Source organism: Ovis canadensis, chromosome 26, assembly GCF_042477335.2.
Source record: "Ovis canadensis isolate MfBH-ARS-UI-01 breed Bighorn chromosome 26, ARS-UI_OviCan_v2, whole genome shotgun sequence".
Taxonomy (NCBI): domain Eukaryota; kingdom Metazoa; phylum Chordata; class Mammalia; order Artiodactyla; family Bovidae; genus Ovis; species Ovis canadensis.
In genome coordinates, this window is record NC_091270.1 from 30,316,151 (window position 1) to 30,460,329 (window position 144,179).

General features: G+C 44.8%; 1 protein-coding gene across 4 annotated transcripts; it reads right to left on the reverse strand.

The window, feature by feature from the left end:
- Nucleotides 1-10,868: 10,868 nt before the first annotated feature.
- Nucleotides 10,869-95,436, reverse strand: IRF2 (interferon regulatory factor 2). Of its 4 annotated transcripts, XM_069573201.1 has the most exons (10): nucleotides 95,180-95,398; nucleotides 94,871-95,030; nucleotides 53,921-54,016; nucleotides 45,503-45,602; nucleotides 43,927-44,103; nucleotides 43,571-43,617; nucleotides 34,618-34,735; nucleotides 22,704-22,868; nucleotides 14,232-14,278; nucleotides 10,869-12,933 (listed from the first exon to the last, which is right to left on the reverse strand). In XM_069573201.1, exons 3-10 carry the CDS (start codon nucleotides 54,005-54,007, stop codon nucleotides 12,625-12,627), a joined length of 1,050 nt encoding a protein of 349 aa, XP_069429302.1. In that variant the 5' UTR covers nucleotides 54,008-54,016; nucleotides 94,871-95,030; nucleotides 95,180-95,398; the 3' UTR covers nucleotides 10,869-12,624. The 4 variants fall into 4 exon arrangements, with proteins under 4 accessions (XP_069429302.1, XP_069429301.1, XP_069429303.1 ...); XM_069573200.1 differs by lacking the exon at nucleotides 94,871-95,030 and having other exon boundaries at nucleotides 95,180-95,436; XM_069573202.1 differs by lacking the exons at nucleotides 94,871-95,030; nucleotides 95,180-95,398 and adding an exon at nucleotides 94,779-94,844.
- Nucleotides 95,437-144,179: the final 48,743 nt, after the last annotated feature.

The following is a 144,179-nucleotide window of genomic DNA, read 5'->3' on the forward strand; positions in this document are numbered from 1 at the left end:
TCCCAGTTTTGAAAATTTTTATAATGTATCCTGTGTCGTGGGGCAATGTGTAATGCTCAATATGTGCACACGAGGTGACTTCTGCTTCAATACAGTAAAGCAGTGTAAGCTTTTTGAAGACATTTTCGGTGACCACTAGGACATATATCCATTGATAAGTTAATAGCATGTAGTGCCACCAATGCAAACAGTGAACCAGGAGTGGCGAAGTGGATGAAGAGATACTTCTACGCTGGCAAAGCTTGTGTGGCCATAGGCAGTGCCAACTGTCTTGGCACCTCACTTCTCCGCCCAGCAGCAGGCAAATCTTTTTGACAGGGCTTGCGTTACAGATCCCAATTTCATAAATGTTAACATATGGGAAAATAAACTGAGTGTTAAACTCGAGAAAATAGGGCAGCTTTCAAATATTCCAAGCCCTTGGAGAATTCTGCAGAGCTGGAGCTCTGTCCACCAGCTAGAAAGTTGTGTCTGCCTCTATCCTTTGTCATCCCAACTCCTCCTCCAGCTTCAAACCTGGAGATCACAGAGTTCAAGTCACAGCATGGAGGGAAAACCAATCTAAAAAGGAAGAAGAAGACAATGGTTATGCTTATTTTAAGCTTCCTGCCTGAACTACCATGAGGCTAATTTCTTCATTTCCTGAGGGCTCATAAGCAAATGTGTCTTTTCATGGCTGTGCTAAGACACGAAACCTCCTTTTCTCAGGAGGCTCATTTGAATGAGTGTGAGCACACAGCTATTGTGAAAGACGGACTCCCATTTGATAAAGGAATGAGGAATAATTCCAATAAAAGCACTTTGCAGTTTTGCATGTCCATGTGTGGTTATTTTTGCTTTGGGTGTTCTTTGATTCTTTCTTTTTAATAAAATTATAAAGCAAACAAACTTTTAATGATGGTTCCAAGTGCTCACACAGAAAAGCCGCTCCCCTTCCTGCTTAACAATTAAGAGCTTTGCTTTGTTGCCTATGAAAAAAATTCTTAGCTTTAAAAGAAATAGTAAGTCCCCCAGTTTGGAAATATGCGACAAGAACCTATAGGAGGACAAAGTCAAACCAGGCCAAGATGCAGATCCCTGGAAGGAATTTACACAAATCTCTGGGAGAAAGAGTTACCTTGTGGGGGCTCAGTTCCCCTTCACTCAGAAGTTAATTTAATGAGACCATAAAATGAATATATGATCAATTTTTCAAAATTATCCCCATCCATTGCATTTGAAAAGAAGATATGATCACTACTGTTAGGGTATAGTGTTGAATATACACGCATAAGTTCCACCTTATTATTTACTAAATTGTTTAAAACTTTTATCTTTGTTTTATTTCCTCCAGACCTGCCATGCTGAGCATGGGGTGTTGAAGTCTCCTTTTACTAAAATGTTTCCATCTCTTTCTATTCTTATTTTATGTAATTTCTGCATTATATGCTTGGTTGCTGTACCATTTGGTGCAGAGATGTTCGTAATTTATCTTCATTGTGAATCGTGATTTTTCAGCCTTAGAAAGCATGCCTTTTTCTCTCATGTAAAGCTTTTTAGCCTGAATTCACTTTATCTGATATAAAAATCATCACCCTTCTTTCTTACTGCTTTTATTTTTCTGTTAGAACTTTGCCTGTTTCTTAATTTTTGGTCTTTTGAATCACTGTGATCAAGGCGTGTCTATTAAATATAACATTGCCTTGTAAGCTAATCTGATACCTGGCTCATCTGTCACTGCAAGAAAAGAAACCAGTAAAGTCTGTTCCATTTGTTGATACCACTCCTGTTTAGTCTCAAAGCTGTCATATTATTTCATGTTATATTCACTGCATGCTGTGTTCACCGTATTTCCTTCTTCGTTTGGCACATTTTCTTTGTTATTTCTTATACGTTTATTTTTTCAGGTGACCTGCCTCTGCCCTCTCCAGGGTGGTTCCCATCATTCTGCTTGATCTGCTTCTGAGTCTCAGGCCACTGCTCGTCCAACCACTAAAAATAAAGGAACCAGGAAACTAAAAAACAATCCTCCGCATAAGGGAAGCCTGGCGTGCTGCAGCTGAAGTCCGTGAGGGTTGCAGAGAGTCGGACACAACTTAGCAACTGAACAACAACATCATAAAGGGGGGTGGGGGTCCCGAGATGGCAGCTGACATACCCTCAGGCACTCTCTCGCCTTGGGCTACACGTCTCTCAAGGGTGATGGAGTATCTTTATGGGCACAAGCATCAGTCCCGACACTACCGAGAACAGTGCCCACCACCTTCAGCATCTTTCCGGCTCCAGCTGGTCACAGCCTCAGCCTACACTGTCTTCCCAGAATCTAGTCTCTGACACACTCTTCTAGCTGTTCTCCCAGGAAGCTTCTCAATCCCCATGTTGATCCATTGAGGCAAACAGATACCCTGGAAAGGACTTCTCCTGCCCCTACACCTGGTCTATATCAGATTCTGTCGAAGCTTCCGTCACATCCAAGTTCCTTTATCCTGTCCATGACCTAAGATAACAGTTTAGGATAGGGTAGGAAAATATCAAGAAACACAAAAGCTTAATAGTGTGCTTGTCTGATTTATAAGTTCGCTGAAATGCACCTGATTTCAAACTTGCTGAGTCAATATGTCCTGCATCCTACGAATCTGGTGGGAATCAGCGTGCCCACTGGTCTATGATGAAAATCATGTTGCTGACCCAGAATGAACTCAATTAGGATCACCTCAATAATCAAAAGTTAATTAAATTCCACCTGGTGGTCTTAGAAGGCATTTTAAAAATGTGTTTGAGTCCATGATGTTAAAAATAAGTCCCTACTGACAGATTCTGATTGCCTTCAACTCCTATCAGGAAGGAATATTTTCTTAACTCTAAGCCCACTCAATCATAAAATGAGTCTTGCCCAACAAAGCCTGGACCAGGAGCTAGGGGGGGAACCCCACTAATTTTGGGCTACATAGAAATTGGGGTCACATGTTTGAGCTCTGGAATCCTCAGTGATAAATTCTTGAATTGATATAAATGTGGAGTGGATACGTCATTTGGAAGCAGCGCTCTGTAATATGAATCCTGGCTATTTTATATCCAGATTACGTGCTTGATAAAACCGAGTGCATACAACACAGTCCAGACTTTAATGACAAGATCTTCTTTCTCACAACATTCTTGTAAGATGTTAATGTCTTCTTTTATATACAAAAAATTGTTTTGTATAGATATTAAGAGATTTCCGAAGTGTCAGCAGCAAGTGAGAACTGAACCCAGGTTCATGTGATTTCAAAAACCCAATCTCTTTCCACTACACCATCTTACAGTCCCATATACACTGGAAATACAGGATGATGACTCTGGTCTCTGAATGTTCTTATTTGGGAATTTTTACTTCCTTTAGTGTTATTGGCAGAGTGAATTCCTTGAGGTGTATGCATATCCCAAACAAGCACTCAGCAGTCCCCATGCCCAAATCGGGTGGGGAAGGGAATCAAATCCATCCCCCCGGATTGGAAGCACAGGAACCTTAACATCAGGGAAGTCCTGCCCAACTTTTTCTCTTCTGCTTTCCTCTAACACCAAAGCTGGAAATGGACAGCCTTATTTCCTAGTTGTTCTTGCATCTAGGCTTCTAAACTGCGAATCTGGTTCGACGAGTTGGTTATCTGCACATGAGTGAGGGTGAGAGTCAGGATGGAGGCAGAAGCCACCTTCCTTCGCATTCACTTGTAATCATCGGGTAACATGATTGTGAGACACTGGGACTTTCTAAAGCTGCGTCTCAAGGTTTAGTCACTAATTTAATGGGCCCCCAGAGGGCTTTCCAGGTGGCGCTAGTGGTAAAGAACCTGCCTACCAATACAGGAGACATAAGAAACGTGGGTTCCATCCCTGGGTCAGGTAGATCCCCTGGATGAGGGCACGGCAACCCATTCCCGTACTTTTGCCTGGAGAATCATGGACCGAGGAGCCTGGTGGGCTGCAGTTCATACGGTCGCACAGAGCTGGACATGACTGAAGCAACTTAGCACACACACACCAGAGACAGGTTGGGGCTGACAGGGACTTCTTGGTTCTCAAATTTCCACTAAAACATCACATCCTCACTATCGTTAGGTACTTCCAGCGCCAGCTTCCTGGTTTCTGAGGTTGACAGCAGAGGCAGAGGTGAGGCAGCTGGCTCTCGGCCCCTCCAGCCTTCCCAAAACACGAACACCTGCTTCTCCCCAGTCCATGCCTCTCTGCTGAAAATAGCCAGAGCGGTTTCTGCTTCCTGCAACTGAACCCTGCTGATACGCACTGTTCATCTCTCCCACTAACTGCTGGGCTTTACAACTGTCAACCCTTCAATGGATCCTTTAAGCCCTAAAATGAGAGCTCTAAATATCTCCCATCACTCCCATTCTCCCTGGTCCAGCTTTATTTTTCTCCATAGTATTTATTGTCTCTTGAAGACATCCTGGAATGTGAAGTCAAGTGGGCCTTAGAAAGCATCACTACAAACAAAACTAGTGGAGGTGATGGAATTCCAGTTGAGCTATTTCAAATCCTGAAAGATGATGCTGTGAAAGTGCTGCACTCAATATGCCAGCAAATTTAGAAAACTCAGCAGCGGCCACAGGACTGGAAAAGGTCAGTTTTCATTCCAATCCCAAAGAAAGGAAATCCCAAAGAATGCTCAAACTACCACACAGTTGCAGTCATCTCACGTGCTAGTAAAGTGATGCTCAAAATTCTCCAAGCCAGGCTTCAGCAATACATGAATCGTGAACTTGCAGATGTTCAAGCTGGTTTTAGAAAAGGCAGAGGAACCAGAGATCAAATTGCCAACATCCGCCAGATCATTGAAAAGCAAGAGAGTTCCAGAAAAACATCTATTTCTGCTTTATTGACTATGCCAAAGCCTTTGACTGTGTGGATCACAACAAACTGTGGAAAATTCTGAAAGACATGGGAATCCCAGACCACCTAACCTGCCTCTTGAGAAACCTATATGCAGGTCAGGAAGCAACAGTTAGAACTGGACATGGACCAACAGACTGGTTCCAAATAGGAAAAGGAGTACGTCAAGGCTGTATATTGTCACCCTGCTTATTTAACGTCTATGCAGAGTACATCATGAGAAACGCTGGGCTGGAGGAAGCACAAGCTGGAATGAAGATTGCTGGGAGAAATATCAGTAACCTCAGATATGCAGATGACACAACCCTTATGGCAGAAAGTGCAGAGGAACTAAAAAGCCTCTTGATGAAAATGACAGAGGAGAGTGAAAAAGTTGGCTTAAAGCTCAACATTCAGAAAATGAAGATCATGGCATCTGGTCCCATCACTTCATGGGAAATAGATGGGGAAACAGTGGAAATAGTGTCAGACTTTATTTTTTTGGGCTCCAAAATCACTGCAGATGGTGATTGCAGCCATGAAATTAAAAGATGCTTACTCCTTGGAAGGAAAGTTATGACCAACGTAGATAGCATATTCAAAAGCAGAGACATTACTTTGCCAACAAAGGTCCGTCTAGTCAAGGCTATGACGGTGGTCATGTATGGATGTGAGAGTTGGACTGTGAAAAAAGCTGAGCGCCAAAGAATTGACACTTTTTCAACTGTGGTGCTGGAGGGGACTCTTGAGAGTCCCTTGGACTGCAAGGAGATCCAACCAGTCAATCCTAAAGGAGATCAGTCCTGGGTGTTCACTGGAAGGACTGATGCTGAAGCTGAAACGCCAATATTTTGGCCACCTGATACAAAGAGCTGACTCATTGGAAAAGACCCTGATGCTAGGAGGGATTGGGGGCAGGAGGAGAAGGGGACGACAGAGGATGAGATGGCTGGATAGCATCACTGATTTGATGGACAGGAGTTTGGGTAAACTCCGGGAGTTGGTGATGGACAGGGAGGCCTGACATGCTGCAATTCATGGGGTTGCAGAGTTGGACACGACTGAGCAACCGAACTGACTGAACTGAAATGAAAGATTGTTGGGCTTCCCTAGTGGCTCAGTTGGTAAAGAATCGACCTGCAGTGCAAAAGGCATGGGTTGATCCCTGGGTTGGGAAGATCCCCTGGAGGAGGAAATGGCAACCTACTGCAGTATTCTTGCTTGATAATGCCATGGACAGAGGAGCCTGCTGGGCTACAGTCCATGGAGTTGCAAGAGCTGGACATGACTTAGCGACTAAACCACCACCAAAGATTGTTTATTGGTTGGATGTCCACCACTACTAGAATTTAATCTCTATTCAAACACCACTTTGTTTTGCTCACTTCCGTACAGCCTTCTAACACTTAGAATCTTAGTGGCAGAGAGTAGGAACTCCATAGTGTTGAATAAATGAATCTATTTTTCTGAACAGAATGTTGGTGTGTGCATATTAAGTCGCTTCAGTTGTGTCTGATTCTTTGTGACCCTATGGACTGTAGCCCACCAGTCTCCTCTGACCATGGGATTCTCCAGGCATGAACACTGGAGTGGGTTGCCATGCCCTCCTCCAAGGGATCTTCCCAACCCAGGGATCGAATCTGCATCTCTTACCTCTCTTGCATTGTCAGAGGGGTTCTTTATCACTAGCGTCACCTGGGAAGCCCTCTTACCCGAACACTACTCCTAAATTACTGTATTAATAACAAGGTCATCAACAATATACCCTCAATTATGCCTCTTCATGAAGCTTTCACCTGGGTTTAGAAAATCCTCAAAGAAAGCAAAGTGATATGTGTTCTCTGAATCTTGGCATTAAATTTAGGGTGACCAAATCCTTCTGGTTTGCCTGCTTTTTTCTCAGTTTTAGCACTGAAATCCCATGACCTGAGCAAACCAAGATGATTAATTGCCCCAGTTAAATTCATGAGGTGGTAAAGAAAGGCATTTGAAATTATACTATTTTAAATCCATCTTGCAAATTAAAGTTTGCAAACACGAATCTTTTAAACCAGCCTGGGGTTTCCTTCCCATGTCACAGCTGTCTTGTGAATGATCGCAGAAGCCATCAGGGTGAAATTTGAGCAATGGCCTTGGGCTGCCTTCTACACTTTTATCAATCTTCTTTTTTGGTTGTGCACTGAGTATGCTACAGCTCAGGGTGTGAAATACAATTAATAGCATATTTCATAATAAAATTTAAAAAACTTGATACAGGATCTTCCCAGAGAAAAGTTATAGCACTAGATCCTTTGGGAAGGCAAGGGAAATCTGCTTATAATGTCATTGGGAGACAGAAAAGTGAATTCTATTGAGAATATTTATGTGAATTCTAGGGATAAATAAATGCTAAGCCATCACAAACCATAAACAATTCCCCCCTCCTCTCCTCCCCTCCCCAGCCTCTAGCGGCTAACATTATCCTGAAATTTCAGACATCGAGTTCAAGTATAATTTGTGATTCAAAATAATGTCTTTGATCTGGTGCATTACTGAGAACTGGAGAATGTGAGCATGCTCAGTTCTACGACCCAAGCTTCCAGTAGATGGATCATGTTGGAGAGTTTCGTTTCCCGATGATTCATGCAGTTGAATGCTTGGATGTTTAAATTTTCAAACATTCCTCTCAACACAAACCGAAACTTAGCGATGCCGTCACCCTGGAGTTTGTTGAGCACCTGCAAAAACAGTTGTGTTGTTAAAATCAACTGTGCCATGTGACGGTGGCGTTTCTCCGGCTGTGTGTGTGAGGGGTTAATGGAGCTGGAGTTGCACAATCCAGCACAATGCATTCCTCAGAAACAGCAAGCGCAGTCTGAACGTGTTTACAAAGCAGATACAGGGAAACTGACCAAGCCACCCGAGGGCAGCATGCTTAGGGAACAGAGGCACCACTTGGGCTGCTTTTCTTCTTAAGAAATTGCCTAAAGGACTCCAGAAAACTTTTAGACCGTGTGAACTCTGACATGTCCCACATCTCGAGCCTTCCAACCCTTCCATGGAATGACTCAAGTTCTTGGACAGACTTCACGTTTTTGCTCACACTGGCTATTAGGCCTGGCCACTTCCTTCCTTCCAGGCTCTATTTTCGGTAGCAGAACCCCTGCACCTGTTGTTAGCATGGCCGCAGAACCTCAACAAAACCCTGGTCTGTCTGCCCAGCAAGGCCAGGCCTGCCCAAGCCGGGCAGGGGATGGTGTTAGGGTCCAGAGGGCTGGCAGCCTCGGAAGAGAACTGCACGCCCACCATCTTCTTGTGTCTCCTGACCCGAAGCTTTGCCCAGCCGGGGTGCTCCTCCCTGGGTCTGTGGCCAGCCACACTCCCAAGGGCCAGAGCCCAGGGGCCCGGCCCTGTTCTGACACTGGTGTGTGGATCCCAGGGGAGCAGAAGATTCGGGGGGGGGGGGTGACTGCCTAATTTCCACATGTGGAAGGCCAACATGACTGAGACACAACATGGAGAAGCTTCCAGTCCCACAGAGTGGGGTCCCCTCAGGGAGGGGTCTGCGGCAGCCCGAGAACAGGTGGAGAACGGGTTCCCAGGCCTCTGGGTGGGTCAGGCTCTAGTCCACCGGCTCCAACCATCCTGGCCCAGGGTGTGCCAGGGGGGTGGTATTTCAAGGGGTAGCTGAACACCATGAAGTAAAAACCAGTTTCTGCCTCCATTTCTCTTTGCAAACCAAGGCTGCTACTGAGACTCTGTGTACGGGACACTGCGTGCCAGGACCCCTCTGGGCTACCTGCTTGCAAGCCTCCTAGTGCTTTCTCTTTCCTCAGTAGAAATTTGGCAGAATCGCAGGGGGTTCTTATGTTCACCTTTTATCTGGGTCTGTTTGTCCAAAGCTAGAATAACAAGGGGCTTTTAAAACCTAATGAATTCAACATTCAAAGAATAGCCTCCAGCAAAAGGAATGTCTAGTGTTCCATTAGGGCAGGAGGCCATTTGGGGCTTAACCGTCGTTTCCATTCACATGCAAAATACTTCCAAAAGCACAAGTTGGAAAACTCAGAATCCTGAAACCCAATCACTCATCTTCCTCAATCCTAAAATTTTGATCTCACTAGTGGTTACCTGATAGCCAAATATACTTTAGATTTAGGATGGGGGTAAAAAAACGGATACTGTTTTGGGATTTGGATGGCCAGGAGATTTGTATTTCTTTTCTGTGTATATTTCTTCTCCTCTATAAATACATTCAAACAGACTAAACACCTCCTTTGGCACTTACTTCCATCAAAACATGGAAAAATGCTATGGCTGAGCATGGATTTATTTAGAAACTTGCAAACGGTGTTCTGGAAGCTCTTTGCGGTTCAGGATGTGCTGGGTTCTTTCAACCTTCGGACTGGGCGGAAGTTCCTGCCACTGGATGCAGAGTTCACAGCTGAACAGGCTCCTCATTATTAAGGGGATGACTCAGGTGCTGGAGCAGAGACTAAGACACTGAACCTGCCAGTTACACACACACACAGATACGCACAGACACACATGCACCCCAAGCCCATCACAAAAGCGTATCAACACACACACACACACCAAGCCCATCATAAAAGTATATCAGTGCTCACACACACACCAAGCCCATCACAAAAGCATATCCACATACACACACCCAAGCCCATCACAATCACCAGCCAAAAGCAGCACGTGTCCCCAGCACTTCCTGTATCGGACAATGAGGTCTGAGGCTGAGTCCCTGAGATGCCCCGTCTCACTGATTTTTCTTCCTCAGGCCAAGCCCAGGCACGGGGCTCTTTCCCCACACTCCTGGCAAGTGACACTGAGAAACACGACAGAGCATGCCCTTTCTCAGAAATAATTTAAACACCATTCTGGTTCTGCTGCCTTCTTGGCTACGCTCTGTGTGCGTGCCCAGCCGTCTCCGATTCTTTGTGACCTATGGACCGCAGCCCGCCAGGTGCCTCTGTCCGTGGGCTTCTCCAGGTGAGAGTACTGGAGTGGGTTTCCATGCCCTCCTCCAGGGGAATCATCCCGACCCAGGCATCGAACCTGCATCTTCTTGGCCATGGATGGTTATCTTTAGGACCCTCAGGGGTGCATTTCCAGTTCTCCGTCTTCTGTCACCTGGTGAGATGCTGCCCGTCCGGTCACAACCGTGCTCCCAGCAGCACACAGAGGGGCCTCTGGGCCCTGCAGAGCTGCCGAGAGGCCTGGAAGTGAGTTGGGGGGTCGGGGGGGCTCCCTCTGTGTTTGGAAGAGAGAAATGGGTCAAGAGGATCTCCCCTTTGCCCTTTCATCTCCAGGTCACATGACCGAGAGCTGCCTTCCGCTATTGGTTTTTAACTGATTCTGAAGCAGGGTGGCTGAGAAGAAGGATTTAGATCCAAGTTGCAAAGAACTGGACCTGTTTGTCCAGAACCTGGGAGAAGGTGAGGTCTTCAGTGAAGGGCACAGGGCCGAGGAAGACTGGCACCCCTCCTCCCTGCAGCTTCTCCTCTCGCCGAGATTGCAGGGGCTTTTCGTGAAGGGGAGGTAAACCCACTGTCACCTGGGTGCTCCTTATGGGAGCAGCCAACCGTCCAGCCTGGCATTTCAGCCACAGCACAGCAACCAGTAACATGCTTCAGTTCATTTTTTGTTCAGGGCTGGATAATTTTATGGCTACTAATTCTATCTGCAGCCACACACAGAGGGAGGTATAAAATTAGCCCTTTGTCCTTTCACTGAAGGAAGCTTTTCAAATATTAACCCAGCAATCTCCTGCACAAGCCCCAGAGGTAACAGGGAGGGGGCTGAGGCTCCATAGGTTGATTTTACGGACACGGTGGAAGCTTGAGGGGTGAGCCGGGCGGCTTTCCCGAGGTCACGGACTTGGTGATAGAGTCTGGGATTCTGCAGTTCACATTTCTCACTCGAAAAGATATGCCTTGGGCTGAGGCCCCAGGTCTTAGAAAGAAGACTGAGACAGGAGGAGTCCAACAAATATCTCCTGTTACGAAAAATGTCTTATCCGTGAGCTTGGGATGTGACATAAATACAGAATTTTAATCATATATTTAAGAACAAGAAAAACACAGATGTACATGGAATTTGCTAACAGTAGAGAGCAGTGGAAAGGGGGAAAAAGACTCCCTCCATAATCACACCAGCCTCGGACGCTTACTACCCGTGAGGCTTTGCATAAAGGCATTTTCCTTTCCAGTCTCCGTTTCTTCCCTGTGAAATGGAGATAAATCTCTATCCTGTGCACAACCTTGATGAGTGAAGAGGTTAAAGCTTCACGTAAGACAACATTCAGCACAGGATCTAGCTGCGGGCAAACACCCAGCAGAGGAAGGCATCCATAGCCTCAGGGCTTCCCAGGTGGCTCAGATCCTAAAGAATCTGCCTGCAATGCAGGATACCTGTGTTGGGAAGATCCCCTGGAGAAGCACACGGCAACCCACTCCAGTATTCTTGCCTGGAGAATCTCATGGACAGAGAAGCCTGGTGGGTTACAGTCCATGGGGTCACAAAGAGCCGGACACGACTGAATGATTAACACAAAGGAAAAGGAAAGGGGGAAAGTTCCAGTCCACCGGAAGAAATGATACCCTGCCAGTCCTGTCCCATGACTGTCCTCTAAGGTACACACAGACAAAGCCAGGCGTGATGCCCATTAAAAATTTAACTATATATCATATTCATTTATTATCAATCCACAGGATAATTTGATTGCTACATGAGCTCATAAAAGCTTTTTCACCTTTACAAAATTAAAAAAAAAAATGTGCCACAAGGATGTAATAACTGCCGATAAACAAGAAAAGGAATCTTAAAATTATAAATTTGCTGTAGAAAAGATAAAAAACAATTATATTTTCTTTAGAATTTTACCTTGAATAAAATATTCCCCTGTATAAAAAATAAAAAAGCTTGCTCTGGTTAGAATTAGAGTATTTTTGTCTTCAAATCTGAGAATTTGCATAATCTTTCCAGAATAGTTTTCCTTTGTACCGCGTGGCATTCAAGCATAGCAGATTAGAAAGATTTTCTCTTTTTTTGTTGTTGTTGTTTTTTTTTAAAGCAGTCTTTTAAAATGGGACATTGGTGGAGAAGTTCATTTTCTTCTCCTCCTCAGGGATGTGGAACATGGCCTTTGAGGGGAGCAAGAGGAGGAAAGAAAATGAATGGGAAAGGAGGGGAGGGGGAGGAGATGAAGGGAAAGAGATGGGAGAGGAAGGGAAGGGAAGGGATGAAGGGTCAGGGCTGGGAGGGGAGGAGAGAAGGATAGGGAAGGGGGGTGCTGACTGTGCTGTGAAACAGAGCAGGATCACAAGAAGGTCTATCTGTAAGTGCTTTTAAGATAAGGTGCAGAAGCAGACTGCAACGTCGCTAGTACTGCCCTATGTACATATTCACAAGAATAAAAAATTCCAGCTAGTTCACATTTTCTCCTCCGTGTGGAGGCATCCATTCCACCATGCTGGCCTTGACCACAGGCAACGCAGCACCTCACTGCCCATATGGGGGTTGGTCCTATGACGTCCTTGAACTTGAGGGAGCAGCCCTGGGAGATCCAGCAGGCTCTAGAGATAACGCGTCTACCAAGAAGCTGGAGTCCTGAGTTAAAAAGAAGCTCCAGTACTGGAGTTGGACACAGCAATCAATGTTCTATTTTGTCAAGGCTTTTTCCCTTAAGATTCGTCTAAAACAGGTGTCAGAGAGAAAAATAAAATACAAACAAACGATAAACACAAAGCCAAGAAATCCCGACAACCACCAGGGGAAGTCGTAGGCTTATTAGTAGCTCTTGACGCGGGCCTGGGTGATGTCTGACGTCTTCTTGATGACGCTGGCCCGGGTCTCCCGGTCTGGGCGGCTGCTGCTGGGCGTGGGGCTCATGGGGGGGGCGAGGGGGAGGTCTGGGAACGGGGGCCAGGAGCTGTTGTAAGGCACCGGGCAGCTCTCCTCTTTGATGGTGACCTGGAGGTCGGGCTTGTTGGACGTGACGAAGGTGGCCATGCTGGGCAGTAGGTACGTGCTCCGCGGCCCCATGTTGCTGAGGTACTGTTTGCCTTCAACGTTCCTCTTCCGCCAGTGTGGCCGACCCTTGCAAAGAAAAGAATGATGACAGGTATTTCCTCTGCCCTTTCTCCAGTGGCTTTTTAAAACCCAGCCCCTTCTCCCCACGTGTTAAGTGTCTGAATTTAAGAGGCATGGAATAAACGAGAAGCTGAGTGACTCCACATCCTTGAACTGAGATCCATCCCCAGTCACACATGCCCCCCAAACACGGTTTCTCTCCCCCTCCCTCTTTTATTTTCAATCATCAATGCCCGTCACCCACCTCCCAGAAATCTAGCCGAGGCTATTCTATGAAGGCAGGAAAATGAAGCTGCAGCTTGGTTTCTGGTTCCCCTCTAATGCCAAGCTGCCTGGCCTGATTGGCAGGAAGCTCTGGGCCAGGATGGCTGGTGCGAGAGAGCGGCCAGGTCTTCACAATGGCCCCATCGGATCCCTGAGTCCAGCTGCAGTGTTTTAGAGGGAGGCGAGTGAGGTGCTCAGTAACAGACAGGGAATGCCCCTGGGTCGCTTTCAAATGGGTGCAGTTCAGAGCTCCAGCGTGCTGCCAACAGCTAGCTTCAAGGTGCGGGCGCCATTCAGGGAAGGAGCTAGAATTCTGACCTTGAAGAAACAGGGTCCAAATGTGCGAACACCTGAGCCTGCTGTCTTTTCAGAATTCCCAGGCTATCCTTGGAAGCAGTTCGCACCCTGGGAAATCGCTAATGCAAACAACCGCTAGGCAGTCTGTCTGTCTATAACTGACTCAAACACAGACACAAGGCAGGCTTCACAGGAATGCCTTCGCTCACCAGAGCCGTTGGCTGCCACTGTCAAGAGCCCAGCCAGAGAAAGGAGAACAGGAGAGGGACTCAGAATCCGACTGAACACGCACCTGGCCGGTGGGCATGGATGGCGGGTGGCAGGGACTCTAGGGACCTGGAGAGCTGCTCCGGCTTAAAGCACTTCCTGACATTGACCTCTCATCACTGCCCAGGGCCACCTGGACCTTCTATTTCTGCCCGAGAATTAGGATGTTTATGGCACTAAGAACATCAGCGTTTCCTGGCTTTTTCCTGCCGTCACAGCCTCCTTTCTTACTGAGACATCTCTCACTCTCTGCCCTCCCATTCTTCCCAAAGCCTCATTTTGTAAGCTGAAATCCAAAAGCACTGTCAATTTTACATTACGTATATTTCACCACCACCACCCAAAAAAACAAAAAAGCCACAAATGAAACTCATGATCAAAGAAAAGAACCTTCCCTAGCCACGAGGAAACCACCGTGCTGGTTGGGAAGGCTCCGTCCCAGCACCTGCTGGCGAGAGCGGCCCCGCCATGCTTACCTCCGAGCTCTCTTCGTCACTGGGCACGCTATCGGTAGTTTCGCTTTCTGTTCACAGAGAGAAAAACACAGGCCCATCATTCCTGTCGCTCAAACCGTTTGGAGACTCAGGCAGTGTTTTAAAAAATATGTATCAGCAACTTTTTCTTCCAAAGAAGTGGGTCACTAAATTCATAACCTCCGTCTCCTTCGCTCAGGTCAAACGCGTGTGCATGGGAGGTGCTGGGCAGAATCGGAATTCTCTCGTTCTGCCCCTTCGGAGAAAAGGTTGAGAGTGGAGGGATGGCTCATTTTCCCAGGGCCAGGCTACGTTTATTCATGGTCTCTGCTTCCCAGGGTGGGGTGCTGGGCCCCAGGGTGCCCGTCTGCCCCCCTGGTCCTCTGCCAGCTCCTGCCTCCGTGTCAGGCCCTTTCCTTGAGGCTGCTCCATCCAGGCCCCACACCATCCGTGGCAGCTGGTTCATTTAAATCCCAGCCCAGTCTCCCCAGGTCCCTCCTTTCCAGCCCAGTCTCCTCCCAGCCCCTCAGCGCTGATATCCTGGAAGGATAAAGGGGTTTATCTTCCCCCTGGCTTGCTGTGGATGCACAGATTCTAGGGGGGTTCCCGTGAGCCTCAGCTGCCGTGTTTACCTCCTCGTGGGGTTCCCTCCTCCGGAGGGCAGGAGGGGCCCGTGACTTGCTCTGAAACCAACGGAACGCGGCGGAGGCGACGGGCTGTATGCGATCACATTACATAAGCCTGAAACCCCGTCTAATGAGGCGACGACCTCCCTGGCTGGCCTTGAGGGGGCAGGCCGCCACGGCAGGGAGGCACCCGGACAGACAACCGAGGGGCTGCTTCCAGGCTGACAACCTGCCAGGAACTACATTCCAGCCCGCGCTGTGTGAGCCTGGGAGCAGACCCTCCCAGATCCCATCCTCAGATGCGACAGCCACCCCGGCCCAGAACTGGACTGCAGGTCTCTGCAAAGAATGCCCGGAGCCGAAGACCCAAGCCAAGTCACGCCTGCTCTCCTGACCCTCAGCAACTGTGGGATGATAAAGTGTGTTGTGTTCAGGCACTAAGTTCGTAGTTGTAGGCGGCAACAGACTCAGTTACCACCCTGATTCAGCCTGCCGGCTGTGAGAGACAGAGCAAGTGACTTGACTTCACGGAGGCACAGTTTTCCCCATCTGTAAAATGGGAATAGAAGCCCCTTCCAAAGAGGATGCTGTGCTCAGCCCAGGGCTCAGCACACAGCCCACATCCAGTAAATGCTAGAGCGCCTATGTCCTGAGCTCACTAGCCTCCTTCAACACTGGATCTGTACCACATACTCGGGGAACAGAATCAGGCAACAAACTAGAGGTGATATCACCTGTGCACAGAATACAAGGTTGTTTTTTTTTTTTCCAAGTAATTTACCAGTGTTCTTTTTTTATTTTTAAAAAAATATTTATTTATTTATTTTTGGCTGGGCTGGGTCTTCATTGCTGTGCAGACTTTTCTCTAGTCGCAGGGAGCAGGGGCTACTCCACAGTTGCGGTGCGTGGGCTTCTCATTGCAGTGGCTTCTCTCGTTGCAGAGCACGTGCTCCAGGTATACAGACTTCTGTGGCTGCAATTCCTGGGCTCTAGAGCACAGGCTCAGTAGTTGTGGTGCACAGGCTTAGTCACTCTGCGGCATGTGGGATCTACCTGGACCAGGGATCAAACCTGAGTTTCCTGCATCGGCAGGTATTAATATATTCTTCACCACTGAGTCACCAGGGAATCCCCAAGATTTCAAGTAAAAATAATTTTTAAAAAATGTTTACGCAAACGACCTTTGATTATTTTTAAGTAAAAAAAATTTTAAGTGTCTCAAATACTAAATTGATGGCACGCAGTTTTTCAGGGTTCACAACATCGAGAAATGAACGCACAGAAGGGAGAACTTCCAAAATACAGGGACACTTAGAGGTCACCTTCGGGGTCACTCACTTTACAGACAAGGCCTGAAGGGAAGCCGTATTAGTGAATGTTTATGGGGTTAGTCGGAGAAGGCAATGGCAACCCACTCCAGTACTCTTGCCTGGAAAATCTCATGGAAGGAGGAGCCTGGTAGGCTGCAGTCCATGGGGTCTCAAAGAGTTGGACACAACTGAGCGACTTCACTTTCACTTTTCACTTTCATGCATTGGAGAAGGAAATGGCAACCCACTCCAGTGTTCTTGCCTGGAGAATCCCAGGGACAAGGGAGCCTGGTGGGCTGCTGTCTGTGGGGTCACACAGAGTCGGACACGACTGAAGGGACTTAGCAGCAGCAACAGCAGCAGCAGCAGCAGTATGGGGTTAGTGAGGCGTGGGCCAGCACTTTGCCTGCAGGTCTCGTTCAGTCTCTCAAGGACCCTAAGTCAGGAAGCAGGTCCTGTCACCCCACCCCTCCCTCATTGGACAGAAGATCTTGTGTGTTCTCATGGCTTCTACTCCTTCCACTCCAAGCGTACAAAGGCCCTGGCCTCCAGCCTCCAACCCTGCTGGTGGCATGGCTGTGACCAGGTAGCCCCCAAGCCCAGACGGAGCCCTTCCGACCACACGGAGCACCAGTCTTAGACCAGCCCCCTCCACGAACTAAAGGCTAGGGAACAAACAGACAAACTGAGGCACAGAATCATTCTGCAAAGAAGCTGAAAGTGATGACACGGGGCCTACTCTGGGGCCTCTTAGCACCGTTCTCGGTCACTGTACTTCAGTGACTTCACCCAGGCCTGAGCCATTGCAGACAGCTGACCACCCGCAGCCAGAAAACTGGCCTGTCCAGCAGAGGAAGCAGACTCCCGGGAAGCCTTCACCCTCTTTATCAGGGCAAACCAGCAACGCCAGGCACAAGAGACCCTTCCCCACCAAAACACGTTATTGTAAAAACAACGGCAAGGGAAAGCACCCCTCCTGGCTTAATCTTCCAGCTATCCCAGGACTCCGAAGAGGAGACAGAAATCAGTGGCTGCCACTCCCAAGAAGAAAGCGGAACAGAGAAGTTGAGAAACCAGCTCAAGTGTGATGGTCTGAGTCAGCGCAGGGAGAGAAGACAGACCAGCTTTCTGATCCCTGGGCCCCGGGCACTGAGGCTCTCCTGCAGCTCCGACCTCCCATGAAACTTCAAGATCCCCTTTCCGTTTTGAGTGTTAGCTTCTTTGGGTTCCAAAGTCGAGGTTTCTCTTCCTTTCCTGTAGGTCCAGCCCCTCCAATTCCTCCTAATCACCCTCCAGAAATATTTCATCTTCTGTTCCTCTCCCCTTCAAATAAGCACAGGATGCCACCAGGCTTATTGGAAATGGGCAAAAAGCAGCAGGGAATTGAGTCACCAATGCGTGAAGGCTTGGGATGCAGTCTCTGGGAAGACTGTGCTGGGACCTGGCATGACCATAAACGGGACCAGAATGTTATCCACTTGTAAGTACAACTTCAGGGAAACTGCTGGAGACAAGAGGAGACACACATGCTCCAAACTTCTGTTTTCAGCTGATACAAGTGTTAATGGAAGAGCATCATTTCTAAAGGAAGGTCAATTCCCTCTGAAGCAGTTTGGAAGAATCTCCATATTAGCAAACTGAGATTTTTACGTATTTATTTTTTTAAAATATTTTCTTGGATGCTCCGCATGGCATGTGGGATCCTAGTTCCCGGACAAAGGATCGAACCCCTGGCCTTTGCATTGGAAGCGTGCAGTCTTAACCACTGGACCATCAGGAAGTCCCTGATTTTTCTAGTTTTTAGTATTTAAAAGAATGGCCTCGAGTGCCTTCAGCTTAGGAGCAAAGGATGCTTGAAGCCCCAGCCTGAGGATCTCAAACCCTTCTCTCTAGAAGAACAGAGGTACTTCCAGTGACTCCTGGGTCACTGGCTCAAAGTGCTTTGTTGGGGGCCACGCATACCTGTTTTCCTCTGTTTTCTTGGGTTTTACTTCACCACTGGTATTTTCACAAAACTAACAAGTTCACGGCAGCTGCCGCTTCCAAATCAATATTGTTGCTGACACATCAATATGAGTTGTTTTATTTTTCCTTTTCATTAGTTTCAGTTTGGTTTTTTATTTGCTTTGAGTAAAATGGAATTGAAAAAAAAGGGGGAGTTGCCTCCTAAGCATGGTCTGAGTAAGTTGTAGTGTTTACAGAGTAATAGCAGGCACCTAAGCAGTTTGATTGATCTTTCTGGTCTCTGTTTTCCCAGAAGCAACCAGGGTGAGAGGGAAGAGGGAGGTTCGGGTGCTCCCTTCAGGACCTGCAGTTTTACAATGATGCTAGTCTTAGGCTCACTCTCCATGTAGCCTGGTTTCTTTCTTTCTTTTTTGTTTTCTGCTCTATTTTTTTTTTTTTTTTTGGCTGTGTGGCCTGGCATGCAGGATCTTAGTTCCCTGACCAGGGATCAAACCCATGTCCCCTGCAGGGGAAGCACGTAGTCTTAACCAATGGACCACCAGGGGAGTCCCCTTAGCCCAGTTTTTATTGCCAGACCTTCTTAGGAACATGATTTGGAAGGAGACAACATGTCTTCAGTCACAGCCCTTTTGCACAATGACATCTTGGTACATTTTCTGGAAGAGTTGTTCAACAAGTTTTATTAGTAAGATTGACAAGGATTCTTTTCCCTCGATCACTTCCTCCATGACTTTCACTACAAGTCTCAATGAAAAGGTTCAAATCAGAGCCCTCTTTTAAAATATATATATATTTCTGTATTTGGCTGCTGTGGTGTGTGGGATCCTTTGTTACGGGATGCAGGCTTCTCTCCAGTTGCAGCACACGGCTTAGTTGCTCCACAGCATGTGGAATCTTAGTTCCCCAACCAGGGATCAAACTTGCATCCCATGCATTAGAAGGCAGATTCTTAACCACTGGACCACCAGGCAAGTTCTTCGAACTTGAGTCCTCTTAAAGCACTTTTCTTTTTGCTGTACCCAACAAACACAAGCCTGCTCCGGTTTCCTGACGGGCCCAAAGTCTTTTCTGCTGGTGGCTGGTCTCCCTTCTCTCAGTTATCACAAATCAATCCTTTGTTTTCTGCCTTCTTCTCCATCCTCTCATCCAGCCTTTCCCCCAATACTAATGTGATTTCTCTTACTAAACCACCAACAACATAATAAATAATCCCTGTTCACACACCGGAATCTTTAAAAATAAAAAGGACTCTTCTCTAGAGTTTCCCAAGGTTGGGCTTTGGGACGTCCGGTCCCAGAATAAATTTTCATGAATCCAACTAAAATTTCACGTTGTCTTCAAACAACATAATGCAAGTGTGCGTGTTCAGTAGTTAAGTCATGTTCGACTCTTTTGTGACTCCATGGACTGCAGTCCACCAGGTTCCTCTGTCCATGGGATTTCCCAGGCAAGAATACTGAAAAGGGTTGCCATTTCCTCCTCTAGGGTCTCTTCCCAACCCACGGGTTGAACCCACGTCTCCTGTACTACAGGCAGACTACTTACCACTGAGCCACCAGGGAAGCCCACAGCGCAAGTACGTCCACTCAAAGAAACTGTCCCTTTTTTTGCTCAACATCACATTTAGACCACGGAGAAGACTGACTTGCAACAATGAATGTGGTTTTTGTAATACTACTGGGATTCTATTTCAATGATCAGTAAGGAGGAAAAAAATAGCAAACAACTGCCTCCAAATACCAGTTTCCTAAATGAATGAAAGTGGTTAGAGGAGGCTGAAATTCACTTGAATAGTCCAAACAAAGGGACCCTGTCATGAAAAACAGGCAAACAGCCTATTTTTTTTGTGGAGACCATAAACTTTAAAAAGGAACACAACCAAGAAGCTGTCTTTCCTAGCAGCAAGCTATGGAATTCCTGACTGAAAGATTTTAGCTACCCATGGTCACGAACAGGTAAGTTTCTGGTGTGTCCTGGGTTCTAGAAAAGTAGTAGTGATGACTTACCTTGGCTCTATCCAATAAGCCTCCCTGCAAAGGGTTCTGGAGAATTCAGACAATGAAAACAATGGAAAGAAATAAAGGCCAGGCTGAAACACCAGGCTCTGAGCAAACCCCCGCTGCCTGCCAGCCTGGCACTAAAATCCTTCTTTTCAAATCTTGCAAATGTCCTGAAAAGGGTAGTGACATTTTCATTTCTCTCTGCATGAATCAGCTGTTCTTGGGATTCTTCTGCGAAGGCAAAATGCTACTGCTGGCAGAACAGCAAGAAGAGGCCCTTCCAGAATCCCCAAGAACACTTCAGAAAACTCTTACTCAACAGATAAATAGAAAAGTTGATTCTAAAGCACTAACCCCTTTAAAAACAAAACAAACAAACAAACAAAAAACGATGTAATAATGCCTACAGTGCATGAGACACCAAGTCACACATTTTCAGCCATGGTCAGGGAAACAAAAGCAAAGTGGCTGAGAGTTTCAGGTTTCAGTTATCTCCACTGTAAAATCAGGGCAAAAACACTTGGCTCTGCCTCCTCTGGTTGGCCCTTGAGATCCTGGCATGTGGACTGCTCTGAATGGCAGAGCCCCTCGAGTTCCTACAGGGCAGCATGGCAGTGCAAGGGCTAAGAACAGTATCAGCCACGCGTCGGTCCCACTGTGCAACAGGTTGTCCATCTCTGGACACACTGCTTCACCCCAGCAGCCTTAGATACTTAATTTTTAAAGACATAATAATGACAGTACCCAGGGTTATTCTCCTGACAATTAAATAAGCCAGTCAACATCAAGCACTTAGCATAGTTTCCAGGGCACAACGAACACGCAACAAACAGTATCGTTACAGTTTCTATTACAGGGACTAGTACACACAGGAGTTCAAAATATGTTTCATGAATAAATAACTGATGACAAGCTTAGCCTGTTTGGCAGATTATAGGCCTCTTGTAGCCAAGGTTGCTTCTCACTTTCCTTTTATGTTTGCAGCACAAAAGAAAGTCAGGACCTTGAGGACATTCTGCGAAGTGAAATAAGCCAGTCACAAATGAACCAATACTGTATGATTGCACTTATATGAGGTACATAGAGTAGCCAAATGCAGAGAGACAGAAAGTAGAAGGGGGACTGCCAAGGGGCTGGGTCGGGGGGCAGGGGATGGGGAGTTACTGTATGTCAGGCACGAAATTTCAGTTTTGCAAAGTGGAAGAGTTCTAGAGATGGACGGGGTGCTCCTTGCACAACACTGTGAAGGCACTGAATGCCGCTGAAACGTGCACTTAAAAATGGCTGAAGTGGGGGGACCTCCCTGGCCGTCCAGTGGTTAAGACTTCTCGCTCCCACAGCAGGGGGCATGGGTTCATCCCTACGCGAGGAACCAAGATCCCACATGGCACAGAGCATGGCCAAAAAAAAATCATAACAAAAAGGCTAAAGTGGTAAATGTTATACTACGGATATTTCACCACAATTGAAAAAAATTAAGTTGACATGGAAGCAAGTTGGGGTTCAGGAAGCAGAAGGTTAATTTAGGGGCTGCTAATGTACAAACAATGTGTCACATGAATCCACCTAATTCTGAAGCCGACTCTGTGCCAGTCACTGGGGTGGTGCCCAGACTGAAGGACAGGCTACTGGCAGGACATAAAGAGCCCTGGGAAGAATTCCTGACCTGAGCGACTGTGGTTATCCATCAGAGGACATCCACTTTTTACCTGTAGTATCTGCAAGGAATAACCCTGACTCAGACCTTACATTTCATAATTATAACCGAGTCCCAAAAAGTCAAGTGGAGATCATCAGAAGGAGGACGTAAGACGTAATATTGGTGGAGGAAGGGAGCCACCACTTTATCCTCTAAGGATGGGAGAGCCCGCTGAATCTGGTCCTAACACTGTGACATCGGGGCCAATTTCTGCCAGTCTGGGGACATTCCCTAGAGAGTTCAAAATGCCCAATGAGAAGCTCTGCTAAACTGAAGAAGTGGAACCTATGTGGAGATGACAAGGAAACTTGGCAGAACGAGAGAATGGAACGTGGGGTCTGCAGATTCAGTTCAAGTTCTGACCCAAACACTTACTGGCCTGGAGCAATCCCTTCACTTCCCTTCACTTCCGATGAAGGAACTGCAAGAGGTGATCCCTAAGGTCCTACCCAGGTGGGACAAACTCAGATCCCATGAAAAACACCCTTCCAAATTTCTGATAATGTGTACAAATAAAACAGACACAGATGAACTGTTACACTGGCCAAAACTTTCGTTCAGGTTTTTCTGAAACATCTTTCTATAACATCTGTAAAATCGAACATACTTCCCCCCCAAAGAAATCTTCTAATTTATTAGTCATGTGTGAATATGTTATGGGCGATCAAGTGAAATGTGACCAAGACGTAGTACTGTGAATAAGTGTCTAAGAAAATGTTGCTTGAGAACATTAAAGCCAGAGTAATTCCAGCCAGAGTAATCCTTAGGACGGAGGAGAGGTTCTCTGCTGTGCTGGCAAAATGTGTTAGACTAAAGGACCTCCCTGCCTTGTTCCTTGTTCAGTGGCAGAGATTCTGACCCACCCACCTCCTTACCTGCGTAGGAAGACACGGGGGAGATCTGCAGGGGGTAGAGCTCACTCATGCTGACTGGCTGCTCATCACTCTCGGTGGTCACCTCCACAACTTGGCAGATGTCCGGTGGGTTAGTGACAATCTCTTGATCCTCATAGGTGCCGTCCAGATGTGACTGTCCTACAACTTTAAAGAAAAGACGGCCATCATGTGCCACCATCCCCAGCCTACACCATCCTGGCACGCACTCTCAAGCAAGAAAACCTCCCCCGAGAGAGCCCAGGAGCTGGAGTCCCAGTTATCAAATGTCATCTGCCATGAAATAAGAACAAGCCTTCGCTTTGGGTTAATGTCCCTGGAGAAGCAGCTTGCCAATAACCTGGCTCCCCAAGGCTGAAATAGCCCTGCCAACGGTGCTCACGTGTGGCAGCACCCCAAACTCAACCTGCCCAGGGCCAAGGCTGCAGGAGCAGGGGCCGCATCCAGACCTACCCCAGGGTGCAAGAGGGAACACTGCTTCGAACCTGACCCGTTTCTCTTCTCTGCTCCTCCTCTAAAGGAAGCTGCTGTGCTAGTTTCTGGGTCCTGGGGTCCAGAGAGCTCATCAAACTTTAATAAAGTGGAAGGACCACCAAAATCCACCCTATTGTGTCATGTCTAGCTGTGGGATGCTCTGTTCATACTCTCCGCCCTCCTCCTCCTCTGCAGGCAAAGGATGTCATATCAGAACGACTGAAAAGACTGCCTTCCCAGTTCTAACACACCTTCACAGCATCAGCTCCTCAAGACACTTAACAGGATGACCACCTTGGCTCTGAATCCTGCCTCAATCTTTTTTTAAATCAAGCTTTTCAGTTTGAGATCACTGGAGAGTCACGTGCAGTTGAGAGATAATACAGAGATCCTGCACACCCTTTGCCATGTGTCCTCCAAAGGTAACACCTGATAAAACTATCATACGGTATCAGGATATTGACACTGATAATCATGCGTCTTGTTCAGATTTCCTTGTTTCACTTGTACCCCTTTGTGTGTGTTTGTGTGTATACTTAGTTCTGGCAATTTCATTACACACGTGGTTTCATATAGCCACCACCACAGTCAAAACACCCAACAGTCTAATCACCACAAGCATCTTCTATAACCGTTATCCACCGTCCTTCAGCCTCCTCCGCTTGTCTCTAACCCCTGACATCCGCTCATGTGTTTCCCGTTTCTGTAATTTTTGTCGTTTCAAGCATGCCTCACAGATGAACTCACACAGTAACCTTTTGAGATGGGCTGTTTTCACTCAGCATAATTCCCTGGAGATTCATCCAAGTTGTTGTGTTTATCAGTAGTTGGTTACTTCACACTGTTGAGTAATATTCCATGATGTGGATGTACCATGGTCTGTTTTTATTCACCCACTGAAGGACTTGTTGTATGTTCCATTCTTTGGCTATTATAAATAAAGCTGCTGTGACCATTCATGCAGTTTTTATCTGAACGTAAGTATCCGTCTTTGGGACAAAGGCATAGGAGGGCAATTGCTGGATCACGTGGTAATTAGAGGTTTAGTTTTACAAAATGCTGCCAAAGTAGCGTACAGAACAGCTATACCATTTTACGTTCCCACCGGCAATGTATGGATGAGCTCACTGATGCACATTTTCGCCAGATTTTGGTGTCATCACTACTTTTTGACTTTACTCATTCTGATACATGTTGGTGATACCTCATCGTGGTTTTAATCTGAATGCCCCTAATGCCCTGTCCCACTTTCAAACAGAGCAGACCATATACTTCTGTTGGCAACTGACTGGATGGAATATCCCTGAAAACTGGCACCCATAAGCAAACGGGACCGACGTTTTCCCAAGGGCCCCTCTCAAAGCACTCCATACCCATAATCAATGTTTTGCTCGTGAGTAAAGCTCAACATTCAGAAAATGAAGATTATGGCATCTGGTCCCATCACTTCATGGGAAATAGATGGGGCAACAGTGGAAATAGTGTCAGACTTTATTTTTTGGGGGTCCAAAATCACTGCAGATGGTGACTGCAGCCATGAAATTAAAACACGCTTACTCCTTGGAAGAAAAGTTATGACCAACCTAGACAGTATATTCAAAAGCAGAGACATTACTTTGCGGACTAAGGTCCGTCTAGTCAAGGCTATGGTTTTTCCAGTGGTCATGTACGGATGTGAGAGTTGGACTGTGAAGAAGGCTGAGAGCCGAAGAATTGATGCTTTTGAACTGTGGTGTTGGAGAAGACTCTTGAGAATCCCTTGGACTGCAAGGAGATCCAACCAGTCCATTCTGAAGGAGATCAGCCCTGGGATTTCTTTGGAAGGAATGATGCTAAAGCTGAAACTCCAGTACTTTGGCCACCTCATGCGAAGAGTTGACTCATTGGAAAAGACTCTGATGCTGGGAGGGATTGGGGGCAGGAGAAGAAGGGGACGACAGAGGATGAGATGGCTGGATGGCATCACTGAATCGATGGATGTGAGTCTGAGTGAACTCCGGGAGTTGGTGATGGCCAGGGAGGCCTGGTGTGCTGCAATTCATGGGGTCGCAAAGGTCGGACAGGACTGAGCAACTGAACTGAACTGAACTGAAGTCACTTTAACATTTCATCACATGAGAATGTCAGGGAAAGCATCGCTACCCTGTAATAAATGAAGACACTCGAGCACAGAGAAGTACAGTGGCTCGTCCGAAGTACACTCGGCTCGGATTATGGGCAGTGCTCTGTGTCCCTGGCCACCTGGAAAAGGTTCAGTTTAGGCGGGAAGGCGGCCACATTCCAGTCTCCTGGAGAAGTTATTAGCATCATGGGCCAGCTCTTGTATTCACTGCTCCAAGTATTTTGATGACTTAAGTATTTCTGTTTATACATGGGTTTCTGTTTGAACTGCCTGGGCAATGAGGGCTGATGAAATGACCAGCACAAGGTAGAGGAGGGAGGTTTTAGAAGGGAGTGAGAATCCATGGATTTTCTAGCAAAGAAAAGAAAGGCGCCAAAGAAGCTGGGAAAGGAGATTTGGGGATGTGATAACAGACTCCTCAAAGTCACGGCAGACAGAATGAAATGGAAACTGGACGCCACCAAGGTTTTCCTGGAGGGGGACGCATAAAATTAAAGAAGAGGAGGGCAGGCTAAATACGGCAGGCAGACTCCCCAATTCTTATTTTATCCTTTGGATGATCCTACTTGGGCCTGAGAGCATCCATTATGCTGCTCACCAAACACGGACTGAGCGCTGACACTGACCCCTCTCAAGTTCCTTCTGCCTCTTCTCCCAAGGAAAATAAAACAGCAGGAAAACGAGATGGGGTCTTTCCTTTCCCTAACTGGGGGTGGATATAAAAACCTAACAAGGTGTGTCTATGCGTGCATGTGTCTGTGTGTGAGATCTTACACGCTAAGATCTTTTATAAATTTGATTTAAATCAAGGCTGCTTTAATTTCCAATCCTCCAAAATTCCTTTCTCCCTTGCACTGTCATTCCTGGGAGGATAAACAATGGTGGCCATTCAAGCATCTTCCTAACTGCATCCCTTTGTTCTGACCAGGAATTCTCTCCCTCAAGGTTTTCCCCCAGAAGGCCCAACTCAGTCATTCAACTGACAAGAGATTTCTGGAGCATCTTCTTTGTACAAGGCCTGGCTGTCAGGTCCTAGGAGGAGACGAGGAAGTGCAGTCTAGGCCAGGATCTGGTTTGTGAGAAGTCCAGCGGGGCTGGAGGCCAGCACGCAATGATCCAGAGAATAAGCCGAGGACAGTCACGAAAAGGAACAGAAAGCGGAGGGCCTGTGATGAAAGTTCAGGAAGTGGAATATTTTTTTCCAGTTCCAGGAAATCAAAGGCTTCAGTGAGCGGGAGGGGAGAAGGGGAGGGTGAATGGCAGGCAGGAGTCAGACGCTTCTGCTTTTGGGGGGCCTTTTCCTGCCCGCCCCAACCCAGAACAGAGCTGCCCTCTCCTTCCTGTGGGTCCCTCGCTCGCTGTCCCTGAGGCTCGGCCAAAACAACAACGTGACATGATCTCGGGACCGTGTCCTGACTTTCGGCCTCACATGCCCCGTTAATTCTGTCTCTTTATTATGTGTTCATGCATGTCATCTTCCAACCATGGCTCCCGAGAGAGCCGAGAACCTGCATGAGGACTCTGTGTCTCGAGTCACAGCACACGTTTGCGGCTTAGACCACAGAGCAGCTCGATGACTCTGCTGAGTAAAGAGATGAATAAACAGAGCAAGGCTCCCAGGCGGGAGCCAGAGGCCTGCGGGAGTTCAGGACCATTTGTGAGTACCGGATGGAACAATGAGTGTCTTCCAGAGAATTTCAGGACTCCTGGCAAGCGGGATTTTAAAAATCTAGGTGAAGTGATAAAGACAGAGCAGCCACAGCTGTCAGGGGCTTGCAGGAGAGACATAAAAACATTTGGGGGTGAGGAAAGTGACCTGTGTCTTAAATATAGCGGTGGTCACACCACAGAGGACATCCATCAAAATTCACAGAGCTGCACACCTTCAAAGGGGGCTGCTTTTACTATATTTCACTTAATATACATGCTTTCAGACCAAAAGTAGGTAAGCACCTCTAATTCAATTTTTAAGTGTATCCTGAATACCAGTGATAAAGACAGAAAAGTAAGTTCTTGCTTTCTGGGCTACATCTGGTACCCAGTTAATATGAGTCCATGATGTTTAAGGCCAAGCATCGCCCCGAGTGTGTGTGGCTTTGAGCTTGGGACAGGGACGAGCACCACTCTCCATCTGAACACGACCAAGGACACTTTAGAAACTTCCCAACTCATAAGTTGCAAGTCCAAGAGAGAAGCACGGAGGTCCCACACATCTGAGATGCTCTCTGGATGGGCTTTACACACCAGCCTTGATCAATCTCTCTCTCTTTACCCATCTATAGAGACAGATGAGAACAGATTTCCCTGAATCACCAAACTTTGCCCCCAGGGGACTACACAGACAGTGCCACCGATTCCTGAGGAATGAAAAGTCACAAGAAGAGCAAAGTTAGCAATCTGCTCAAGCAGTGGTACCCAACCTTTTTGGCCCCAGGGACCAGTTTCGTGGAAGATGATTTTTCCAAGAACCTGAGGGTGGGGTTGGTTTGGGGATGATTCAAGTGCATTACATTTTCTTGTGCACTTTATCTCTATTACTGCATCAGCTCCACCTCAGATCATCAGGCATTCGATCCTAGAGGTTGGGGACCCTTGTGCTACAGCATGTAAGGACAGGGGTGGGAGCTGTCTAGGTGCCGGATGATCCTGATAACCAGTAAGAACAAAACCTAACATCTTCTGGGCCCTGCAGTTCGTCTTCCCCACCTGCAAGACCTCACAACTCCATGGGGAAGATATGATTATCACCTTGCCCTGTCTTACACAGGTGGAAAAATATCATGGAGAATCAAACAGCTAACAGAGCATTCAATGGTCAGACAGCTGGTTAAGTGGCAGTCTCAGGGTGGAAATTCAACTTTCCCTCTCCAGTGCTCAGCAGCACTGTCTCCTGAAAGAAAGAGTTAAGGAAGTTCAAACTGAGCTACCCAGGGCTCTCTGAGCTCCTCTTAGGAGAAAAACTTTCAAATCTCACCTTAATAAAACTCCGGGCTCATAACCAATAGTGAAATTGCTTTTCAACAGTTCTATATTGGGAGCCAAGGAAATTCTCGAATGGCTCGAGGAGCAAGGAATCCACTAAGCTCCTCTAGCTTACGAAGGTCAGCACGTCAGGAAAAGAGACACCCGCAGGAATGTAATTTTATCGGGACCTCGTTGCTGAGACTTACAACAATATTATTCATGGCTCGTTACTGATGAGCCAGTTTGATTCCTTAAAAGGTCATTCGCACTTTATTAATAACTGTTGACTTAACGCAGGGCTCCACCCAAGAAAGTGGTTGCCCCCATGCCTCAGAGAAAGATCTTAAAAGTAGCCTACTAGGAATGGGAAAGTTCTTTGAAGGTCCTACCACTCGGCAGCTGAAAAAAAGCTGAAAACCAGGGAGGTCGGGTAAATTGTCAAGGTCACTCAGGCAGCTGCAGGGTCCAGCTGAAGGCATAGAAAAGCAGGCCATTTGCAAGCTACCACGGAGAGAAATTTCTCTCTGACCTCATCTGAAGTTCAAGAACTTAAACTGTGAAGACCACCCCTGATGACGTAACATAGGGACAACTTTTCTTAATCAAATCTACTTTAATATGATTTTGATAATATCACAATCATAATATCATTTTACCATCTTCTAACCACACTTTGGGCTTCCCTGGTGGCTCAGCTGGTAAAGAAATCCGCCTGCAATGTGGGAGACCTGGGTTCGATCCTTGCATTGGGAAGATCCCCTGGAGGAGGGAAAGGCTACCCACTCCAGTATTCTGGCCTGGAGAATTCCACGGACTGTATAGTCCATGGAGTTGCAAAGAGTCGGACACAACTGAGAGACTTTCACTTTCATTTTTCAATCACACAGTGATTTCTGGTGATACCCACTGCCTGCTCACAACAACCCTGTGAGGTGGGCGGGATCAGTTTTATCATTTCTGCTTTAGACACGAGGAAATTTGCCTCTCAGAGAAGTTAGGGAGTTTGCCTAGGGTCACGTGACAAACAGAAACCTACAGAACTGGGTCTAGAGCCCCATCCTGTTAATATTAATCTGGTGCTCTTCCATTTTTCTTTTAGATAAAAGAGTCTGGCCATGATTTGGTTTAGGCATTCAAGGGTGGTAGAGACAGCGTCTACAAGGTTAGTACTTTCAGAGACGGGAGCTCTGTCCCCACATGGGGCACACTGCCTCCCTGACAGTGACAGGTCTACAGGGGTGCAGGGCAGAGCCAGAGTGTGACGGGTGTGTGTACACTCTTCACTCCCACCAGGAAACAGCATCCTGTGCTGCTCTGCTACAAAGAGGAGCAAACGGACGAGGACAGAGCCTTAGCATCCACCCACAGAAACAGAACCCACGACCCAAACCTTTTTCTCCCTGGATGCACACATAAATATCAAACTGTTCAGAGTCACTCAAGTTCAAACACAGGTATAAAAGAGGTGGGCAGGGGCTAGGTCACCAGGAGCCTGTGGACGTGAGGGCCTTGGTCCTGGGCCAGGGCAGTGGTGACACGGTGAGCCTGGCATTTTGTGACAAATGACTCCGTGGAGAAGGGGCAGCGCGGACGCAGAGCTCGGGCCAGTGCGAAGGTGACTGGGAGTCCCATCAGAAATAGAAGAGGACGGATTTGAGAAATACGACCAGTGAAGACAGGATTAGACAGTTAATTATAAATGAGGCAGAGGTGGCAAGAGAGGGAGAAGGAGAAAAATATCTACAGCCTCATGAAAAGTTGAAACTTTCTTGGGTAAATAAAAACTCCTTGAAGGTTGAAAAATAAATAAATAAAACCTCCACCTCCACTGCCCCGGGCTGCAGGGGCACACGGGACTGAGACCACGTCCTGTGCTGGCTCACCTCTGTCACCCTGGGTTTTCCAAGGTCCAGTTCACCGAAGAAAAACAAGATATATTATCGGTTGTGTCTGGGTACGCTGTGAGATCTTGATTTACAGCTCATACATGGACCACCCGATGGCTAAGCTTTCTCAGGGTCCTGATAAAACTGGATATCCGGTCTCTGACCCTGTCCCCAAGAGCCTCCAAGACAAGGTCTAGCCCACTGAGAACCAGCATGGAGAGCCTTTATTCGCCCCTTCTCAAAAGGGGTGCCTTCCAACGAAAGAGCCACCCTGAAGCTACTTTTTTATCTTATAGATGGAATTTCTCGTATCTGAAGCATCAGGGAAAATGGGATACAGAACGACCCACAAAGGAGCTGAAAAAATGAAGACAGCCTTAGCCTGAGCATTATCTTTGTGTGTGTTCCAAGTCGCTTCAGTCTTGTCTGACTCTTTGCAACCCTATGGACCTGCCAGGCTCCTCTGTCCATGGGATTCTCCAGGCAAAAGTACTGGAGTGGTTTGCTGTGCCCTCCTCCAGGGCATCTTCTCGACCCAGGGATCGAACCTGCATCTCTTACGTCTCCTGCACTGGCAGGCCGTCCTCTAACAATTATGAAATCTGGTGCCAGAGGCTGCCGATCTTAAGCTATAACTGTGAGGCCCTGGGAGGCCCCAAGTTTGGTCTCTTAGTTCTGAATCTCTTCTACGCCATTTTTGTTGTTTTCTGCTCCGGTAGATACTCAAAGTTTCTAAGTGTGGCTGAAAAAAAAAAAAAAAAAAGCTACTCAAGGTTTACTTTAGATGAAGTCAGTAAAATTTGGAAGCAATTACCAAAAAATAAAAAAGGTATGTCTGAAGACTGTGCAATTTGGGCCACCAAAATCAAGGCAAAACCCAAATCACATTATTTCCTAACTATCTATGTCTAGTTGCCCAAGGCCTGCTTGATTTACTTCAGGGTCATGAACAGCTTTCCTTATTTCACAGCAGTCTTTGCTTTCTTGCAGGGTGGGGTTACCTTTATCAAGGAACACAATGAGGGTGATGAAGCCCCACCTAAGCCAGGGAGACAGAATTTCCGCACCTGCAGACTTTACACACTGGCCTGGAGGTGATTTCAATACAGCTCAGCAGAGACCCTGCTGACCCGGGCAGTAGGCCAGCAGGGTATTATCAGAACAATCCAGTGTGTTGCTGGCTTCTTCCACTTCCTAAAAACAGAAGTTGCCACATACACGAAATAATTCAATGTGAAAGAAAAGTAAAAATAACAATAAGGAGTGTTCTTTTTTTCCTCCCTCCTCTTAAAGGGGTAGCAGGTAAGGGTGTTGGGGGGTGCTGACCTGTGCATTTAAACGCTCAGAAGAGAGGAAACGGGAAAAGACCTGGTTTAAGTACTGAGACACCACACTCCCGCTTGGCGCACACAGCCAGCTAAATCTGGAAGTACATTCAGCTTGATATGGACAGGAAGGCGAGCCCAGGACACTGCCCGCTGACTGTGAGTGTGTGTGCGCTCGTGCATGTGTGTATGTGTATGTGTTTTCCTGCTGCCCTAAGAATAAAAGTGAAACACAGCTGTGATCCAGCAAGAGTTCATTTGTCAGGGTAACAGTACATTTCGTTGTTTACGCCCTTACTGGATTTGCTTACCACACAGCCCGCCCATCTCCAGAATAAAAATATACTGGCTGGCTGGACTCCACGGGATTAAGATATTGATTTTCAATCTATTTCCCCAGGGACAGAGCCGACCAACAATGAGGAAAAGGCTCTCGTATTAAGGACTCATTTCAGCTCCCATTTTTAATCTCATAAACGTGGGCTAATAAGAGGGGAATGAAAACATCTTGAAGTTTTCATCTTGGTGCCTGGATACAAAACTGGAAGGAACTCTGGGTTTAGAGACCAATAAATAGAAAGCAAGAAATGGTGTCATTTTTAAATAAAACATTTTTTAGAAAGTAAAAAGAGCCCAGAAAAGAATCTCTCCAATGCCACAGGAGGCTCGGAATCAGAAACAGCTATGTTTCTCATCTCGGTCCACACATCACAAAGGCTGGAATGGCTAATTAATCATCACTTGGGAGAGTCGAGGCAAGGATCTGAGGAGGCTTTAAAATCTGAACTAGTGGTTCTGCTAGCAATAATCACAAATAACCCACTTCTTTCAAATACTTGCATGGATCCACTGCATTGTTCATTGCACACCTTTGCAAGGGTCACTGACTAGTTAGAAAGAGATATTCAAACCCATTTTACTGCCATCCATTATGATTTTATTCTTTGGAAGAGAATCATTTAATCCGGTTGGTGATTCTCTAATCTTTGCCCCAGAAGAACGACTCAATAAATCAGTACCAACGCCATGCAGCGCCCACTACACCAAAGGGCAAAGAACAACCAACCTGACAGAGAATTTACGTACTGAAGACTCAACCAGAATGTTTAAAAAAAAAAAAAAGTGGGGGGTAAAGAAAACTGGTCCAATTCTGGCTTCTGCCTGGCATTTTATTTGAGGCTGAATTTCCCTCCTTAAGGAAGGGGAGCTCAAAAGTCAAACAGCTCCCTCAAAATAAGCTGAATCTTAAGAAAGTGTGCCTGGAGGGTTGGCAAATATCTTGCTTTTTAAAAAGCTCAGAGGACCGAAGCTTTCCGAGGACAGCCTGCTGACACAGGGATGGTCAAAACCCAGGTGCTGGAGAAGCAGCTCCCGGCCCTGGGGGAGAGAGCCGGACTTCCGGTCGGACAAGCAGCCTCGCTCCAGAGGGGAAGTGAGAAGGCTGCTCGCTCGACAGTCCACTCAGCTCAAAATGACTGTGGGGCCATCTGTCTCTGTGCAGAAGAGCGGTATCCCAAAGAGGCAGGCAAGGCCATCCAGTCGCGAGATACAGCATATGCGTCATTCTTCCTTCACCCTGCACGCTGCTGGAGACTCCAAGTGCAAGGGAGACCCGGCGCCTGTGATTCTACCTCCAAACTCCAAAATCCCAGTGCAGCAATCGCAACTTCCGGTCCAGACTCCACACTGTGTGCTTAGTAGCTCAGTCATGTCCAACTCTCTGCAACCCCATGGACTGTAGCCCGCCAGGCTCCATGGGATTTCCCAGGCAAGAATACTCGAGTGGGTTGCCATTTCCTTCTCCAGGGGAATCTTCCCAACCCAGGGACTGAACCCGCGTCTCCCGTGTCTCCTGCATTCCAAGCAGATTATCTGCTGAGCCACTGGGAAGCCACTGAGAACCCACAAATGAAGGTCCTCAAGCGTGAGGCTGACTCTGGGAGCTCTGCTTCATCTTTCCCATTCTTGCCAGTGTCAGAAGCCCTATCTGTACAAACTGGAGCAAAATGAAATGAAACCAAAGGTACTGGGGGCAAAGAAACAGAGGTTCTGGATTCCTGGGCTGGAGTCAGAATACAAGTTCAAGGCTGGGCCTCCACTCTTACAAAGGGTCCCCACCATCCACTCACAGCAGCACCCCGGCGGGACTTTATTGAGACATAATCCACACTTGTCACCCTCCTGCCTAAAAGCCTCCAGGGGTGGGGCTTACATGATGCGTGTATATGAAACATCTGTGAGCCTTAGTATCTGCTATATTTCAATTTAAAAACACACACACACACACACACACCCACCCTCCAGCACTTTGAGGAAAAATACCCAACCTCCTGCCCAGGGTCTGCAAAGGCCCCCATAAGCCCACCCCACTTCCTTTCTGAGGTGCCTCATGCGCCCTCCCCAGGCGCACTGGCCTTCCCTCTGGTCCTCCAAGCGTGTTCCTGCATCGGGGTCCATGGGGCCAGGTCTGCTGCCAGCCGCCTGCTGCAGTTCCTCCCCCAGCAGCAGCATCTCATCTCCAGTCTGTCCCTCTGGCGCATTTATCATAGACGGTAAAGCTGTTGTTATCTGCAGTTCCATGAAACTAGGAACTGGTCCTGCCTTGCTCCCGATCTATCTCCCCGTGCACAGCGCTGCTTCTGCTGCACAGAAGGTACTCAGCACTCTCTGCGGGATCACAGCGTGCCCTCTGGCCATGCACCTCTGTTTCCACATCTGAGAGATGAGCGCCACCTCTGTGGCAGGTCCGTCATCCAGGAGATGCTGTGAGGACTCGTGGGGACAGTCTCCCCCACTCCTTGTTCCCAAGTTAAATAAATAACACATTTGTCCACATAACCAAAAATGCAAAGACTGAGAACCGCCAGTCATTAGCCGCCGGGGCGGGGCGGGGAATCTCTTTTCATCTACCTATTTTCTTGAGGTCCATCCACCTCAGTTCCTTTATCTGATCCTCAAAGGATTGTATTTTTCAGCCCTGACATCCGAGGGCCTGAACTTACATTCTGAGACAGTTCCAAGCCCTCCTCCCACGGCCTATGTTATTTTAAGTCACGTTTTACAAATTCTCGACCCCGGAGGGGCTACTTGTGTGTATAAAGAAATGAGATGTCAAAACAGTTTACCTATGATGTTCACCGTACTATCCACTTCAGTTTTTATAGTTGAAGTCAGGACCGCATACTCAGGAGGAAGATCACTTACTCCGTTACTAAGCCCCAAAGGTGACTCAATTGGTTCTTGCTAGGAAGAAGAAAAGAAAAAAGAATTGAGAACACTTCCTTTTCCCTTCCTTTGCTTAGCTTAAATTCTACCCTGTCTGCTTTCTTTTAATGCCAAGGTCAGGTTCGTCTCCCAAGTGCGTGTTTCAAGTGCATGTTTTCAATCAGCTAGAGCTCAAAAAGCACTTTTTGCCTAGAATGTCTCCTCTAGTGTTCCCTTTTTCTTCCCCTTCTTCCTTGGAGGAGGTAACACCACTGCACCTGGCTTGCCTTCCTGAAATGCTTACCTCTGCACCCGATGACCCCTGGATAAGGAAGCTGCCTTACTATCTAAGTAAAGCTCCATGCTGGGGAGACCTCAACTCTTCCTTCTCTGAAGGAGGGTGTGCGTGTGTCAGCTCCTCACCTTCTCTCTAAGGGAGGAATCCTTTTATACTTTTGGAGGAAAAGCTCTGCCTCAACTACGAGCCCAAGGACAGGAACTCAGAGCACATGGTGGATGAATTTTTCTCATATAGGGTTTGCCCTGGACCCTGGCCACTTGAGCATCCTGCCCCGGGGGTGGGGTGGGGCGGCTGGTGACATGGGCCAGACTCCCAGCTGAAGACTCTCCGACTCCGTGGAGGCCAGTGGAGCAGCCCATACCCATGGTGCCTGCTAAAGCCTTCCAAGAGTCTACATATCGATACTAATGAATCTAGGAGAACCAACTCCTCTGCCTAAGCTTGGCTCTTGATTCTGCTTTTACTCAAGTGCACCAGAGCCCTCCAACCTCTGAAAGCACCTACATCTCTGGGAGAGCCAGTGCTGGGGTGCAGACTGACTTCCAGTGGTTTGATGAGAGCGCTTCTCTTCAAGAGAAGAGAAGCTATTGCTATCTACGACAGCAACAGAATCAGACCAAAAAAGCCGCACACAACTCCTGGGGAAACCACACTGGAGAGGGGGTATAAGGATGGAAAGAACAGAAGATGGGAGCAGAAGATCACATGAGATAGATATGACTGTGCTTTGAAAAATTTCGAGTGGCTGCTCCAAGGCATGCAGAGTGTTCTTATCAATGCATGTGCTGCTTGGACTCAGTCACGAATACCCTGTAAACCTTAGGGAAGCCACAGTCCCACCCACCAAATTCCCACCACGATATCCGTGACTTTGAAGATATTACCTCACTGTATAGCTCAGTTCTTGAAAAAAAAAAAAATCACAAATGGCAGGGTTGACCAGATGTATGAAACGCTGACCACCACCACCCCCCCCCCCCCCCCCCCCCCCCCCCCACCACCACCACCCCCCCACCCCCCCCACCCCCACCCGCACCCCAGGAAGGACCTGGGACAGCCCTGTTGGGTAGAATGTTTATCCTCTTTCCCTGTAGCATCTCTTTTACAAATTCCAAAGAGTTTATCCTTTCTGGGAAGAAACTCACTTGCTTATGACTTGAGGCATCACGTTCCCTTGAGAGCTAAACTCTGAACTGTGCACCTGCCTCCCCACCACAGCCCCCTCACTGCGGCTCGGAAAAGCCTGCAGTCTTGCTGCCACTCCACTCGTGGAAGCGAACTCTCAGCTCCCGGAGAGGGTGGCGGTGAGACAGCCTGGCTTTGGAGTCACATAAGCCTGGAGTTCAAGTCTTTCACTAGTTACAGAGCTTTAGCCTCTTCAGTGGCCTCTTAAGATGCTGTGGACAGCTGTAAACTGAGGACAATACTAGAACCCACAGCATCCCCACAGGGATGATGGGAAGATTAAATACAACAAATATGCACCTGTCATCTATAATTAAATAAACACTCGCTATTATCCAAGGTCACTGATAAAACTCCACTCTCCCAAATCCAAGCACCTGTCTGCAAGTCTCCTTCCCTCAGCCTCACACTCTGACATCCTACAGGAAGACCTGTAACTCTCCCTTCTTGACGACAAAATCTACCTGATTCTCTACCTCGCTGAGGGCCCCCTCCTCTCTGGCTTTCTCAATGGCCCCCTCTCCTCCAACAAGCTCCATGTGTCATTTTATTCCTCTTCCATCTCTTTGATTTCCCAAAAGGAACTAAGAACATTTTAAGGAATTATGGAAAGAACTGCTCATTTTCATGGGTCTCTTTTGTTGCCATTTTCCATGCTAGGTTTCTTATAAAAGTAATGAGGTAGTCAGACTTGCCTATATTTAAAAACCTAAGTTATTCTGATTTCTCAGTGTGGAGACGTCATAGTATTTCACATGATCTACGGTTTAATTAGCGGCAAGTGAGACTTTTATCACATCACACTTGAGAAAACTATGACTCAGAGACGAAATTAGTTTTCTAAGATCACACTCCTTTTAATCTGAGGAGATATGGGAGCTGAACCCAGTCTTTGGTCAGGGAACATGGTCCAATTCCAGTAGTTTCTGTCTTAATAAACCCTTGGATCCTGTACTAATTCCAATGGAGACTGAGAGAACTATTGCCAACACTGTTCTATTCCCCAGATCCCTGCCTCGAATCCCGCACAACTTATGTAACAGAAGAGAATAGGAAATGGCAACTCACTCCAGTATTCTTGCCTGGGAAGTCCTATGGACAGAAGAGCCTGGTGAGCTACAATCGCTGGGGTCCCAAAGAGGCCCGGGCGACTAAAGCACCACCGCCACCAATGGAGACTCAGACTGCTCTGAACACTGCCCCCTCCCATCCCCACATCCAAAATAACCAGCCAATCGAGTTCCAAGTCCTCCATGCAAACCTTCTCTTTGGTTCTGGAAGGACAAGACAGCAGATTGTCTAGTGAAAAGCATCCAGCACCGCTCTGAAAGGTTTCCATCCAGGGAGCAGAAAAATAGGGATCTTCACTACATTCAGCTGACATTTTTGAAATTATTAGAATAGGAAGATCTAAAACTAAACTATGTATTTTTTTTAAGGCAAGAGCCCAAATTAAGAAAATAGGTGAACGCTTCTCTATAGAACAAGTATATAGAGATCCTTCAGGTCACGAATGGCCTTTGCCCACAGCATCTCCTGGTCCTCTGTGATGCTCCTTCTTGCCCTGTACCACACCTGGCTGTACCATAGCTTGGCCTGCTGAGTCCTAAGGCAACCTGGCTCCTCTTTCTGTCCTAACATCTCTCCATGAGGCCTGAAAACTCAGGGCTGCCTCTTGGATCCACACCTGTCTTCATCCTCAGCATCCTCTTGCAGAGAAATGTCTCCTCTCCATTCTAACCACTATTTTCAGCTAAACTGTCTACCGCAGTCTCTCCTCCCTGACTGCTTTCCATCATCCTGAGAAAGACCTCCCTTAAACATCAAGTCCCCCATGCTCCAAGTCTTTCCCAAGGAGTTCAGCTGTGCCTTATGCCACAAAAGCATCCATGGAGGTTAGTCGGCCAAACAGTTTTGCAGACTGTGCTCTGAGCAGTCCCTTCAAGAGCCTCCAGGAGGAGAGGAAGGCACCAGGGTTGGCTGGGCGAGCCCTTCACTCGTTCCCTGCTTCCAGAGCAGTTCTGATTCCATCTGTTGTAAGTTCAGGTGGGTTGCTGGCATGGGTTTTCAGTTCATTGAGGTTTAAAAATTGAAGGTCCCTTGCAATCCATGAAGAGTTCACTCCAGTATGATCCCTAATAGGTAGTCGTTCAGTCTATCTGTGGACAGCAACAGGGAGCATATTGTTTGGTAAGCCAGCTCAAGTCACTGTTGGATCCAAGCGCTCATCAGAAAAATCTGCTGACTTCCCTGGCAGTCCAGTGGTTAAGACTTCACGCTTCCAAAGCAGGGAGCGCAGGTTCAATCCCTGGTAGGGGAACTAAGATCCAGCATACTGTGCAAAGTGGCCAAAAAAAAAAAAAAAAATCTGCTGAGCCAATATCTGCTCTTCTGTAACTCCCATCTAGAGGTCTGCACTCAAAACTAACAGAGACCAGGCCTGCTCTTTACCAAGTGACTGTGCAGGCTGTCCTTGATTATATTTTCTCTAGGAGCACCAATTCTTTGATTTGGAAGCAGTCTACAGTTTGCAAGTATTCATTTCGAATCCATCCTACCTACACACTTTCTTTTCCCCATGAGATCTCACTCAGGCTCCTGCTCTAATAGAGCTGGTTTCCTAACTTCTCATTTCCAACTCTTTTCAACCATGTGGACTGTAGCCCGCCAGGCTCCTCTGTCTGGGAATTCTCCAGGCAACAACACTGGAGTGGGTTGCCATTCCCTTCTCCAGGGGATCCTCCCCACCCAGGTCTTCTGCATTGCAGGCAGATTCTTTACCACCTGAGCCACCAGGGAAGCCCTGCCCAATGAAGACCAAACAGCAACTCTGACCTCCAGACCTTCAAGGGGGATGCTGCTGCTGGTGGTGGATGTCCACCAATTTACTGGCGTGTCCCCTAAGGCCTGGCTCGGAGCCCACAGCTTCCAAGAGGCCAAGAGGCACTGAGGAAGGTGATGGGGCACAGGTTCTGGAGTTGGCCTCGCCTGGAATCAAATCCCAACTCCATAAAGCAGTGCAACTCTGGGAAAATCACTCAACATCCCTGTGCTTCCACTGCTGCTGATGCAAAAGGGAGACAACCTGCCCATCATGAGAAGGACGAAACAGGTAATAGTTGAAGCTGAGAGCATGGTAGGAGCTCCAGAATGTCAGCTACACCCCTGTTTTATCCACTTCTAATGGCACCCCACTCCAATACTCCTGCCTGGAAGATCCCATGGATGGAGGAGCCTGGTGGGCTGCAGTCCATGGGATCGCAAAGAGTCGGACACGACTGGGCGACTTCACTTTCATGCATTGGAGAAGGCAACCCACTCCAGTTTTCTTGCCTGGAGAATCCCAGGGACGGGGGAGCCTGGTGGGCTGCCATCTATAGGGTTGCACAGAGTCGGACATGACTGAAGTGACTTAGCAGCAGCATACTTACTGATTGTAGCCTTGGGACATTTTCTGAAACACAGATGTGCTCTGATGACGTGCCATCTAGTACTGCTCTCTACTGTGCTTCTTATGTGAATATTTCCTTAGACAGCCAGTTACCTCCACGCAGGCAGGGCTTAGTTCAAGTAAAATGGCTCACTGAGTACACAGCATATACTCCAACATCCCAGGATATGGAGGCAGCATTTCTGCACATATTACGTGGTCAATGGGCCTTGGGTCTCCCAGTTTCCGGGAAGCTATCTCCAGAGGAAACAAAGAGCATGGAGATAACAGACTGCCTGAATGGCCCAAGAAATATTCTAAGAGTGGGCCAGCATGCTCTGAATGTTCTTTCCTAGTTAAAAACTTCAACTCAATCAACTCTACTACAACGAAAAAAATAATTTAAAGAAGAATAGTATTTATTCAGGTATCTTTAAAAAAGACTTCAACTTTAATTGAAAGAAGACTGGGAAGAGCTTGTTTTTAACAGCAAATTTTCATACCTAGTTACTACATGCTTGTGCTTAGTTGCCCAGCCATGTCTGACTCTTTGCGACCCCATGGACCGTGCCTGGCTCCTTTGTCCATGAGACTTCCCAGGCAAGAATACTAGAGTGGGTTGCCATTTCCTTCTCCAAGGGATCCTCCGGACCCAGGGATCTAACCCATGTCTCCTGCTTTAGCCGGCAGATACTAAGCCACCAGGGAAGCACACGTATAAGACAAATTTTCTCTGTAGAAGAAACCTACCTAGTCTATTCAGTTGCATATACGCACAGGATATATGAACTCAGATCTTAGCTGTTTTGACAAACAATAAAAAGTAATGTATGAACATCTCAGTAAAATCCTTTACACAATTCCAGACAATCTGGGGAATGAACTTGGAACCACTCCACAGAAACATTCAATGAACACTATGCAGCCATGAGCCACAGCACTTGGGAAAGTCTACCAGCCTCCTCCAGGTTCCCAGTCTTTGTTGTAGGTTAGATGGAAGGGGATTTCTATTCAAAAGTTAAGTTGTGTTTACTTCCAATGAATCACCTATCTTCTGCTGAAGGAACAATGACTCTCTGAGGGACACAATTCAGGTACTAGGCAAGCCTATATCACAGCAGGATTTCTCACTGCACCCTCTCCTGGGATGGAATTAACCCACATGGCTGCACCTACGAGGAAAGCTCTCACTTGCTCCCCTGCGTCAATGTGGGGCCTGGCCACATGGAAGACACTGTCATTGTGACGCGACTGCAGATGACCTTTACTGCTGAGAACACCACGTGTCATCAATTCTCACACTGATGGACTTGTGAGGGGCACATTCCTCACATTTCCCTGCCCCTGAAGTAAGATGTGCCTTCTGATCAATTATGTGTGTCAGGATTTCACTGCAAGCAGTTTTCCTTGCTTACAGATAAAAAAAATAATAGTACATCTTACAATCACTGGTACCTAATAGTCATTGCTTCTGGTGGATATGTCTGAGCAAAGTCAGCTGAAAAGTAAACATCTGTTACTCCATTTTTATTTCTCCATTAACTGAGATTATGAAATTCAATCTGCATTCTAACCCTCCATTCCCTCCCCATATATTTATTTATGCATATACTTGGTCAACAAATACTCATCTATCTATGCAGTGATCAAATATGTATTAATTATCTGTTTTATACCAGTGACTAAGCTAGATGCTGTGAAAATATTAATAGCAGTAAATATGATAGAGTTGTACTTAAGGCTACAGAGGATTCTTCAAAATCACATATTTGTGGAAGTTACACTTTTCTGACTAAACAAGAATAATCAGAATGTAGGCTCTAAAAAGAAATCCAAACGGTGGGAAATCTGATACAACAAACAAGATTTTTTCAATTGCAAGAAAAAAATAAAATAAATAAAATAAAAAGAAAAAAACAATTTTTTTGAAAGTAATCTAGTGGAAACCCATAGGTTAAAAAGACTTGAGACATATACAAAAATCACAACATGTAGACTTTATCTGATTTTGATTCAAGTGATCAGACTGTATAAAAACTATGAAACTTATGAGACAAATTAGAAATTTTTAGCACTGACTGGATGGATATTTGGTGATATTGAAGAACTACTAATTTTTTCAGATGTAATAATAATTCTGGATTATTTTTAAACAGCATTTATCTTTTAAAGATATTTATTGAAGTAGTTGTGTAAGAAATGATGTTTGGAATCTGCTTTAAAATATTGGGCTGAACCATATGAAATTATTTTTGCAAGTCAAAAATGGTTGAGTATCTGCAGTTTCATGCATATAGGGAAGTGGACAGAGGTACTAATGTAATAAAATGGCCATGAGCTGATTGATGTTGAAAGTGGGGTGACGGTCTATGAAGTACACTTGACTCACTTGCTTCCTTCCTGTGTGTATAAAATTTTTCCATAATAAAAAGTTAAAATAAGGCCTATAGCGTGCTATATTTAAAGTAAGTCACCAACTAAAAATACTGAAAGTGGAAACTAGAGGTCTCACTGCTGAAATACTCTAGCTAAAATATTTCTTTTCCATTGAAGAAGTAAATGTGTCTGAAATTTTAACAATTTACGTGTTTTCCCCTCTAACTACCTTCACAAGTCAAACTGAAGTATATTTTTTGTGTGTGTTTTTCCGACTATTGTTTGCTTTTAGACATTGTGCTATCTGGATAATTTGGATTTTCCTTCAACAGTTATTCTGGAGTAGAAATCAGAGTACTTGGCATCACTTTTAAGTTCAGTTCTAAGTTACCATGTGAACTTGGCCATATGTCCTGCTGCCCTTGGGCCCGTGTCACTCAACCCTTTCACGCCACAGTCTCCTCATCTGCAAACAGGGTGCGCTAAAGCAGACCACTGTCTCTCTGGTGGTCTACGGGCCTGGACTGTAGAGTCTGCTCTTTGCTTAGCAACCGAAGCTCATCTTCAGTTTCTCATGGGATATTTGGTGATTCTCTGGCTTTTGAACAAGGGACCCGCCAATCAACACACAAAGACCCTCACAGGGTAGGGGATTTCAGACTACACAGCAGACGGAATAGCTCACACGCACAAACGCATCCCTATGGAAGACCTTTGGGAGTTATGAAAGCTACTTCTATATTGAGATCCACACAAATAGAGGGCCACAAACAGACCACAAACTAATAGCCTATCAAGGGAAATATATATATACACACACACATAAATATGTATATATATACACATAAATATATACACACACACACATAAATATATATACACACACACATATATACACACACATAAATATATATACATACACACATACATAAATATATATACATACACACACACATAAATATATATATACACACATATATGTGTGTGTGTGTGTGCGTGTGTGTTCAGTCACTCAGTCACGTCCAATTCTTTTGCAGCCCCATGGACCGTAGCCTGCCAGGCTTGAGGGGCCTGGTGGGCTACTGTTCATGGGGTCACAAAGAGTTGGACACGACCGAGTGACTAAGCACACACATATATAATGCACATACATATATAAATGTATTAAATGTATTTAATATAAGTTCATAATACCTAATATACTTTAAAATATATTTAATGGCCTGAAAACATACTTGATATTATCAGATAGTAGCGGGTTGCTGGAGATTAGCTGGAGCTACGTGACCAGCTGGCAAGATGTTGCAGGGGCCAGATGGAGGCCTGAGACTGCCAGGCTCAGCGTGGATTTGTGAGTTCATTCATAAATCGTTCAGGGAAATTGGATGAAGCAGGGGAGGTGTGAGTACCTGGGCCCACAAGCGGGCACATGCCAAAGAGGAGACATGGAAAGCACAGAAATCACAACGGCAAAGGAAGCAAGATTAAGTAGTGCGCAGAGACCACATCGCTTGTCTTCATGAGACAGACTGTGAATCACTAGTATGATCACAACTTTGCCTCCTCTCTGCACGAAGATTACCTTGATGTGCTTCACTCTGTCCTCTTTTTCTGTCTTTGGTTTCTTTCCTGTGGCAACAAAAACAGTTCGGGATTAACCCATGAAGAACTGAGAGACATTTCCCCTACATTAAATTCTTTCTGAAACTCTCACTGCATTTATTGCTGCAATCTGTAGATGGTCAAGATCCCAAATGTTTCTTTTCCTTTCCTTGGGGGCCCTGAGAGTCATTTTACCCAGCCAAGTAAGGGCAGAATTAACATCCACAATGGGAACAAGGGCTGTATCCTTGCTGTGGCTACGATTGTGGAAATCAAGAAATCACAAAGGCGCTATTTAGGTGACGGTTGTTTTAGCCGGTAAATATGTTTATCTACCTTTCTTAGAAGGTCGCTCAGACATGGGCAGCATCCGGTAGACTCTGAAGGCATTATTCCCTTTCTTTATGCTTTTGTCCTTGACTTCCTCAATGTCAGGCAAGGAGTTCATGGCACATCGGAAATTTGCCTTCCACGTTTTTGGGTCAGGTTTATCTATTCCTGGTTGATGCTTTCCTAAAAAAAAAATAGTTGAAAGAATGAAGGTTAAGAAAAAAAAAAAAGAGAGAGAGGGAGAATTATTTCCGGAGTAAAAATTTCTGGAAACAGGATTGCTGGCAGGTCGTAGAGCCAATGCTTTTCATTCCAGGCCACACCTACACTGAACAAACGTCCTGGTTTGTTCCGAGCTGAGAAGGTTCTTGGGATGTGGGAATTTTTGTTTTAAAACCCAACAGTTTCAGGGCAAACTGGGACAAACTGGTCACCCTGGGTCTACAAAACAACTTCAGAGAAAATAAAGGTAGAAATCAATGTGGAGAATCAAGGTAAGGAAAAGAAAAAGCTAGAAGGTCAGGAGGGTTTCCTTGGTGGCTCAGCTGGTAAAGAATCTGCCTGCAACGTGGGAGACCTGGGTTCAATCCCTGGTTGGGAAGATCCCCTGGAGAAGAGAACGGCTACCCACTCCAGTATTCTTGCCTGGAGAATTCCATAGACTATATAGTCCATGGGGTCGCGAAGAGTCGGACATGACTGAGTTACTTTCACTTCACTTCACTTCAGGAGGCCAGGAGACCAACAAGCATAAGTCACTGGAAGGTCTCTTTTTCAACTGACTCTCAAACAAACAGCTCCCTAGTTAAATGAAATTATAAATAAATAGCTACATAAATAAATAGCAAATAAATAATAAGAAATAAATAGCTAAATAAATAGTAAGTATATAATCAAAAATAAACAGCTAAATAAATAGTAAGAAATACATAGCTAAATAAATAGTAAGAGAAACAGCTCTCTAGTTATACTATAAATAAATATAATCTCGACTACCTTTGGGGGAAATAATTCGACCAAGGTTTACAGCTCCAGAACAAATCAGTTCTACATCCCCCTGGCACACACCTGGGGAACTTCATCAGAAAACCACATTTATATGGCTGAGTTCCTTCACTGTTCACCTGAAACTGCCACAATATTGTTAATCGGATATATCCCAATATACAGTATTTTTGGTGTTAAAAAAAAAAAGAAAGAAAACCACATGTCCAGGAAATTTAAAGACTCAGTTTCTATGGAATGGGTGGAGCATCACTTCTGAGTGATGAAGTCTATACCTCATATGTCCTGATGTGTCTGGAGACAAGTCACAGGTTTATCAGCACTATCTTCATGAAACCATAAGCCAAGGCATTTCATACATGCAGTAAAAATAAAAAGAAACAATAGCTAACAGTCTATCATATAAGTGAAATTTGCCAAGAGAGTAGAACTTAAATATTCTCAACCAAAAAACAAAGTACACTTTAAATATCCTGCAATTTAATTTGTCAGTTATACCTTGATTTTTTAAAAAGCATGAAACCAACAACAAAAAAAGCAACAGTGCCAGCCTCTGGAGATGATGTGGGATTCATACCTGTATGGATGGCCCAGTTTCTAAAGAGGGGTGCATCCTTTTCCACGTCCCACCCATGTCTAGCAGCATGCATCCAGGGGATCTGAAAAATCTTCTTTTCCTAAAAAAAAAAAAAAAAAGTAAATATGAACTGCAGCCAAGGGTTTCAGGCCATCATTGCAGAGGGTTCTAGCAAGTTTTAGCTAGTAAGACTCCCCATTAAGTAAAGTCACTGGGTTTGCTGAATGTCTATGGTAAACCAAAGTCATTTCCTCACTATGACCCAAACCTTGACAGTCTACCAGGTGAGACAAGAGGCAGGTGGAGTCTGGTAGGCTAGAGATAAATTTCAAGGTCAAAAGCGATGATGTGGGAAATGCCAGTGTGTTTCACTATCTGTGCCTCCTGTTTTACAGGACCACAGGTACATGGATGGCCACTGACTGAAATGTCTATGGCTTATGATTTATTTCTGTCACTTGGTAAAGAGGAACTCCAGCTGTCTCAGGTAAATCAAACATTAGGCAACTCTAGCATGGAAACAGAGAAGGCAATGGCACCCCACTCCAGTACTCTTGCCTGGAAAATCCCATGGATGGAGGAGCCTGGAAGGCTGCAGTCCATGGGGTCGCTGAGGGTCAGACATGACTGAGCGACTTCACTTTCACTTTCATGCATTGGAGAAGGGAATGGCAACCCACTGCAGTGTTCTTGCCTGGAGAATCCCAGGGACGGGGGAGCCTCGGGGCTGCCGTCTATGGGGCTGCACAGAGTTGGACACGACTGAAGCGACTTAGCAGCAGCAGCAGCAGCATGGAAACACATACACTAACACAGGTAAATAAACGGCCGGTGGGAACTGAGGTGTGACGCAGGGAGCTCAACCTGGGGCTCTGGGACAATCTAGAGAGGGGAGGCGTGAGGGAGGCTCAAGAGGGAGGAGACATATGTATATACTATGGCTGATCCATGCTGATGCACGGTAGAAACCAACACAATATTGTAATTATCCTTCAATTAAAAATAAAGACATTTTTTAAAATTAGGCAACTCTCCAAAGCAATACTCATTCCACTGCTAAAGGGAAGTCGGGGTGTCTGAGGCCACTGTCAGAGACTGAATCTCTCAATCTGCTCCTGTAGCCAACAGAAATGAGAGATTTTGTTTTACGAACTTCCCTGGTGGTCCAGGGGTTCAGTTCAGTCGCTCAGTCATGTCCGACTTCTCTGCGACCCCATGGACTGCAGCACGCCAGGCCTTCCTGTCCGTCACCAACTTTCGGAGTTTACTCAAACTGAGGCCCAAGGGTTGGGGGGAGGGGGGTGGCAGGCGCGGCACAGGTTTGATCCCTGGCTGGGGAAATAAAGATCCCGCATGCCAGATGGCGTGGCCAAAAATACATACATAAAATAAAACAAAATAGAGAAGTAAAAAAAAAAAAAAACACCTAAAAAGATTTTGTTCTAATCCCTATGTGTCTACTACCCTGCCTGAGGAGAAAGCAACAAATATAAACAAAGATGTACCAATTATGTGAGGATGATACTCCTTTTCTGAAGAAAAGTCCCTCAAGAACAGTTCTTGTCATAGAAGACCTTGTCCATCTCTCTTACATCCCAACTCAAAACTGCTTAAATCAACCCTGGCAAACACATGACTAGAAACAAGTGCTTTGGAAACAAAATAGTAAAACTACTTGTGTGAAACCCAGTTTACTTTGCATGTTCACACGGTCTCAGTTTGGGTTCTTACAACACCCGAAGGAGCTGGGTATATGTCACCATTTCCGCCTTACAGTTAAGGAAACTGAGGAACGTATTTAAATTATCCATTCAAGGAACTCACGGTACTATTAGTAAATATCCAAATTCAGAACCTAGGTCATGTGATCCCGTATTCACTCACCGACTCACACTGCCCGTTGTCTCCCAGGGTTTAGATTTAGATTTCCTGACCTACAACAGATCCGCTGACTTGGATTCCATGGAGATTAAAGACCAAGAAAACTGTATTTTTTTAAAAGCTCTCAAGGTAGGTCTGATCATTTCTAGGGATGGGGGAAAAAAATCTCTGCACAATACACTGGAGCAGGAAAGTAAATGTCAGGAGGGATTTTCCACCACTTTGGTTTCACACAATGAAAGATACAAATGGGCCCCACCGACCCAAAAGGGACTTGATGCCTCCCACAGAACCAATCACAAAGCCTGAACTAAAAATATGTCAGAACATTTGAGGGTTCCCCAGAACTGTTAAAGGGGAAAATTCCATGTATATAAAACATAGTCAATAAAGAAGAACTGAAAGTGAGAGGTTTTTCACAAAACACTCCGTGTTCACGCTGTATCATCCACTGAGAGAGGGCAGGGTTTCAGGTTGGCCAGTTTCAAAAGGGCAGTGATCTGAAGAGGGTTGAGCGAAACTTTATTTTTTACAGTAGATGAGTATCAGAGCACAAAATCACTCAGTGCAGTTTTTAACATTCCCAGGAAAAAAAACAAAACATAAATTTATCTCTGAAAGAATTTTTCCTGAAGTGCACAACCAGAATCTAAAGGTTTATGCTTAAAGATACAGACCCTTAAAGAATCAGACTCTTGCACTTTTTTCTAGATCAAAGGTGATCTGGGGTGACAGAATCTGAAATCAATCTCCTGAGACACAAAATTGACTCTGATAAGTAGATCTTTTCAAGCGTGTGTGTGTGCGCACAAGCACACACAACTTAGTGATTCAACAACAACAGCAGCAACAAGCACACACACACCCCCAAACCCAGTCTCCCAGAAATCATGCCCAAATCATGAAACCATGAAAGTAATGATTGAACCTGGCAATCACCCACCATGAATCCCCTTGAAATGGGCAAGGGACCTAAACAGACATTCTCCCAGGGTGGCTGTACACACTGTGTATGGAAGGACTGACCACAGCAGCAGACGTAGAGACCGCTGCCCACCTGTAGGCAGGAGAGATGAGCCGGCTCGAGTGGAGAACATGAGATAATTTTCAGCAACGCAGAACAAACAAACCTTGACCCCCAAGCGGAATCCAGCCTTCTCATCTCCCACGGCTGCTTCACTCCCCCAATATTTATAAGATGTTCTAATGTCGCTTGCTATTTTTGTTTGGACTTCTCACTGTGTTCTGAGATGGCCTGATATTTACACAAGTACAAGCCTGCTTTCAAAGTGCAGAGCAGGAAAAGGTCGGAATTACCCGATGACCTCCAGGGCTCAAGGAGGGGCCCTTGGCGCCTGGGTCCAGGCCGACCACCACGGAGAAATAGGAACCTCAATAATCAGGGTGGGAATCAATGGAAGTGATAAGAACAGTGAACCTGGATGCCGCCACCTTCCTTCCTCAAGAAACAGCCCCGGGAAACCACAAAATCAAGCATGAGGACAAACCCAGAACAGACCTGGTCTCTTCAACAAGCCAATGGAGAGACGGCAAAAAGGGAGCGGGCGCTGCCCATACCCAGGAACCAAACACAACCTGGGGGTCTGCTGTGGCTTCTGATGGAACAAATAAATCCTAGAAAGATATCTGGGGAATAGTCAGGTATTCTGAATAGGAACGGGGCAGTAATGGCACTTTAAATGATGATTAATTATGATTAATTTATGATTATCCAACTGGTAATGGTATTGCGAATCCATAAGAAAATGTTCTTGGGTCTTACAAATATACCCAGTCAGGGAGTTGCTTTAATCACCTCCCAACACACAGATTTTTTTAAACTCTTAATAGCTGTTCAATCTAGATGTGAGTTTTAAATCTAGAAGGGAATTTGCTACACTATTCTTTCTAGTTGTTAGATCATTCAAGCATACTAAATACTCATAATAAAAAGCAACTGGCCCAAGCCACAGCCACTTTCAGAAGCTAGGTATAACGCTGCTGCGCAAACCTCCTTATTGCTCCTCCAGAGGAATCCAGAGCACCTGTTCCATCAGCCCCCACCCCTCACGTATTGGAAGCAGGAGAGGCAAACAAATTCAAGGCGTTAGTTAGCCACCTATCTATCTTCCCTGGTGGCTCAGTGGCAAAGAATCTGCCTGTTAAGCAGGAGACACAGGTTCGATCCTTGGGTCAGGAAGATCCCTGGGAGAAGGAAATGGCAACCCACTCCAGTATTCTTGCCTGGGAAATCCCATGGACAGAGGAGACTGGTGAGCTCCAGTCCATGGGGTTGCAAAGAGTCGGATACAACTGAGCAACAGACTTTCATTCACTTCCCCACCCCTTCATGTCCTGGAAGCAGGAGACAGAAACAAATTTAAGGCACTAATTGGCCACCTATTTGTCTCTCACTAGGAATGCACTGGGTATGATGGAGTCTCCGTTTGAGAGCGATGTGACCATTGCTAACCCAGTGTTCTTGAGTCTTAAATTATCTTACAAAAACAGAGTCACCGATGTCCCTCCCCTTCAAGTAGCCACCCTTCATCCATTCATTCTCAGCACAATGTTACCTGGAGCCTCCAGGGTGTCAGGCCTGGCGCCCAGCTTTCAGCGACGGTCAAGACAGCCCTGGTACATGGCCAGCCTGGAGTGCCTCCCCGTGAGCACTGGGAACGACAAAGCCCCGAGGGTGGCACAGCTTTTCTAAGATTCACAACAGCCTTCAGCAGAAGAGAACTGGGGATGACCTGAAACCACTCAGAATACAAGTAGGGATTCTTGGGCTTATGAATGGGCAGGGAATAACAGTGGGGTCTGAGTGAAATATTTATGCAGACAGCCGAAAGACAGCAAGCCTAAGTTAGCAGAAACCTATAAACAGATGCCCTGGGGAGGTGTGGGTACAGACAGGAAATGCCCCGAGGCCACCCAACATCTACAGTGACTACAGCCACAGGGCGTTTCCGTCGGCGTTGGGCCCTCAGGCAGCCCAGGAGCTGCGGGCATAGCATCGTCCTGGGCAGTGCCATCTGCTGCAGCCACTGCCCCCTCTCTGTCCTTCAGCCTGGCCCACGCCCAGCCCAGCAGAGGACAAGGGGATGGAGGGAAGGCACTCAGGAGCCGAGAGCCAGGTGAGTAAGGCTCCACACGAAGGATTGCCTGAGGGGCACTAAGTGTTCAGTGGCACCAAGAAGAATCCATTCACTTTCTGGTCCTCTGTAGAGCCTAGTGGACTGCAAGGAGATCAAACCGGTCAATCCTGAAGGAAATCAACCCTGCAAATTCATTGGAAGGACTGATGCTAATCCTTTGGCCACCTGATGCGAAGAGCCGACGCATTGGAAAAGACCCTGATGCTGGGAAAGACTGAAGGCAGGAGGAGAAGGGGACAACCGAGGATGAGATGGTTGGATGGCTTCACCGACTCAATGGACCTGAATTTGAACAAACTCCGGGAGATAGTGGAGGACAGAGGAGCCTGGTGTGCTGAGGTCCATGGGTTCGAAAAGAGTCGGACACAACTTAGCGACTGAACAACAAAATCCAAAACACAAGGACACGGGTTTGAGGAAAAGGTATCTCGGTGGACAGCCCCAGTGAAGAAGTAGCTCTGAGAGGGGGTGAAAGCTTCCTTGGGCTGTTGTAACAAACTGCCACCCACTGAATGGCTTAGCACCACAGAAACGAATCCTATTATTTTTCTGCGGAGGCCAGAAATCCAGAATCAAGACATCAGCAAAGGCTCCAAGGAGAATCCTCCCTTGCCTCTTCCAGCTTCCAGTGGGTCCAGGTGCTCTTGGCTTACGGCTGCAGACTTTAGTCCCCGCCTTCTTCTCCACTTGGCCCTTCCCTCTGTGGGTGTGTCCCCTCATTTGTGTCTTTTTTTTTAAAAAGATTTTTTTGTTTTTATTTTTATGCAGACCATTATTTTAAAGTCTTCACTGAATCTGTTACAATATTGCTTCTGTTCTATGTTTTGGTTTCTTGGCTGAAAGGCATGTGAGCTCTTGGCTCCTTGACCAGGGATTGAACCTACAGCCCCTGCACTGGAAGGTGAATTATCTTAACCCCTTGACTGCCAGGGAAGTCCCTCTTCTGTGTCTTATAAGTACCCTTGTCGCTGGATCAGCCCACCAGGTAATCCAGGATGATCTCATCGACATCCTTACGTTAGTTACATCTGCCAAGATCCTTTCTCCAAATAAGGTCACAACCACGGGTTCTGGGGGTCAGGATGTGGACATATCTTTGAGGGGGGCTACTGTTCAACCTACTAGACAACAACACACTGCAGTGTATTAACAGCCCACTTGCAGGAGACGTGGTGACGTTTGAAGCACACCACTGGGTCAAGCTAGCCCAGACGGGTGGGTGGGTTTTGAAAAGGAAAAAGCAAAGGCAAACAACCGACTTCTCTTCAGAAATCGGGAACATCTGCTTTAACTTCACATCCTAAATCAATACAGGCAATATTACCAGTTCTTCAGAATACACTCCTCCTAAACCTATGAGCCTTGATTTCCTTGTCTGTAAAATGACAAAAAGATCTACCTGATGACTTGTCAAAACTCAACATTCAGAAAACTAAGATTATGGCATCTGGTCCCATCACTTCATGGCAAATGGATGGGGAAACAGTGGAAACAACGACTTTATTTTTGGGGGTTCCAAAATCACTGATGATGGTGACTGCAGCCATGAAATTAAAAGATGCTTGCTCTTGGGAAGAAAAGTTATGACCAACCTAGACAGCTTATTAAAAAGCAGAGACATTACTTTGCCAACAAAGGTCTGTCTAGTCAAAGCTATGGTTTTTCCAGTAGTCATGTATGGATGTGAGAGTTGGACTATAAAGAAAACTGAGCGCCGAAGAACTTTTGAACTGTGGTGCAGGAGAAGACACTTGAGAGTCCCTTGGACTGCAAGGAGATCCAACCAGTCCATCCTAAAGGAGATCAGTCCTGGGTATTCATTGGAAGGACTGATGCTGAAGCTGAAACTCCAATACTTTGGCCACCTGATGCAAAGAACTGACTCATCTGAAAAGACAGTGATGCTGGGAAAGATTGAAGGCGAGAGGAGAAGGGGATGACAGAGGATGAGATGGTTGGATGGCATCATCGACTAGATGAACGTGAGTTTGAGTGAACTCCGGGAGTTGGTGATGGACAGGGAGGCCTGGCGTGCTACAGTCCATGGGGTCGCAAAGAGTCGGACACGACTGAGCGACTGAACTGAACTGATGACTTATTTCCTTGGAAGAGGCTAATTACAAAGCCTCTCTGGGATACAAACCTAAAATATTACATACAGACACAGCAAGGCTGGAAAAATATACTGTTTGCCCTAAGACCTTAGAATATAGGACAGGTCATTTGAAATGAGCATATGCTTTACTTAAAATATTTCTGTTTACTTCTATGCCATCTTGTTTCAGAAGGGACTCATTTAAATAGATAACATTCAAATATAATACACCACTACATTTAAAATAAATGAAAAAATAGGTAAATGAGGAAGAAGAAAAAAAGAGATAAGATTGAGAGATATCTGAGAAGATAAAAATGAAGTAAGGAACAATATTCATACAAAAATCAGGCTGAACAATATCGTGTATACTTGTTAGGAGCAGTCACAATCTGGCTGTCAGCTCTTGGCACGTGATGCAAAGGTAAAGCCTGACCTGCTAAATTATTCATCGTGTCCTTAAGATTAAAAACACACGGGGAGGCAGAAGAGGAAAAAGACACTTGCTCAGAAGAACTGTAATACTCCTAGTAGTGAGAGAGAAATCTCTCTTGGGCTGTCTTAAGAAAGTATGATGCAGTCATTGCTTTTCTAGATTATAACTGAGTATTTCCAGGCGTTCTTTATTTTTACATCCAATGGCTTCCTGATTCATCCCCTAAGAGTCAGGATCAACTAAACTGAGAGTTTTGAGGTTGATGAAAGTAAGAAAGTATTTATGTACATATGTGGGAGGGGGTTGTAAAGGACAGAATACTGCTTTTTTCGGACAGGTAGGCACACAAACAAGAGTTTGATAATAAAAGTAAAATCTTTTTTTTTAAGACAAAAACAAAAGTTTTCTTTATGTAGAGAATACTGAAAAGAAAATCAATATGCTCCTTTCCCAATAGAAAGCCCTAGAGTTTCCATGTCCTCCAACCCTAGAAAACCACGAGAAGCAAGAAAGAATATTCAGAGATGGAGAAGGGTAAGAAGCACTGAGTAGAAATACAGCCAGACGCTTCCCACAACAGTCATCCATGAGACCAGAGCCTTAACTCGGGGTCAAGGCTACAGTCTGAAGTGATGATAAATCTTCTTTTTATGATTCTTTGATATTTTCATAATCACTTTTGCTCGGTTAGTTTCTGTAATAAATAAGCATACTATTTGGAACACAAAGAACAATTTTACTTGCAGCACTCCACACACAGCTGCTTTTAGTAGGAATCTCTCTCTCACAGACACACACACACACACACTCACATACACACATACACACACACACATGCACACACTTACCTTGCTAAGCCACTTCAGCCCTGGTATCATATTTGAGTTAATCTGTTCTTCCAGCCACGGGCGCATACGCATCCTTTCCACCGGCATGGTGTCTTTCTGCAGAAAAGCAAATACAACATCAGGCATTTTTGCTGCTCACTGTCACGTCCGCAGGTGAAGTCTGACACCATGCCTGACTGACTGTACACTCTTCTTTCTCAAAATCTCACAGCTTATGTGTACCCAGAGGCCGGGGGGCTATGAGAGCATATTAGGGGCTTTGCCCTGGAGCATCCTGCCCCACTCATTCCCGAGAGGCTGTCTCCGTGGGATGATGGTGAGTGAGGGCCACTCCTGCTCTCAGCTAAGAGGGTCCCATGATGCAGAAACGCAGCCAGTCAGAGGACTCGGATGCCTAACGCTGGGTTTTGCGCATGCGTGCTCAGTTGCGGCCAACTTTTTTGGGACCCTATGGACTGTACCCCGCCAGGATCCTCTGTCCATGGGATTATCCAGGTAAGAATACTGCAGTGGGTTGCCATTCCCTTCTCCAGGGGATCTTCCTAACCAGGGATCCAACTTGCATCTCCTGTGTTTCTGGCATCGGCAGGCAGATTCTCTACCACTGTACCACCTGGGAAACCCTAAGGCTGGGTCTTACCCCCTCCCAACCCGTGTTTGTTTACGGCAGATACCTTCAGTGTATCAGGTACCCAGAGGACCAGTGTTTTACAAGTACCCTTTGACATCATCTTCTAAAGAGCCAAGGGTGGACACAGTAGCCATTCCTTTGCGATATCTGAGTTACTGACAAGCTTCGAAATCCCAACACAGGCACGTTTGGGCAAGCTCTTAAGATATCAGTTCATTTGGTTTCAAGTTCTTTCATCAATTAGCCATCCCCTCCTGATGTAGTCTGTCTCCCCACAGAACACACCAGCCTCCTCCTCCGGCTTCAGCGCCACTTTTATGTGAAAGCATCTCTTATTCAGAGTGCTCCCTCAAGGGTCTTTCTCCACTGCCATGAGTCCCCTCTGACCTGGGGTCACCTTTCCTCCACCGGCCCACAAAACACCTCTCCCTCCTCCTTCCAGATGCATTTCTACACAGTCTATCCCCTGCCCACCTAAATATACCCAGAGCGGGATCACTCACTCATCTTCAGCCTATTTACACACAAGTTTGCATTCGACGCAAAAGCAGAGACAATGGCAACCAAGTCTCCAATTCCGCAGGACTTCATGGACAGTGGGACACGACGCTGTTTTCAACTCTTGGCTGCCTCATCTATCCTTGGCTCATTTTCTCCTCCAGAAATGAGCTCTGGATATTCTGTTCCGATGACTTCGGGCTGGGATGATCACAGTCTCAGTAACACTCTCTTCCAGCTCACAGAGAACTTCCTGTCTCCTCTGTGCCCAGCCCGCAGCTTGCACCAGAGGGCAAACATCACTATGAGCCACGTGGAGCTGCACTCTCTGCCCGTAGAGCCTATTTTGACTCTAGAATTAAGCCTAGCCCTTGCCTTTCCCTTGAACCTTTTCCCTACTTCTGACCCACTCGCCGTCACAGACACCGCCTCCTCCTTGCTCCTCTTCCCCGGCCTCGCCAATCCCGAGCCATTCTCCAAGACCTAGTCTCTGCTCTCCTCCCCACAGGGCCTCTCAGACATGCCAGCTGCAGGAATCCCTCCTCCTCCACGTCCCACAATGCCCACGATCTTGTACTGCTCATCGGAAAATCAAACACTGCTATAGGGCAGCTATTCTAAGGTAGTGTTTATTCTTACTAACTCTTACCTTTTTAAACGGAAACTTCTCAGCTGTGCCCACCCTCTCCTCTTTCCAAAGAGTAAATCCACTGAGAGCAGGAACTCCAGCTCTCACAGGTCTTTGGATAATCCTACAAAACCTAAATGCAGCCGTCCCTCCCAAGAGAGGTGCAACACAAGGACCAGTTCTGAAGGTCAGTTAAGATGGAGTCACCACAGCTGGCTGGCCCTGTCCACTCATCTGGTGACTTCAGGAGTGAGAGGAACCGCAGGGACACCACGAAAGGACATGGAACAGCCACAGGGAGCCCCACGTGGCTGCTCTGAGTGGGCTTCAAGCTGTTTCAATCGCTCACTCCTTCATCCATGGATTCACAGGTCATGTATCAAGAGTGATGCTCCAGGAACAGGAAGGAAGGAGATGGTCCCTGCCATCTAGGGACCCCCGGTCTAGCAGGAGACAGGGGACAAGACAATTCCTACAGCCCAGGGCACCTCTGGTGTACAGAATGATAAGGTTAGAGTTCTGGAAGCATAGGGGAAAGCTGTCCACATTAGATCCACTGGGTGACCAAGCACGGTGAGGGCTATGCCCAGCTGACCCTGCAGATCCTCCTTCTCGAGACACAGAGAGGGGGCAGGTAGGTCTGGGCAGTAGAGAGGGGCGAGGAGGCGTGGATACGAGGTGACAAGCTCTTCTGAGGGGACAAGATGATAAGCAGAACCCCTGTGGCCCAGGAACCTCTGCAGCCCTACCTTAGCTCAGCAACACGGAAACACGCCCCTGCTTTCCATCTGTAATTTATAACATGTTCCTCCCCTATTTTTTTTTTAAACAAACAACCCATTTAGGAAAAAATGGTCACCTGAAATAAGGCAAAAAACTTTCTATCTTTAAAGCCTGTGTGGGGAAATACAATCAATCTTCATTATTTGAGAATTTCATATTTGCAAATGTACTTACTCACTAAGTATATTTCTATCACCCAGATTGATCCTTGAGGTGTTCCCTGGCCCTTCACAGACATGCCCAGAGACATGGAAATCCTGAGTCAGCCGGTGCACATGCTCCCAACTAAGGTCAAAACGGTAACATCCTGCCTTCTTATTTCAGCTCTCACACTATAAATACGTGTCCTTTTCACAGTCTATCCAGTGCAACATTTTTCACATTTTCCTGCCTTTTTGTCGGTGATTTTGCCATTTAAAATGGCCCCCAGAGTGGGCTGTCTGAAATGCTGTCAACCATCTCTAAGTGCAAGAAGGCTGTGACGTGACTTTTAGAGAAAATACGTGTGTGAGATAAACTTCCTTCAGGCATGAGTTACTGCTTGTCTACAAGATGTAATAAATATGGAGTCTTTAAAACAAAAGCACGTAAAACAAGATTATATATCAATGGGTTGATGAAAATGTGATCAGAGGCTCACAGGAACCTAATGTCTTTGGAGAAGAGGGAAATGCAGACACAGACACATAGAGAGAGGGGGCTTCCCAGGCGGCTCTGTGGAACAATCTGCCGCAATACAGAAGGCACAGAAGATATGGGTTCGATCCCTGGGTCAGGAAGATTCCCCTGGAGGAGGAAATGGCAACCCACTCCAGTATTCTTGCCTGGAGAATCCCACGGACAGAGGAGCCTGGCAGGCTACACAGCCCATAGGGACACGCATAGAGTCAGACACAACTGAGTGACTGAGCATACACACACACACACACACACACAGAAGCCCACGTGCAGGCACAGTCACGGGGCAGACAGCCATGTGAGGACAGAGGCAGAGACTGGAGTGATGCAGCCGTAACCCAAGGACTGCGTGCAACCACCAGAAGCTGGAAGAGGCCAGGAACGACCCTCCCCTGGAGGTTTAAGAGGGAGAACAGCCCTACAAACACTTTAACTTGGGGCTTCCAACTTTCAGAACTGTAAGAGAACAGATTCCTGTTGAAGTCAGAGTTTGTGGTACTTTGTTATGGCCACCCTAGGAAACTTAACGCAGAAGATGCTCTGAGTCAGGTGACAGGCCTCCTACTCCGTCTACAGTTAAAGGAAGATGGGACAGCAGACAGTGCAAAGACCCCGCGGCAGGACCAGCTGCAGAAGGCAGTCAGCAACAGGGGGATGTCAGAGACAGGCTGACCCCACAGGCCTGCAAAACCACGCTCAGGACTTTGGTCATCTTCCCAAGAGTGAAGAGAAAAACTAGAGATTTATACCAACCAAGGATATTATCAGTGTTGTGAACAGTAACGATAAGAGCTGATTATAAAACCTAGACCAGGCCTCCACCAACATTAACGCACACACAAATCTCGATTCAGGAGGTCTAGGTGAGCCTTGGGATTCTCAGTTTCTAACAAGCTCCTAGGTTATTGGACCACACTCTAAAGAGCAAGGCTCCAGACTCACTTGGTTCTTCTGTGAAGAGTCTGGTTCTTCTTGCTACAAAGTCTGGTCGTCCCGGCAGACAGGCCGCCTTCACTAGTCTCTGTACAACGTGTTCTGTGGCGTCATCTACCTATTGACCCAGTCCATTTACATATGTCTTTCTAACAAGGATGCAGCTCAGCCAAACCTCAATGTTTACCGCTCACCCAGCCAAACTCTATGGAAATCCCACATATAGAAACTGTTCTAAATCTTTAGTCAGGACTGTCATAAATTATAAGCAGATTTTTAAGAAAAGCAAATACAGCAAATATCTGATCAGAGCAGGGAAAACTATTACCAAGTGCTTCACTTATTTCAGGTTCCATGGTGGTGTGTTTTTTTCTCTTTTTAAAATAGCTAGGACACCCCTGATGATTTACAATGAAAGCTAACCCTTTTACACGGAAGCACTTCCTCTTTCTTACCTGATTTTAGAGCCTGGCTCCCCCTCCCACACACTAAACAGGTAATGAATTACCAGTGGTCTTGCCACATGATCGAGAATAAAAAGGTTGCCATTTGACATAGATTTCTCAAGACTATCAGAGGCTGAGTTCGCGTCTGTGAAAGGAAGGGAAGGTGGAACTCAACATTGATCTAGCACAGGTCTACGAGGCACATGCTTTCCAGCTTCCATCAGTGAAATTCAAGGAGCTAGCTGGGTCTTCCTTCTCTGATGCGCGTTTCCCTTGGGCAGAAACACTCAGGCCACAGGAAACCTGAACAGAGTTGAAAAAGTCAGGGAAGACAGAGAGGTGCTATTTTTGCCAAGAGGACCAAAATTCATCAGAAACTTGGACCTTTGTGTTCCAGTTCTGACTCTGTTGACTACTGTGCGTCCCTGGATTAGTCACTCAATCTCTCCAGTGGACACTTTAATCATCTCGAAAAAGGAGGGGTTTCACAAAGATAATTTCCAAGCTTATCTGTGACTCTAGGAATCCTTTTGTAACATAAAGGCTCAATAATCTGATTTATCTTCTTTTGTAAGCTTCGTTTCCTGTACACAGTGCATTAAAAGTGAAAAACTTAAATTTTATGCTTCTATAAACCTAAACATGGGCTTCCCTGGTGGCTTAGATGGTAAAGAATCTGCCTGCAATACAGGAGACCCAGGTTTGATCCCTGGGTCTGGACGATCCCCTGGTGAAGGGAATGGCTACCCATTCCAGTATTCTCACCTGGAGAATTCTATGGACAGAGGAGCCTGACGGGCTACAGTCCACGGGGTGGCAAAAGAGACGGACACAACTGAGTGATCACACTTTCAAACCTAAAATATGAAGCATCTATCCTCAAGCTTGACTTTGAAAAATCAGCTATCCTAACATCTTTGAGATTTGGGGTTGGGATCATCTTTGAAACCACGGCACTGATTATAAATCAATTCAGTGCACGGCAAGTATTTAGAATATTACAGGCACCAGTGCTGCTCCATGAAGGCATATGAGCTGTCCACTGTGTTTCAAGGGACGAACTCACATCCCCCATGAGGTTGACAATGCCAACTCTGGTCCTGATTTAATCGAGATCTTGAATTTTAACCTAAATAACTGCGGTTTGGCTCTTAGAATAGCAGGCCACTTACTAAGCACTTACTACATGCTAGCCATGAAAACCAGGGTTTTTTGGGAGCTTCTCACTTCTCTTCAAAGCCAGAAGGTAGGGACTTTATTACCCATATTTCAGATGAGGGGACAGGTTGGGGAACTGCCCGGGAGCCCAGACTCTCATTCAGGTCTGTCTGCAATGCCCAGGCTCAGAAACCCTAACATCTGCCTTCCTCTTGCTGCAGAAAACATTCAGATGGTCTTTTAACTATTCTAGTTAGAGACTTTCCCAACCCCTCTCTGATTTGCATACCAATGACATGTTAATCATCCTAAAACACCACTTAAATCATGTTAATGTTCAGTATCAGAGACTTCTAATGCCCTTGCTGGATTTAGAGAATAAAACTCTGGGCTGAGAGAGGGGGGTTGCTTCTGGTAATGGCATGGTAGGTAATTCAGACCTAACTCCCCTAGTGAATAACTAGGAAACCTGAACAAAGCGTGTTTTTAAAAATTTGGTTAGAAACGTCAGAGAACTAAAGAGGTGGTAAAGGATTAGGAGGGCGAGGTCTGGGGGAAAGAAGGAATGCAGGAAGGTAAGCCTGATATTTAGGGCTGCTCTTCTCCAAGCCTAGGAGCAACTGCTGAACCCAGAGAGGAAGCTGCAGGGCTTCAAAGCTGAGCAGGGCTGTGGACACTTCCAGTGACCAGGGGCATAAGAACTGAAGTCAGGAGCCAGCTAGGAAAAGGGAGTCCTGGGAAGTCCCCACTCCCAAACACGCAAGTCATGTAAAGGTGTAAAACGAAATGGAAATAGACTAGCCTCAAACACCAAAGCCCGGCTTTTTGATCAGTCTCAATCCTTGATCAAATTGAAATGATCTGAAACTACCAGAAGTCACCTTAAAACATATCTTGAGGAAAGGTATCTTATCCTAAGATTTGTATTCTATCTGGCGTTTTTCAGATACAACGGCCAGCATTCAATCAATATAGCTAGGAATCCGAGGATGAAAGACAACAAAATAGAAAACCAAGGAACGTAGTAAACAATAGAAACAGACCAATAGGGACACATACACGGATTTTACACAGAACTATATGAAGACACAGACACCAATGTTTCCAGACATAGCCTTTAAACAACCATGCTTAACACATTCGAGGAAATAAAAGACAAGATGGAAAATCTTTTCAGAGAACTGAAAACTGTAAAACTGGAAATTCTACACTAAAGGATAACTACTGATAATTTCATAGTAAGAATTCAATGGATGAGTTTACCAGCAGATTAGACATCACTGGGGGAAAAATGTGAGCCACAAGACAAAACAGATGAGAATGAAGCACTGAGGCAAAAGAGTGGGATATGTTTAATAAAGGATCAAAAATACGTAACACTGATATATTGTACTTTAGACCTAAAAAGTCCTGGTGGTTTAGTAGCTAAGTTGTGTCTGACTCTTTTGTGACCCCATGGACTATATGTAGCCCACCAGGCTCCTCTGTCCATGGGATTCTGTCCATGGGATTCTCCAGGCAAGAATACCGGAGTGGGCTGCCATTTCCTTCTCCAGAGGATCTTCCCAACCCAGTAATCAAACCCGGGTCCCCTGCATTGCAGGTAGATGATTTACCGACTGAGCTACGAGGGAAGCCCAAAAGGTCTAGATATTGGTAGTTGGAAGTTCTACAAAGATAAGAGAGAAGAATGAGGTAGAAGCAATATTTCAAGAGACAGTGATCAATTACCATCTAACCACAAATTTATACTCACTGCTGCTGCTGCTAAGTCGCTTCAGTCGTGTGCAACTCTGTGCGACCCCGTGTGACCCCATAGATGGCAGCCCCCCAGGCTCTGCCGTCCCTGGGATTCTCTTATACTCACTACAGATCCCAAACTGACTACTATAAATAAAGCCACACCTAGACACAGTGTAGTACTTTTGATGAAAACCAAAAATATAGAGAAAAATCTTAAAATCAGCAGAAGGAAAACAGGTTCTTAAAGAAAAAAAAAAAAAGGCTCATAACCTTCAAAAAACACAAAACCCAGAAGCCTTATAGTGACTACTCAACAGAAACCATGGAACACAGAGGATGATGGAAGAGATGCCTTTAAAGCACCTGAAGTAGGACTTCCCTGGCGGTCCAGTGGCTGGGACTCTGCATTTCCACTGCGTGGGGCGCGGGTTCAAGTCCCCGGCTGGGGAATTAGGATCCCCGCATGCTGTGTGTCAAGCCCAAAACAATTAAGTTAAAATAAATTTTAAAAAGCACCCAAAGAAAATAACTGCTCTTTTAAAATGTTAAATACAGTGAAAATTTCCTTCAGGAATGAAGAGGAAATAAAGGCATCTTCACTTAGGAGCAAACCTAGAGATCTTCTATCAGCAGCCCCGCCAAATGTCAGCTCCCAGTTACAGCATCACAGATGGTGCGTCACAGCGTGGTAAGAGGGCAGGCCTGGGAGCGAAGTTGCCGATAAGCACAGGGCTTAACTTGGAGGCTGTGTCACAGAAGCCAGTCACAGTGGTGCCCAGCCCCATGGCTTCTGCAGCTGCATTCGTTTTAAATATGCCTGTGCAGGCTTCTTGTCCTCACATAGCCACGTGCCAGCCCCCTTATCAACCGACATAAATGTCACCCTCCCGACAAAAGCCAACTCGAGTCCGATTTCACCCATTAACCCTCTCACAGTTCTAACCACTGGACCCTCTCCCCCTATGGATGTATTGTCGGCAATATCCATTCATCCATACCACCAAATATTTATTCAACACACATTATTACGAGGAACTGTGTGCTGTGCTGAGGAGAATTCAAAGACATGTAAGACATGATCACTACCCTCAAGGAATTAGTAAATTAACTGGGGGCATGAGACATAAATTACATAAAGCTAACTAATACTATAATTATCATAATAAAAGACTGCAATAGAGATCAGAAGGCAGTAGGTGATTAAATGCCAACTAGGTGAACTCATTCATAAATCATTATTAGATGGGTTCCTAAGCGAAAGCTTTATGGTACAGGAAGAGTTTACAGGGTAGGGCGGGATCACTTACGTAGACAGAAGACTGCAAGCCAAGTCAGGCAAGGTAAGCGCTGGTGTTTATGGCCAAAGCAGAACTAAGGAAGGCCTCTGCTGATGTGGACCAAGCAACTGATTCACGTATCAACATGGGGCAGCTTCATAAGAGTCAGCCAGCATTGAGAAGCACAGACTGGATAGTTCACGTATTAATATATTCATCGCAAACCTTCACAATCGCCTTTGTCAGTTAAATATTACTATCCCCATTTTAGAGATGAGGGAAAGCCTAGCTTACAAAGGTACGTTAAAAAAAAAAAAAGTGTCCAAGTCACCCAAGCCCCCAGATTCGAATCTGGGAACCAAGATTTGAATCCAGGTCTTGCTGGAGGATCTCAAATGCCCCTCTAGACACTGGGTTTGTTTGCAGGGTTACTGAAAAGTCCTGAATGGCCACATTTCATCATGAATCAAGCACTGTTCCACACATGAAGGCAAGGAAGCCAGTGGCCAGAGCTACTGCTCTGTTGAGGATGGTGGCTATGAGGAACAGGAAAACACACAAGTGGTGATACACTCGTGGGAATATAATATAGCAATTTTTAGTGGTAATTTCTCCTGGATAGATAGTAGTCCTTCCCAAAATGTAAGTTCCTCTTACATGACATCCTATGCTCCTCATATTGACTTTTATGTACCTTTTTGAAAAAAAATAAAATAAAAGAATTTCAGGTCAAAATTATGTGTACTTAGAGGAAGCTGGAATTGAAAATTAAAAATCACCATCACCATGACTGTTATCATCATCATCTTTATCCCCATCACACTGGTTCAAGCCCTTACTAAGAATGAGATACCAATGCTAATAACACACAGCTAATACCTCTGCCACATAACACTGAGCAGTTTCATGCATTATACAGTAGGTCCTTGCTGGTTATCTATTTTAAATATAGCAGTGTATACCTGTCCATCCCAAACTCCCTAACTATCCCTTCCCCCAACCCCCACCCCCACCCCCCAGAAACAATAAGTTCATTTTCTAAGTCTGTGAGTCAAGAATCAGTTGTTTTTTATTATCCTAGGATAATACTTAGGATCATTAGCCAACGGCCTTTCAGATTTCATATGTTAGTAAACAAGTGAGTCATGGGAAAACAGGGAGGCCAATGGTGAATAGATTTCCTCATCAATGGAATACAACTGCATATGAAATTAAAAGTCTAAATACCTCTAAGTACCGCAGAGCCAGTTTCCCATACTGAGAATTATCCAAACTACCGTTTTGCATATTCACCACTGCACACCCACAAATTTCTTATGAGGCATGTTTTCTATACCCTTTGAGAAGACATTATCAGAGCTCCTTTACAAAAATCTCCCTGTTTCTGACCACAAACTACCCTGGCACCTGAAACAGGGCGATTTAGCCTCTGAATCACAACCATAAGCTGACAAAGAAATTGACTTACGGCCCCCACACACGCGCTCAAAAGACACCAAAATATCTCTGGTTTTCAGTACTGCAGGTGAGCCAACGGTCATTCTACAAAACAGTTCTCAATGTAGCCAAAAGAGAACAGAAGGTCTCCACCCGGGAGGAAGCCTTGAACATCCACGCCACATGGCACGTCTGTGCAGATGTGCGCTCCCCAACGAGAGGGTCCACGTCCCCCTGCCACGCTCCGCATCCCTGCTCCGTCTCCCAAGAATGTCCACTCTCGGGACCCACTGCTTCCCAGACACAGCTCCCAACCACCTTACTACAGACAGGTCTCACTGCCTCCCTCTTCTTGTTTACTCACATGGCAAAAATTCAGGACTGGGCTGAATAGTTGCTGTTTAGTCGCTAAGTTCGTGTCACACCCTTTTGAGACTCCATGGACTACAGCCTGCCAGGCTCCTCTGTCCCTGAGATTCTCCAGGCAAGAATGCTGGAGTGGGCTGCCGTTTCTTCCTCCAGGGCAACTTCCTGACCCAGGGAGCGAACTCACGTCTCCTGCTTGGCAGGCAGATTCTTTACCACTGAGCCTCCTGGGAAGCTCCTGGCCGAATGGTACCCAGCCATAATAATGATAATACCATTATAGATTGATGGTTTATCACTTCACCAGAGCTTTCAAACAGCCTTTGTCTTGTTGTTCCTTCTCCATCAGTGTTTCTCATTCTCCACAGGAGCACTTTCAGATTTTTCTTCCCTCACTTCCACACTCACTGATCCCAGCAAATGATTTTGCCTCCCACACCAGAGAGAAAAACAGAGGGCACCACTCTCCTTTCTGAGTGTCTGACTCCCTTCCCTCTTCAGACTACTCTGTGACCTCCTTTCGTCCTTCTTCAGACCAAGCAGGTGGTAATGTCACTCTGCAACAGGGAATGTGGAAGGTTTTAAGAGGAGAAATACTTAGTATGATCATCTCTGGGTCCATCCGTGATGCTGCCAGTGGCCTAGAGATGACCATTCTAGGCGAAGTAAGTCAGACAGAGACAAATACCATATGATAGCACTAATGTGTGGGATCTACAAGGAAATGATACAAATGAACTTATTTACAAAACAGAAATAGACAGACAGATGTAGAAAACAAACTTAGTTACCAAAGGGGAAAAGGTCAGTTGAGGGGGTGGGGATATTAGGAGTTCGGGCTTAACAGATACACATTACTGTATATAAAGTAAACAAGGATTTCCTATACAGCACAGGGAACTATACTCAATATCTTGTAATAAGCTATAATAGAAAAGCCTTAATATGTACATATCTGTGTATACATAAATATATCCATATATGTATAACTGAATCACTGTGCAGTACACCTGAAATTAACACAATATTGTAAATCAGCTATACTTCTTCTTGAGAGAGAGAGAAGAAAAATACTGAGGTTGGTTTCATGTCTATTGAATTTAAGATATCTTTGGGATATCCGAAGTGACGCCAGAGCCCAGAAGAAAAGTCATGCCTGGTAATAGTTAGGCACCCCTTTACAGATTGTTCAAATGCCATCTCCACAAAGCCCACACTGGCGAATTCAAAACTGCCCCTAAATCCATAATATACACTGCCTCTATCATGTATCCTATGCTGTCTTGCAGTCACGGCTGCATTTTGCCTTACTCCACCGAGACAAACTTCTGTTAACATTGCTACACGTGTTAACATGTGGTACCAATGTCCTGGGGTTTCCCTGGAGGCTCAGAAGTAAAGAATTCTCCTGCAATGCAGGAGACATCCCTGGGTCAGAAAGATCCCCTGGAGCAGGAAATGGCAACCCACTCTAGTATTCTTGCCTGGGAAATTCTATGGACAGGAGAGCCTGACCGGCTATACTCCATGGGGTCACAAAGAGTCACAAAGGGACAAAAACAAACAGTATCCAAACAGTCTAACAAGGTAACCACTGGTCATGAGTGGTTACTGAACACCTGGGATGTGCCTGGGTGAAGGGAGAACCATTTGTTCCCAAAGAGAGACACATAGTTTCAAGGCCAGCTCTAGTCTTTCCAAGTCACTGTGAGTGGTCCCGTGCCAGGAAAAAAACAAAGTGTCTGCAAGAGACACCCCTGTGGGTTTCCTGCTAAGGCAGGCTATCCACCTGACACTGAGACACTGTTACTCTCAGGTCGGTCTGAAAAGGCCTGACTCACCCTCCCCGCAAGCTGAATCATCTTTGGGGAGGCAACCCTGCTGGTAAGCGGTGAGCTTCTGTGAGTCATCCTTACCTCCGCCTAGACCTGCAAGCCCTGTATCCCCGGCCACATGGCAGCAATCCCAACACTAGCTATCTAGGGTTAAGTGTTTGGCAGGTTTTAAGCTGGTCAGGGGCATTATTTCACTTGATTCACAGCAACCTTAGAAGGCAGTTGCTACTAAAATGCCCATTTGATAGATGAAGCAACTGAGGCACGTAAGGTCAAGCAACTTGTCCATGCTCACAGAAGGTGGGAGAGCTCTGATTTAAACAGAAGGGCACAGTGGGGGAAGGAGAGGGTGGGATGAAGTGAGAGAGTAGCACTGCCATATATTAAGCACCATGTGCAAAGCCAGCAAGCTAGTAGGAAGCTGCTTATATAGCACAGGGAACTCAGCTGGTGCTCTATGTTGACCTAGTGGCCTGAGATGGGGGGCTGCGGGGTGAGAGGGAGACTGGTGAGAGGGAGGAAGGATATATGTACATATATAACGGATTCGTGCTGTTTTTACAGCAGAAACTAACACGACATTGTAAAGCAATTACACTCCAATGAAAAAGTAAATTGAAAAATTAAAAATAAATAAAGAAACAGAAGGAGTCTTAGGCCCTCACTTAGCTTGTGGACTATGAGGCCAAACTGGGAACCACATAAAGAGGCATTGAGATCCCAGTGCCTTCCAGTTCGACCCAGTGCCCGCCCAGGGAGCCCTTGCTGGCACAGAGCTCTGGTCAGGCTGCACTCGCCGGACCTGAAGAGTCGAAAGCATCGCAGCCTCATTACCCAGCTCCACCCCCTTCAATTCACACTTCCTGCCCCTTTTAGTACCTTCCTGGCTGGTGCAAATCAGCAACAGGGACTGCATATCCTGTCCAGCCTGGCTTTATTTTTATAATTTGCAAGGAAAACAGCATTTCCCCACTCCCATACTCCAAAATAAAAATATTTTTCCACTCTCCACCCCTTTACACCTCCATCCCTTCTTTAAGAAGCAACAGGAAATAATCTTTTTTTTTTTCAAACTTGAATCACTGGGTGTATTTTCCAGTGGTTTCATTTTAGTAAAGCAGGGTCACCTGGCCTGAGCATGGGCCACCTGGGACCTGGAGGGGTCTGATGAAAGCAGGAAGGGACAGAAGCATGCCCTGCCCTGCCGGTTACTGATTAACCCAGGGAACTATTTCCGGAACACAGACAAACCCCATGGAAGCCACTGCTCCACCATCTCAGAGTTGGTTTCACAGAACACTTTTGTAAGGTACTGAAAACCACGGAAATGCTAGGCATTGTGGGTATCTGTCAATTTCCACAGCCGTCAGCGTGCATGAAGAGCAATCGCTTGCCCACGAGGTCTTCTGCTTCCCCTTCACTTCTAGTTTCAGAACCTCTAAAGAGTGCCAACACCCCAGCCCACAAACTCCACTCCAAACAGCTTCAGTCTCTCAGTGCCCTGAGTGTCCTCCACACTCTACATACCAGCTCACTTCTGTCTGGGAATTCAGGGGCCGGTTTTAAATCTACCCTTCCAAAAGAGCTTCCCCTGACCAATGCAGATTCGACTATTACCACAAGGCTCATTTTGTTCTCGTTGATATGACAGCTCCTGATAAATATCGGATACTAAAGATAAGCAGTCTTGTCTGACTCAGCTAACACATTTGACTGGGAACATCTGAATAAGTGCCTATGATCTCTGCCGGGCCTAGCACTGTCCTTACTTATCAAGGATGGAGGCCAAGATGAGGTCTGGCTGCCACTGGGACCCTGGGGCAGCAGGACAATCCCTGGGCAAGGCGGAGACCAGGGCTGGCCCTGGGGGCTTCTGCGTCCACTGCAACTGGGCAGGGCATTGAGGCTTCTTGGGAAAATGGCTGATTCCAGGGCTCAATCAGGGAAAGCTGAAGATGAGCTTGAGCCATCTTGGAAGCCAGAAAGGAAGGAAATGATCAAAGAGCGCTGGGAGCACATGGAAAAAATATAGTAGCCAACCTGAAGGGGCTCCACTGGCCAAATCTGAGACAACTGGAGCACTGAGATAATGATAAAATTGTGTTACGGCCCACTGAATGAAACAGGGATCTACAAAAAATAGGGAGAAGAGAAAGCTTTTCTGCAAAGTACAGTGCCAACTAACAACCAGGGAAAGATGATGGAACGAGATTGCTGTTTGGCAGCAATCCAAGTAGTAATTACTCAGCCAAGACACAAGTGAAAACCAATGGGTGAAAGGTTGATGAGAAAAGGACACTTCTACAGTCTCAAAGTGCCTCGCACAAAACATTCTGTATTACAAAGGGGAAAAAGTAACTTTACAGTGGAGAAGGCTGACAGATAATCTCCTTACCCAAATGATCGAATGCATATCACTAATAAAGGAACAAATCAAAGACATACACCACCGGAGAAGAGGCAAAAAGAACAGAACGTCACGTCCGAGATATTCTTGCAGAAAATGCATCTTCTGAATTTAATCGTGAGGAAACCGCCAACAAACTCACACTGACAGCTGCTGTGTAAGACAACTGGCTTGTAATCATCAAAAATCTCAAGTTCATGGATGCTTAGGAAAGATGGCAAAAGCACGACACCTGAACCTGGATAGGATTTTTCCTTTTTTGCTACAAGGGACATTATTGAGACAACTAGCAAATCTGAATTGGATCTGTGGGTTAGAAAGTTCTCGTGCCCGCTTCCCGAATCGGATGGTCACGTGGAGAGGTCATCCTTGTTTGCAGGATAGATACATTCAAAGATTCAGGAGTGATGGGACTTCAGGTTGGCAAGTTTCTCTCCAGAGGTTAGGAAAATAGGAAAATTCTTTGTAGGTATTTTTGCAACTTTTAAGTCTGAAATTAGCTGCAAAGAAAAAGACTTGGCAAAAAAGAAGACAGCCAAACAGGCCAGTGATTTACTGTCCAGAGTGGGAAGCAACAGCATTTCTGCAAATATAACAAACTCTAGCCAATTCCCCCTGAGGTGCTTAAACTAAATTGCTGGTAGTTTTTTCTTAATCCACGGGTACCATGACTGTATGAAGTATGTGCATCAATCACTTACGTCCACTTACGTCCCCATAAGGGGCTGCACAATCAAGCGACAACGATCTGAACAGGGAACCCTGAAGCTTCATTTTCCAGGGAAGACAGTACACGAGTCGTTTTAAGTATAGGGTATGTGGGAAATGAACAGATGACCCCAAAAGCCAGCCTGCATATTTGAGAAGGCTCTCAGACTTCAGCATCCAAGAGTTATCCCGAGTCAAACATCTGAATTCATATTTAATTGAACTCATTCTTGATTGAAGTTATTTAGATCTGGGGCTTCCCTGGTGACTCAGACAGTAAAGAATTTGCTTGCAGTGAAAGAGACCAGGGTTTGATCCCTGGATCTGGAAGATTCCCTGCAGAAGGAAAGGGCAACCCACTCCAGCATTCTTGCCTGGAGAATCCCATGGACAGAAGAGTATGGCAGGCTACAGTCCATGGGGTCGTAAAGAGTCAGACAGGCCTGAGCGACTAAATAGATGCTAGATTTAGATTTTAGAACATGAGGTTGGTTTCCAGGTAACACTGCTTCACCTTGTAGGTGAAGTCAGCAGCAGAAGAAAGACGTCAGAAGGCCAGGTCCCTGAGCGCCCCCAGAGCTGGTGGGTTTTGATGTCTTCAGAGGACCCCACACCGCAGGATTCTCTGGGGGGGCATTTCGGGCCAGTCCCACTTGTCAGCAGAGGCCCCAGAGCGGGCATTCCCGGCCAGCATAGTTTCATCTTCTTTCATGACAAGAGTTCCTGATCCCAACAGCCAATTTCCTGGACTTGGCTCAAGAAAAGCCCACCATGAGTAAGGTTTTTTTTTTTTTCTTTTTGTGTCTTATTTACAACTTTTCCTCAACGTGGAGAAAACGGAAGCCTGAAAAGCCTTCAGCTCTACTTGCTCTCACTTAGCTGATCGTTTCAGTAACTGCTCTGGCCGGCAACTAACAAGCACAGCACGCAGTTACTGTTTCCCCAGGAGAATAACTACAACACTGTAAGAACAGAAAGTGAAACCAGGGAGTCAAGAACAATTCCTGCCTTCAGCGGAGCCCGCACCAATCAAGTCCATTCTGACGGCTCTCCCGCACCTCTCAACCCCAGTCTGTTATCTGCCCGGCAACCAGAAGACTCTTGTAAAAGCATAAACGTGATCTCCTTTAAAATTCACTGTTGTCACCGGCTCTGGCTCCAGCTTCCCCTCCTGATGCTGGCCTACTCCCTGACCCTGACCCTCGGGTCAGCAGGGCAACCCACGACCTCTGTACTTGCCATCCTCAAAGGCAACCCGCTGACTCACATGGCTCACGTCTTAGCTTCACAAACACATCCTGGGCAAGACTTCCTAGTCTCCCTAGGCCAGGCCAGACTCCAAACCTATCCGCCTCCCTAGTCAAGAATCTCCATGAGGTTCAAGAGCAAATGGCAAAGATTGATGCCGAGTTAATAAACTAGGACCTGACTGTGGATGTCAGACAAGAAAGACAGGAGAGGGGGAACAGAGAGGGGAGACAGCCTAGTAAAAGAAGGCTGGTACACAAGCAATTACAGTGAAGAAAATAGTGATCTGCCTTAAAAAAAAAAAAAAGGAAGGTATATATAAATGCAATGATTAATTTGTCTGAGAAAGCACTGGGGTACCTATTTTTACATTTAAAAAACTATTTCTTACAAGCACTGCTTTCTATTATTTTAGGGTTTCAAGATATAATCTGGAATCATATTTATTTCAAAGTGGTATATATGGAAATTCACAAGAAACTTACTGAGGCCCATCACCACGGCCTCCTCCATTACCCAGAATACACAGATGGTCAGTATAGTGACCATATTATTTGTGGTCCAAAATGGAACACTTCTGAGTATGAATGGGGCGTTACTAATAATTATACCTTGCCTCTAAACAGATGTTAAGAGAGACTATACCTGGAGGGAAAAAAAACCAGGATGAGGGGGTCTTCAGGTCATAGGAGATAACTGCTCTTTTATTCAAAATCCTTGGACCGTATATGTTTTAGAATTTAGCAGCTTTGGGATTGTACAGAGATGATATGGTGCATATAACATATAGAACATAACACCCCCAGCAATCTCTAGAGCAGATCCACTTAATCTAATACAGCAATATTTCTGCAGTAAAACAGGAACATTCACACTGACTGGGATTAGTAAAAGCTATAAATAGCTTCATGCCAGTTCGGGGCAGACTATACAGACAAATGAGTCATGATAAAAAACTTTCAGTTTTCAGAGCTTTTTGGATTGCAAAGAAGGGATTTGGGGGTCTGTAATTAATTTCAAGTTATTTCAATCCTTGCAATATATTATTGTTCCCATGTTATACAAGGCAATCAGCATCTTCTTCCTTAAACTGTACTTACATTATAAACTAATCAGGCACACACCATGCTTGAGTTAGTAACAGCACATTTTCAGTCCTGAAATGGAAAACTTTAATACAGATTGTTTTTGCATATTACAAAGTGAGGGAATGCTTTTGCTGAATATTTTAAGATTTGACATCTTAGGTAGCCATTTAAAAATTATTATTGCCTTTACATTAGTTCCACCAAGCAATAGGTAAACATTTTACTTTACCAATGTCATACATAAAATATTTATTTACAGTATAAGGTGAAAGTGTCAGTCGCTCAGTCATGTTGACACTTTGTGACTCCACGGACTGTAACCCACCAGGCTCCTCTGTCCACGGGATTTCCCAGGTAAGAGTACCGGAGTGGTTAACCATTCCCTGCTCCAGGGGATCTTCCTAATCCAGGGATCAAACCCTCCTGCATCACAGGCAGATTCTTCTGAGCCACCAGAAAAGTGGTGGCTTTTCTGAAGCCCAAGAAAAGCTTTAAATAAGATTCAAAATTTCTTTAAAATTTCTTCCCTAAGGTTGCCTTACAGTGATATTTGTAATGCCATCTTTCCTTCTCCTACATTACAAATATCCGATTTCAAAAATTAAAGTTATGACAGGATACTTCCAGGAGTATCACGTTAACTCACATTTATTTGTTGCTGTTTATCACAGTATATGCAGCATAAGAACTGCATCATCCATTGAGGAAGCACACGAGTCATTCTCTACTTAATATAAGCCCTACTGGTCTGCAGAAACCACTGCGTGAAAGAAAAAGACTCAAAGGGGCACAAATGCAAATTCACTCAAGGAACTGTCCGGAAACTTTAGCCCCTTACACTTAAAATAATTTTGAATGAAAGGACAGGTGTATCCTTGCCACGTGAGACGTCTAATGTACCTCTGAACTGTTTCAGTTCTATGGGACTTGGGTAGAGATTCAGTTCGGACATCCTTGCACACACACTTCCTCTAGGCAGTGTGAAGAAAGAACACACAGCAAGGCTGATGATGGCCAAGGTCAACGAGCCCCAGAGACCTTCCTACCAAAAAGGCCAATGCACGAATGCCACCAATTACGTTTACATGCACTGAATTGAACTGTTTATAAATCAGTCAGCTCAGTCGCTCAGTTGTGTCCGACTCTTTGCAGCCCCATGGACTGCAAATACACGCATTGAAAAATCTAACTTGTGACTCCTCTGGTGGGCCAGTGCTTGGGACTTCCCCTTCCAATGCAGGGGCATGAGCTCAATCCCTGATGGGGAGGATGGGGCTAAGATCCCACATGCCTCATAGCCAAAAGAACCAACACAAAAAACAGAAGCAACATTGTAACAAATTCAATAAAGACTTTAAAAATGGTCCCCAAAAAATTATATATATATATCTTTAAAAAAAAGAAAACACGCAAACTTGCCTCCCCAAAAAATGCCCTCCTGATTCCTCAGCAGGTAAAGATAGTGGTAGAATGATGGGGGCAATACCTACAGTGTGCACCTAGTATTAAACTCTACGCTGTTTATACATTACCTCCCTCAACCCTCACAATAACCCTGTTAGGTAGGTAACACTATTATCACTGTTCCCTTTTCAGAGAAGGAAGCTGTGGCTTCAGTTCAGTTCAGTTCAGTCGCTCAGTCGTGTCCGACTCTTTGCGACCCCATGAATTGCAGCATGCCAGGCCTCCCTGTCCATCACCAACTCCCGAAGTTCACTCAGACTCGCGTCCATCGAGTCAGTGATGCCATCCACCCATCGCATCCTCTGTTGTCCCCTTCTCCTCCTGCCCCCAATCCCTCCCAGCATCAGAATCTTTTCCAATGAGTCAACTCTTCACACAAGGTGGCCAAAGTATTAGAGTTTCAGCTTTAACATCATTCCTTCCAAAGAAATCCCAGGGCTGATCTCCTTTAGGATGGACTGGTTGGATCTCCTTGCAGTCCAAGGGACTCTCAGGAGTCTTCTCCAACTCCACAGTTCAAAAGCATCAATTCTTCGGTGCTCAGCTTTCTTCACAGTCCAACTCTCACATCCATACATGACTACCGGAAAAACCATAGCCTTGACTAGATGGACCTTTGTTGGCAAAGTAATGTCTCTGCTTTTGAATATGCTATCTAGGTTGGTCATGACTTTTCTTCCAAGGAGGAAGCGTCTTTTAATTTCACGGCTGCAATCACCATCTGCAGTGATTTTGGAGCCTCAAAAAATAAAGTCTGGCTTAGCCCCTGGGAAAGCTGATCCTCCATCCCCGAGCTCCACTACCATGAGATTCCAGCATCCGAGACAGGCTTTAGACTTGAATGGACAGGATTCGTCTACACGTGCCCTCAAACATATACGCTAAAAAATGGGTACGTTTCCCGAGCTTTTCATGGACACCATACTAGTTCTGACAGTTGCTTCTTCGTGTCAAGAACATTTCAGGAACACAAGCATTTAAGTCCCGCAGGCCTACAGACCCAGAAAGAAAACAGAGCCAAGTCGTGGTAGCATTTCCTTACTTTGTTTTGTTGGGTCTCCTGTTCTGGGGGAGGAGCAACTAAGAATACAAATCGCCCACAAACAAGGATGGAACAGGAAGACAGTGAGCTGTCTGGGGCTTTTCCTAAAAGAGGAACAAATCTTTAGACCTTATATGACCCCAGGGCTGCACTGGTGAAAATAATTCGAGTGTATGTGTGTGTATGATTGGTCTCACCACGTATGGTAGCCAAGGGTTTAAAAGCTGAAGTCCCCAAACAAAACTGCAAAACCTTCATACCTCTGTTTGACAATGTCCCCAAGGAGATGCTAGCAATCACCAGAGGCCACCCCAAACAGGCATCCCTGATGGGCAGGGCGTGGGTCCTCCCAACACCTCCACGAGGAACAAGACAGCAGGAAGAAGGGTGCATAGGGGTAAGATTTTAACACTGTCTCCTGCCTGTTTTTGCCTACAGCCAGCCGAACATGGAGCAAGGAACAGCTGAGGAAAGGGGATGCATCTCCAAAGACCTTTCTTGGAGAACACTTTCCAAAGGGTACAGTGTTGGAAAGAATGTAAAGACCAAAGGTTTTGCCTCAGGAAAACCGTTTTGTAACTCTCTTATCTGATGCAGCAAGAATGATGCTCCCTGGAGGTTCAAGAGGAAGGGGACATCCGTGTACCTATGGCTAGTTCATGTTGCTATGTGGCAGAAACCAACACAATATTGTAAAGCAATTATCCTCCAATTAAAAAAAAAAAACTGAAAATTTTAAAAAACTTAGGGCAAAAAAGAAGAGCTCCCATCACACCCAGGTACTCGTAGAAGGAAGGAGTGTATCATCAGAGCATCCCTTGGCTAATTTCCTCACATGAGCTGCCACAGGAGTAACAGAGCAGAAAAGGCCACGAGGTGAACTCAAGCCTGGTCTGAAAGCCCATCTCTACTGCTTATTAGCTGTGTGACCTTGGGCAGGTTATCAACCCTATCTGTTCCCACAGGGCTTTGCAAGGATTAGAAAAGGAACCCTGTAAAACACTTAGAATTGTGCTTTACATCTCAAATGTACTATAGGTTGGAGTACAAACAGATACAAATTTTCCAGACAGTTAGCTTGCCCATGGTATCAGACATTTTAAAGGATATCCTTTGACCCAGCCATGACCCAGTCAAGTGTTTCCCAGGCGATTTAACCATGTGTGAAACATGTTTTCTAAAACATCAAAAACAAAACACACAAGGAATGATTTAAATCCGTTACATATACAAATGCAATATTCTTTCTTCTAAAAAAAATTGAGAAAAAGCTGTGTGAAGTTGCACAGATCAATTACTTTCCAGGTATATCTAAACTATAAAAACCTAAGAGCATTAAAAAAAAAAATCCATCACTTTTTGAAAGAGTATCTTCTAGAAGAATTCACAGAAGGCAGTAAGGACCTAGAAGGGCAGACTGACTTTTAAAAAAGACTTCATAAATCTAAAGTCGTGCTGCGATCACTGTGTGTGTTTGGCCCCAGACCCACGTACCTAGGTGGCATCAGATTCTGCAATTCAGCAAAGCAAGAACCACGGACAGATTTCAAAGCATATGGACTCAGGCTCGTACTGCACGTTCAAACCTCCTTTCCATATGGAAAACGGGAAAAGAAGCGGCCCTATTTTCCCCTTAATCAGCATGTCCTCTGAGCACTGCTTCTGCAGGAAGGCAAAGCCTGAAAGCTGTGACTTCTCCTTTTGGGAGTTAAGTGGGGAGTCCATTTCAGACTGTCCCTCTTCGCATGAACAGGTGGGTGTCTCTGGAGCCATCCAGTTAAGCCAGCAATCCAAACGCCCAGAAAAGACCTCTCGGTCCTCAAGTACCCCGGGAAAGCACAGGAGAAGTTAAACAAGATGGTGCACGTGAGAAAACTCTGGACCGCAGAGTGGATCGTTGAGACACACACAGTAGCCTGGGGAAGGAAGAACACGGCAGGAAATGGGCAGGACCTAAATTCTCCAAGCTCTTTACATCACCCAAGTCACTGCCTACCTGCCACCACCATAGGATTCTCTGTGACCTACGGATGATGGGTGTTTTGTCCCACTAGGAACACAAACAAGGGAACGTAGAAAAAGGGGGATCACGATGCTTTCATTACTTCAGTTAGAAAAGTCGAGTAAGAGGGATTCAGAATGCTGGAACCTTCCGAGAAAACTTATTTGCATAAAATGACAAAATTGTTTGCTGCCATCTGATTTCAAATCCATTTACTGGCCGATGATGCTGACACGAGTTTGAGTAAGCTTCGGGAGTTGGTGATGGACAGAGAAGCCTGGTGTGCTGCAGTCCATGCGGTCGCAAAGAGTCAGGCACGACTGAGCGACTGAACTCAACTGAACTGATGGTGAAACTGATGCTCCCCAAAGATACTTGCCTGAAGATAATTTGCTCCGAAAAAGGCTGGCATTGAAGGGCACTGTCTTTTCCCCTCATTCCACATCCACAGGGTCTCTGACAGCTTCCTCCTTGCTGTGGCTTTTCCTTCGGGGATTTCCTTTGAGCTTGTCCCTTCAGCCGGTGAACTCTCAGTAAAGGTTACTACTGATGCTTCTTCTTTTACTCCTCCTCGTCCTCTTCCCCTTCTTCCTTCTCCTTCTCTTTTATTATAATTATCATACTTATTATTATTGGGGCTTCCCTGGTGCTCAGTCAGTAAAGAATCTGCCTGCAGTGCAGGAGACCCAGGTTCCATCCCTAGGTTGGGAAGATCCCCTGGAGCAGGGCATGGCAACCCACTCCAGTATTCTTGCCTGGAGAATCCCATGGACAGAGGAGCCTGTTGGGCGACAATCCATGGGGTCACAAAGAGTCCAACACGATTTAGCAACTAAACCACCACACTTTTATTGTATAATATTACAGAGCCATTCAGTTCAGCCCTTTTTGCTCAAAACCGGTTGAGATCCAACACACAAACTATAACCCTTCCACAGTAATGATTCTATTCATGGATGTTTCAATGTTTCTAAAACATTAAAAAGAAACCACCACACTACAATGATCTAAATCTGTTACATATACTAATGTAATGTTCTTTCTTGTAAAAAAAAAATGAGAAACTGTGTGAAGTTGCACACATAAGTTACTTTCCAGATATATCTAAATTATGAAAATCCCAGAGCATTTTTTAAAAAATCACTGATGAATTCCAACTGGAAATGAGAGTCAGCACTGCTAACCGCCCCCAAATACATGAAGACCTGACTCAAGAACACATCTTTCCTTTACAAGCTGCAGAAATGTCTTCAAATATTTTTCAAAGCTACTTACTGCCACTAACAAAGTCCCAAACAGTACCTGGAAACTGGATTTGGCATCCACTGTATTGTCACCATGTCCCCCTCTCCATCAGCCCTTCTCAGGACCACACTGGCTTCCCTCCCCTTCCTGGTTTCAGCAGAAGGTGCTGGAGAGAGCACAGGTCTAGTGTCAAGCACGCCTGATGGGAATCTCGCCACTTACACCCTGTCACCTCTCCAAATCTTAGCTTCTTCATCTATAAACAGAGATCTTAATAGCAACTCGGCAGAGCTGCTATGAGGAAGAAACAGATAAAGAGCAACTTCTATTAGGAGGAAAAGTATGAGATGAGTGCCTTGGTCTCCTGTAAAACATCCCCCAAGACATTCCGAAGAGCACAGCCAGCATCCCACCTGATAGCAGAGTGGACACCCCAGAATTCCTCCCAAGGAGCAGGAGGGTCCCTGGAGTCTGTGTTTTGGATCGTGAGCACCTTGCACAGTGCTGGCCAGGTTCCTCTTCCCAAACGTCTCATCACCCGGCTTGAAACTCTGCAGTGGCTCCACAATGACCAGTGAGTAAAATCTGGACTCACCAGAACTCAGCCCCATCCCACCTTTCTGACATCTCACCCGACTCATCCCTCCTACCATCTAAACTCCGCTGAAATGCACAGCTTCATGTACTTGAAAACAGGTACAGCTCTGGGTGAAGTCTTTGCGAGCAGGAACTGTCTCTTACTCATCTTCCCTAAAGATCAGGTACGGTCCTTTGCACATGAATCATCATGTCGTAATTACAGATTGATAATACAGTGGATGAACCCCTCCTGGAAAACCCACTGGGGCTGGGGATGGGGAGGAGAAAGCAGATGACCTGAAACACATGTTGTGATGATGGGACTACAATATTAACAAGTAACAAATAAGCCGGAGGGGGGGAGGAAGATTGCTAAAGCATGCAACCCCAAAAAAGAAAAATTGTACCATTTTCACGACATTTTTTGCATTGCAGGTGAACCAAGATAAGTATGTTAGCAAACTTCTGAATTACATTTATTTAACATTTCATTCAAATCAGAACCTTGTGAAAAGCTCTGTGGGGAATACAAAGCCAATCAGGACATGATCTTTGTCCTCAAAAAGGTTACATTATAACAACAGAGGCAGGAACAGAAAACACCCAGCTCTAAAATTAGGCATCCTAGAGAAACAAATCAAAGATGCCAAAGCTTCCCATGTTGAGCCTGAAGTTATAATACACTCCTCCAGGCTTGAACTCATCAACACAACTGATTCTTGGTTTCTTCTCTGTACTGGACTCACCCTGGTCATTTCATAAACCTGACGATCATAGGACTCTGAGCGTTTTTGGAAGGCATTTTGTGGGAGTTTTACTAGATTACATCAAAGCCCAGAAGAGAGGGCTTCAAAGAAGAGGGGGCATCTGAAGCGGGCTTGGAAAGGTAGGGGATCTCAGGCCTCAGGCGGAAAGGAAGGAAAAAACTTCCAAACAAAGGGAGCACAGCAACAAAGCAAAGGGCGGAAGCAGCGTGCTGGCGCGTCTGAACCATTAGTAATTCGGAGAAGCTATGCCCCAGGAAAAATGGGCGGATATGGGCGAGAAACAGCCGGAAGGCTCCCTGAGGCTGGCTGGCTAACAGAGAGACCTTTGTCCTTGCACCTTAACAAGGGTCCCTGCCGACTGGTGAGGGGAGACACCCTCACATACCCCCGGGGCACAGGCACACGTGGCTGAGGTGTCTACCACCTGCTGTCGGGACCTCGCTCCTCATTAGAATTAGAAAACACCGCACCGTTTGGGAGCCCGGTTGACTCTGAGGTCCCACAGAGGAGGTCTGTCTGGACAGGAAATGACAAATGGGAGAACTAGGTCAATCATTCCGAGTTAATTCATCCAGCGTTTCTTGAGTGCCGGGCATACCCAAGTTGTTCTGCTGAGCCCTCCCACGACGGTCCTCCCAAATTTATAATCAGCTCAACAAGGCAGTTGTTGATAATAAACCTGGAGCATGATCTATTGAAATATAACACAGAAGTATCTTGGGCCTTTGAATAAGACCTTCAAACGTAAGCAAAGAGCCCAGCACATATCCAATAAATGCTATCACTGCAGCCGTTAACCTAGTTACGTCCTCTGCCCTGTCACCTGGTTATGCTGGCGGGGGGGGGGGGGGGGGGTCACATGCAGATGGGAAGAAGTCCCACTGGGTGCACCCATACACGCGGCTTCCCCCAGGCTTCCTGAGTAACTGAGGCTCGCCCCTAAGGTTCCATGAGCCAGCCCTTCCAGGCTCTTCCATCGTGCCACTCAGATAACACGCCAAGCTCACCGCGGATACGAAGCCAACCGCAAGTCCCGCTGCGGAGATGAAGCCAGATCTAGTCACTCCTGGAGCCGCTGGGACGCCTCACCCTAAACACTTCTGCTGTGCCAAGTTCTGGCTTGGGGGCACCTGGGCCATCATCTTGGTTCTCTAACTTGAGTTTCTCATCTGTCTTAACAGCAGCAGTCTCTATCGCCCCCTCACTTAAGTATTGTGAACCTAGTCATCATAACTCCTCTCTCACTAAAAGCCAAATCAAAACACACAGAAGAAGATACAAAAAGTACCTTTGCATCACTTCCTCTTAGAAACATACAGAAACGTCTCTTAGACAGGCCTGGTTATTATCAAAAGCAGAATCTGGTCCTTCCTGCAGTGCCCGTGTATCTATGAATGAAAGGCATGCATCATTCTTAACCCTTCTATCTTCTCTTCAGCATGGCAGGCTCACAGCTCTGACCTCCAACTGCTAAAAAGTCACTACCTATATCATCTTCTAAAATGTAAGGAGTGGGGAGATGTTCCAAATCCCCAATAACCCTTCTCCCCCAAAACTTGCTCTATAACTCAGAATAAGGCCTTTCCTTGCTAGTAAACACAGGAACACATGCATTGAAGGACGTGTTCGTGCCTACCAGGAATGATCTTTGACACTCCCTTGACCCGTCTGCTCCCATCAAACAAGAGAACTCTCCATCCACCAAGAGTGAGTGGAAGGAATTTCCAACCCTTCATGGTTTTGTTCTTACTGCTCTTTCAACCAAAAGATGCCCTGAGCCCCCACAGGAAACTGGCTGAACCTGCCCTGTTCCTACAGCTGGTGGAAATGCAGTGAAGCTCGCCTCCACTGCCCTGGTCAAAGATAGAGCCCCTGCCAATTTCTTCTTATAGCCTTTGCTGTCGTGCTTCCATTAAGCACATCTTTTGTTCTTTTTGCTCCTACAGATAGTTATTTCCCTGCCTGTCTCTAAATGATAAGCTCCGTGAGAAGCTGGAATTGTCAATTTTGCATCTCTACACCAGCAGTCCAGAAACGTCTGTTGAAGGAATTAACTCTGCTGAAAGTTGTATTTAAAATATTTGTCTGCAGGAAGGAGTCTTCAACTTAACTTCAACATCATATTTGTTTTCATAGCTACTTGAGGCTAGTTTTATAGACTTTTTTCAAAGTCTGGGCCCCAAGCCTGAAGGGAATACAGATTTTTACAGCTATCTATCTGCTTCCCAATTATTTACAGTTCACTCTGAGTTATAATCCATATATGATCTTGTCAGGCTACATTAGTCAATAAAGACCAACTTCTCAAAAGGATTGAGTGAAGCAGAAAATTCGAGCAGAACACAAAAGTAAAGCAACAATAAATTTGCTACTGTAAAGTTGACATTTCACTGAATTTGTTGTCTACTATAGCTCTTATTAAGGACAAATAATATGGTTTCTCATTTTGTCGATTATTCACAATAAATACACAAATGCTTTCATTCATTTTCCCCAGCAGACTTGTTATAACAGTACTATTTTGCTTCATCTGCTCAAATGGTAGTTATCAAACCACTGCTGAGAGTATTATGTATAAATTTGCATGCCCCCAATGTTATTCTGAGGCTGCTTTTACTCAGTTTTATCCAAAATACCTCAAAAGTACTGAACCCTAGGGTCTTTTTATGAGCCCCAACTGTTGAAGGTACTTATATTAGTCAGAGACGACCATATGAGTAGTTGATACAATTAATTCACTACATATTCAAGCATTATGCTTCTTCTCTTACCAGAAATTTAGGATTCAAAATGTAACAGAATGGGGAGGGAGGTGGGAGGGGGGTTCATGTTTGGGAATGCATGTAAGAATTAAAGATTTTAAAATTTAAAAAATAAAAAACTAAAATTAAAAAAAAAAAAAACTATGCTAATAACATGAGTACCTGCAATGTACTGAGAAGTAATGCAAACATACCAAAGAAATAAAATTGTCTCATTGAGAAAAAAAAAAAAATGTAACAGAAAAAAATCAACTCTTTACTACTGAGTTCAACAAAATGTACTAAGGACGTAGTCTGGCCACGTGACCCTGGGCAGGCTGCTTGATTTCTCCAGCTGTAAACATGAAGTACTCTTAGCTGATTCCCCATTTCAGAGTCCACTCTGATATAATTCATTCAGCATAATTTAACTCTTCAATAGGTGTTTTATCAGCTCTACAACATCTCAAAATACTTCAAATTCAAATTCTGAAAATTTTTCACTGGTTTTATACTACATGTTGTATACATACTGTAACAAGGGAGAATCTTCTGTGTTTTCAGACCATACTAGTATTTCAGAGCGTATCTTTTGAGCTTTCAGACTAGACTTTGGCACCCATAAAATAATGACTTAATCCTATAACTCAACAACAACAAAAAGCAACCAGTTCAAAAACAGGCAAAGGACTGGAAGAAACATTTCTCTAAACAGGATATACAAATGGCCAAGAAGCATGTGGGAAGATCCTCAACATCACCAGCCATCAGGGAAATGCAAATCAAAACCACAGAGACAGTCAAACACCAGTTAGGATGGCTATTACCAAAAAAATTCAAGGGAAGAAATTCTGGCTAGGATATGGAGAACCTGGAACCCTTGTGCATTACTGATGGGAATGTAAAGCGGTACAGGTGATATGGCAAACTTCTCAAACTTCTCAAAAAGTTAAACCTAGAATGACCCACTGGACTGTAAGAATTGAAAGCGGGGACTCAAACAGATACTTCTTACAGCAGAGCTCACACCAGCATGACTCACAATAGCCAGTGGTAACGACAACCCCGAGGGCCCATCGAGAGATGAATGGATCAATCTCAGTCTTTAAAAGCAAAGACATTCTAACACATGCTCCAATGCTGGATGAACCTGAAAAGCATTCTGCTGAGTGACGTAAGCCGGGCACAAAAGGACAAATATTGTCTGATGCCACCTGTATGAAGTACCTAGAGGAGGCAAGGAGAAGGGTGGCTGTCCGTGCAGAGGGAGGTGGGTTTCTATTTAATGGGTACAGAGTTTCTGTTTGAGATGATGAAAAAAGGTTCTAGGAAAGGACAGTGCTGATAGCTGCAAACACTGTAAATGAATTTTATGCCCTTGGACTGTATACTTACAGATGTTTATAATAGGAAATTCTGTGTTATGTAACTTTTACCATAGTAAAAAAAAAAAAAAAAATGACCAGACGCATTCATGAACTCACTGCTTGCTGTCACTGTTTCCGTGAGCCCTGTCGTGGACAACACTTTACTTCCAGGTAACCTGAAGGGAATCTACTGACCACATATACACATGCACAAAAAAGGATGGATTTTCAAAATTGAATATGGGCCAATTTCCCTTTCAGGGTGATGTCATCTCAAGCCATGTGAGGTATGTGAGGAGCGAGGTTCTCCTGGCTCAAACCTCCAAGGAGGGATTCTGAGCTGTGTGTCAGCAGCAGCCCGGCCAGTTCCAGTCTGCCCTCAGAGGGGAGCGGAAGTAGAAAGCGGAGATAACCATCAAGGCTCAGACACTTCATGACAAAGGACAGCAGACAATGGCAAAGCAAGGAGGGAATGGAGAAGCAAGGCGCCAAACCCAGGGAGAGAAAACGGTAGAGAACCAGCCAGAACAATGAAACAAGACCTTGTTCTACGCCTGTGATAAGCTTTACTGAGAATCTGTCCCTAAGAAAATAAAATAGCTGGCCCCAAAACGTGCCGCCCCCGCACTGTGGTCTCCCAGACAACCCGAGACGGTGCTGGGTGGCCCACTGATGATGCAGACACCGCAAGTCACTTCTTTAACCTGAGGTCTTGGCCGCCCAGACCAAGGCTCCTCACTGCAGGGAACACATACCATCTGCCGAGCTCACTCAGTTCCAAGCTGAAGACTTCTCTACCTTTCTATACCTTCTCTCCCGACATGGAGTCAGAACTGAGTACATAACTGTAGAGTAAACAGCAACTGGATGAATGATCAAAATTGTCCACTCCTTCGTTTCAGGGTCCAGACCGAAACTGCCCAGACTGCAACCCGAATTGCACCTTGACTTTGAGAGAAAAAACAAAAACGATGCATTCAAAGCACCTGTAAGTGAGGCAAATAAATAAACCCTCTCCTATAATATTTTAAACTCACCCTGACTTCCTGAATCACCAGGAGAGCTATACCCCAAAGGGGAAACAGCAGTTCACCCACATTGCCTCCTGGGACCTTTGGACTTCGCTTCTATAACGGAGAGAAGAAAGGGGTGCCATCCGTGTCAGTCCTCAGGGCCACCGAGAGCACGCCACGAACCCAGGGCATCCCCTAGGGCCACCAGCTTCTCATCTCATTTCTCTGTCCCCTCATCCCTGAGGACCTTGACATTCCAAGCCAGCTCAACAGTGCACACGAGTGAAGTTTTCCCATATGAACAAAATCCCAACATCCCCCCAAAGAGTCAATCAAGATTTACCTCAGGATTACGATTTTAAAGTGAGATTATACTTTCCTGTTCTTCTGTCAGTTGCAAATCCCCAAACCTACTAGAATTCACTTAAAACTCATCTACAGTGTTTTCATTGGAAGAAAGCAATCAAGAAAGCTCTGACCCGCTGAGCAGCTGGGAATTTCTTTGCTGAAGGTTTGGTTTAGTCTTTATTTTTCTAGCTGCTGGCCCTGCTAACATGATTCAGTGAAGGTCGTATTTAATCTCACAGAGAAAAGCTACCTAAGCAGTTCTTAGGTAAGGCTTCAGGAAAAATAAATTGCCTGGGCTCTGTGGCTACGTCTGTTGCTTCTCCCCAACAATTACAGTCAGAGAGGACAAAATGAAGGCTACTGTTAAGATACCAGGGCTTGACTTCAAAAGAACTTCCCTGCCTATAAGTTATGGGCTGAAAGTTTGCTAATAACAAAGTTATTATTAATAACTAACCCACCAAGAAAGTAGCAGCTCCCAAATGTATACCTCTGGTTTCTCAGCAACTAGAGCTTATTTACATGTACCGGAAGGTATTACTATCAGCATTAGAACATAAATGTCAGAGGAATCGAGTGGAGGCCTCGGTCCAAAGGAGAAAACCAGACCATTTTTTCCACCTTCTGGATATTGAACTCCTTAATACAAAGTGATAACTGCTAACGCAAAGTGACAAATCCCAGGGTTTCCGGCCTGCATACATATACCACCAGGTTTGTAACACAAGAGAGGTCTGGCCCATCCATCTTGAGCTGGAATCCAGCCTTCGGAGCTAACCTTCGCTCTCGGGCTGAAAATCAAATCAACAAATATTTACCCAGTGCTTACTGCATATCAAGCACGGGTGGGGAATGCAAGGAAATACGACAGGATCCCAGGTCTCAGATAACCTGGTCAGGGAGGTGTTGCAAACGGGAAAATCCAGGGAATCAACGTTTTTCACAGCACTTCAAAAGGGTGGAAAATATTCAAGGTGTTTGGGACGATGGCCAAAGGAATGGCACCCACGGTGTGTTGCTTCTGAAGAGATTCAGAGCATCTTATTATTTCAAGAGAAACTGGGGTTATTTTAAGATGAGAGGAGGTAGGGTTGGCGGGGGACACACGGGGAGACGCGGTTATAACCAAATGAGTGCTCTAACTCTCCTTTTTTTCCTGGTTCTTTTAGATTGAGTCGCTGTATTTCCCTATATTTCTCTTCACAACTTGCTTCATTTCCTAAGTCCTACCCGGTCCAATATGGTAGCCACCAGCCATATGGCTGCTGCAACCTGGCCAGACTGAATTAACATGTACTGAAGGTATAAAAGATAACCGTGGATTTTGCAGAGTCAGCATGAAAAAAAGTAAGTAAATGATCTCATTAATAGTTTTATGTTAATTACATGTTGAAAGGATAATTTTCTGGACACACTGGACTAAATAATAGGGCATTAAAATTAACTTCACCTACTTCTTTTGGGGCTCCCTAGGTGGATCAGGGATAAAGAACCTGCCTGCCAATGCAAAGGACGCAGGAGACACGGGTTCAATCCTTGGACTGGGAAGATGCCCCGGAGGAGGAATGACAACCCACTCCAGCATTCTTGCTGGGAAAATTCCACGGCCAGAGAAGACTGGTGGGCTGTAGTTCATGGGGTCCCAAAGAGTCGGATTTGACTGAGTGTCTGAGCATGTGCTTCTTTTTACTTTTCTAACGTGGCTACTAGAACATTAAAAATTATACATGTGGCTCACATTCTATCTGTATTGGATAGTGTTGTCCTAATCAATATTCTTTTTTCTCAGCTGTGCTTTGGCATTCTCCTTCTAAACCCCTAATGGTTACACCCAACCCCAGTTTCATAACCCATCTAAAAAAACCTCTCCCATGTCTATAAAGGAATCAAAACTATTCTAAAAATTTTTCCAGACACAAATTCCAGATTTGGAGGCTTCTTCAGTTATAGAAAGTCAGAAAGTCTCAATCATACTCCGATTGAGACACACAGAGTGTCAATCCCATTTAGAATCTCCCCATGGAGAATCCCATGGGGATTTGTAAAGTTTGCTATGTGGGGAAAATAAAACCTCCCGCATTTCAGGGCTCCTGTGAAACAGCCAGGCCACCTGTGACACAGGAACCAACAAGGTACAAAGACAGTGTACATAAGACAGGGCAGGTTGCATTCACTTCCCCTCGAAACAGTTTATTCTTCACCTACCACAAGAATCGGATCTCTAGCCATTTGTCTAAACTAACTGCTCTGCTCCAGAAGGATAATCAAACTTCTCTAATCTTCTCAAGAGGGCCAAATGGTTACAGCCTTGACTAGGTTCCTGGGTTAAGTTTGCAGGGTCTCAGGAGGCCCTACCTCTCTAAGCATGTACATTTCAAAAGGGTCAAAGCCATGACCTCACGGACACCTGTAGTTGTAAGAGCCTTATGTTCCAAAAGGTGAGGATGTTGACTCAGAAGAGGAAAGGAGCAGAGGGTTCAATCCCTGGGTCAGGAAGTTTCCGTGGAATAGGAAACGGCAACCCCCTCCAGTTATTCTTGCCTGGGAAATCCCACAGACAGAGAAGCCTGGTGGGCTACAATACATGGGGTCGCAAAGAGTCAGACGAGACTGAGTGGCTGAGTGCGCACACCATCTCTCTACCCACCCGCCTCCCCCCCACCCCGGACCATTGGCAGCGGAGAGGGATGGTCGTTCTGATGTCGTCTATGGAAGGTAATCCACACCCAGGTTCCATCAGTTTCCAATGGTATCACTTCAAGGTATGGGGGCCAACACCGTAGCATCTCTCTGGCTGCTGACCTGGTTGTAAAGATCAAGAAAGAACTCTCGCCTCCTACCCCCTTGTCAGGTGCTTCTGTCACATACACAGAGGGCACATCTGTGAAGCGGGTAACATCTCAGACCCTCCACAGTTGCTGATAAAACAATGCGTCCCAACCTCCCAGAGGAACCATCCATCTTGGTATCTTGAAGCCGTAAGAGCTGAATCAGGACAAGGGCATATCTAGATACTCACTGGCTGGGAAAGCTCTGATTCTAGAGCCTGGCTCTGTACTTTAAGGCAGAGAGGGCCTGGGAATGGCCAAGCTCATGAACAACACCCTCCTTAGCAACATCCGATTTACTTGTCCTCATCCACATTTACCAGGGATGAGGTTAAAGGGGACACTTCAGAGTCGTCTTGAGAATATTTTTCTGGTTATAAAAGTAATTGTGGTGTTGTATTAAATCTGGGGGAGAAAGCCAAACATCCATAAACACACCATCCAAATGTTTCCTTCCAGTTTTTTTTTTTTAATGATATATATACAAACACACACACGTTTTAAAAACGAAATTAAGGTCACAGTTGAAAATCCTCTTTTTCTCCATTCAAAATACACCCCAAATACCTTCCCATCATTAAACACAAAAGCATGAATTTTATCAGCTATCTGTACTCAGGGCCTGGTGCGCTGTACCGCATTTAAATGTGCTCCTATTGTTGGGGATTTAGGGTGTTTCCGAGTTCTCAGTATAACAGAAGTGAACAGTAAACATCCCTGTACATAAATCTTTGTTCTGCTTCTTGTCACTTCACATCTGTAGGTTCCTAGAAGTGGGATTACTGGAACAGAGAGCTCAACATTTTTAAGACATTAAGTGTACACAGCTTAACTGTATTCCAGAAAGTTTATTTCAAAGTACAATACCCCAACTACAGTACCAAGCGCTTAGTTTCCAAACTATAGTGACCGCAGTACCAGCGATGGCATCCATAGCTCAGTCTTAACCCTGTGCCGATTCTCTTTTCCGGACTCCCTACTTACCTCCTACAACCTGGCAAAAATAAAAGAGCAGCAAGGAAGACGAGCATGGGGGAGGGGACAGCTTAAGGGCTATGACAGTACTGCTGATCCATTTCATCAACATGTTATCTTCTTTGAGGGGGCTGTGGTTGCCTCTAAAGGTAACTGAGTTTGAGTCTTAAGGCCTCAGGTCAGGGCACCAATTCCTCCATCCTCTCTGGCTCCAATACCACCTCTAACGTGGTTTCAACCATGCCCAAAGGGTGACTACTCACAGCCTCCTGTTTACTTGTCTAAAGTTGGCCATGCCTAGTAATTTGATCCCCCAGAAAAAAAAAAAAGGGCCAAACTCCAAAGTTAGAAGTGGAGGGTCCTCTAGCATTTCAACTTGTTCTGCATTTGCTATCAATTAACTACCAGCTTGTCTCTTTACTTGCAAAAACGTCTCAATGACATTTGTGGCAGACACAAGGTCTACCTGTCTGACTCCCTCTTCACTCTCTCTCACTCAACAATTCAAGAGGCAATAATTTTCTACTCTACACCTTCGTCTCTTTTTTCATCACCTCATTCCCTCAACTGTCACCTTCCCCACTCATACTCTACCACCACCCCCCCCACCCATGGACACCCTAATCAGGTGCCAGGACGCCCTGGTCCACCACTGTCATTGTTCTCATCCCCTTCAATAATTTTACAGCAAGGAGCACGGGAAAAGCTCTTCAAAAGTAACACGTTAGATATGACTTGAAACATGTCTGTAGCTTCTCCTCACTCAAAACATCAACCTCATGACGGGAAAGTCCGCTGGATTCTAAGCTCATGGGGCCAGGAGCACGTCTTCTATCTAGAAGGTATTTCTTTGGCTCCTGCAAAAACCTGACATCTGTAAGCTCAAAAAGAATAGATGAAATGGGAAGCTCATCTTTCCTTTGATCACATTAGGTGTGTGAGTATCAAATGCTCTTACACAGACAGCAACGGATTGCTAAGGATGCTGGAAAAGAAATTATTCATGAAACCGACAGAGCAACGGGTTAATCTCAAAAATGTTTAATCAAAACTGGACTGGCTTTTATCACGCAGAACTCTAAAGCAAGGTATTTTGTTGAACTAAATTGGCCTTGCCCCTGATATAAAAATGCTTAGAACCAGAAAGAACGACACAGCCTTCTCATCTCATAAGTGTGGGGCTACAAGGTGTGCACACAGGGCATGGGACATACGGAGCCGTATTGCCTGACTCGTTCTTTCTGGCTCATTAAAGCTGAATACTAAACTGATAAGGGGGAATATAAGCCACCGATAAGGGGGAATATAAGCCAAAACAGAAACAAACAACAAACAAACCCATGACTCTGTGGCCTTCCTAGAGAGAGACAGGCTCATGAAACACAATGCTCCTCTGCTTGTTCAGAGCCGAAAATTCAAAATATCACAACCGTACTACAGATCCCATTTCTGTATGACAAGCAAGGTCAAAGTGGGCAGAGTCAATGGGGAGGGGCCACAGATTACCTATTCAAAGAGCTGCCTAAAAGGTGGATAACAAGTTCCACCTGCTTGCTGTCCTCGTCCTGCATAGCCTGACCTGGGAGCCAATGAAAAATACATGAAGAGATTCGGCCCTGCGAAGAGACCCTTGATTCAGTGGTTCTCTGCCTTTGCTCTGGCCCACACACCTGAGGGATAGGGATCCTGGACACCCTGGTCAATGTCAGAGGCTTACTGGGGGGGTGGGGGGAGGGATTCTCAACAAGGAAGAGACAAGGAGAGGAAAGGGCTTGAGTCTCAAATCTGAAGGTCTGGGTGGTTTCTAAAAGCCCCCTCCTCTCCATGATTCTGATACACATAAGTCCCATCCCTCAAAGATGATAGAACCATGCAGCCCCATCATACAGATAGGAAAACTAAGGTCCAGAAAGGAGAAGTGAGTGGAGAGTTAACAAAAGAACTGAAAGTTCTGAGGCTCTTTGAGTCCATGCACCTTCCACTATCCAGCGTCTTGGACATAGCTGTCAACAGATATTTAATAAGCAAATGAAATAAGGACCCAACGTTTGCATTCATTTAACAAAATAATCCCCTCGGTTACTGCAATGGTTCATATCCTGGGGTCCCTGGACCCCCAGCAGAGCTCAAAGTTACTGATGGGGGGGCAGAGGAAGATGGCAGCTAGTTTCAGAACCTCAGAAGGTTCAACAGGACTAACAGTTTATCTAAGGAATGGCTGCCCAGGCTGCCTACAACATGGAGTTTCTCTGCTCTGGGTTGGAATTGGATTATCTATATTTGCTGATGCTGGTTCTCAGGTCAACCACGATTTCTAACTGCAGTGTGTTTCTGAGGAATAAAAACAGGCCCATAAAGTCTTCCTAACTAAACACAATCTGCTTCAGAGGCTGTTTGTCAAAAGATGGAGCTGTTAAGATGGGAAATCATTTTAAAAGCATCTTTGGAGGAAGAACTGCTGGTGACTATGGGTCTTCTGGAGGGGTCACCACCCAGCCTCAGATACCTGCAGGCTTGATTTCCGTATTGCCTTTGGTATTTTATATAAAATATTGGCTTTGGTTTAAATCTGGATCCTATAGATAACTTAACATTCTTTGGTGAAAAAAAAAAATCAAGATTTAATCAAATCTCATCACTCCCTTTCTCACCAGCCACCCCCACTATGAGGGCCACTGCTTGACCCTGCCTTGGGCATAAATTATAGCCGAATATTGATCACACCCAGGCCAAAAGTAGGGCACGAATGGGGTGAACAGGGACAGAGGCCCTAACTTCCAACCCCTGTACTCAAAGGAACATGTGTCCCACACAGACCAAAAGAAGAACTGGCTTTACTGCTAAAAATAACAGACATTTCCCAGCAATGTATGTTATTTATATATACCCCTTTATGTATTTTATATCTATTATAAACATACCATCTATTACATTTATTTTCACATATGCTATCACATATTATTTCACATATATAGTGTCAGGTACATAGTGAGCATCCAATAAATGCAAGTTATCTGACTTGCTTTGAGGATGTCATAGTGGGCCTCCCCTAGGGGAACAGTGGTTAGGACTCTGAGCTTCCACTGCAGGGGGTTCAGTTTCCATCCCTGGTTGGGAAACTATGATCCCACATGCCCTGTGGTACGGCCAAAAATAATAAAGATGTTATAGCAAAAATTAAAGTCAGTTAAGAGCATATCCGTAATAACAGATAATGAAGAGTCTTCAGCAACGAGGAAGAAAATTCACACTAAAACACAAGACCTTGGAAAGGATTTTTCTTGATATAAGGAGGGAAAATACACTGGTCCAATCATTTTTACTTCCATATCATTTGGTCTCCATGGACACCATCTAACTTTTGACAGAAAAAAACTTACTAACAATATCAGATGTCTTGTTAAAGATTTTAATGCTCTACATAAAATAGTTATTCTGTATTTAATTCCTTACCATTCTCTATATTCTCTCAGAACAAGCAAAATCACTTCTTACTGAAAATTCTCTAAAAGAAAGTCAGTGTTTAACCCACAGTCATGATTCCCTGACTTGTAAAGTTAGGAATGCATAAGAATGCATACGTGGTTAGTCGGTCAGTCCCATACGACTCTTTGCAACTCCATGGACTGTAGCCCCCGCAGGCTCCTCAGTCCAGGGGATTCTCCAGGCAAGAATACTGGAGTGGGAAGTTAAGAACGATCTGATAGAATTCTGCAGGTGAATGCCTTACGCATTTGTAGACTGCTGTAACTTACGCAACCTTCTTTCAAAACAGTATCTCATTTGTTCCCAAAAGCAACCCTATCAGATATTCAGTTACATTTGACTATCACCTTTCATAGAACTCACCCCTAAAGGTACTTACTGTATTTATTTTTTGGCTAGGTATCGTCAGCTCACCAACTAGAATGCAATTTCCCCAAAAGGTAAAGAAACTCCCTTCCTGTTCTCAGTTAAACCCACAGAATCCAGCACTGTGTCTGGGGCATAGTGAATGTTCTATGAATACTTATTAAATGAATAAAGTCCCTTATCTGCGTTAAGCCTTTTTCTGGTATGAAGCACATAACAGAACCATGTCCCCGATATCCCATTTAGAGTTCACTGGTCTGTTCACTATCAAAAGGAAAGTTTCACCAAAGTGCTCTAAAAACAATGAAGCTTATATGCCATGACACCAAGAATAAAAGAACAGTGTCCTTGCAGACATGACAAAATTGATGCACATCAAACTCCCCAATGGTAAATGCCCAAAGTTTTAAAGTTTCCACTACTAAGTTCAAACGCCTTGAACTAGCTTTGGTATACTGAATATCTGCCTAATAAAGTATACGGGAAAGCAGAGGAAGGGAGAGACTGGGTCATGGTTCCTGGAGCTGTCAGGACTTTGGTTCACCATATCTGTCTCCAGTTTAGCCACAAACCCCTAGTTTGAATTATCATGACACTTTGACAGGTAAGTCAGTCTGAAGTGTGCAGAATTATCTCTAACTTTTCAAGGACAAAACAAAAAAAAAAACTCATTTAGAATGAAAAATGTAGATGTTTAATATTAAGAAGCAGTCACAAATCAGAACAGACAAGAACTCGGATCCAGAAGGCCAAAATCTAACTTCTTACACAACAGGCTGTTATAAATTATAACCATTCACTAATTATAGTGAAATTCTGGACTTTGCCCCATCAATCAATACATTTTTCAAGGTATTAAAAAATACCACATGAAGTCCTCAATATTCCATCTACTGAAGTTTCCTTAGAAAACACAAGTTTTTCCAGGATTTTGTCCTTTCCCTCTCCGAAAAAGGAGTGATAGGGGTGGGGTGAGAAAAACCTGAGTTCGGGTGCATGAAGGTAAATAGGGGTCACCTTCCAGGTCGTGGCGAGGAGCGTGCCTAACGTCAAGACTATCTACCTTCCCTTCCAGATTGTCACCAGGCCCTTCTCTGTACCTGCCCTTAAGCACCAAAAAGCAAAGCGCACGCTGCTGAGTCCTCAATGTTATCTGCAGTCGGTCTGAAAACTCATAAACGAATGCAGGCTTGACAGCAACCTTGGTGATTCCTGAAAATCCACAACAGGAAATGTAACTCTCCTCCACCCTCCCTCGCCATTCATCAAAAGCAGACCGAGTCACAGCGACGGGGAGGCCGGTGGCACAGGGAAGATGCCAGCACTCTTCGGAGCAGAGGACCGGGCGCACTACCGATGCCCACACTGGAGGGAGGAAGGGAGGGAGGAAGCGGGGAAAATGTCCCCAAGTTCCAAACACTATCCTTTAGTGGCAAAGACGACAGAAAACCACGCCGCCAGTACGTGGCCACCTCCACTGCCAGTGCCAAGGGTCACATTTACAGCGATGACCAGGGGTCCCGCCGACGCCGGCTGACCTCGGCGCCTCGCCAGGTGCCCGGAAGGCTGTTTATGCGCCCGGCTCCGGCTGCCAGCCTCCTTCCCGCTTCTTCCCCTCTAAAGGGGTAGGGGGTGAGGGCGGCCCACGCAGCCACACCTGGGGCCCAAACTGAGATGCCGGTGCGTCCTGGGGGCGGGGCGGGGGGGGGGCGGTGAGCTGCGTCCTGAAACCCTTTCAACTTGCAAAAGGCTGCCCGAGCCCTCTCAGAGCCGGCTCCCTGGCACCGCGAGCGGCCGGGCGCCACGATGGGCCGCGGCGGGCATCGCTTGGTGGGCAAGCCCGGCCCGCGAGGCGGAAAGGAAGTGGCGGCCACGGCTTTGCACCAACCACGTTCGGCCGGCTGGCGAATGCCACTCTGCGCCCCGAGCGGGGTCGGAGGGCGCGGGGCGGGCACTCGCGTCCCCACCCCGCCGCCGCCCGCGCCCCGGAACCCCCTGGGGACGCCGGCACCCCCTGCCCCGGGCCTGCCAGCGGGGCGCCGCTCGGTCCCCGGAGGCTCCCCGCCCCCACCTTGCCCGCTCCGTAGCCGAGGCGGGTCAGGCCGAGCGCGCGAGGCCGGCCCGGGGGGCGCCCGCGGGGACCCGGAGGCGCCCGGCGCTAGGCCGCGGCCCGGACCGCTGACCCCTCCCGGGACTCGCCGCCCGAGCCGCCCCACCACCACCACGCCAGCCCCGCGCGGGGACAAGTGCAGCGACAAAGCCCCAGGGCCAGGCCGGGCGCTAGCCGGCGGGAAGGAGGACGCCGCGTCCCTCCCGGGCGGTGGCGGCAGCGGCCCAGCCCCCAGGAAGCCGGGCGCGCCGGCCAGGCCCCGCGCGCAGCCCCGATCGGAGCCCGGCCCCCCGCCGGTGGCACCCGATGCCCGCGACCCTTCCCCGAGCCCCGAGGGTGGGCGAGCCCCGGGGACTGCCACCGGGCGCCCCATCAAGTTTCCTTCGGCCGCGGCGGGTGGTGCCTCTCCCGGCCCGGGCGCGGGGCGCAGGCTGCGGGCGGACGGCGGGTTCCTGCCTATTTACGCCAGAGGCTGCCTGGAGAGAGGCGCCGCCGCCGGGCGCAGAGAACGACCCGCTCCCGTCCTTCGGATCCCGTGGCGCCGGCATCTGTAAACACACACACACACACACACACACACACACGCACAGACATGCACGCGATCATGTTGTTTTTAAAAGGAGGCCCGACTCCAGCGGACCTGCTCCCCCACAAACAACACCTGGGGCGCAGGATCGCACAGAGCAGGTCTGTGTCCATGGAGCCAGCTCTCCGCATCTGCAAATCCAAAAGTGAAATTAAACCTCCACCAACCTCCTCCTCCTCCTCCTCCTCCTCGCAGCCTCAGCAGCAGCAGCAGCAGCAGCAGCAGCAGCAGCCGAACCTGCTTCCCCTAAAACCAGATGATCCATAACAGCGCCGACTGTTCCTCCAAAAATCAGTATTAATATTTATGAACCTCAGCATTTTCCGTCTGCAAAACATCGTGTCAAACCATCAGGACGCGCGCGCACGCACACACACACACACACACACACACACATCCCCTCCAGTCCTCCTAAACATGCCCTCGAGAAAAACACACACGCATAGTCCCGACTATTATTTGAAAAAAAATGTTACCTCTCAGTGTGCTTTTTTCACGCTACCAATACAATTCCGCAAGGCTTAAGTGTTGCTAGGGTGTGTGAAATGGAAATGAAAGCCCGTCAGTTGAATAATCGCAGGAGCAAAACTAAAAGTTACTCCCCGGCTTGCCTGAGAACAGTCCAGATCGAAAGCAAAACAAGGAGAGGAAACTGCGAAGCGCCGAGGCTGGAAATCCCCCCGCCCCCCGCCCTCCCGGAGCCTGGCTCGCTCCAGCCCGCCCTCCGCGCTCCCCCCGCCCGCCCCCCCGCTCCGCCCTCCTCCCTCCTCCCTCCGCCCTTCCTCCCCAGTGTTTGTTTCAAGCTTGTGCAACCGGGAGGTGCAGGCGGGGGGAGGCCGCGAGCCGCCCGGCCGGGAGGTGCGGAAGTTCGCCGCCGCCGCCGTTCATTGGCGGGCAGCGCCGCTTTCATCATTTCTCAGAAAAGTCAATTTCATTTTCACTTCCCCACATCGCGGCCGCGGGAGCAACAAGCGGCTGTTCGTGAGTGTGCCGCCCGCGCACCCGGGCGTTCAAACCACTCGAGCCGGGGGGTCCGGGGGCGAGGGGCTCCGGGGGCGCCAGCTTGGGCTCCAGGCGTCAGCTGGTTGGCGGCCGGAGGGGAAAGCAGGTACCCTACCGACTCCCCATCCTAAAGGGCGACCCGAAGGTCGGGAAGGAGGGAGCAGGCTGGCGGCTCGTGGAAGCAACGCTCTTGCCATCCCGTCGGTGGGGCAGGTGTTTACAGCCTCTGTTTTCCGAGTGAGTAAAAGTTCACTTTGTAACACTGCCCACTGCCAAGGAACACAAGGAGCAATGAACTGACAAGACAGCATTATTTAGATACTAGTGCACTACCTGGGCCAAGCGGCGCGTCCTTAACCTTATTTAAACCCTTATCAGTAGCTGAGGGTGTAACCATTTGAGAGGCTGCTGTCATCTGGGACCCTGTCTGGGGGCGATAAGGAAGGCCCTCCCCTATAAGTTCCCTGCCTGCAGCTAAGATGGGCAAGGGTAAGAGCGGATTTTCCTGAAAGATGTCTCACTGTGGCTGGACCAGGAGGCAGGTTTGTACTGGAGTACTTCCAGCCAGGTTCCGATTTGGCCTCTTTAACTTAATACCTGCATTCCCCAGTCAAGTTGCTTAACCTAAGGCCTCAGTCTTCAATGCCCTGAAATGGGGATGATTTAGAGGATGCAAGAATACAGTGCTGCACCAGTTCCCTTCAAAGGGTGTTAGCTCAGACTAACACAGTTCACTTGGGACCTGTCGCTTTGGGGTCCCTTGCTTTAAAATATAGATTATCATCTAGTTATACCTGTTCCTTCCCCCACATGCCTTTTCTTTGGCCTTCTCCCAAATATCTCTCCCCTCACACAGGAAGTCCCTTCCTAGGAGGCCATAGCTACATATGTGTAAACACTTATCTAAAAACATAGCTCCAGCAGTCCTCTTTCACAGAAGTATTGAGCTCTACAGATGGGTAAAACTAAGTATGCACGTGTGGTGAGGAGAGGGGCGGGTTTAGGATTCTGCTTTGTGGCTGTGGTCCCAGAAATAGATCTGCCATACTCTGTTACTTTTTATCCCCTCTGATAGAATACTATTTGCTACAGTCACTCACTTTCTTATTTCATAAAGCAATGACTGTGATAGATGATTAGAGTAACTATATACAAACTCTGTAGAATTTTTGTCACTCTTTACCCACCCCGTGGACCCAAGCAAGCAACCCCGTGGTCCTTAATGTTTTCCTTCCTCCCATCACACCACCCATCATATGCACCTGTTGATGCTGATCCCAAATATCTCTGGCCCCAGCCCCTCCTCCACCCCTCTGCATCGCCTTCACTCATTTATGGCAGTGGCCTGGGGACTAGGCTTCCCGCTCGAACTCGAACTCGTCCGGGTTAACAGCCAGGTTAAGCAGAAAATCTACTTCAGGTGAAGCACGGTGCCAGTCCTAACCCCGCCCCTCAAAAATTTCTCCACGGCCCTCAGAATAAAGTCCATATTATTTTCAAGACCTAAAAAGCCCATTAGAATCTGACAGTAGACCTCTTTTCCAGCCTCATCGCCTGCTACTGTGCCCCACACCACTCCCTTGTCAAACCAGCTTCCATTCCTTTTGGTAAAACAGCAGAGCCATCCTCTTGTTCGGCGTTTTATCCTCAGGGTAGTGCCCAGCACAGAGGCACTCATCTGCTTAGGAACTTATAGTCGTTTGCCCTTGGTTCTCAGAAAATACTGTAGACTTTATCAGAGTATTTTTAATAGAAATGTAATCGATATTTGTTGTGCAGAATACAGAAAAGTTGAAGGAAGACTATGACACCTGCAATTTTACCAATAAGGAATAGACCTGAAGATATTTTCATGTATGTCCTTTTAGTAATTTTTGTAAAGAACATTTCTGTTCAGCATCTCTGTATCATTTAATAATTGCCATAATGCGGCCTGATGCCTGTGTGACATCCTTCTGTCCTGTTTTACTGCTTTGCTGGTTCCTCCTCTGCTGCCAGCCCCCTAAATTACGGTGTGCTGAGACAGTCTAGCCTTGCTGCCCCCTCCTGTTCTCTCATTCTACATGCTTCCTCTTGGAGTGCTCTTGCCTACACCCAAAGCTTTAGATATCACTATTTGGTGATAACTCCAAAATCTATAACCTTCTGAGCTCTGGGTGCATTTACCTTCTAGATGTTCCTTGGGTGCAACAAATTATTTATGTCCCAACTAAACTCATAACATTTTCCCCAGCCACCATGTATTTGTTACTTCATTAACCAGCCAGGAAATGGGGAAGCATCACCAACTCCCATCTTTCCTGAGTCCATGGAACTTCCTGGGGCATGAGTAGCGTTTCTAATTTCCAGGCCCCTAAACTCACAAACCATAGGATGGATTTCACTCTGTTCTTATGCTCTTGAAGATTATGATTACAGACCCAAAATGTAAATATGACCCCCAAATCCACATGGTATTTGTATATAGGGTCAAAAAATATTTTTAGCTTTTTGATGAGATGCATAGAGTCATAAACCTCTGTGGGAAATGAATCAATATAGCAAGTATAACTGTTTTGAAAATCTCTGGGAAAGGTAGTTTTTGCCATGCGAAAGAAATCTGACCAAACATCTGATCTAAAGCAATAAATGTTGTTTGAGCAGTCTAACATAATGTAACTAGAGTGAGCTCCTGAGTGAGGTTTGTTTATGTCTCACCTGTGGATTGGAACATCCTAAGATCATCTGTCTGGATGGATCAGGACTCATTTCAAGGGAGTCGAGAAAGGACAATGATGACTTGGCCGTACAGCAGTTGATCTTTCCATGAATGAAACTTAAAGATACAGTCAAATGGGTTAATTTATTTGTTCTAATAAATGAGACTGATTTGATAAAATAATCATTTAAGTAACGAAATTTATTGAGTGCCCAAGAACTCTTCTTATGAACATAACAAATGAAAATCTCTGCCATCCAAGAAGTTTTGTTACAGTCTAGTAAATTGGAATGTTAATTTCCATTGTATCATCCTGGTAATGGCCCGGACATCACCTCCAGCTATTATCACGGTCTTTAGAACTGTACGTTAAAGTTACAAGCATAGGCTATGATGGCATGCTAACTAGAGGGCTAAGTACTTAGAGCTGTGATTAAATCAGCGCCCCCCCCCCATAACTCTGCCAGTTGATGCCCTAATTTTTCCCACGGTATCACTAGTACCACTTCTGTCCTGGCCCCCGAGACTCTCTTGCATGTTGATAGAATTCAGCAGAGGTTATAAACTCATGGAAAATGAGTGTTCCGCACTTGCCAGAGCAGTTCCCCAATACAAAGCTGTGGATTATAGTTCTGCACTGCAAAGAATGTCATTGTGAATTCCATGTTGAATAAACAATACAGCCATGGTAGATTTTAGTTGAAACAGTAGAACTGCAAAGATGTTGAAAAAGCTATCTAAGTTCAAGGATCATAGGCATTAAGTTGGAGAAGTTCTTGACTACTGTATTACCTCATATAGTGGGGTTTTTTCCATTTTACTAGAAACTCTGAAATGAGGTTCATTTGTTGCAATTATTCTCTGAAAATCATGAATTTCAATTGAGTAATACATTGCCTAATCCTTAGTAATAAATATTAATTTTGTTATGTTCCTCTGGTGAAATAAGGGAAGAAATACTCTTCAAATGCGCCAGGGTGTGTGTGTGTATGTGTGTGGTGGGGGGCCGGGCGGGCACAGGGAGGGAGATAGAGATGAGTTTCTGTTGTCCCAAAGCAAAGCTCTCAGCTTCAAAAACTTCATAATTTTTTTTTTTTTGCTATCATTTCTCTGTCTTATCCCAAATGGCTTTGAAATATTCATTATGTCTCTAAGGTGATAAACTGCAAAGTAGTGCTTTTAAAGTCAAAAGGGGAAAAGTGCCTATAGCCTTGCCTGGAGATTCTTTAGAAACAATTACTGTAATGGTTTCAAGAATTAAAACTATGTCAGAGACTTCCCTGGTGGTCCAGTGGTTAAAACTTTGCCTCCCAATGCAGGGAGTGCCGGTTCAGTCCCTGGTCAGGGGACTAAGATACCACATGCCTCACAGGGCCGAAAAAAAACAAAACATAAAAAAGAGACAATATTGTAACAAATTCAATAAGGACTTTAAAAATGGCCCACATTTTAAAAAAATCTTTAAAAAAAATTTTTAATATTAAAAAAAGAAAGAGAAACAGAGATATCAGATCCCAAGGAACCAGAAAAAAAATTAATAAAAAGCAATTATTTCAAACAAGAAATAAATTTCCAGTTTGTAACATAAATTCAGCAAACCACAAAATTCACTGAATAGGAGTTTTTTAAGAATCTTCTGTTACAGCTTCCACCACTTTTCTGTATGTGCCTCTGCTCACCAGCATGTGAGCCTTGCTGATATTCAGTCTGTTCTCTTTCTCCCCACAGCTTCTGAACACTTTGAGTAATACACCTTATTCTATTTGAAAATGTTTGGAAATTTGCCAATCAGAAAGACACAAAAGTGTCATGAAACAAAGGACAAAGAGTATAAATAGTCTTACTTCCTCAGAAAGTTTCATCTCCACTACATCCAAAATGTGCACGACATTTCATACATGCAGCTGTTGATGTTGCCTCCTTCACCTTGGATGCACCTCCAAGATATTTCCTAGCCATGTTCTGGGTAAGAATAAACGGAAGCCCTGCTCTCCCAGAGCTTACATTCTAATGGGGATGATGTCAACATAACCAGACCAATCAGATAGTTACAGATTTGTAACCGTGTGCTGAGAGAAACAAGTAAGACCTTTGACAGAAAATACTAGGGGGCCCATTCATTTCCTGGGGTACCACAAACCAGGTGGCTGAAATAACAGGAGTGTACTGTCTCACAGTTCTGGAAGCTGTATGTCCAGGATCAAGGTGTCCGTGGGGTTGGTTCCTTCTGAGGGTTGAGAGGGAAGGATGTGCTTCCCTCCTAGCTTCTGCAATCCTGGGCATCCTTTGGCTTGTGGAAAAATCACTCCATCTCTGCCTGAATCTTCAGGTGTTCTCTCTGGATGTGCACCTATATCTAAATTTCCTGTTTTTTATAGAACAGTAGTCTTACTGGATTCAGTTCAGTTCAGTTTATTCGCTCAGTCGTGTCCGACTCTTTGTGACCCCATGGACTGCAGTGTGCCAGGCCTCCCTGTCCAACACCAACTTACTGGATTAGGGGCCCCCGTACTCCAATATGGGCTTCCCTGGTGGCTCAGTGATAAAGAATCCACCTGCCAATGCAGGAGACGTGAGTTTGATCCCTGGGTTGGAAAAGTCCCTTGGAGAAGGAAATGGCAATCCACTCCAGTATTCTTGCCTGGGAAATCCCATGGACAGAGGACCCTGGCAGGCTACAGTCCATGGGGTCATGAAGAGTTGGACATGACTTAGCAACTAAACAACAACAACAACAATACTCCAGTATGATTTCATCTTAATTCATTGTATCTGCAAAGACACTGAGGTCCTGGGGGTTAGCACTGCAGCATGTGAATTTTGAGGGGCATTCACTTCAACATGTAACAGACACCAACTGTGTGATGAAGTGCTGATGCAGGAGAGAGAGTGGAGGCAAAGGCCTTGAGAAGCAAAAGGGCCCAGCGTATTCTGGAAACCAAAGGAAGGTAAATGTGACTTAAAAGTTCTGAATGAGGATGAGGACACAAGCAGAAGCCAGAACAAGGAGTATGGATTTTATTGTGAGATCAATGGGAAGATTTTGAAGAGTTCTGTGGTTTTAAAATGTCACACTATAAATTTCCCACATCAATGAAATGCAAGGATTTCTTAATTTGTGGATTTCTTAGCATTTGCAACAGTTCTTTTGCTGACCTCTCAGTTCGTTACATGATAAATTTGTTGAGGAAACAACACATTAAGGATATTTGGAAACAGTTTGATCTAATTTTTCATTTCTTTTTTGTATTTCTAAAGTATTTCTTCCCCTTTAACATTTTCTCTGATTTTCATCTCTACAAGTGAAGCAAATATTTACTTCATGCTCTTTATCACACCCCCATAAGAACTTTCCTTAAAAAAGAGACGATACATTCAACTGTGGATTCCTGGCACACACTATTTTCCTTAGACTGTTTGGAGTGAACAGTGATAATTCTCAGAGATTATGTCACCACAAAATCAATATTCATCCCCAAATTTAATGGTTTTGAATATTTTTTCTCTTTTTGACTTTGAAAATTTTTCAGAATTTTTTTTCCATCAGAACCCTTTGTGTGTAATGAATAGTTAGGATGTGTATGTGTGTGTGGTGGGGGGTAGGCGGGTACAGGGAGGGAGATAAGAGATGAGTTTCTGTTGTCCAAAAGCAAAGCTTTCAGCTTCAAAAACTGCATATTTTTTTTTTTTGCTATCAAAAAACTGAATTTTTGTTGGCAGAAGTTTTAGATAAAACTTCTCGATTTGCCTTGGATGTTGTGTAATTTGAAAGCAAATATTGGTTTAAATAGCCCATCACATATTTTCTCAGTATCCAACTGTGGATACTGGATTTCATCTCCTGACAACCGAAAAAAAAAAACCACTTTCTTTCCTGTTTTACATATTGAAGTTTTGAGGAAGTTTTGAAGATTTCATTTGGGGAAAAGCTTCTGTAGCTTTTTTTTTAAAAAAAAAAAAAAAAAAAAGGAAAAAGACACCAAAGTCTCAAATACTGGCTGTTAGTTCAGCTTCATTTTCTTATACTTGGAGATAAGAAAGAAGACACAGCAAAGTGTGAGTGAGGATCTTTAAGACTGAAGGAGAGACAGAAATAAGCAGACCAAGGAACAGAAACTGGAGGGAGGGTGGATGGGTGAGTTCCTGCTGGGTAGCCAGGCAGAGCCAGCCCCAGAGGAGGGACCAATCTTTAGGTTCATCCTCACTTGACTTGCTCAGATTGTCTCCATACTTTCCTTGTTTTTAGTTCCTGTCTTGACAGAACTTTTCATCTTTTCAGGGGTGTATAACCAACAGAATCATGACCACTTGTTTCACCATGTGTGTGGTTGATGTCATGTTGGGTTTTTTTTTTAAATGTTTTTATTTTTATCTTTTGGACATACCGTGCAACATATGGGATCTTAGTTTCCCAGCCAGGGATTGAACCCTTATCCCCTGCAGTGGACGTGCGGAGTCTTAACCACTGGCTGGCTGGCTGGTGTGCATGCTCCATCATGTCCAACTCTTTGTAACCCCATGGACTGTAGCCCTCCAGGCTCCTCTGTCCATGGAATTTTCCAAGCAAGAATACTGGAGTGGGTTGCCATTTGCTTCTCCAAGGGATCTTCGTGACCCAGGGATCAAACCAGTGTCTCCTGGATTCTTTACCACTGAGGCACCTGGGAAGCCCCCTTAACCATGCCCCTGTCATGTTTTATGACACTTTTGACCAAGCCTTTTCCCTCAGGAGAAATTAGAGGAACACTACCCTAACCCTCTCATCTTCCACAATGCTTACAGATATTTACCACATATACACTCTTGATGGTATTTTTGCTTATGATGAACTTAAACATAATAGTAGGAAATTTATTCTCCATTGAGGGTAAAAAGGAAAACAAAGTTTCATATTTACAGTAAGGTCACCCCAAAGAAATGGCAACCCACTCCAGTGTTCTTGCCTGGAGAATCCCAGGGATGGGGAGCCTGGTGGGCTGCCGTCTATGGGGTCGCACAGAGTCGGACACGACTGAAGCGACTCAGCAGCAGCAGCAGCAGCACCCCAAAGATGTCCATATGTATAAGGCCAAAAAGAAACTATATCAAAACATTAATAGTGGTTGTCTTTGAGTAACAGAACTGGGTGATTGTTTTTGTTGTTGAAAAATTAACATTTTTGAGGATAGATTTCCTTTTATTAATGTAAAAATGTTATATATTTTACAGATGATTTCAGAAAATTATTTCTTGATATGCTTATGATTTTTATGCAAATAACTTATTTTAGCTAGTTTCTTCTCCTGGACTTCAAAAAGGAAAGCACTGGTTTATACATCTTATATCTTACACTGCATCCTTATAAGAATTTTTAAATCTGTCTAGATAATTTTTTCCTACAAATGCTATATAGTTTCTTCTAGTCTTTAATTATATCAAAATATTAAATTTTAATGACTCTCCAAAGAAACATATAAAACCAAACATAAATTACCATGTGTCCAGATCAGTGGCTATTAATAAGTGATATATTCCATGATCATTATTAATATTTGAATAAGCTTTTGCTTTGATTCACATCATGTTTTAAATATGCTGTTTGAAAAAGATTGACTTAAGAGAAATCTATAAGTAAAGAATCTTTTCTACTTGTAAAGTTTCATTTCATTTGGATGTAAGAATATTACTAGATGCTTAGATGCTCAGCAATCAAATTCAAGTTCTTAGATCTCAACTATGAATGAGGATTCTAAGAAAAATACTGTAATTTCATGTTACCTTTTTTTCTTTCTTTGTCTTTCCTCTTTCTGGCACTTTCAGCTTTAGTCATCATAGTTCCTACTTTGCTTACTTTATTTCCACATACAATAGGATTATCAGAAGGGAGGGAGAACAGCTCATGTGAAGGCAGTGATGGGAAGGATGTTTATCTTTCTCTCTCACACACATATACACATGCACACAGAGGAGAGGCGGGCTCTCTGCATTGTGGAAACTCACTTCGGAATACTTTTCCCTCAGAAGTAAGAAGAAACTATGATGGTATAAGTATACAGTTTTCATTCATGATGGGTTAAAATAAAATTTAATGGGCTGGCCCAGGAATATACCATTTTATAACATTGTACACATGGGAAACTTTCATTCTGAAATCTAGACAGCTGTTCTCAAAAGATACTGTGAGGGCTCAGTGGGTTGTGTGGGCCTGGGACTGCCGGCCCCCTGCAGGGGCGTCCTTAACAGTCTGGAGGAGGCAGGAAAGAAAGAAACCTGGGTCTTGACCTTGAGGCATTTGCAGTTGGAAGATGGGACCCACAATGGAAAGATGATTATTTCAAGATACAGATTATATGTGGCCCCACTCCCAGGTAATATTTTAATACATTTTTTTAATCTGTTCATTCAGCATCTGTTTCTTGACTTGATAGTACTTATCTATTTTTTATATTCTAAATGATATTTTCTAATATAAATAATATATATTGTTTATATATGTAAATACATGTATACATATATGTATTATTACATTATATATGTATGCATACATATATGTATTACATTATACAAATATGTATTGTTATATATGTAAATAAGTGTATGTATTATTATATCTATTATATATATCTAATATTTACATCTAATAATACATATATGACAGTAGGAATGCTCAAACTACCATACAATTGCACTCATCTCACACCGTAGCAAAGTAATCCTCATAATTCTCCAAGCCAGGCTTCAGCAGTATGTGAACCGTGAACTTCCAGATGTGCAAGCTAGATTTAGAAAAGCCAGAGGAACCAGAGATCAAATTGCCAACATCCGCTGGATCATTGAAAAAGCAAGAGAGTTCCAGAAAAACATCTACTGCTTTATTGACTATGCCAAAGCCTTTGACTATGTGGATCACAACGAACTGTGGAAAATTCTGAAAGAGATGGGAATACCAGACCACCTGACCTGCCTCCTGGGAAATCTGTATGCAGCTCAAGTTAGAACTGGACATGGAACAACGGACTGGTTCCCAATAGGGAAAGGAGTACATCAAGGCTATATATTGTCACCCTGCTTATTTAACTTAAATGCAGAGTACATCATGAAAAATGCTGAAATGGATGAAGCACAAGCTGGAATCAAGATTGTGGGGAGAAATATCAATAACCTCAGATATGCAGATGACACCACCCTTATGGCAGAAAGCGAAGAATTAAAGAGCCTCTTCATGAAAGTGAAAGAGGAGAGTGAAAAAGTTGGCTTAAAACTCAGCATTCAGAAAACTAAGACCATGGCATCTGTTCCCATCACTTCATGGCAAACAGGTGGGGAAACAATGGAAACAGTGATAGTCTTTATTTTCTTGGGCTCCAAAATCTCTGCAGATGGTGACTGCAGCCATGAAATTGAAAGACGCTTGCTCCTTGGCAAGAAAGTTAGGACCAATCTAGACAGCATATTAAAAAACAGAGACATTGCTTTGCCAACAAAGGTCTGTCTAGTCAAAGCTATGGTTTTTCCAGTAGTCATGCATGGATGTGAGAGTTGGACTGTGAAGAAAGCTGAGCGCCAAAGAATTGATGCTTTTGAACCGTAGTGTTGGAGAAGACTCTTGAGAGTCCCTTGGACTGCAGGGAGATCCAACCAGCCCATCCGAAAGGAAATCAGCCCTGAATGTTCATTGGAAGGACTGATGCTAAAGCTGAAACTCCAATACTTTGACCTCCTGATGGAAAGAGCTGACTCATTTGAAAAGGCCCCGAAGCTGGGAAAGATTGAAGGCAGAAGGAGAAGGGGACAACAAATGATGAGATGATTGGGTGGCATCACCGACTTGATGGACATGAGTTTGAGTAAACTCCGGGAGTTGGTGATGGACAGGGAAGCCTGGTGTACTGCAGTCTATGGGGTGACAAAGAGTCAGACACGGCTGAGGGACTGAACTGAACTGAATGATGACAGTAGAAAATAGAGCAATGCAGACTTATTTGTCATGTCGAAATCAGGAAGAACTTGAATGTTGGTAACTGAATGATTGAATAAACTAAGGTTGATCTATTCAGTGGGATATTAGGCAGCAATAAAAAAAAATTTAAGAATATCTATTTTATGGATAGGGGCTAGGATGTATTGTAAAGAATGAAGCTCATGATGCAATGAAATGTTCACAGTTTGATTTCCTTTTTTGCAAAGATGACAGTGCTAGTGTTAGTCGCTCAGTTGTGTCTGACTCTGCCACCCCATGAATTGTAGCCCCCCAGGCTCCTCTGTCCATGTGATTTTCCAGGCAAGAATATTGGAATGGGTTGCCTTTCCCTTCTCCAGGAGATCTTCCCAACCCAGGGATGGAACCCATGTCTCCTGCATTGTAGGAGGATTATTCACTGAGTCACCATGGAAGCCCAAAAGACATCACTGGACCCCTCCACAAAAAGTTTGAATTTAAAAGGATAAAGATGTAGATACAAAGCTGTTAATGTTGGTCACCTTAAGGACAAGTGGGCTACTCATTTTTTCCCTTTATTTTTGTATTGAGGAAAAAGATAATAATCTTAAAACAAAATGAAAATTTGGAAATACAGAGCAGATTAAAGAGAAAGATTAAAATCCCTTTGAGGGGCTTCCCTGGTGGTCCAGTGGTTAAGATTCCACCTTCTAACCCAGCCAGTGTGGGTTTGATCCCTGATCAGAGAACTGCAATCCCACATACTGCAGGGTGCAGCCAAAATTTTTATTATTATTATAAGGTAAAATAAAAATTTAAAATGTATTTTAAAAATTATATTGACTTCTGATTTTTGTTTTGTTTGGTGTGTGTGTGTGTGAGAGAGAGAGAGAGAGAGAGAGAGAGAGAGAAACTGCCCTTGATAATTAATTATAAATAGACTTCTTGAGGGTCCACTAGTCTACGTCACTTCAGGGCCCTTCTGGCAAGACTGCTTTAACCCAGAGCCACCCCACAGAACCACAACTAAGCAGGCTGACATTTCCCTTCCCTAAAGCATCCTACCCTCCCTGAGGGAAAGGCCTCAGATCCCCACAGCCTAAAAGGAGAGCCAGAGTTTCCTAAAGTGAAAAACTATGGGACTAAAGGCCACGGCTCTCATGCCAGCTTGACCCTGGTCTTGTTGAGGCTTCTCTGGTCCCCCTGAGGAATTCTCCTACGTCACTGTACAGAACCAAGATGGCGTCCCCCTGGGCAGGCCGGATGCGCCCACCAGAGGGACGCCAGCAGCTGGTGGAGTCTGGTCCACTGAATACCCTTTGACAAAGTGTGTGTTCCTGCTCAAAACAGTGCCTGTGCCTCCATGACATCAGTTCAGTGGCTTCAGGAAAAGCAGGGACGTTAGTCCAGTTTTCTCTGTACCTCTTCTGAAGGATAATTCACTGAGTGATAGGCGTCCATTGCGTCAGTATGGCACGTCATCAGTCAAGCACAAAAAGAAAGGGTTCCACGTGGTAAACAAGGAAACACAGCAAGGATACCAGAGGAAGGGCTCGGGCTTCCACTGATGGTGGAATTTGAGCTGTTCCTTAAAGAACAGGTTCACAATGAGTAATTAAAAATAAATTCATCTGAGTGTGTCATACTGAGTCGTTAACCTTAAAATTTCTTGCCAGGAGCTTTCAGAGTTTAAAATGTCCTCTGATCCCACACGGAACACCAGTCTAACAAACTCCTCTGGTCCTACAGTCCCAGCCAACTTGGTGTTTAAGCCAGAGGGATTTTGTTGAATTATATATCAAATGTATTTCTAGAGTTAAGAAACTAGTTTGTTTTCCATTAAAAATTAGATATGGGAGTGGGGGGGGATAGAAACCCTCCTACATCCAACATGTAAAACTATAGGTTGAGAACTATTTCCTTGCAATACTTTGATTCCATGGGAATGAAAGGGAAGACAGTCACCAGATCAGTGCCTACAGACATGAATTCCTTGAACGCTCTGAGGTTCCGGCATGTGTCACTGGACAGGCAGATGGAATACTGTGGACCTGCCCTTGGCCACATTCAGGATGTATAGCAAAGTCTGTGCTCGGTCGCTTTAGTTGTATCCAACTCTTAGCGACCCCAAGGACTGTAGCCCACCAGGCTCCTCCATTCCTGTGATTCTCCAGGCAAGTATAGCAGAATGGGTTGCCATGCCCTCCTTCAGGGGATCTTCCTGACCCAGGAATTGAACCTGCATCTCTTATGTCTCCTACATTGGCAGGTGAGTTCTTTACGACTAGTGTCATCTGGGAAGCCGCATATAGAGGAATAGCCTCAAGTTATTAACTCAGCATTCTATTCACAAGTTATTTTAATTACATGGCCTTGACCGTTCCATGATACCAGACAGCTGGTAAAAACTAAAGAAGGAAAAAAATCTAACATCCAGATGTTTTTAGCTTGTGGTCATGTAGGCAAAACACCTGTGCACCAAACTAGTATTTTATCCAGATGTTTGATGACCTTTAACCCTTTTCTGTATAGTTTATTTCTTCCTATTAGCCAGTAGATTAAAATTTATCTCCAAGTTTAGGCCCTTATGAAACAAAAATAAAGGAATTATAAGAATCTATCCCATGTGGCGAGTCCTGTTTTCTGCTACAAAAATATGGGAGACGCTGGTTTCAGAAGAGCAGAGTAAAGACATACCAACCCAACCCCTTTCTCTCAAAATTGACCAAGAAACATCAAGGAAAACAGGTAACAGAAATTTATACCCATCATTCAGAAACTGGAGATGTCTGTGCTCTTGGTATATGGAGACAGGATTTCGAAAGAGGAATATCAAAGAGAGAGAAGGAAGGTAAACCTCAGTGTCTGCAAAGGGTGGGGGAGGAATGTCTATGAGAAGTGAGCTAATTTTCCATACAGAACCCAGAAAAGCACAGGAATGGGAAAATCCGGGCAGGGGCTCGGTTCAGTTCAGTTCAGTTCAGTCACTCAGTCGTGTCCGACTCTTTGCGACCCCATGAATCGCAGCATGCCAGGCCTCCCTGTTCATCACCATCTCCTGGAGTTCACTCAGACTCACGTCCATTGAGTCCGTGATGCCATCCAGCCAACTCATCCTTGGGCAGGGGCTAGCAGGATTAAATTGAACCCGCCCCACCCCCTACCCCGGTTCTCCACCCTCATCCAGTTCCCAAGCAGTTTATCGACCTCTCTTCTCCTTCCAGACAGTAAGGTGAGCATAAAAAGTGAAAGAAAGTGAAAGTTGCTCAGTCATATCTGACTCTTTGCAACCCCATGGACTATACAATCCATGGAATTCTCCAGGCCAAAACACTGGAGTGGGTAGCCTTTTCCTTCTCTGGGAAATCTTCCCAACCCAGGGATCAAACCCAGGTCTCCCGCATTGCAGGTGGATTCTTTACCAGCTGAGCAACATAACTCTCATCCCTTAAGTGCAGGACACATGTAATGAATTCTTTCCAAAGAGAACAGTATGGAAATAGAGGCAAAGGTAACTTTATAGTGGAGAAACCTGACCAACTACCTCACCCAAGTGATCGAAGTTAACATCATCAGTGATAAATCATGTTGATAGCATGAACCTTCAATATGATATTATGACAATAACTCAGTGGCCTTTGTTTCAAAAACCCATAACTCCAATGCAGTAGGCAGAATAGTGTCCCCCCCAAATGTCCACATTCCAAACCCCAGAATGTACTGTGGTGGTTTAGTTGCTAAGCTGTGTCTGACTCTTGCAACCCCATCAACTGTAGCCTGCCAGGCTCCTCTGTTCATAGGATTCTCTAGACAAGAACCCTTATGGGAAAAGAGACTTTGCAGACGAGATTAAGGATAGGGACCTTGAGATGCAGAGATTATCCTGGATTATCTGGGTGAACCCAATCTAATCATAAGAGTTCTTAAAAGTGGAGAACTTTTACTGCTCTGTTGCCAGAGACGAGAAGTGGCAATGGTAGGGTGAGAGATGGAAGTGTCGGAGAGAGTCACTGTTTGTTGCTCCAGGAGTGGACCACTGGCCAAGGGACTGTATTGATAGATGGCTGCTAGAGACTGGAAAAGGCAAGGACACAGTATCCCAAGAATCTCCGGAAAGAAATATAGCCTAGGTGACTAATTTTGTCCCAGTGAGACTCACGTCAGACTTCTGACCTACAGAACTGTAAGTAATAAATTTGTGTTGTGTGGTTAAAGCCACTAAGTTTGTAGTAATTTGTTACGGCAACAATAAACAAAAGTAATACACTCCATCTAACCATGATGAAAACGTCACCCCAACCCAAACTGAGGGACATTCTGCAAAGCTCAAAATTCTCAAAGTCATCCAAAACAAATAGTACAGAAACTGTCACAACCTAGAGATGCCTAAGGAGGCAGGAAACTACATGTAAGGTGGCATACTAGATGAGAAAAGGGACATTGATAAAAACTAAGAAAATCTGAATAAAGTATCGACTTTAGTTAGTAGTATCATAATGCTATTATGTTGGTTCACGAGCTCTAATAAATGTATCACAATAACATAAAATGTTAGCAATAGGGGAAATTGGGTAAGAGTATATAGAAACTCTGTACTATTTTTGTAATTTTTCTGTAAATCAAGACTCTTCTCAAACAAAAGCTTATTTAAATAAATTCACTGGATAGGAATAGCAGTAGATTAGGCACAAAAGGCCAGGGAATATGAAGTGATACCAATATAATCTATCCATAGTGAAGCACAGAGATTAAAAAAGATTGAAAGAAAATATAAACAAAGACAAAAGTCTTGAAAACTGACTTGAAGCCACCAGAAACTGGAAGAGACAAGGAAGGATTCTCCCCAGCACTTTTCCAGGCCAGAAGCTATGGTCACATGTACACTTTGCTGCATATATAATAACTATGATCAACTACCTCTACCTTTCTAAGTACATAAAGTGAAATGGGTATAAAATCACTAACTCTACAACTATCTGCTTCACATACAGACTCTGGGTTGGTTAGAGTTTTATCATCCTTCATCTCAACCTCACGGTCTTATGTTGTCCCATATGGAGTTCAGGGTGATTCATCTCCTTTTCCAAGTTGATAATTTTCCAATATCAGGCAAATTCCTGACTTTAGCATTTTGTACCTTTTTATGCCAATACAATGCCAGGTCAGATCCAGAGATTGGGAGAACACAGAATGGCACATAAAGGTTAGTTGTTAATTCTAGCAAAATGATCAAGTACGTTTTTTTCTTCCTCTGTACCTAAGGATAAATTTTTAAAACCTTTTAGATACATTTTCCCCAGTTTTATTGAGAAACAGTTGACATACATCACTGTGTAACTTCAAGGCCACCAGGATAATGGTTTGATTTATACGTTAATATTTTTAATGAGGACAATTAAATGGGTTGAAACTAAATGTGTTTTCATAGTAAGGCCAGTTTCATCAGTAAGGCCAGTGATCTTGATAAACCTTAATCGGTAGAAAAATTTTAGCTGTTTCATGTGGCTCAATAAAAATATGAACACACCTACACATATATCAGAGAGTCATAAAATTTGAGTGTGAGTCCACTCAACTCTTTTTAGGGTTGTTTTTTTGGGGGGGATGTGGACTATTTTTCAAGTCTTTATTGAAGGTTTATTGCAATATTGCTTCTGTTTTATGTTTTGGTCTGTTGGTTGTGAAGTATCTAGGTTATTAGCTCTTCAACCAAGGATTGAGCTCACACCCCCTGCATTGGAAGGTGAAATCCTACCTGCTGGACTGTCAGGGAAGTCCCACTCATCCACTTTAAATGACAATATCTGACCTGTTTTTAGTAGAATGAATCATTTTTCTGAGAGTGATGAGAGACTTGGACCAAACCAATACTCCCAGGCTTTTTATCACCAAAGGAAGGGAAGTGTAGGGAAGGAGCATTTACTGGGTATACAGTATGGACTAGATGCTCTGCTTAAACACCCTACCTCCCTAATACATCACTTCCTCTGAGGTTGGTGTTCTCATTCCCATTCCGATATTTTGTCATCTCTTTGCTGTCTGCTTTGTTTTCTGAAGGTTCGCTCTGGACTCAGATGCACCAAAGTGTTATTAAAATATATCATGTCACACTCCTGCCTAACGTGCCTCAGGCATTCCCCAGAACAATTAGAATAAAATCCACTCACTTCCATGGCCTACAAAATGCCTGCATGGGGTCTGGTCCACACCCACCTCTCTCTGTCTCTCTCACCCCATCTGAGATCACTCTCTCTCCCATTTGCTCACCATGCTTTAGCTCAGGGGTCAGCAAACGATGGGTTCCTCCGATGGTTCAGCAGGTAAAGAACTCACCTGCCAATGGAGGAGACGCAGGTTCGATTCCTGGACTGGGAACACCCCCTGGAGAAGGAAATGGCAATCCACTCCAGTATTCTTGCCTGGGGAATCCCATGGACAGAGGAGCATGGTGGGCTACAGTCCATGGGGTCACAAAGAGTTAGACACAACTGAGCAAACGACAGCCCACAGGCAAAAGCCAGGGAACCTGTTTTTGTACAGCCCCTGAGCTGAGAATGGCTTTTATTAATACGTTTTTTGTTGTTCAGTTGTTCAGTTGTGTCCAACTCTTTGCAACCCCATGGTCTGCAGCATGTCAGGCCTCCCTGTCCTTCAGCATCTCCCAGAGCTGCTCAAACTCACATCCTTTGAATCAGTGATGCCATCCGACTGTCTTGTCTTCTGTCGTCCCCTACTTCTCTCGCCTTCGATCTTTCCCAGCATCAGGGTCTTTTCCAGTGAGTCAGCTCTTCTCATCAGGTAGCCAAAGTATTGGAGCTTCAGTTTCAGCATCAATCCTTCCATTGAATATTTAGGATTAATTTCCTTTAGGACTGGTTTGCTCTTGCAGTCTAAGGGACTCTCAAGAATCTCCAAAACCAGAGTTCAAAACCATCCATTTTTTAGCACTCAACCTTCTTTATGGTCCAAGTCTCACATTCATACAGGACTACTGAAAAAACCATAGCTTTGACTAGATGGACCTTTGTTGGCAAAGTAATGTCTCAGCTTTTTAATATGCTGTCTAGGTTTTCATAGCTTTTCTTCCATGGGCCAAGCGTCTTTTAATTTCATGGCTGCAGTAACCATCTGAGGTGATTTTGGAGCCCGAGAAAACAAAGTCTGTCATTGTTTCCATTGTTTCCCCATATATTTGCCATGAAGTGATAGGACCAGATGCCATGATCTTAGTTTTCTGAAAGTTGAGTTTTAAGCCAGCTTTTTAAAATGGTTGCAAAAAAAGTCAAAAGAAGAATATTGCAACATGTGAAAATAGGCAATTCAGTTCTCTGCGTCTTTAAATGAGGCTTTATTGGAACACAGCCACCCTCATCCATGTTGGCTTCCCTGGTGGCTCAGATGGTAAAGAATCTGCCCACAATATGGGAGACCCGGGTTCCATCCCTGCGTCAGGAAGGTCCCCTGGAGGAGGAAATGGCTACCTACTCCAGTATTCTTGCCTGAGAAATCCCATGGACAGAGGAGCCTGGCAGACGTCTCTAACCTATATGAGCATCCCTGGAGAGAGACTGGGTTGAAGGTTCCTTCTTTCCCATCCGGCAGCATCAATGAAATGAGTTTTTTGGAGACCAGGCTTGGTGCTCAAGGACCTGGCCATTCCTCCTGCAGTCGGTGTGAAGGATGCTCCCCACCTATGCACCAAGAGCCTAGGGAGCGGGAGGAAGGGACTATGAGCTCCATCTCCCAGACTCCAGGCAACAGAGGAGGCTTCAGAGACCCTCCCTGGAGTCATTCCTGCCACGGCTCTGTCAGATCACAGCCGGCAAAGCAGCAAGCACTACCCAGAATTTCTGGTGTAACTTGTGAACACGAGAAAGGGGGTGAGGCGTTCCTGCATCACATCGCTCTGGTCCACGGGAGCAGTCTGCCACTCTCTGGATGAAAGGGATGGGAACTTAGTGTGAGGAGGAGTCAAAGCGCACACCTCTTCAACCAGAAGGCCTGTTCTCTCCACAACAGCTGCAGAACCACAGACAGTCACTCGCCCACTCGGAGCCAGGATCCTCTTCTATGAATTGCTATTACCAACTTGTCTACCTTATGTACCTGGTAAACTATGACTTACAGGACTATAAAGCCTTCATTCATTGTCTCTTAAGTCCATGAAGCTGAGAACATCAGTCTACCTAATACACACCCCTGTGACAGCCCCACAATGAATCCTACTTAGTTAAATTGATACATCCTTTTTTTTTTTCTTTTTTAAATTGGATCATCCTTAGGTGTATTAGTTTTGTTCTTAAAAATATGAAAAGAGAAGATGTGTGTGAGACTTTAAGGAATGCCGGCTTAAAATGCAAATACATTGTGTGAGATGCAGGGGGATGTCTGTCGGAGGCAGCGATGAGAAAAGGAGATTCTGAAAAAGAAGGAACAGATCACGGCCAGCCAGGGAGAGAAATGCCTCAATACTTCCACTCACGTTTAAGTGGCAGTTTTCGTTTGGAAACAAAATGGTTCCCCAAACAATTCAGCCAGTGGGGCTTGGTTAGGAATGGATTTTGTGTAACTGAGAACACTGAACTCCAAGGGGAGCATTCCGACAGAGGCTGGGGGAGGGGGGGGATTTTGAACTGAAATTTAGAGGGAAATGCAGTGAGTCCACCAAGAGTGAGGTTAATGCTGGGCTCAGAGCTGTTGTTGTTTTTTTAATATAAATTTATTTATTTTAATTGGAGGCTAATTACTTTACAATATTGCAGTGGTTTTGCCATACATTGACATGAATCAGCCATGGGTGTACATGGGTGTTCCCTATCCTGAACCCCCCTCCCACCACTCTCCCCATCCCATCCCTCTGGGTCATCACAGTGCACTAGCCCTGAGCACCCTGTCTCATGCATTGAACCTGGACTGGCGATTCGTTTCACATATGATAATATACATGTTTCATTGCTATTCTCCCAAATCATCCTACCCTTGCCCTCTCCCACAGAGTCCAAAAGACTGTTCTATACATCTGTGTCTCTTTTGCTGTCTTGCATACAGGGTCATCATTACCATCTTTCTAAATTCCACATATATGCGTTATTATACTGTATTGGTGTTTTTCTTTCTGGCTTACTTCACTCTGTATAATAGGCTCCAGTTTCATCCACCTCATTAGAACTGATTCAAATGTATTCTTTTAATGGCTGAGTAATACTCCACTGTGTACATGTACCACAGCTTTCTTATCTATTTGTCTGCTGATGGACATCTAGGTTGCTTCTATGTCCTGGCTATTATAAACAGTGCTGCAATGAACCTTGGGGTATACATGTCTCTTTCAGTTCTGATTTCTTCAGTGTGTATACCCAGCAGTGAGATTGCTGGGTCATAAGGCAGTTCTATTTCCAGTTTTTTAAGGAATCTCCACACTGTTCTCCATAGTGGCTGTACTAGTTTGCATTCCCACCAACAGTGTAAGAGGGTTCCCTTTTCTCCACACCCTCTCCTGCATGTATTGCTTATAGACTTTTGGATAGCAGCCATTCTGACTGGCGTGAAATGGTATCTCATTGTGGTTTTGATTTGCATTTCTCTGATAATGAGTGATGTTGAGCATCTTTTCATGTGTTTGTTAGCCATCTGTATGTCTTCTTTGGAGAAATATCTGTTTAGTTCTTTGGCCCATTTTTTGATTGGGTCATTTGTTTTTCTGGAATTGAGCTGCATAAGTTGCTTGTATTTTTTTGAGATTAGTTGTTTGTCAGTTGCTTCATTTGCTATTATTTTCTCCCATTCTGAAGGCTGTCTTTTCACCTTGCTTATATTTTCCTTTGTTGTGCAGAAGCTTTTAATTTTAATTAGGTCGCATCTAGTTTCATTCTTTTACAGGTGGTTGACCAGTTTGCCCAGCACCACTTGTTAAAGAGATTGTCTTTAATCCATTGTGTATTCTTGCCTCCTTTGTCAAAGATAAGGTGTCCATAGGTGTGTGGATTTATCTCTGGGCTTTCTATTTTGTTCCATTGATCTATACTTCTATCTTTGCAGATGACATGATCCTCTACATAGAAAACCCTAAAGACTCCACTGGAAAATTACTAGAGCTAATCAATGAATATAGTAAAGTTGCAGGGTATTAAATCAACACACAGAAATCCCTTGCATTCCTATACACTAATAATGAGAAAATAGAAAAATCAAGGAAACAATTCCATTCATTGCAACAAAAAGAATAAAATACTTAGGAATATATCTACCTAAAAAACAAAAGACCTATATATAAAAAACTATAAAACACTGGTGAAAGAAATCAAAGAGGACACAAATAGATGGAGAAATATACCGTGTTCATGGATCAGAAGAATCAATATAGTGAAAATGAGTATAATACCCAAAGCAGTCTATAGATTCAATGTAATCCCTATCAAGCTACCAATGGTATTTTTCATAGAACTAGAACAAATAATTTCACAGTTTGTATGGAAATACAAAAAACTTCGAATAGCCAAAGCAATCTTGAAGAAGAAGAATGGAACTAGAGGAATCAACCTGCCTGACTTCAGGCTCTACTACAAAGCCAAAGTAATCAAGACAGTATGGTACTGGCACAAAGACAGAAATATAGATCAGAGTTGTTTTAACATAAACCTATGTCTGTTAAGACCCTGATGATGAAAAATATTGAAGGCAGGAGGAGAAGGGGACAACAGAGGGTGAGATGGTTGGATGGCATCACTGACTCAATGGACATGAGTTTGAGTAAGCCCCGGGAGTTGGTGATGGACAGGGAGGCCTGGCGTGCTGCAGTCCATGAGGTCGCAAAGAATCAGACATGACTGAACAACTGAACTGAACTGAACTGATGTCTGTTAAGACTGGTTTTGAGAGCCCTGGCCCTGAAGTTGGGAGATGGGGGCCCAAGAGGGTATTCTGACACTTTCTAACTATGAGAAGCTACTCTCCGGGGGAGGGGGTGGTGTTTCCACTGTAAAATCGGGATTCTACCATTCAGGGCTATTGTGAGGAGCAGAAACCCTGCATGTAAAGTGACTTCCAGGGTGCCCTGTTCAGAGGGAAGCTGTCAATGCTGTGTTAACCTTCCAGGTCAGTCACTGTGTAGACACACACTTCTAAAATCACCTCACCATCTTCACTAGGCTGTGAAGCTACCAGTGTGAAAGCTTAGCTGATACGTTGTTCATTCACTCAGTCATGTCCAACTCTCTGTGACCCCATGGACTGCAGCACGCCAGGCTTCCCTGTCCTTCACTATTTTCTGGAGTTTGCTCAAACTCATGTCCACTGAGTCGGTGATGCCATCCAACCATCTCATCCTCTGTCATCTCCTTCTCCTCTTGCCCTCAATCTTTCCCAGCATCAGGGTCTTTTCAAATGAGTTGGCTCTTCGAATCAGGTGGCCAAAGTATTGGAGCTTCAGCTTCAGCATCAGTCCTTCCAATGAACATTCAGAGTTGATTTCCTTTAGGATTGACTGGTTTGATCTTACTGTCCAAGGGACTCTCAAGAGCCTTTCCAGCACCACAGTTCAAAAGCATCAGTTCTTCAGTGCTCAGCTTTCTTTCTGGTCCAGCTCTGATATGAAAAGCTGACAGATTCTACCTGGGTTACCTGGAGATGCTTCACTATGAGAGAACCACAAGAACAGAAAGAACCATCTGCTGCCACAGATGCCAAGGGAACAGGGAGGGTCCTCGCTTGGCTGAAGGCTGGAGTGAGTCTGGGGTCTGACTCAGATAATTCATGCAAGGCCAGAGCCACAGGAATTGTTCAGAAAGGGACGTGGGGCCCAGAGAAAGAACTCTGGCTGAATGGAGAGTTTAGGCTGGAAATAAAAGAGTGGGAAGCAGAAAGTGGGTATGGGCCAGGAAGATCTGAGCAGGTGGTACACACAGCTAGCTGGCTGACACTCTGGGACTGGGGCGTGGCAGGGGCACTTTCCTCCACTATCTCACAGAACACGTTGACTTTGCACAGGAGTAACCTTTCTAACCCATCCCCAACCCACTCAGACCAGCTGTCAGCTTCCTTGGATGGATGCTTGCCCAGCTGCCTGTCACACCCCAGTGGCATCCAGAGCTCTGCTCCTTTCCTCACCTGCAACAAACAAGAAGACAAAGAAGAGAGCAGAGGCAGGGCGAGGTGAAAGGCCACTTGCCCTGGCTGGCAGTTAGAGGTGAGCCAGGAGGCTCCAGGCCCCTAGCATCTGGAAGATTCCTTGGGTACAGGTGGAAGAGGCGACTCAACATAGCAAAGGTCAACCCTCTTGTACACTTACAAAACCATCTCTCAGCATCCATTTACAGCAACTCAGCAAGCACCTTCAAAGTTTAAAACTTGGAGGTGGGGAGAGAGCAGGACGGGTGCTGATGAGAAATAGCCCCAAGTTCTAGTCTGTACTGCTTTCCTCCATCTCTCAAGCATCTACCGGGCCTTGCTGTTGGAACCAGTTGGCAGATAGGATCACTGTCCAATTGTTCAATATCATCAGCCAATTTATATGAGACAAAAGACAGTTTAGGATCCTTGATTTTAAAATGTATGAAACAGTAGGGTGGGTAAAAGATGAATACTGAATATTTTTCAAGACTTTGTATAATATTTTATATACAAATAGACTTTGTGGATTTCCAAGAAGAAAACAGAGCATGTAGCATTTCTATTGTACTGCAGAAAACGCTACAGGCTGGATTGAGCGCCACTCCAAATTCACAGGTCGAAGTCCTGAGCCCCAGTCCCTCGGAATGTGACTGAATTGGGAGATAGGACTTTTAAAGCGGTAACTAATTTAAAATAATCAGAGTGGGCCCTAATCTAATGTCTGGTGTCTTTATAAGAGGCGATTAGGACGCAAGACACCAACAGGTGCACCCACTAAGAGATGATCATCTGAACACATAGCAAGAAGGCAGCTGCCTGCAACCCAGAGAAGCCCCAGAAGAAACCATCTCTGCCAAAAAGTTGATCTCAGACTTCCAGCCTCAGAAAATAGACATGATAAATTAGAAGTAAGCAATGACAAATTAAGTAATACTGTATAAGCCAAAAGAATAGAACGTGGCCTTCCTTTAAAGAAGGACACCAAACCAAAGAAGCACATTCTCTCCTACCTGCAGCCCTTGTACAATAAACCATCATTATACAAAGAGAGACAGAAGGAGGCTATGGCCTGTATCTCCAGTGTGGGGTGAGATAGATTCCAAGAAGAGAAGATAACTTAGTCTACTTCATTCATAGTTTTATTTAGTTTTATTCCTTGTACCACCCTGGTTAGAGAGAGCTTGTAACATAGCATTCCAGCCCGTGTATTTGGCCAAATGAGTGACAGGAGGGGCTGGAATGGATGAATCCCTCATCCTTGGGTGACCAAGTACAGTATTTTCCCCAGCATGCAATAGAAAAACATGACTTTCCATCATTGTCATTCTCTATATGTTTCCAGTGAGATGAAGAAGGTTGGGAGGTTGGGTTGTAGCTGAAATGGCTCTTGACCTATGAGGCCTTCAAAAGTCTGTGTGTAATCTCACCTGATTCCAGCTAGTTATGGAGAAGGGAAATCCACTTTGAGTGATCTCACTATTCCCCTGGGACACTCCCTGCCCTCACCAACCTGTGCTCTGCTCCCAAATTTACACAGAAGAGAATTCAAATAGGAGACGTGTAACTGGGTAAATGCTCAGTCATCACTGATCAGTGTAGTGACCTTGGGCAAATTACAAAGATCATATACTGAACTCCCTTGAATGTATAGATGAGGAAACCTTGACTACGACTAAATAGTTTGAAATATCAAAGAAGCGGTTAGTGGTAACACCAAGGCAAGAACCCTTATTCTCTCTAATTCAGGTATTTGGTTGCAATTGCCCTTGAACCAGAAAACTGTCGTCATGCTGCAAGGAAATTATTCATTGATACAAAACGAAAAAAATCACCATGTGCACTGTCATTGAGGCAGATCAGCAGAGCTGTGATCCAACCAGACTGGCTTCCTCCAGACGGAATGGTCAAAATGGACAAAGAGCCTTGGTATGCTCACCGCATTCAAAGATCAGGGTTCTGTTTTGCTGATGCAGGAGCCCCAGAATTGGTTGTATCCAGGACAGACTCACATCAACTCTCCCAGAAGACCTGAGATCTAAAGCAGAATGCTACTTTATTACCTAATAAGGAAGGATAGATCTTTCGGTCTACTTACCCCAATCTCAGCAGCTCCTTCTAATTTTCCAGGTCCCTTAGAGGCTGTGTGATGATCATGAAATTAGAGGGCAGAGGTTCCCAGGCTCCAGAACACCTGATGAAGCAGCCTGTCACGTAATACATAGAGGATTTCAGTGCCTGCCAGTTACTTCTTCCCTCTAAATACCGTGCCCGGCCCCCGCCCCTACTGCTGAATCCCTGCCATCCCGCTCCTTCCTTGAGAGGGTGGTGTTCAGCCTTGCCCCTCCTGTTAGCAGTCATCCTTCCCTAGATAAAGCAAGCACTGCTGCTGCTAAGTCGCTTCAGTCATGTCCGACTCTGTGCAACCCCACAGACGGTAGCCCACCAGCCTCCGCCGTCCCTGGGATTCTCCAGGCAAGAACACTGGAGTGGGTTGCCATTTCCTTCTCCAACGTATAAAAGTGAAAAGTGAAAGGGAAGTCGCTCAGTGGTGTCCAACTCTTCGCAACTCCATGGACTGCAGCCCACCAGGCTCCTCTGTCCATGGGATTTTCCAGGCAAGGGTACTGGAGTGAGGTGCCTTCGCCTTCTCCAAGATAAAGCAAGCGCAATTGATTCCTATTCCTCTAGGTTAATGACACCTATTATGTCCAGCCTCAGATAAGTTGGTACAGATCTCCTGATATAACAGCATTGATTAATCTAGGGCATCTCTATCTCCTTAGTCAATAATTTACTGATTTCACTCATTATCTTTTGGTACTTCCTCATTTAGTCCCGAAGTTGTGAGTGTCTTCTTGTTACTCTGTGTACTGACTACAATATCTGCTAAAAGCAAAGCCTACTTGAAGGAGGAAACAGACAGAACAGGCTCCATCTTGAAAGCAGGACTCCATCTTGGGCTGGATTGTGGACTTTGAGCTCTATGCCGTATCTATGGAAACGACATACCAACTGGAAAACCAGAACACCCCTCCCCATGGAAGAGCCCCAGGGCTCGTACCCTAGACTCTCTGTCGCCTAAAAGAATACCCTAATTATCTGTGTAACCGAATAGAATCATAATTTCTATTATGCTTATTGGGGTATGACCACAGGCCTATTGATAATTGTCCAGTGTTAACTACCTAGGTTTAAGGCATATGAATCATGGGTTAACTTTCATTGTATCTTTCTTTTCCTTTGTTCAGACTAGTTTCAGAGAATTTGGGGAGGTGGGTTTGAGCACGTACACTTAGGGTATATAAGGTTTTCACAAAAACTGGTTGGAGTCCTTGGCTAAGAGGAGACTCTGCCTTGGCCTTGCCGGTGTAATAAACTGCACTCCACCATCTGCATTGTCCTTCTGAGTGAGCTTGTTTTCCAGAACACGTGGCTACAACATACTGACCAGCTAGGGTGCCAACCAAAGAATTCTCATGGACCCACTTTGGAGAAATCATGAAGCGTAGCACATACTGTTGTTGTTTAGTCTCTCAGTCGTGTCCAACTCTTTTGCAACCCCATAAACTGTAGCCGAGGGCTCCTCTGTCCATGGGATTCCCCAGGCAAGAATACTAGAGTGGGTCCCCACTTCCTTTTCCAGGGGTTCTTCCCCACCCAGGAATTGAACTCAAGCTTCCTGCATTGGCAGGCAGCTTCTTTACTGCTGAGCCACCAGGGAGGCCTGTAGCACATATTATAGCCTCTCGTTTCCTATTTTCAGCCTTCAGCACATGGGGCTGATTTTATTGCCCTGAGCCACATTTGGCATAACTTCTCTAGTAATTCTTAGCCCTCTTTTGTCCATATTCCCTTTCTTTTCTAACCTTCCAGCCACCTTTCATCTCCATACTTACACCCAGGCACTCACACACAAGTGTTGGTTGTGTACTGTGCTAGCAAACACCCTCAACGCCTTCTGGAAAGCAGCAGAGATTAAATCCTTATTTCTGGTGCAGAGTGCCACTGCCAGTTCTCAGCCCTGAGACCTCTTGGAGCCTCAGTTTCCTCACCTGCAAAATGATGGTCACTTTTGTCACCTGCTTTCCTCACAAGATTGCTGAGAAATTCAGAGAAGATGATGCAGGCCAGAACACTGTAAAAGGCTCGGCAAGCCACCCAAAGGTAGGAAAAACATTGCGGATAATTTGCAAAAAAAAAAAAAAAAGGCATTCATTTAAATGTGGCTTTGTTCCTTTGTTGCATCTAATTAAATCAAAGGAAATGTCAGGTTTAATTCTTAAGGACCAAGATTATATTTTTGCCCAGGCAAGAGAAATGTGCCTTGGGGATACACTTAATTTGGTTTTTCTATGCTTTAGGATTAAAACCCTATCTGGAATTCTCATGCCTTTTTATCCTTCTACACATTTTGATGCTAATGTAGGAAAGTTCAGCAGAGATGAATATTCTAAATATTTATTACTTTATTTAATGAGTATCTTCATTAATACGTAGGGTTCATCACATGACTGGGCTTTTCAAAAGCAAGAGTAGGCAGATGGCAAGCCAAGCCTTGTGCTTGCTTGGAGGAAAAAAAAAAAAAAACAACTGGAAACACAAATAAGTAAATTTAATTAGGGATTGCGCATGACACGATTGAGTGATGCAGGCAAATTTACCCTGCCTTCCGGCAGGAGGGTTTTGTCCTGCTGGGTAACATTTCAAAGGTTCATGGGAACCACGTCTCCTTTATGCCTAGATGCTCTTGTAAGCTGCTGTCAGGTGTAGAGATTTCATTTCAAATACCGAATGTTCTCCAGCTCTGTAATAACCTGCAGCTGTTTGACCACTCGGGTGCAAGAGGCTGAATGTTGGACATTGCCCCGGAGCTGCCTCAGACCAAAGCACAATATTTTCCGCTTCCAAGAATCAGTGAAGGGCCACCTATTAGTGGAATTTAAAATATTTTTCCAATTAAGTTCCAGACCTACCGAGTCAGTTTTGAATGTGAGAAGAAAGGGACAGCAAGTGAACAGAGTTGCTCTAAAAAAGCTGTTTCTTGAGATGACGGAGTTGGATGTTTGGAGCAGCCCTCCGCCCTCTTTCTGAATAAGGAAACACCTGCGTGAAGTGGGGGTGCAAAGCCCTCCCTCCCTCGAGAGATAATGAGAGAGAAGACGCTGTGGATTTTTCAGCGCTGTTATCCAACGGTCAAAAAGTGAGTGTCTAACTAATAAGCAGTGGAGATAGTGGATAGATAAGCCATGTTTGTTGAATGAATGAATGAATTAGGGAACACCATACTTTTAAAAACGTTGTAGCTTTGCAAAACTCCATTACTCTGAGTTCAAGTTGGGTTTTTTTCCCTTAAAATTCTAAAAATACACACTTGGGAGGTTGTCACACCCCACCAGGAAGGGCACCCAGAGACTGGTGAAGGGAGATGGGGCCTATCTGTGACAGGCCGGGTCAGCTGACCCAAACCCAGCATGCTGCTTAATGGAATCAGAGAGGTTCCAGCACCATTCGCACGTCCTTTTCTACCTGTACGTTTTAGGAGCAGACAGTGGGCCCTGGTTTGTGTGCGTGTGGGTGTGAACTGAGTTGCTTCAGTCGTGTTTGACTCTTTTTGACCCTGTGGACTATAGTCTCCGTCCATGGGATCCTCCAGGCAAGAATCCTGGAGTTGGGCTGCCGTGCCCTCCTCCAGGGGTTCTTCCCCACCCAGGGATCAAATCCGAGTCTCTTACATCTTCTGCATCAGGAGGCAGGTTCTTTACCACTTACTGCTTGGCTATTACTTTTTTTTCTGTTTTTTTCTTTTTTGTTTTCCTTGTTAGATTGTTCAGGATTGACCATACTAGACTTGGTCATATTCCAAATACTTATGTGAAGTATGTATATAACACTAAGTGCAAGACTAAATGGTATTTAAGTTGCGTTCCAGAAGGATATGTGGGTGATGATTATAGACTCTAGAATTAGGAAAATAAATAATGGGTATGGTTTTTGTTGTCATCTGTTATCTATTCAACCCCTCTGCCTTGCTTTTCTTTCTGTCATAAAAATAGAATAGAAGCAAAATGTCAAGGTCTTGGTTTTACCACTGACTTGTCATGTGTATCCATTTAAATTTTTTCCTCCCCAGAACCAAGATGTCCTTGACTGAGGGGAACTTTGGGGCCTTGGATTCAAGGTTACACAAGAGGGTTTGTGCAGAGTTGCTGCAGCTGACTGCTTCTCTCTCCTTGTCCCAAACCTGAGGACCTTACTCTGAAGACACTCTGAGACTGGTCGTGTTGTAATGTCCACAGGAAATGAGTTATGGGCCTGATAAAATCAACCTTGCTGAGGCTTCTCATGTGAGAGCTGGATAGTATTTATCTGTGTTCTCTTTGTGCTGAGCAGCTTAGGGATACAGTAGAACTGGAGTCTGCAGAGTTAGACACCAGGATTCCAAGAGCAAATGTCTTATATCAATGCTGTGGCTCAGAGGCGTCGGTAGAGTGTCTTTATCGTGTGCATTTGCCCAAGAACTGAACGGCCTTTCACAATATGTGTGTGCTCATCACTTAGTCGTGTCAGACTCTTTGCAACCCCATGACTGTAGCCTGCCAGGCCCCTCTGTCCATGGGACTTCCCAGGCAAGAATACTTGAGTGGGTTAGCCATTTCCTTCTTCAGGGGATCTTCCCAACCCAGGGATAGAACTTGAATCTCCTGTGTTTCCTGCATTGCAGATGGGTTGTTTACCCACTGAACCATCAGGGAAGCCCCTGAGCCACTGGTCAACTATGAAGGGAATGACAATTTGGGATCCTTGTGAGATATACTAACAGTACACAGGAATGGAAGAGGGCGATGGAGAGGCGAAAGGGAACATCCCTTCATTTACTCCCCTGCATTGAACCCAATCTCACAGCCTCACCAGTCACGGGCCTCCTGCAGCAAAGCCGTGACACCAAGGAGTCTCCCAGGACCACTCTTGATTAATGGTTATGCTGAATGGTTGACCCAGCCTGGAACTTTTGCCTTTCCTTCTCTCTACACCTCTGACGTCCCTGGGCTTCTTTCCAATGAGATCACTAGTTTGAGGAACGTGCCCATGAAACCAAACCACACTGCTGTGTCTCTTTTTTTCAGCTTCTTTTTATTACAGACTTTTCCCTCCCAACACATTGAAGGGTGCTGGTGCTGAATGTACATGCGAAGTTGTAGGGACTGAGAAATGTGATAAAGCATTACAGATGTCCTCGTTTTGAATCTACAGCATCAGCAGATCCTTCTACTTAATTATGCCAAAAACAAAAAAAAAAAGAGTGAAATTCTGTGCACTCCAGCCTCTGTCACCCTGGCAGTGCCTTGCTTACGTCACTGCTGGGAGCTTGGATTGATGGCCAGTTTTCATCCCTGAGCAGAACCGAAATGCTAAAGTACAGTTTTCAAATGTGGAGTTTCCTCTGCAGGACCTCAGGCTCATTCGTGCTTCAGCCCACGGGGGGAGTACGGAGAGAGTCACTTGCTAAAAGGCTGAGTGCCCGCAGCTGGCGGGGCTGAGCTGTTTCTGAAACTCAGAGCAGCTATGACTCACCCCTCCCACAGTCCGTTAACTTCTCTCTCCTCTTACGAGACCAGCTACCCTTCTCACTCTGACTCCTACTTATTTTCAAATTTGCTCAATAACCATGACATTCAAACCCAACCTGCTCCATGCACAGGGTGCTGAGAAAACACACACCGGGAGTCGAGAGCCTACAGAAAAATACAGTGAATTAGAAAGGCAGGACTATTCTCTTCAACTCTGGGTATTGAGAAAGAGGTGCTAAGAGGAGACTCCAGCACAGTTTAGGGCATGTTCCATCCTGCCCAGTCGAGTTAAAGGAATGTAGTCATCCTAACTGGTGATTTCGGGAAGTCACACCAGATGCTGAATTGAATTCACAAGTTCCTGTGTGATTAGGAACATGATACTTTGGTGCCCAAACCGGACTGAACTGGTGACAGTAGAGCTAAAATGGTTTCCTACCGTAAAGCAGTGATGCTCAAAGTTATTTTCCCTGTGCTGCTTTCAGGCTCTGTTGCCAAAGACACAAAAGGAAAGTTTTTAAAACAGAAAAAAAACATTTTCAGAGAAGGTTCAGGTCTTTCTTCTGTGGCTCCAAATGCCAATGTGAAAAAAAAAAAAAAGCAATGAATGCATGAGAGAACTGAAGCTGGATTTAAGAAAAACTTTGAAGAAAGGGTAAAAAAAACACAAAACAAAACATCAGTTTGGTGCAAAGCCACTGAAACCAGGTAGCAAGTAGCACCAACCCCTCCCATCCTTCCATCAGGCACCATGAATTTTAAAGGGTCTTCAGTTGTGCAGCCATTTCTGAGTTTGCCTCCTAAGCTCACCTGTGTTCACAGTCCATGGAATCCGGAAGCCTCCGAAACTTGGCAAAGAGGAAATATTCAAAAGATTCACTTAGCAAATATTTGTTGTGTGTTTACCATGTTTCAGCACTGAGACATAGGGAATTATCATAACAATAATTGGCTTGGATATCAGCCCAATAAAATTAACCTCTGGGCTATCAGTGGGGACCCCAGAGAAATGTATTCAATGTATTCAGATACATTCAGTGTATTAAAAATAAGTGATTTTCTACATTGTAATTTTTTTTTTTGTATTTCTTTGCTTTAAAAGTTAGATCAATATGGGCTGTAACCTTTTCCTTTGAGCTCTGACAATCTGTACACAACGCTTAGTGGAAGGCTCATCAAGGTGTCTGTCTGGGCAGCTCAGTGGTAAAGAACCTGCCTGCCAATGCAGGAGACACAAAAGACGTGGGTTTGATTCCTGGTTGGGGAAGCTTCCCTGGAGGAGGAAATGGCAACCCACTCCAGTATTCTTGCCTGGAGAACCCCATGGACAGAGGAGCCTGGCAGGAAAGTGTTGGACACGACTGAGCATGCACACATGCCCTAGTTTAAACTTCATCCTTTCTGTCTCCTTATTGGTTTATCCATCTTCAATGTCTTTTTATAGCCAAATCATGTGGCATTCAAGCTCTTAGTTCCCTGACCAGTGATCCATTCTGTACTCCCTGCATTGGGAGCATGAGATCTTAGCCAATGCACCACCAGGGAAGTCCTTTTAATCTTTTTTCCCCTCATTTCTTTTTTTACCTTTATTATATTTTTAAAGTCAAGTTTATAAAGGTAAAGTATATAAAAATAAAACTCACTCCCTTAAGTACAGTTTGATGAGATTTGACAAGTGTATATGGTTGTGTAACCACCACCATAATCAAAATACAACAGATTTCCATCACCCCGAAAAGTTCTCAACCTTTTATAGCCAATCCCCTTTCCAGGTTTGGCAATCACTAACAATTTTTCTCTCTAGAGTGTTGCCTTTTAAAGAATTCTATGAAAATAAGACAATATAAAACCTTTGTGTCTGGCCACTTTCACTTAACATAAATCTTTTGATTTCATCCATGTTGTGGTTATCAATAGCTCAGTCCCTTTTTATGGCCGAGTAGTATTCCTCGGTAAGGGTGTATAGTGACACATTAGTTTATCCATTCATCAGTTGAAGGATTTTAGCTGTTTGCATTTTGATGATGCTATGAATAGACCTCTAGAAACATGCACAGGTGGGTCTCTGTGTGACTACTTCTTCCTTTCTCCTATGTTAAGTAAATACATAGGAATTAAGTTATGGGTCATATAGAAAATGTATGTGGATGTTTGGCTTTATAAAAATCTCTCAAACTGTTTTTCAAAGTGGCTGTATAATTTTGTATACCAACCCACAGTGAATAAGAGTTCCAATTGCTCTGTGTCTTTATCAGCACTTAGTGTAGCCAGTCTTTTAAATTATCTGAGATATCTTTGCCTAAGCTAAGGTCATAAAAACTGTGTGTAAAATTGATACTATTCATTTCTTAAATGGTTGGTAAAATTCAAGTCATCTGGTCTGGAATTTCTTTGTGGAGAGGTTTTTAACTACAAATCCAATTTCTTTCATTCAGTTTCTTTAGTAGAAGGCTGTTCAGGTTATCTGTTTCTTCTTGAGTGGGCTTTAGTGGTTTGCATTTTTCAAGACATGTCTATATCTAAACTATCAAACTTACTGGCATAAAGTTGAACATCATGTATCCTAATTATTTGAATATTTGTAGTGATGGCCCTCTTTTATTTGAAAAATTGCTCATTTGTGACTTTGTTCTTGTTTTGTCAATCTGGCTAGAGGTTTATCAATTTTATTGATCTTTTCAAGAAACAGCTTCTTGTTTTTACTTTATTTTCACCTGTTTTCTTGTATATTAATTTCTGTTTTTATTTTTGTTGTTTCTTTCCTTCTGTTTGCTTTGGGTTTAATTTGTTTTTTTTTAACTTTTTAAAGGTGAAAGTCTAGGTTTCTTCCTTTCTAATATAAGCATTTAATGCTATAAATTTCTGTATAAGCCCTGCTTTAGCTGTAACCTAGAAATTTAATATGTATGTCAATAAATTTTATTCAAATGATATTTTACATTTTTCTTTGTAATTACTTCTTTAACCATGGGTTATGTAGAAGGGTAATGATTAATATGCAATATTTGAAGGGTTTTTTCCTAGAAATATTTCAATTTCAAATTTTTCCTAGAAATATTTCTGTTATGACTTATAGTTTAATTTCATGTGATCAGAAAACTTACTTTGTATGAACTACTTTTCTCCTCAAAGCCACACTCTAAGTGAAAAACATCTCTATGTATTGCTATGGAGTGGTCTCCAGAATACAGTGTGAATAAAGCAAGGTGGAGATATATCTCACATATGTTTTCAAATGGAAGGAAAGGCTACCCACTCCAGTATTCTGGCCTGGAGAATTCCATGGACTATATAGTCCATAGGGTCGCAGAGAGTCGGACACGACTGAGCAACTTTCACTTTCAAACCACAAACAAGCAAAACGATTCCCTATGGAATGGATTGAAGGAACCAGGTAGAGATGAAGGGTAGAAACTAGAGTTCTTTGAAAACACTTTGTCTTGTAGATTTTACTTGGGAAGCATGATTATAAAGCAAAATTGAATAAAAGTAAGAGAAAAAGACAAAAACTCTTAAAATCGGAAACAAAAGGCTCCCAAAACTATACAGATGGGCAAAATTTCTACAGTATTTTGTATTTGCTTAGAAAAATAAACAAATGCTTCATGTGGACCTTCTTCAGTTCAGTTCAGTTCAGTCGCTCAGTCGTGTCCGACTCTTTGCGACCCTACGAATCGCAGCACGCCAGGCCTCCCTAGACCTTCTTAAAAGGTATTGTGGCTAAAGTTAGCAAACTAGTTTTTCTCTGGGAGCCAAAGAAAAAAGATGCAAACATAAACCCTAAATCTTAAAAAGGACATTTTTATAATGAGAAATGCCTTTTTTTGCTCATTCTTCTCCTATACAAAAATTTTTTAATTTCCATTTTTCAGAAAGAAAGTAAATCTAATAAATCATTCCTTTGCTAAAAACCCTCCAAGGACCCTAATGCTTACCCAAACAACCACAATACACATTCATTCTCTCAGTGCTATCTGAGATGATTTTTTCTTTCTTTCTTTTTTTTTTTTTGAGATGATTTTTAAGTGATCCATGATAGATATTTTCTAAAATTTTAATTGTAACCCATTTGTTGTAAAGTGTATTATTAGAAAAGTAAAACTAGTATAACAAAACTGGTTTGGGGGATATTATTGCTTAGGGCAAGATTAAGTAAAAAAGAACTGTTAATATTAAGCAAATAATAAGACAGAGGGCATGGATATGCCAAAATGTTTAAAAAAAAAAAAAAAAAGAGTGGGGCAAAGATGTTTGGCAACAGTGGCTGACAAGATGGAGTTCAAGTTTTCCGCAGGGCACCCAGGGTACTTTCCTCTGCAACCTCGTTTCTTGCCACTTCTTGCACTACCTCTCATGCCTCAGCAACAAACACCAAATATCACTGGCTTCCCACTCTCCAAAAGATGTCTTGCCTTCCTAAGCCCACCTTTTCCTACTCACCTACTCTCTGAACTATCCTTTAAGGCATCTCTCAGGCAGACCATGCATCTTGACTTCACTCTCACTGCACTTATCTACAGTATCTGGGAACGGTCTCTGTGTGTTTTTAACCCACAGGACTTTGAGCTCTCAGGGCAAGGACTGTCTTATTTATCTTCGTATCCTCAATGGTAACACAATGATTATTAACTCACAAATGTCTTGTGTAAAACCTAGAGTGGGCATGGAATATGCTTAGTCATAAAACAGTAGTGCTTTTATTGAAATCTCTTTTTTGCGCAAGGCACAGTAATGGACAATCGGAATCAAAGAACATGAATAAACTGTGCAGGGAGGTTACAGTGATCTCATTTAACCCTCAGAATGATTTTATGGGTTAGCAATTATTCTCTGTCTTAACAGATGAGAAATCTGAAGCTGAGTGGCAGCAATATAACATAATAGCTAGATGACCGATTTCTGCCATTCAAAAGCCTGCGTTCAAATCCGTTTAATAGCTCTGACTGGATTACTCAACTTCTCTAAATCTTGATTTCATCTTCTATGAAATAGAATACTGATAATAGTACCTATCTCTTAGGGTTATTTTCAGGATTAAATGAGATAAGGTTGATAAGGCCACTTCAACAGCGCCTGGCCCACAGTATCTATTAAGCCTGTGTGTATATATATATATATATATATATCACATTTCTGAAACAGTATATCACAATAAGTATAACATAATAAGCATGAAGTCTGCCTCAAGAATAGAACACACAGGTAAATTTTATCCAAAAATATTCGAAAAGCAACTTAAAACTTCACACATGTTTTGAAAGTACCATAGAAGATTTCCTTTATAATACACAATGAAATGTCTATGAATATCCTCCTTATCCAGCATATAACTGCCCAAAACACTATGGATCACAGCATTCAACCTCCCCCAATCTTTCTCTTTCCATGTCTCAACCCCGTCCCCACAAAGGAAAACAAAACTTTCTCTCCAACACACCCTGTGCTGGTTCTTTCACTTTTTGCCCATCTCATTTCATTTGCCAAACCCGTTATCTCCTTTCCCCAAGTAACTTGTAACCTTTCCATTGTGAATCAGTTTTGTTGTGAACGTAAAACTGGTCTAAAAAAATTAAAACTCTATATTTTTAAGAAATTTTCAGAGCCTTCTCGGTGTGTATGCTACATCACACCTCTTCAGCATGGTCTGGGCAAAACCGACTGTATTATTCATTAGAGTAGTAACTTCCTGAAGGAGGAAATGGCAACGCACTCCGGTTTTCCTGGGCTTCCCAGGTGGCTCAGATGGTAAAGTGTCTGCCTGCAGTGCAGGAGACCAGGGTTTGATCCCTGGATTGGGAAGATCCCCTTGGAGAAGAAAATGGCAACCCACTCCGGTACTCTTGCCTGGAAAACTCCCTGGACTGAGGAGCCTGGTAGGCTACAGTCCATAGGGTCGCAAAGAGTCAGACACAACTGAGTGACTTCACTTTCACTTTCTTTCTAGTTTTCTTGCCTAGAGAATCCCATGGACAGAGGAGGCTGGTGGGCTCCAGTCCATGGGGTTGCAAAGAGTCACACATAACTGAAGTGACTGAGCAGGCATGCCTAACCTCTGCCCCACCCCACCAGACCTTAACTTTACTCCAATCTTTTGAGTAAGGTCCAGATACCAAGATGGCAAAGACAGACATGCTTGTTGGGCCGGACCTTATACATGTTTCCTTTTCTTTCCATGCCTCATTAAGTTAACCTCCCCCAGTGCCATACTTAGTAATGGAGGACATATCCGCCTTCTCTGACACAAAAACCCCATGGTCTTTGCAAACTCTGTGAGGATAAAAGACAAAATGATTCAAAGCAGAGCTGTCTCAAACTATAGTGATGGGGAACAGATCAGCAGCTGCCGAAAGTGAGCATGACTACACAGATGCAGCCCCGGGAACATTACATGGTGGTAGAATCGTTCTGTGTTCTCACTGTGCTGCTGGTTACATGAATCTACACATGTTAAAATTCATACGAAGTCCATTTACCTGTATGATGACTTTTTCTTTTTTAAAGCAAAGCTGTTTCAACCCTTGGAAATTTTCTCCTATGCAATGTGGATACAATTGATATTGACTCCAAAAGTAAAAAGTGTAAGCTGTCTTCCCTCCTCTAGCAGAGCTGTACCCAAGGGTCAGCCCTTGGTAAAGCTGTCACTAAGCAAAGGCTCAGTTTTCTTTATAAAAAAAGCTGAGCACCAAAGAATTGATGCTTTTGAACGGAGGTGCTGGAGAAGACTCTTGAGAGTCCCTTGGACTACAAGGAGCTCCAACCAGTCCATCCTAAAGGAAATCAGTCCTGAATATTCATTGGAAGGACTGGTGCTGATGCTGAAACTCCAAAACTTTGGCCACCTGATGCAAAGAACTGACTTATTGGAAAAGACCCTGATGCTGGGAAAGATTGAAGGTGGGAGGAGAAGGGGACAACAGAGGATGAGATGGTTGGATAGCATCACCGACTTGATGGACATGAGTTTGAGTGGACTCCAGGAGCTGGTGATGGACAGGGAGGCCTGGCATGCTGCAGCCCATGGGGTTGCAAAGAATTGGACATGACTGAGTAACTGAACTGAACTGAAAGCAAAGGCTCCTCTTTTCCCTCCTCCCTTTCCAAGCACCTACCTTCCTCTCCTGGTGCCCTCTCCTCGCCCGAACTGCAAGCGGGGCACCCATGGCCTCATGCTGCCCTCCCCACCAAGGCACAGGCTCTGCTGTGTGCAACATCCAGGCCCACCACCCTTGAACCCCTGCATTGGAGAGCTCCTCCTATTCAGCAACTATTTATCAGTACTTGTGGCCACCTGATGCGAAGAGCCAATTCCTTGGAAAAGACCCTGATGTGGGGAAAGATTGGGGGCAGGAGAAGAAGGGGACAACCAAGGATAAGATGGTTGGAGGGCATCACTGATTCGAGGGCCATGAGTCTGAGCAAGTTCCAGGAGATGGTGATGGACAGGAAAGCCTCGAGTTGGGATTTCTCCTTCCAGTGCAGGGAGTATGGGTTCGAGGAGCTGAGATCCCATCTGTCTTGTGGCCAAAAATCCAAAACATAAAATAAAACTAATATTGTAACAAATTCAATGAAGACTTTTAAAATGGTTCACATCAAAAAAATCTTTAGCATAAAAAAGAGTAAAAATTTAAAAAGTCTTCTGAATCTTCTCAGTATGTACTCTACAGTTCTTCAAAACTGACTGTATTATTCATTAATAATGATAGTAACTAATACTATATATACAGTATTTATATATTATATTTAACCACATTGGAGGCAGATGCTTTAACCTCTGAGCCACCAGGGAAGTCCATTTAATAATTAATTAGTACTATAAACTTATATTGACTAATATCTTTATTATATTTTAAGTAGTATAGTATTAAATTTTAAGTATTATAAATAATGATAGAATGATGCACAAGAGTAGCAGCTAGTATTTTTTGAACTCTTCTCATATGACTAGCACTATTCTTAGTGTTCCCTATGTTGTTTAGTCACTAACTCGTGTCCAACTCTTGAGACTCCATGAACTGTAGCCCACCAGGCTCCTCTGCCCATGCAAGAATACAGGAGTGGGTTGCCATTTCCTCCTCCAGGGGATCTTCCTGACTCAGGGATCGAACCCACATCTACTGCATTGGCAGGCAGGTTCTTTACCACTGAACCACCCAGCAAGCAATGTGTTACCGTGTTTAATTCTGCCATTTCCTACTCCCGGGGAATCTTCCCCACCCAGGGATCGAACCCAGGTCTCCTGCATTGCGGGCAGATGCTTTAACCACTGAGCCACCAGGGAAACCCCTAACAATCCTAGCAGGTAGATATTATCTCAGTTTTACAGGTGAGGAAATGGAGGCAAAGGAGATTAAAGCAACTTCCTGTGATAGACATGGAGATGTTGCTCCCAGAAGCCCGGTCATGTTGCCCACCTTCGGGGAGCAGACAGGTCAGCCTTCTGCCGTCAGCTTCTTCAGGGTCAGCCACAGGTGCGGCGCACACCTGGCCTGCGAGTCTGCCCTTCCAGGGCAGCACGTACCAAACTTTAGCACAAGGTCCCTGTAAAACGGCCTGGCCATTTCAGCCCAACGCAAGGTGTTGATAGTCAGGGTTGGTTGAGGCTATGTCAGACCTGCAGCTCACTTCCATCCTTTCCTCCAGCCAGCCCTGCTTCTGCCCTGCCTTCCTAAGTCCCAATCCTTCATAAACATCCTACACCCCAATCTCCGTCTCCACGTGGGCTTCCAGAGGACGCAACCTCCAGCACTCAGCAGGGGTCATGAAGCTGCTAAGTGGTGATGCTTCTAAGCACTATGAGATGCTCCTCCCAGATATAAAAACAAATACAGAACACTCTGAGAGCAATTGAACAAGGGCTGAAACTATTACTTGGAAAATCTGAAACTCTGTTTTTAATTTTTTTTCTAGGTCACTTCAGTCATGTCTGACTAAGGTCTTTGCAACCCTATATTGAGATAACATTTACATACCATAAAAATTCACCTGTCTCAAGTATACACGTGAATTGCTTTTAGTATATTTTCAAAGCCATGCAACCATCGACACTATCTAATTCGAGAACATTTCATCACCCCAAAAGGAAACCCTGTACCCTTGAGCAGTCATTCCCCATTTGCCTTCAGTTCTGGTCTTCCTGAACAATAATTAAACTATTCATCTCTTTGTGCCAGTGATGAGAATTTTCTACTATCATCCAAGGTACAAACTTTCCTAATTTCACTCTCTTTCAAAGTACCATAGTCATAAACATGTTCAAATTCTTGTTTGGTAATCTCACTCTTGGGAATTTATTCTTTAAAAAAAAATTACAAAAAGATGGGGGGAAATCAGTTTGCATAGTTTATAAAACTGAAAAACTGAGAATAAGATTTGTTCATCAGGGGATTTTGTTAATTAAATCATGGCTCATTAACGAAATGGAGTATTATGCATCCGCTACAGACTAAATAGCAACAAGAAAAATGCCTGGTATAACATTAACCATAAAAGCAAAAGATAAAATTGCATCTACAGCTATGTGAAATATGTACACGTGGATAAGGATCAAAAGGAAATGGACAAAAATGAAAACAGTTGCTGAGACAGGATGTTAAATTATTTTCATTCTCCTGAGTTCCTTTATTATGGTCCAAAGGTGGTGGTTGCAGTGAATAAGACTCGGAGGAAAAGATGCATGTAATCTACTCTCACCAGTGAGACTTCGAATTCAGAAGGGGAGGTAAGTACTGCATACGATTTTTGTTAAGAGCAAAGGTTTTGGAGTCACACGGACTTGGATTTTAATTCTGGCTCTGATACTTCTGATGTGACCAGGGACAATAATCTAACCTCTGTGAGACTCATTTTTCATGACCATTAACAGGGGCTCATGGCACATCAACCCAACAGGGTTGAGATGCAACAACCCAACAGGTGGAGATGCAGTGAGACAGCCACTTCATGTCTGTTCAGTCGCTACACTCATGTCCAACTCTCTGTAGACTGCCAGGCTCCTCTGTCCATGGGATTCTCCAGCCAAGAATACAGGAGTGAGTTGCCATGCCCTCCTCCAGGGGATCTTCCTGACCCAGGGATTGAACCCACATCTCCGTGTTTCCTGCATTGTAGGTAGATTCTTTACTGCTGAGCTGCTGGGCGCCACTTAACAAATGGCAGCTGCTGCTGCTTTTGCTGCAGAGGTCATGGTGGCAACAGTGATGCTACTAACAAGAGACAGAGGTCAGAGAACAGAGATTTTCCCTTATGAAAATATTCCTAACACTGGGAAACTTGAATGGCAGTGTTATTTTATACTGAACACTCAGGCAGAGGACTTCCCATTATTTCTATCAAACTGATTTCTCCAATTCAGACCAAGGGAGTGTTGTTTCAAAGGAGAGCTAGGGTTGCTGGCATCGCCCTTTTTCAGCAGGAGACCCAGAAATCTGTACCAACAAGATGCTCATTGGTGTCCTGGTTGAACATTTTACCAAAGAAAATAAAGTTCTACTGAATTGGTGTGACTCATTTTATTAATGAATACGGCGCCTACTGACTATTCCCATTGTTGTGATTGTGGATATCGTCTTCATTACTAACAAAGAGCCAGTGTGGCGTATTAAGCAAGCCCCACCCTTGTCTGTCTTTTCTCCCATTGTGGATGAGCTGTCCTCTTCTTCCAGGCCCAGGCCTCCCTCGCACACAGGATACCAGCCCAGACTTTCCTGCCCACTCAAGGGCTCTGGCAGGTCCTCTTACTCTTGCATCTGTTTGTGCTCTCTGCTCATCATCATCTAAACATGCATGGCATATCCCAGCTTCATAAAAGACCAAAATCCTCGCTTGATCCCATATCTTCTTCTAATTCGCTGTATCTCTCGCCTGCCCTTTACCCCCAAACTCCCTGAAAGAGAACAGCAGAATGTTGCAAATTATTGAAGCTATAACCAGCACAGGCTTCCCAGGTGGCTCAGGAGTAAAGAATCTTCCTACCAATGCAGGAGACCCAGGAGATGCAGCTTCAATCCCTGGGTAGGGAAGATCCGCTGGAATCGGAAATGGCAACCCACTCCAGGATTCTTGCCTGGAAATTCCATGGACGGAGGAGCTTAGTGGGCAACAGTCCATGGGGCTGCAGAGAGTCAGACACAACTGAGTAACTGAGCACACAATATAACTAGCAGACAGTAAACTCTATGTATTTCCTGTGTACAATTTAATGATATACAGTGGGCATATGATGTACCCACGAAACTCTCACCACACTGAAGATAATAAACATACCACCCTATCCCTTCCCTCCCATCCCTGACTCCCCAGGCAACCACTGATTTGCTTTCTGTCACTTTGTTTTCATTTGCCAGAATTTTTATAAATGAAATCTATAGGTACTCTTTTCTATCTTTTTTCTTTCATGTACCACAATACTTGTGATATTCATCCATGTTGCAGCATGTACAAAGGTTTCTATCCTTTTTATTGCTGAACATCATTTATCTGTACCCCAGTTTGTTTACCCATTTACCTGTTGATGGACACTACGGTTATTTCCAATCTGAGGCTGTTACAAGTAAAGCTGCCGTAAACAATGATGTACAAGTCTTCGTATAGAGATACGCTTTCATTTATCCTGGGTAAATACCTAGAATGGAATGTTTGGTTCAAAACAAATGCAAAATCATTTCCAGGGTGTTTGTACAATTTCACATTCCCACCAGCAACAGAGCAGAGTTCCACATCCTAATCAACACTTGGGATGTAGTCAGATTTTATTGTGTGTGTTTTTTTTTAACCATTCCAACAGTTGTGGTTTCTTACTGTGGTTTTAATTTGCATTTTCCTACTGACTAATGAAATTGAACATCTTTTCATGTGCTTATTTGCCATCCAGAGACATTTTTTGGTGAAGTTCAGTTCAGTTGCTCAGTCATGTCTGAGGTTTTTATTTATTTATTTTTTTGTGAAGCATCTAGTCACATCTTTACCCATTTTTTTTTATTGTTTTCTTGTTGAGTTTTGAGAGTTTTTTTTAATATGTATCCTGGATATATATTCTTTATTGGATGCAATTTACAAATTTTTAACCCAGTCTTTTCATTCTCTTGACATCGTGGGTTTGTTTGGAAAGGATTTCTTAGAAAGTTTATTTTAAAAATACTTTTATCATTTTTTTTTCATGTGGAAGGTGGTTCTGAGATGCCTACACTTGAATTTTTTTAAACTTTTTATTTTGTATTGCTGCTGCTCCTGCTGCTGCTGCTGCTAAGTCGCTTCAGTCATGTCTGACTCTGTGTGACCCCATAGACGGCAGTCCACCAGGCTCTCCCGTCCCTGGGATTCTCCAGGCAACAACACTGGAGTGAACTGCCAATTTCTTCTCCAATGCATGAAAGTGAAAAGTGAAAGGGAAGTCGCTCAGTCGTGTCCGACTCTTCGCGACCCCATGGACTGCAGCCTACCAGGCTCCTCCGTCCATGGGATTTTCTAGGCAAGAGTACTGGAGTGGGGTGCCATTGCCTTCTCCGATTTTGTATTGGGGTATAGCCAATTAACAAACAATGTTGTGACAGTTTCAGGTGAACACTGAAGGGACCCAGCCATACCTACTCATGTATCCATTCTCCCCAAACTCCCTTCCCATCCAGGTGACCATACAACATTGAACAGAGTTCTATGTGCTTGCTATACAGTAGGTCCTTGTCAGCTATCCATTTAAAACATAGCAGGGTGTACATGTCCATCCCAAACTCCCCAACGATCCCTTCTCCCTTCACAGTGTCTTTTAAGAGCAGAAATTTTAATCTCGATAAGGACAATTTATCAATTTTTATGCATGGTTCTTTCGTGTTGTAGCTAAGAAATCTGTGCCAAATCCAACGTCATAGATGTTTATCCTATGTTTTCTTCTGATAGAGTCACAGTTTTAGGTTTCATATTTGTCTATAATCCATTTGAGTTGATTTTGTATATTATGTGAGATATTTAGATTAGTGAAGGACAGGGAAGCTTGGTGTGCTGCAGTCCATGGGGTTGCAGAGTTACAAACAAATGAACATTTAGATTGAAGTCCTTTTTATTTCTTGCTTTCTTTTGCATCTAATTGTTGCAGCACTATTGGCTAGAAAGATCACCCTTTCTTCACAGAATTCCCTTCTACACCCTTGTTGAAAATCAATTGTCCATATGTATTTAGAAATACTTCTGGTATCTTCATTCTGCTCTATTATCAATTTGCCTATGTCTATGACAGGGACTTCTCTGACTGTCCAGTGGTTAAGACCTTTAGACCATTGCCTTCCAATGCAGGGGTTACAGGTTCAGTCCCTGGTCAGGAGCTAAGATCCCATGTGCCTTGTGGCCAAAAAACCAAAACATAAAACAGAAGCAGTATTGTATCAATCCTTCTTAATTTGACATTGAATTAAAGTGACATTTAATTACCCTAATTTGAAAATAATAAATGTGAAAGCACTCTTTTGATTCTTTATTATAAACATGTCTAAAACAAAATACACAGGAAAGCAAGGAGGAGCTCCATTTAAATCCATGTTTTTTTCATTTGGGAAACAGCACGGACGGTGATCCCTTTTTGTCCCACCCCTAACATTTAGACAAGAAATTATTTTATAATCTTGAAGGAAGGTCAAGGTAACCCCTGTTCCCCACCAAAGTCCAGCCATCCCAAATTGGATGATACTCAAAAATAAATGTTACTCCAAGTTCCATAGTCTTCCCTATGTGAAGAAATGACCTAGGGTTAAAAAAAGAACTGCTGAAAGAATTTATCATTCTTAAACACTCTCATTTATTTCTTATAACAAGGGAGCAAAGCAGAAATCAAGAAACAAAACATAGCTCAGAATGCTGCAGCCAACTGTCTATTTTTTCACAATCTGCCCACTCCTTATACAAACATGAAACATTATAACTAGCTGTAGTCAGATACTACGGGAAGCAAAAAGACCAGAAGAAAAACCTCAAACATCCGGCCTTCATCTGTCTTCTGCATGAAATCTACTTGGCTTCGTGACTATAAATGTTTCCCTCTTAAGAAGTTAAAATCAGACATGATGTCATAGAATGACCAGGCCCACACTATATTTTTCAAAATTAGTATTTTTCTGATGAACACACCACCCACATATCATAAAAACTAGTATGTTTTATCAGAGGGGAGCAAAACTAGAGATTGTAAAATATCAATAGGTAATCAACAAGATGTATATTGGTTTCAACATGTGTATTTCCTTGTATCTTATTTTAAAAATGCTTGTAGCTGTCTGTGGTCATAATTACGGTGGAGTTGGGTCGGGGTAGATAAAAAGCTTTTTTGGAATCCAGCATTTCTCTTGTTGCCCAAAGCAATGACTCAGGGGAAAACAAAAGAACCCTGGTGAGGAAACATCACAGTAAAAATGTACATTTTTCTCTCAAGTGTTGGTAGGAAGCAAATGAACGGGGCTTCTGACCTGGAACCAATTAGCCCCGCAGTTAAAATGGCAGCTTGGGGCAAAATGAAGGGTTTGGTGTCAATTAGTCTGTTTTCTGGACTACAGACACTACAAGATGTTCATCCTATTTAAAAAAAAATTAAAGGACCCAGACCTAAAATGGACTATGCCCCTAACTCTCTGCAGGAGAGAGTTGTGTATGAAACTTGTGTATGAAAGTCACTTCAGACTTTAGCATCCCAAGCTCACAGGCCCTTAAGTCTTATACTTTTAGTCTACTTTAATGATTCTTACGAAGGTCCTCACTCTGATACTGAATGATAATGATAATATTAACAATAGCTATCTCTTACATGCTCACTGTGGCAGGTCCTAAGCTAAACCTATGTTAAGTTTCTCATTATTGGAACAACCCTGTGTGTGTGTTCAGCATCTCATATATGTATATGCATTATACATATATGCATGTACTATATGTGTATAGTATACACCCATATACGCACATATGATAGCACGCGCACACACATGTGAACACACACACACAAGGTACACTAAGATTTTTTTTTGAAGAATTGGCTTGGGTAATTGTGCGGGCTTGGCAAGTCTGAAATCTGTAAGGTGGGTTGGAAACTTGGGTGGGAACTGATGTTTCAGTCTTGAGGCAGAACTTCTATTTCAGCGAAACCTCAGTTTTGCTTTTAAGGCCTTTCAAGTGACTGGATGAGTCTCCCCCTCCTACTCCCACCCAATATGGAGGGTTGTCTCCCACACAACTTATAGATGTTAACCACAGCTCCAAAATAGCTTCCCAGCAACACCTAGATGAGTATTGCTCATCTAAATAACTGGGTACTATAGTTCAGCCTGTGAAGAAGGCTGAGCGCCGAAGAACTGATGCTTTTGAAGAAGAGAAGATTGTTGGAGAAGATTCTTTAGAGTCCCTTGGACTGCAAGGAGATGCAACCAATCCATTCTAAAGGAGATCAGTCCTGGGATTTTTTTAGAAGGAATGATGCTAAAGCTGAAACTCCAGTACTTTGGCCACCTCATATGAAGAGTTGATTCATTGCAAAAGACTCTGATGCTGGGAGGGTTTGGGGGCAGGAGAAGGGGACGACAGAGGATGAGATGGCTGGATGGCATCACCGACTCGATGGATGTGAGTTTGAGTGAACTCCGGGAGTTGGTGATGGACAGGAAGGCCTGGCATGCTGCGATTCACGGAGTCGCAAAGAGTCGGACACGACTGAGCGACTGAACTGAACTGATAGTTCAGCCAAGTTGACACATAAAACTGACCATCATATCCTGGAAAATCTTTGCTCAATATTTTTTTCATAATATTGAAAATCGCAGCCCTCCACACAGATAGCTTTACATTGCCTATCTTCCTCTTTTCTTATGTTTCCCTTAGCACCTATTGTCTTGAACCCATCACCCTATATCTTATTTCTTATGTTTACTGTCTTTCTGCCCTTTGTAGAATGTAAGCTCTACAGTGCAGGGATGTGTGTTTTTCACTGATGTATCTTCAGCACCCCCACCAGTACCTAACACACAATAGGCCCTCAAGAAATCTTTGTGAGTGGTGGCTCAGACATTAAAGCGCCTGTCTACAATGCGGGAGACCCGGGTTCGATCCCCCGGGTCAGGAAGATCCCCTGGAGAAGGGAATGGCAATCCACTACAGTACTATTGCCTGGAGAATCCCATGGACAGAGGAGCCTGGTAGGCTACAGTCCATGGGATCGCAAAGAGTCGGTGACGACTGCGCGACTTCACTTTCACTTTCAAAGCGAGTATGAAGGTGGGCACTCAGTAAATACTTGCGGAATAAATGGAGGGTCTCATCTTGAAGTATTCCTGAACAGGCTCTTTTGAAGGGTGGAAGGACAGTGGATTGTAGGGGAGAAAAAGGAAGGATTTCAGAGTTCATATCCATGAGGTGGAAGCAGCAGTGGAGAAGCAGCATACACAGATCCAGTTTGCCTTCCTTTTGCCCTGTTACTTCACTGTGTGACTTTGGGCGGATTATCTCATGTCTCTGGGTCTCAGTGTTTTCATCTGTAAACTAAGAATAACAATACTTAGTATACAGGGTTGTTCTGACCTTCCCAGGCAACCCAAAGGTCAAGAATCCACCTGACAATGCAGGAGAAGCAAGAGATGCAGGTTCAATCCCTGGGTGAGGAAGATCCCCTGGAGAAGGAAACGGCAACCCACTCCAGTATTCTTGCCTGGAAAAACCCATGGACAGAGGAGCCCCGAGGGCTACAGTCCATGGGGTCACAAAGCGTCAGACACAACTGAGTACATGCACACCATAAACACACACACATACATACACACAGCCTACTGGCTGCTTCTCTGGAGAACCCTGACTGATACATGGGGTAAGAGTGCTCAGGCAGAGGGAAGGCAAGAGCAAAGGCCTCATGTGTTGGACACCATGCAGACCACTGTGAACAACACAGATGTGGTTCCTACCTTCCTGAAGTTTAGCAATAAGTCATAGATACTGCCAAGTGACCCGTCTGTCTTCTCCCGGATTCTCAGCTCTTCCCAGACTCATTTGCTTTCCTCTTCAGCCTTGACCCCGTGGTCCCCAGTTTCAACTCTTAACTAGCATTCCTAGTTGCCCTGGCCTTTCATTACACTTGCCACATAACTATCATTACCAACTCACTTTGGGGTAATTATGGAGTTTAAGAACTATGTTCACATACTTTAACTTGCCTTCACAAAAACTGTCATATGGGGAAGAAAGGAAAAATCATCTTTATTTCACAGATGAGGAGACTGAGATTCAAAGACGTAAACTAACCTGGATGAAATTACAGTTAATAAACACCAGAGCTGGGAATCCAGCTTTCTCCTCAAGAACACATTAAAAAAAAGCAATTTATGGTTACCTGTAATTGTTCACCTCCCACCCACCATTCACTCTTCAACCCATTTCTCTCTGATATTCCCCACTTTTGAACTGGAACGCTTCTGTTTCCAGCGAGGGTTTGGGGAGGCGGGGCGGGTGGAGGCTGTAGTTTCCCACTCATTACATTTATTGTCATATTACATTTATTAATTATGTATATTAAAACTGTTAGTCAAGTGATTCCTTAGGAGACTTCCTATTCATTTTAAATATAGGCATTCCTCCACTCTTCTGTTTTCAGAGCACAGTAACAATCAGGAGTTGAAATATTACGAAAATAGAAATGCCAGGCCCAACCAAAACAAACTACAAAACCATAGGAACAATCTTTTAAGAAGCGCGCGTGGATTACTAGGGTAAAATATCTGACTTGAAGTCTCCTCTGGAGTCTTCTAAGTTCCCGCGAAAATATAAAGATTAAAAAAAAAAAAAATCCACCACTCCAAGAAAACCTAGGATTGTCAGCCTCTCCCACGCCCTGGGAGGGAAGTCGGACAGCTTCAAGGAAGAGCTGATGGCGAGGACCAGCGCAGGCCGCGACCACCTGTGCAGGTGCCTGAAAGACCCCTCTCCCAATTGAGAAGAGTCAAGCCCGTGCACACCATAAATCTAGGCAGCCGCGCACCAGTACACTTTGCTGTAGATCAGCAAAGGTTTTGTGTGATCGAAAAAAATAAGCGGCGCCCAACAGCTTCCCACGCAGCCCACAAACTCCACCCATCTTTAACTTTTCTTGGACTCGCGGAGCCACTGTTGCTCAGGACACGCCCCGGCAGGAAGTAGAGCGGCGAGAGCGGCAGCACGATGCATCTTGGGAG

Bases quoted from the DNA above. Each gene is read 5' to 3' on its own strand.
- IRF2 (XM_069573200.1), bottom strand. From the start codon at position 54,007: ATGCCGGTGGAAAGGATGCGTATGCGCCCGTGGCTGGAAGAACAGATT. The intron at 43,618-43,926 runs GTAGATAAACAT...TTGTTGCCACAG, and splicing joins TGAGCGACCTTCTAAGAAAG to GAAAGAAACCAAAGACAGAA. The intron at 34,736-43,570 runs GTAATCTTCGTG...TCTTCTTCCTAG, and splicing joins ACAGAGTGAAGCACATCAAG to CAAGAACCAATTGAGTCACC.